General features: G+C 38.4%; 6 protein-coding genes across 14 annotated transcripts in view; 3 read left to right on the forward strand and 3 right to left on the reverse strand.

The window, feature by feature from the left end:
- Positions 1–23,734, reverse strand: part of RIC8A (RIC8 guanine nucleotide exchange factor A) — a 39,742-nt gene extending 16,008 nt beyond the window's left edge. For 2 of the 5 annotated variants that reach the window (XM_072427133.1, XM_072427132.1), the window contains exons 1-6: positions 23,554–23,734; positions 15,321–15,368; positions 14,090–14,107; positions 6,639–6,731; positions 4,625–5,239; positions 280–374 (exon numbers count right to left, since the gene is read on the reverse strand). In XM_072427133.1, coding sequence (XP_072283234.1) covers positions 280–374; positions 4,625–5,239; positions 6,639–6,731; positions 14,090–14,107; positions 15,321–15,368; positions 23,554–23,637 — 953 coding nt within the window. In that variant the 5' untranslated portion in view covers positions 23,638–23,734. The remainder of the gene's footprint in view (positions 1–279; positions 375–4,624; positions 5,240–6,638; positions 6,732–14,089; positions 14,108–15,320; positions 15,369–23,553) is intronic. The other 3 variants (XM_072427134.1, XM_072427135.1, XM_072427136.1) reach the window with 3 other exon arrangements.
- An 11,766-nt stretch (positions 23,735–35,500) lies between these two features.
- Positions 35,501–45,518, reverse strand: SCT (secretin). Its single transcript, XM_072426929.1, has 6 exons — positions 45,366–45,518; positions 44,109–44,195; positions 42,656–42,757; positions 41,237–41,332; positions 39,697–39,805; positions 35,501–35,790 (listed from the first exon to the last, which is right to left on the reverse strand). Exons 2-6 carry the CDS (start codon positions 44,189–44,191, stop codon positions 35,782–35,784), a joined length of 399 nt encoding a protein of 132 aa, XP_072283030.1. The 5' UTR covers positions 44,192–44,195; positions 45,366–45,518; the 3' UTR covers positions 35,501–35,781.
- Positions 45,519–57,891: 12,373 nt separating this feature from the next.
- Positions 57,892–74,285, forward strand: LOC140340889 (interferon regulatory factor 3-like). Its single transcript, XM_072426327.1, has 10 exons — positions 57,892–57,955; positions 59,579–59,761; positions 63,351–63,528; positions 64,239–64,333; positions 65,231–65,285; positions 65,743–65,895; positions 67,789–67,872; positions 70,305–70,670; positions 71,283–71,401; positions 73,242–74,285. The coding sequence occupies exons 2-10, from the start codon at positions 59,603–59,605 to the stop codon at positions 73,416–73,418; spliced, it is 1,386 nt and encodes a 461-aa protein (XP_072282428.1). The 5' UTR covers positions 57,892–57,955; positions 59,579–59,602; the 3' UTR covers positions 73,419–74,285.
- Positions 74,286–78,893: 4,608 nt separating this feature from the next.
- On the forward strand, positions 78,894–93,196 carry LOC140340489 (interferon regulatory factor 3-like). Of its 3 annotated transcripts, XM_072425740.1 has the most exons (10): positions 78,894–79,037; positions 79,789–79,957; positions 81,559–81,739; positions 82,275–82,357; positions 84,150–84,204; positions 85,696–85,860; positions 86,664–86,735; positions 90,171–90,539; positions 91,948–92,066; positions 92,970–93,196. In XM_072425740.1, exons 2-10 carry the CDS (start codon positions 79,790–79,792, stop codon positions 93,129–93,131), a joined length of 1,374 nt encoding a protein of 457 aa, XP_072281841.1. In that variant the 5' UTR covers positions 78,894–79,037; position 79,789; the 3' UTR covers positions 93,132–93,196. The 3 variants fall into 3 exon arrangements, with proteins under 3 accessions (XP_072281841.1, XP_072281843.1, XP_072281842.1); XM_072425742.1 differs by lacking the exon at positions 90,171–90,539; XM_072425741.1 differs by lacking the exons at positions 82,275–82,357; positions 84,150–84,204.
- Positions 93,197–98,040: 4,844 nt separating this feature from the next.
- Positions 98,041–119,463, reverse strand: SCAF1 (SR-related CTD associated factor 1). 3 transcript variants are annotated; one of them, XM_072425738.1, is made up of 12 exons: positions 119,205–119,400; positions 116,653–116,791; positions 115,370–115,563; positions 114,707–114,761; positions 112,820–112,929; positions 110,217–110,347; positions 109,358–109,482; positions 104,525–108,082; positions 102,194–102,276; positions 101,336–101,614; positions 99,318–99,446; positions 98,041–98,710 (listed from the first exon to the last, which is right to left on the reverse strand). In XM_072425738.1, exons 3-12 carry the CDS (start codon positions 115,541–115,543, stop codon positions 98,519–98,521), a joined length of 4,836 nt encoding a protein of 1,611 aa, XP_072281839.1. In that variant the 5' UTR covers positions 115,544–115,563; positions 116,653–116,791; positions 119,205–119,400; the 3' UTR covers positions 98,041–98,518. The 3 variants fall into 3 exon arrangements, with proteins under 3 accessions (XP_072281839.1, XP_072281838.1, XP_072281837.1); XM_072425737.1 differs by lacking the exon at positions 116,653–116,791 and having other exon boundaries at positions 119,318–119,463; XM_072425736.1 differs by lacking the exon at positions 116,653–116,791 and having other exon boundaries at positions 119,205–119,329.
- Positions 119,464–125,974: 6,511 nt separating this feature from the next.
- On the forward strand, positions 125,975–135,980 carry LOC140340490 (ATP-sensitive inward rectifier potassium channel 11-like). The gene is made up of 2 exons (XM_072425743.1): positions 125,975–126,123; positions 133,423–135,980. The coding sequence occupies exon 2, from the start codon at positions 133,470–133,472 to the stop codon at positions 134,661–134,663; it is 1,194 nt and encodes a 397-aa protein (XP_072281844.1). The 5' UTR covers positions 125,975–126,123; positions 133,423–133,469; the 3' UTR covers positions 134,664–135,980.
- Positions 135,981–141,392: the final 5,412 nt, after the last annotated feature.

The raw sequence follows: 141,392 nt of genomic DNA on the forward strand, positions 1-141,392 counted from the left end.
AAAATAACAATATAGTAGTGATATTATCAACACTCACTACAAAACTCCTAGGATTAGCAATCAGAGAAGTTCTGATATACAACTATGAGGATGTATGCACTCACATACCAAGAACAACAATGCTCTTTTTCAGAAACAATTACAAGCAAAACGGTCAATTTTTGAAGGATACTAATTAGATGCAATTACCATGTCTAGATACTATATGCCAGAGCAAATCTAAATTTTGTTCTGGTTAATATTACAGTACCCACAAAAAAAAAAGCTTGGGAATCTTACCCATGGAATTCCTCAGTTCTGTCTTCACCGTCACTTTGTCTAAGTAGGCAATGCCTAAGTATTGCTGCTAGATGGCGGTACAGCGCTGCATCTTCCTGCAGACAGAAAAAAAAGTAAATTTAGGGAAAAAGATATTAAAAAACAGGTGACAGATAAAGCAAAATTATAGATAATAGGAGAGGCAGGGAAAATATTATATTGGTATACCACATGCTATGACAAGGATGAACCTAACAACAAACACAACTGATTGAATAAATGCTTTAAATAAGACTGTAATGCATTAAAATTATTATTGTTATTATTAATATTATTAAAAAACAGTATTTTTATAGCGCCAATACATTACACAGCGCTGCTCATTTATTAGGGGTTGCAAATGACAGACAGATACAGACAGTGACACAGGAGGCATTACACACTATTCCTCTGCTCAACTTATTGGCTATATAAACGTTCATTTACCATGCATGTAGGTGCAAACAAATGAAATAAAAGGTGTTAAAGCGGACCTAAACTTAATTTTTTACTTTACATAAAAGGCTAGACAACCCCTATATAGTGTAAAAATGATCATCTTTTTCTTAAATAGGGACAAATAATGCCGAATTCATGGTCATTCTTTTTCCCCCCCATCTACCTCAGGCTGCATCACCCGATCTCAGGCCTGCACAGTGCGAGGTCAGGTGATGTAGGCAAAAGGTGGAAGAAGGAGATAGAAGATGGTGGCCCGGTGCTTCCTCTGTGCCGGGACAAAGGAGGATTCCAGGACGAAGCAAGTCCCAATCCAGAAAATCACCAGAGGGATCTGCCATGGTAAACAGAGTGGGAGCAGCAGATAAAACCACTTAGTAATCTTTTCAATGCAGTTAGTACTTTCTTGGTATTGAAGGTTTTAGCTTCATTACTGTATTCAACAATTACAAAATGAGCACACCAGAATTACAAGAAATGTATGATACATAAACAACCCAGCAGTGAGAACTTTTAGTAATATTTGTCTGTTCCGAAGAACTCTGGTGAAAACATCTTACATCTTAGTTGAAATTCAAGAAGATAAAAAGAAACAAGTGTCTGAAATATAGGCTTTGGGTGGACTTACACTTCAATGTGGAACTAAGCCGGGGAAATCAATATTGACAAATTTAACATAAAAAGTATTCCTTTGGCGTCACTGGTTTGCGATAGTTGGTGCTCTGACTAAGAGAATCAAACGCTGTGACTAATCATTATGAAATGACGCCATCTTCTGTTATGACAGCCAGCAGGCAGCAGAAGAATACAGTTTGAGAAAGACGCAAGACGTCATCCAAGTAATCACAGACAATCTGCTCTTTACTGGACGTTACCCTGGTGTAAAAATCAAGCCATGCAGCAAAGCATATGATGTTTTCATTCAATCAATTCAAACTCCAATAGCAGGTTTAAAAACAGTTGGTGGCTGTGTGGAACTTAATTTTGACATGCTTTCTGTGAATAGGAGGTATCAATCTAGTTGTTAATCAAGTGCTAGGGAAGCATGGTGCCTATAACTCTGGCCTTGCAGGTTTGAATCTCAGCCATGATATTATTTGCATGGAGTTTGTAAATTTTCCCTGGGTTTGCATGGGATTCCTCTGAACTCCTATTTCTTCCCCCACAAAAATATGGGTTAACTGGCTTTCCCTGATTGAACTTAAACTGCATACAAACTTTACATTTTTGTCACAGGAAACAATCTTTCTTGAATACTTCCAGTGACAGTAGAAGGAATGACTACAGATAGTACTGTTCATTTCCATGGAAAGGGGAGGACAAGCAAGAGCCATGGACTAGTTACCAGTATTACACGTGGTTGTCCTGAAGCTTTAAGTGTTTACTGGTCTTTTATTATGGATAGAGTAAAAAAAATAATTTTAGTCAGGTATATACTAAATATTTTATATAAATACATTGTAGTCTTCTATTAAGCCAGTATGGAGACCCTAGTTATATTTCATTGTTTACAGAAATAACGCATTCCTTTTTTTAGATGGTTCAATAAAAAGATTAATTAAGAGACATCTGTCTGGAAAGAAACCATTTTTGATTTGTCACTAAACCGCAGTAACCTGTATGTATACAAAGATTACAGTAGGCGAGATTTAAAATATGCCAATTTTGCTGCTTGCCCCAGGAACAGGAAGTGAGAGTAAAACTCTACTAAACAAGAAAATGTCCTGTAAAGACAGTTGTTCCCAGAGCACCTGTACCAATGGAGAGATTACGCCTCTACTCAAGCTGGAAACCATCAAAAAATGTTGCCTTTCCTCTCGCTTTTTATTTTGGCGACAATACGCAACAGGGGAAATAAAAAGGTTGCATTTTTCCTGTAAATTGCAGACAGCAAAACAAAGTTAGCTGGGGTTCTAAGTCTTACCCAAAATCCAATACATATTGTGAAACAGAATAACAAATTCCAATATGTAATCATTTGATCTGTGTTTCTAATCGGACATCAGAGTAACCATTCCCTTGAAGCCCAAAGTAGGACCTATGTGCATTTTTCACAGCAAGTGAAAGCACTACGGAAACCTGAAAGCTTTTCAATAAATAAAATGATCCTATTATACATACTTTAACAAGCTCTGCTGGAATGTTGTTATGCTGGTGTTTGTTACATGTTACAGTTACCTCCTCTTATGTTCCATCCTCTGGATTATGTCATTTAGCCTATATCTAGACAGCAGTGTTTCTTCTTTAGTTGTTCGAATGCAATAATGGGACAGCAATAATGGGACAACATACAGCTATAATATTTAAACATATTAACATATTAACTTTTTTCATTTAGTACAATGATAAGTATTATTGTTAATTTCCACACACCACCAAGTAAGGTAAATTGACTTTGATCATTCTACAGAATCTTGCAGCAGATATAAGTATGACTGCTGAAAGTAAACTTGCACCAAAAGATATGTCAAGCAATCTCTAACTTACTTTAGACAGTAGACAACTTTAAAACTTTAGAAAGAACAGCTAGTTCCCTGGTCCCCCACTAATTACTGGTTAACATGACCACCTTAAACACATAACGGCTACTTAAGTAAAACTAAACTATTCATTTAAAAGAAAATTTCACTGAAATAAAAAAATAAATAATTAAATTAAAACATTTATATTTTGGATTTACATAATCAAGCACCAACGGTAAGCAGAAAAACTGTAAATTCAGGATTTATGTTTACACACTGGCAAAGATGGGGGGGGGGGGGGGGGGGTGCAACGTTTTTTGTTAGTAAATATTATCATGAATAGTTGGAACAAAGATCACCTTGATAGAATACGGTTGTGGGAATTTTTAGGGGGGGAAAAAAAGGACCCCAGTCTCAGCTAAGAAGGGGAAACTTTTGGATAAGTGCCGCCCAAAATACCTTTCCTAATGGAAATGCATGTCTTGCCCTTTCACCGGCTTATTAACTAAAATTACTAAACTGTGCCAGTGGGTGACATATGAAAAAGGGACCATCTGACCAGAACTGCCAGCTGTGAACTATTGGGATACACCAGAATATTTTGGCACTAAGCAACTGTTATAACAGAACACTGGAGAAGACAGGCAAAGCAGAACTTGTTAGTACATCTAACTTCTGTCCGATTCAATATCTATTTTTGTGTGTTTAACTCTGCTTTAACCTACAGGTCAGACAGAAACCTAAAACCTGCTAGCCAAACTCTTCTATTCTGATGCTATCATTACCACTGCCATCATTTCTCTTCCTAATGCCTGGTTCTCTCAATTAAGTTAAAAATGAGGTTGAGTGCTATAGAATAAATTACTAATATATTGTGTAATAATGATGAGATAGCAAACATAAAATTTAAAAAATAATGATTACAACTAATTACCACTCTAATACATTAATGTATTGCTTCCTTTGTATTTTAGTTTTCTCTACAGTTAAAACAAGATTTTCAAAAATTTGACAGTAAACGCGAAGGAAAAATTAAAAGAATCAGGAACAGGGGTAACAGAGTCTGATACCAGAACCCTAATCTCTGGAGACCTATAGGGCCTACACAGCCATACCATATTTTAGGAAATGTAGTGGGCATGTTAACTGAAGGCAAAGTTAAAGGTTTTAAAAGCCAATTTCTTACCAGGTACACCTTGGAATAAATAATAATAATAAAATAGATATAATAAATAATAATAATTGAAAATCTATCATAAATAAAAACAGCAATTGCTTAGATTCTACCAGACCTCTTTAATTTAGAAACCAAAAATCTGTTTAGTCACTAAAGGTATTAGCATTTTCATTGTTCAACCACATTTTTTATTCTGGAAACATCATCAAAACTACAGTATAGCACAACTCACCTCATCAACTTCCCTACGGCTAATATCAAAGGTGATGTTGAAGAGGGTCTTCAGTATCTCCATCACCCTCTCAGTCTCCTCTTTGCCAAGTGGTGGAGCAAGACGATCTGTTACTACCTCGTAGATATCTGCCCACTTCAGAGCAAGGGTGCTTTCCAGTGCATCAGTGAGGAGACTAACACCCCTCAATTCCCGAGCCAGCTGTCTTCTTACATCTACCCTTAATGCTGTGAGGAGGAAGAGAAGCCGTAGATCAAAAAATCTACTTTCATGGGACAACCTGGTCTCATTGTAGAGCTTGAGACGGCGAGCTAGGCCACAGACCAGCCGCAACTCCTTGGCCACTTCCTGGGCCTCGATGCTATTATAGACAATGTTACACAGAGCCTTCAAAGCTTCCACAACGCTCTCACTGTCTGGCATGCGAGGCACCTCTGTCTCATCAGAGTAGTCCAACCCTGCGTACTGTGCCAGGATCTGCATGGCTGAGTGGCTGGTAAAGGGAGACAATCCATACTTGTCCCGTGAAAGAATTCGGATAGTTTCGAGACAGACAACTTGACAAGATGGCTGAAGATCACGTTCCAGGAACTTAATCACCAACTCTCCAAGTTTCTAGACATAACCAAAAGCAAAGTTAGCAAAATGGGAATAAAATCAAATTAGACATCCTAACCGCATTTCTGTTTTTGTTAGCGGACATTTCTCTACTGAGAAAAAAAAGAAATCCTATGGGTTGTATGCAGAAGCAGAATATGACCAAAAGCACAAGTTTTAAATTCATATAAATGCATTATCAGATATATTATTTATTTTTTTATTATTATATATTATTTATATTTAGGCAGCTACTAATTGCTCCACTGTAGAACTGTGGAAACAGTAAAAGTAAAAAGTCTCCTCTTGATAAATCTGTTTCAGACCTGTGCAAATTTGTCTCAAATGGCTGCCCAAGATTACAAGCGTTCAGAGTCATACAAAAAAGTTGCATATATATTGTTAACTGAGAATCAACCTAATTTGTGTAATTTGCCACTAATTTCCTTGACAAAGTCCAAAAAGATCGCTCTATATATTTTACTAGCCATATTCATTCTGCTAACACTGCTACGTCTTGTAAAGGCACTCTGGAAGTAAGGTCCAAAACCCACTAATCAGAATATTTTACTATAGGGACCTGTAGGAGGAATTTCCAACCTTTTGTATGATTGTAACTCATATGTAATGCCAGATAATGCAGAATTCTTATATAGGGTTCAAGTAAGCAGAACCTTACTAAAGCTGTGGAAACTACCCTCATTTTCTGTGTGACCTTGATTTGGCCTAGCTATGGGATAGTCAGGCACCAAATGTGGTGTGACAGAGGGGGTATCACTTATACACGAAAAACAAGGAAATGAGGTATATATATATATATATATATGGTAATCCATTACAAATAAATTTGCTCCCAACAAATATCTGATTAATATTGGTAATGCACATTGTTTGTTCCATATGCATTAGGGAGATTTCCTTAACAACTGTTAGCATATGGGACCATTCCTTGCAGTTTACACCTTCAACCGTTCTATGCTGGTTATCATTGTAAACATTAGGGATCACTAACATTGGCTGCTGTTTGTAAGCACCGCACATCTGCTTTACTGGTTGAGGGGGGAACAACAATAACCTGGTAAACAATCAATAATGAGGAGATATAAATTGTATACACTAGTCATTCACACAATATCCATTGAATGACCAGAATAAGCCTGTTTATTTTAACTAGTGCAAAAAAACCACAGGTTCCTTTTAAGTATTGTCACCAACCCTTGTTACATACTTTACCAACCCTGAAAAGTTTTATCCTTTACAAGTCAAAAAAATTTTAAACCGTAACTAAACCCTCCAGCCACCTTCTCAATAAGTGAGAAATTCGTTTTGATGGATGTAGGCTTCTATAATAAAAACACTATAGTTTCCTGGTGACCTGTATATTCATTGTGCCCCTTGGGCTTTTATATCATCTCACCTGTCGCTGTTTAAACTCCGGATCATCAGAGCAATCTGAGTCATAGTCTGAGTCTGATTTGGGGACCCAGTCTCGGAATTTCTTTTTCCTAAACTACAAGGGGTTGAAAATTAATGGGGATCACAAAACAAAGTAGACCTCATAATTTGATAGTAACAGAGGGAACTAGATATACCGCTGTACCTACTGTCTGAGCAACAGACACAGCTGGAACCTAAACTGGATGTAATTGCAAAGCAATCTGTAAATGCACTAGAAGCAGCAGGGTAAGCTAACATTGTAATTAACATCAAGGAGGATACACAAGTCTTTTTTGGTAACATGGTACAGAAAATTATTAAACTTTCCCCATTCTGTTCAGAAATGTAAAACAAAAATGGGTACAGATAAATTAAACTTTATCTACACCGAGCCAGTTATGTTAAAGTGGACCTAAATTCAATGTTTTGACAACCCTTTTATATAAAGTAAACATTTTCTTTTTTTTTTTTGCTAAGTGCAACAACAAGATGGGTGAAGAGCCTCCCCTAACTGTCTTGATCGCCGCAAGACTGGATGAGAGCGCAGAGCCTCCCGGGATACCTACATCACACATCCTGGGAGGCTTCCTCTGCGCATGCCCGATCATGAAGAGGCATTTTCCTTCACTAAGAGGAAAGGGATGCCAATCTCAATCATGTGTAGAGCAAGATAAGGGAGGAAGAAAAAGATCGAAGATCCAGTGCGATTGAGGGATCTGTAGGATTAAAGGTAAGTGTGACTTTTTTTTTTTTTAGGTTTAGTTCCACTTTAATGTTCTCTTGCCACAAGGTTAACATTTGAAGCCTGGTGCCCCTATAACTCATAAAACACTGCTGCTTAAGTCAATTTCATGCCATTTGTACAGAGAAGGGTTTTACGCAGGTTCCATATATGCTGTAATATGTGGTCCCTTACTATGTTTCCCCTTGTTATTATACATTCCCGTCTTTTTTCTTTATTTGTTGTGATAATATTTGTATACCAAATATGTAAAAAAAAAAAATAAATAAATAAAAAACAACGCTGCTGTAGGTATAACAATTTAATCAAATACCTGTTACCCCACATAGGGTAGTTGCTCCTGATATTGTGGTTCCCCTCCCAATGTATTAGACTTTAGAGAAACTACAGCATGCAGTCGGGGGCAAATATTCTACACATAAAAGAAACATATGCTAAAGTAGATTAATCGCAAAGCAGTGGCTTAACACACAGACTGCTGAAAAAATAAGTATATTCTCTATTCTTTTAAAGGTTCTTTTGTTTTTGTTTTGTTATTAGGAATAACCTTTTGTTAACAGGTTCACTAATAAAAATTATGGAACCGGTTAAATATAGGGTCATGTGGGATTTTCTGCTAGGCAAAATGTTCACCTGCCATACGCATCATAACTGAAGGTAAAATTACCTGTCTGCTGTACTGATTTTGCATGCACAGGACATTTGGTGGGTCATTAGGGAGACTGTGAGATGCCAGAATAAAAATTGGTGGGGCAGGATGGAACCTATTGGAAAAAAGCCATGTGAGAGAAGAACTCTGCACTCTTAATTATATGCATAGAGAAACAACTAGTAGGTGTGGGCTCTGTAGTCATAAAGTAACGCTTTGAAGAAAAAAAAATCAAACACTCTGGCCCACATAGTGGATAAATCCTACTTTGGCACCCATTGCAGATGTGGTGCAGACGAGAATGCTAGAGTAATTGCCAGCATCACTGGGAAGTTCATCCTATCCCTAGATGTATCCCCCCCTCTCTATGGTCTCATTATTTATCATCAAGTGATCCCCCAATGATCCCATCAATATTATCCAGTGATCAGAGGCAGGAATGGGTAGACTTAGGTTAATAAACTCCTATTAGGCAGCCAAACTCAAGGTATAGGTCAACCTTAATGGGATTTATTTCAACTATATTCGTCTCACATTCTGACTGCCTTATCCACCATGTTTACCCATTTGTGTTCCCCTCCAATTTTCATCTGATTGTGTATGGTACGTCTCACATTGTAGATGAACTTATTGCACCAACTTAAATCCCCCCATAGAATTATCTGTTCACTATCCCTTTGTTCCAGTTGAATGCTCATTGATACCACAGGTCAACATGTCATTTTCACCAGATAAAATTTTATGTATAGTATTTTTGATGCGGATTTCAAATCTGTGTTCAGTTTTTCTCTAGCACGTCTAGTTTTGTGATGCAGCTAATTATAAATTGTGTGGAATTCGTTATAAATAGCTTTACCATACTACAACATTTAACAACAGTTTTCTTTTTTTAAGGTTAGAGACCGCACTAACTGCGATTGATTTCATTTGTCATCATGCCCAGAAAAGAGCTCCACATCTCATCTGTACTAGTTGTTTCAAACAGACTGCGTGACTTGCTAAATCGGGGTAAAGCAGCAATGCCATTTGCAATCCAAATGGTGTGGAGAGAACCGCAAAACCATCTAATAGACTGCTATTTTTGCAGAGTCCACAAAAGTGGATTCTCCGGTAAAACTAAGCACAGAGTTGTATATCCCAGCCTTGATTCTGCAATTAGGCCTGTTCCCCATGATGATTCATTGCCAGTTCCTGTACCGCCACATGATGGACTTGCTTCTGTAGAAGGTGATGGGAATGCGCTGGAGTTGCAGCCAGTTACAACCCCGAATCATCTGATCCTTACTACTTGGCCGATGAAGATTCAGAACCAGAGACCTTTACACTAGCAAAGCTGAATGATCTCGTTCGTGATCTAAATCTCTCCAAAGACAAAGCAGAACTTCTTGCTTCAAGGCTTAAACAGAAGTACTTTCAACAACGTTCTTCACTAGTAATGGCTCACTGTGCTACTGTCATAATATAAATGCACTCTTTACCAGTTTGTCACAAGAGCATGTTCTATCTGAATGGCGTATCTTCATTGATTCCTCTAAAAGAAGCTTGACAGTAGTCTTACTGCATAATGGTAATTCCAAACTAAGTTTACCGATTGCCCATTCTATTAACCTAAAGGAGTCCCAATGACAACATGAAGTTACTACTTGAAGCAATCCAGTATAAAACACACCAGTGGAACATCTATGGGGATCCAAAGGTTATTGGCTTGCTGATAAGAATGCAAGGAGGATTCACAAAATATTGCCGTTTCCTATGCCTGTGGGACAGCCGATCTACGGGAGACCATTATGTCAAGCGTGATAGGCTATCAAGAGATACCTGTAAGCCCGGAACAAGCAGTGCCAAGTTTCTGCCTCTAATTGATCCGCATAAAATATTCTGCACCTCTCCATATCAGGTTAGGCTTAATGAAGAACCTTGTAAAGGCCATAGGTAAATCTGTTTCCAAACATAAGCACAGCAAAAATGAAGGCAGGGATATTTATAGGGCCACAGATCATGTCTGTTTTGCAGGATGATGTTTTCAAACAATCTCTCTCAGCAGCTGAGCTAGAAGCTTGGGATGCATTCAAGTGGCTGTGTGAAAACTTCCTGGGCAACCATAAGTCTCCTACATACAAGGAAGGAGTTCAGAATCTGCTTGATTCATACCAGAAACTGGGTTGTCGCATGGCATTAAAAATACATTTCTTGCAATCAAATCTAGAATTTTTCGCGGAAAATCTTGGTATGGTGAGTGACGAACAAGGAGAATGTTTTTACCAGGACATTCAGGTAATGGAGCATTGCTACCAAGGTTTTTGGAATGAAAGTATGATGGCTGACTACTGCTGGATGCTGTACTGCGACAATCCAGACAAAGGGTACACAAGAAAATCATACTCTAAGCATTTCTGAAGAAACAATGGTACCTGACTGACACTGTTCAGTAGATCTATTTCACAGTGTGCCTTATTTTACTTAACATAACTGTACATGTTAGGGAAAAACTGTTTAATTTTCCTGGCTCCCACAGAAACCTGCCTTTCCTTCTCAGACTTTGCTTCTGCTGCTACTGCTCTCTCCTATGGGGGCCTGCACTTCACACATACCCCCAGACCTGGCATCAATAGAGTAGAGTAGAGTAGATGGTGGTGTGGGCCTCATTCTCTACCCTAACTGTACATACAGAGTCTATTCTACCCCACCCACTCTCATTTCACCTTCAGCCTATTCACCGCTCTCTTAGCCTTGCGCTACCCCCATCCTGCTAACCTGGACCCTGGCACATGAATCACACCAAACATCTACAAAAGACTGTTCGTGCAGCTGAGTGCAAGTGGAGGACTCAGCACTGACTACAACACTTTAGCACCAAACTCACTGTTGCCAAACAAAATTATTTTTTCTGCTGTCATTTCCTCTAAAGCTTCCAACCCATGTAGCCTCTTCGCAACAATTGAGACCCTCCTAAACCCCACACCTGCTCCCCCCACTACCACATTCTCTGCCCAAGACATAGCCATCTACTTTTGGGATAAAATTGACAAAATCAGGCATGATCTCTCTGCTCACCGTGCCACTCCAACCATATCCAACCCTTCCAACTGTAATTTATCACTGACCCCCCTCAGCCCTGTTACTCTTCATCTACATCTACCTGTCCACTTGACCCAATTCCCTCTGATCTACTTTGTGCCCATTCCTCCACCCTAGCCCCAGCCCTAACCAACTATTCAACCTCTCCCTTTCTACGGGTATCCACCCCTCCACTCTCAAACATGCTAATATTCTCCCTATCCTAAGGAAACCCTTTCTAGACCCCTCCAACTTTTCCCTCCTCCTTCTCCTTGATCTTTCCTCTGCTTTTGACACTGTTGATCGCCCCCTTCTAATCCAAATCATGCGCTCCATTGGTATCAGTGACACTGCTCTCTCTTGGTTCACTTCCTACCTGCCTGATCGTTCCTTTCAAGTTTATTTCAATGGCAATTCCTCGTCTTCTACTCTTCTCCCTGTTGGTGTTCCCCAAGGGTCAGTCCTTGGTTCGGTTCTCTTTCTTCTGTAAACCTCCCCTCTGTTCCTTTACAGTACCATCTGTATGCAGATGACACTCAAATCTGTCCACCACAGACTTGTCTACCCCAGTCCTGGATAAGGTCTCATGCTGCCTATGAAGAGATGGCTGAAAGATTTTTGAAACTCAACCTGCATAAAACTGAACTAATCACCTTCCCCCCTCACATTCCAAATCTCCCCCTGACATACATCTAACTGTTAACAACACTGTTATTCGTCCATCCCCTCAGGCACTTGTCTTGGCGTCATCTACGATTGTGCGCTCCCATTTTCCCCTAGTATTCAGAACATTTCCAGGTCCTGTCACTTTCACCTGTGCAACATCTCTAAAATCCACCCCTACCTGTCCTCAGAGACCACCAAACTCCTTGTACATGCTCTCATCATCTCTCATCTGGACTACTGTAACCTCCTCCTCTCTGGTAATCCACTAACCCGACTCTCTCCTTTACAATCTATTATGAATGCTGCAGCCAGACTCATCCATTCTTTTTTGTAGTTCTCTTCATTGTCTTCCTTTTCACCTTATAATCAAATTTAAGCTCTTGTGCTTTGCCTTTAAATCCCTCCAAAGTCCCACTTACCTTTCTGACCTGGAAAAAAAAATACTCTGCTAGCTGCTCTCTTCAGTCCTCCAATAACCTACTACTGACTTCCTCACTCATAACCTCATCACACACACGGGTCCAAGACTTTTATAGAGCTGCCCCCACTCTCTGTAATGGTCTTCCTCATCCTAGTCGGCTTGCTCCCACTTTCTGCTGGGTCCTCTACTCCTCCTGTGTCACTGTCTGTCATTTGCAACCCCTATTTATTGTACAGCGCTGCATAAAATGTTGGTGCTATATAAATCCTGTTTATTACTAATAACTATTTAAACCCTATACCCTTTTAAACCCTAAAACTATTTAAACTGTATTATTACATTCCTTAGTGGAGTAGATAAATGTTCTCAGCAACAGCAACCACAGCTTGTGGCTCTGACTGTTAAAATCTTTAGCTGACGCACACCTAGCATTCCCAGGGGGTCTAAAAGTCAACCAGCTGAATCCCCGGGATGAAAGTGATGAAGCTGCTTCGTGATCACCGAGGATCTAGAGATACAAACAATCCTGTCCTTACATAACACTATGATGTATCTGAACACTCATTTACTGTGCAACACAGTAACATCCCACACTCAATATTTTTTGTTTGTAAACATTGTTGCCAAATAAATAGCAAATACAGCAGAATATGTCTTAAATTGCTAAATAATACAGAATGTAGTTAACGAAAATAATAACATATTACATTACTTCCTTTTAATGTCAGGTTATTTTCCAAATAATTGCATGATTATTTTAATAATAACTAGGATGGCACTAGGCAGACGATAACTGAAGTCATGCTTCTTGGAGAATGACTGTGTCTAATGAAAGGGAAGGGGATTTACATTGGTTGTATCGCAGAGAAGGTGACATTTTCACAGTTGAGATCCCCAAGAGGTCACATTCTGTAGGATCCGCCTTGCGTTATCTAACTATTAAAATAGAACTGTATCATGGGTAAATCAGACACTCCTCCATACATGGAAATTTCAGGTATTTTCCTTGGTCTGCTGATGTCATGAAGTGGCAATGAAAAGAAGAAGAAAAGGTAAGAATGAAGTAAACCTATGCCTAATTTACAAGAAACTAGTATTGACAAGAAGAGGTCTGTTTATTGGACTTCAATACTTCCTGAGCTACTAACCAGGTATAATAATACAGAACATGAAAGCATGAATTGGGAGTTGTTTATCTGAATATCTGCTACATTCCAAGTCTTAAAAAGCAAAACTCAAAACTTGAGTAGGACAAGCAGGCTAGAACTAAAGGGCCTCCGTACCACTAAAAAAAAAGATAACAGAATAAATGTAAAAAGTAGGCCTCTAGGTTAGATAGGTGGAGCATAACATGGTAAACCCAACAGGAAAGCAGGAGGACAGGCAAAGTTTAGCCTCTTAGATGAAGGCATCATTAGAGTAACAAGCTTTAAAGCTCCCAGGTCAACTTGAAATGTTGCACAGTATTTCCAGGGAGTCTATTTACAAAGCAGCAAATCTGACATTCAGTAAAACTTTGTAGGTGAAAAATCTACCAGGTGCATGTGTTTTAAATAACAATGAGCACAAAATGTTTGCTAAGGCAGATACACATCTTTAAAAATATACCCCTAGGTATCTTCATCTCATTTGTATTACTGACTAGCCATTTTGCAACAGCCACAGATTTAGATTTTCCACAAATCTCCAAACCTGGATTGAGGTGCATGCAACTGGATCTTTGCAGTCTGATAGGGGGCCAGGTATGATATAATCATCCAATCCCCAAAACAGAGGAATCAGGCAATCATTGTATAACTATTGGTAGCTATACAGCTTCACTCTACAATAAAAGTCATAGCATAGCTCTAAGAAAGGCTGCTATCTACATCTAAAGCTCTCATAGCTTTTCATTACCTCTTCCAGTTCCTGGCGCTGCAAGCCAAAGAGAAAAAATCATGGGCAGGAAATGAACAGGTCAGAGAAATTGGGAATTCATGTACAAGTATTTTACTAGTGAAAATCTTTATACTTGTCTAAACAGAATGAGAACATTATTCCAGAGTATGTCTAGTAAAAACATACAACCATACCAAATTACATCAATCCTTGAGAGATGGACAGAGGGATTTTAAATCAGGCAAATTATGGGGAGTTAAAGGTATGTTCAGATAATGCTAGAAGAGGGTTAATTCCCTGACAGATTTAAGCTCATCCGCTGACATTTTACAGACAGAAAATAAAACAATTTCTAGAGCAACAAAGACAGAAATATATATTTTTTAAATTAAGTAGCAAAAAGCTTCCTAATTTATTAATATTGTCTATGTACTTGTTGCAGAACTTTCCTCAATTCCTGTCTGGTAAAACTGCTGTCAGAAGGAACAAAAAGTAACGGTAAACCTTTCTAATGGAAATCTCTTATAAAGAAGTAAAAAAACAATTAGAAATTTGATCCTTCCACACTTGACTAAGCAAAACATGTTTAGTTTAACATACACTTTGACTGCCCATACAAGGAGACATAGATTGATAAGACAACAAACAATATGCAGAGAGTAGTACACACAAGAAACCAAATTCTTCTGCTCATTTAACTTTCTGGATTTAAAATCTACTATTGCATATGACATTTTGCACTGCCTTAATGAATAAGTCTTAAAATAAATATATCACAGGGACAGCCACAGTGGGCTTTTTTTATTAAAATTTGAATATTCATTTGATATTGGGAAACAGGCACCTCCTATAATCCCTAATTGTAGCACTGATACACTCACAATGTTGCTTAAAACATTTGGACATGTTTGACCCCAGTTGCATGATACAGACCAGGATGTTCTGGGCATCAGAGAGGATACTCTTTACCTACATCTATGTATGCACAATGAATGTGTTTATGAATGCAATGTTCATCACAGAGAATCTACAGCCAACTCCTAGAATTTTTTATATTGATCAACCATGGCTGCATATGATGCTTATAACAACCACAAACATTTGCCTTTGTCAGATGAAAGCTTAGAAAATGAAAAATGGGAAGAAGCGGCTTTGTTTCTATCAAACACAGCTTCCCTTAGAAAGCCCAACACAGTGGTTAGAATTCTGGTGTTGGAGACAATAATACAATGTAAAAAAATATACTGACCTTACGCTGCTCTCTTTGCTCTGCATTGAAGAAAAAACACTGGGAATTCTGCAAAAGAACATAAATTTTTGTTAAATCAATGATTATTTGGGTATATGCTATGTACACAAGGACACAGATCAGTTGCTTCTAATATTTTTCTGTGCATCTGTATCTGGCTGTCCTATTCCCTTTCAATTTGCAAAACATACTAGCAGGTTAAATCCCCCGAACCGACCCACCCACTCCTTTCCTCAACTAGATGCAGATCTATATTTACCTGAATTGGACAACCACAGCCTGCAGGAGTTTTTATGCCTTTAGCTAAAGTATTCTTTCCCATAGTCATTTGTGTACAGCAGCATCCAATAGATATATGGGTCAGGTTTAAAACAACCACTGTATAGGTAATTTGCCCCATAAAAGTCTTAGGTGTTCTACTGTACTACCATAACATTTTGTCCAATGAAGCCACTTGCCATGAGAACTTTTGCAGAATGTAATTGTCCGATTTGGGCAAGTATACATCAGGGTGAGGGTGCTGCTAGCTTTTTTATCTGAAGTTGCTTTTTAAAGCCACATTCACCTTGGCAATTTTTAATACTATATCCAAAAATACATTGAAAGCAGATTTTTTTTTAAATTAGGGTGAATAATGGTGTTCATTTAACCTACCTAATTTCTTTTAGCACTACTGAAACAGCAACAGCATCATTTCAACATTAAATGTACTAAAAACATTGTATGTATTAATTCACAAAGATTTTCTGCATAGTTTATTAACCCTAAAAAGTGAAGATTTGTAGCAGAAAATCTTCGTGAGACCCTTCCACACACAGAGTAAGTGTCCTTGCCTTCAGCATGCTAGTAGGGGACAGCCTTTTGGCTATGCTTCCCACACAGGCAGAAAACCACTGCCATAAGCACAGTGTCGTGATTTATCTCCCTGGGGAGCATTTACAAATTGTGACAAACAATTTTAATTACAGAAGTGATGTAAGTGGAAGACTCTGCACTGCAGTACAGACCTGTAGAGACAGGCAGCTCAGGCCCGACAACCTCCAGGGGACCCACTGACACAAAAGAATTGTTACCAAGGTTAGCCATTTAAAATAAGGCTGATCTCAAGTACTTTCCCCAGACCAAACAAGTGTGCAAGGTAAAGTCCAAATTTGTAATTTTTGGATATACGATTATCTTATTGGATATACATGGAGAAAGTGAGGAAAAAACTTCCTAAAGGTGGGAACCTAACAAAAAAATTCTACAATTCATGAATACAAAAACTCAGTGATGTAAAACATAACAAAAAGCTGAGATGAGCTGTTGAAAGAGGGACCTAACATCTTCTGTTGTGAAGTTCTTTAATTAATATATTGCTCCATGGTTCCTGCAACTACTGAGGTCAGTCAGGGCTCGTTTGAAGATCCTTTAATGTTTGTAAAAAGCATGTACATTTTTAAATGTACATAACTTTGTCATGGGATAACTTGAAAGCACAAATCCAATATAAACATTAAAACTTAAAAAAATATATATAGCAAATACACCAAATACACCAGTGGGGAAAGCTAATCTTCAGTTGAAGAAACCACACAAAGATATGTAACATAGATTAAAAACATCATTATTACCCATTGTCAAATCAAGTTAGGACAGCAAAATGATAACAATGGCTCCTTCTGGTGATAGCAGAATCTCAATATCAATGCACCTAGACAGGTTACCAATTCTGCTCAGAAACATCTGATGAAGTGAGCATCATGAAACACTAAAAGGGTGATCTAACCCTGCCATTGAATAATCAATAAATTCAAGCCTACCGTACTTTTTTTGTCAGTGTTTATTACAAATATCAATAACTGCTACATGCTCTAACCCTAACAGTACTTTGAGGTGTCCCCTTTGCAAAACATTCTCTCCGCTTCGTTCAGTAGCAACTGTGAAATTTTAGATTTCCCTAACTTTCTTTTCACGTCGCCACAAAGGTCAATATAAAAAAAATGAATCTACCCTGTAATGGAAATGGGGAAAAAAACATGGATTCTTACCCTTCCTCATTTTACAAAATCAGAAAAATGTTTTAGTAGGGACTCCCAGGAGAAGAATACGCATATATTTATAGGGGTCAAGAAAATAATGAAGTACCATTAAACATTCTGAACTAGGTTACTGACAACAGATGGAGTTTGCAGTATCTGCAGATACTGTCTGTAGCTTGTGATTTTAATGGTGACCCAGAATAAAATAGTACTGAGCATAGCTGTCCCAAGCATGCAATTATATGTCTAAACAACAAACCAGAGTAAACAGCTAAAAGTGGTTGAATAAATTTATAAGCCCCAAAAGATTATGAGATATTCACAATGCCATAAATTATAGGAAAACATTGGAAGACACAACTACATTTTCTACACAGTGAAACAATGCTTCATCCGATAAATGCAAAGTCAAAGATGTTTTTTTTTTAGCAGCAACATCTATTTTCACACACTCATCTAGGCATGGATAAAGCACCACTACCCAACTAACAGCAATTTAATACCAACGCAAAGCATCTTGTTAGTTGGACATTGGACATGATGTATGAGGGTACATACCATTTAGGATAATGTAATTTTACCATAATTTGAAATTATGTAAACAGCCAAAAACAAAATGTACTGTATAGGGAGGAACTGAAGGAAGATGGCAACTCTTGATATTACATGTGTGTGTGAACAGAACACCTATACAATACAGCAAATGAAGGCCTAGTTTCTGCTCACTGCTTTCGGTACACTTTAAACATCCACATTTGAAGAGCTACGAACATATTTCTAAAGAGCCCTGCAAAAGCCTTCCATTAAAAGTAGCTATTCAGTCTCCTCTGCTTATCTTTAACAAGTATGTTTCTTTACTTTGTGCCAAGTTGAATTTCTGTATATCCTTATAGGTTCTTTTTATTATTTTAATTATAAAACCAGCCTCACCTCCGTTCAGTTGCCCAAGTTTCTCGACCCCTAAACTTTAGTGCCCAAGTTATTTTTTTTGGCATGATATTTATTTCTACCTTTAGTCCTGATGGCTATATTGGGTTACCATGGTAGTTTACTGCATGGTAGTTTAGTATACCGGTGTGTAATTGTATACATTATGTAAAGCCTAACATTGGTTTCCCATTTGCTCTGTTTTGGTCTGGTAAATATACAAATAAGGTGTTTTGTTATACCTATTCGATAAGTGCAAAACAATACCTATTCATTCTGACAGACAACTTTGCTCTCAATAAGGGCATGTTCAGACCTTAATTTTTTCAAGCTTTTTTTAAGTGTTTTTACAGTCTGCGAACAGGCTTTATCGAGCTTTAGGCTTTTACAAGCTTTTGTTCAGAAGCTCCATGTAGCTTCCAGGGTAGTTTAGCTGTCCAAATGTTTACAATGTCTTGCAAAGGCCTTTAAAATCCTGTACAAGCATTTTTTGTTTTTGTTTTTTCCCTGAAAACCTAGCTGTGCACAGTAGGCTTCCAGTTGCGTTTTTTGGAAGCAGGTCTGAACATACCCCAAGAGCAGCACTCATAATTTTTACCTTGGAACTACAAAGTAATACAAAGTAACATTATTGTTCATTTTATATTCATAGTTTAATTCACCTGCAGATCAAAGGAGTAAACCTAATTCAGCATATTATGTCTGTTAAAGCAAACTAACAATTAAAAAATAGGCTTTAAAAAAGTGTGTCCCAATATAACAACTTCCTTTCCCTAATTAGCTAAAACTCCTTCTATTTTGTTGTTATTTTTCTGCAAATTTTTTTTGTATTTCTCCAGTTATTACTATTTAAATGTTTGCCCTTTTATGTGTTAATTTTATTTAGTGTTGTATAAAAAAAACAAAAAAAAAAACAAAAAGCACAACTGAAACTTAATAACTTTGCAATGATTCATTGCGGGATCAGGGTTTTCGCTCCATTTTAAAGAAGACAATTTAGAATGTAAAATGTATAAACTATTTGTCTACAGAACACACAGCATTATTTCTCTTTAACATGAGAAACAACATATGCATTACGTTATTTTAGGTAATGACAAATGTTTTGCTAAATAAACAGCAGAAATATAAAAAAGAAACTGTACAGGAGAGCTAATTGTGTGAGAGCTTAAGTGGTTAAATTGATAAAACATGGCAAATGTGTACATAATGCTAAGATATGCTGCACTTTTATGGACACTCTAAAATACACTTTGAGGCTAAATTCAATAAGTTAAAATGGAAAATATGAATACTCCTGATGCATTTTATGACTATAAAGTAATTACTTATAAAGTAATATTCACTGATAATGACCCACACTATGGTCAGCAACCACTATTACATACCAAATGATCACTACCACTCTCTTCTTACCCCATATGGACATACGTATGCATGCATTGGGTAACACATAAAAGGCTATATGTGTACTTGCATACATTTGTATCTATTTATGGGCACATTTATTGGTCATCTGATTTGAAGTAACTAACCAGTCACTCCCATGAATCTGATCTGATCATTAACTCTTTACCGAGATGATGTAGGGTAAACATATGTGTATTACTTGTATTCCCTTCTAGCCACTTTGATACTTAAATATCCATATTCCCTGAAGAAACAAGTGTAGGAAACGTGGGATTTCAGGTCTTTGTACCATTGTATCAATCTGTAATCATTGAATTTTTTTCCTACGGAACTCATACTCTGCATATGATTGACTGTACTGCATAAATTGTTCTTTATGGTTTTATGAGAAATAAAAAACTTTCCCAGCTTTTAAACTAAACTACTTGTACATTATTAACCATAAGGCCCCTCTTCAAGATTATCTGCAAAGGTTATTCATTTATTCTGCCATGGGATCTATTGGGGGTGCTTTTTCTGATTTCATTGTCAACTTCCTTTTAGTAGGTTGCCTTCTATGCTGGCTCTCTAAGCTTCGACATTTTCTGTGTTTCCTACCTGGAAAAAGTACACAGAAAAGAATAATAATCTGTATGCATGTTTTTTGTATAGCTTGGAAAGTCAAAGTTAAGAAGAACAATGGCCATCAAGCTTCCATGTTTCTCTTTCGACGTTTAACACCAAGCTATTGAATTTACTGCTGTGTCTACTGCTGGATCACATAACACATTTAAAATTGTTTACCTTTTCTTCACAAAAAAGATCTTTTGGATATTGTAGGCCACATGCCTAGCATGTGTTTTTGCCTGTTAATTTCTCTTTAATACAGAAAGCATTTGTTTCATCTTGGCTTTTTCTGTCTGCAGAGAAATGCCAATGTCTATAAATATACAAAAATGGGGATCTGGGCAAGGCAGACAAGCTATAATAACATCACAAAAGCACATCTTCTAATTGTTATTTTAAAGAATGCTGAGAAATTCTAAATTAGGTGGGCAATGCAAGACAGCAACTGTTAACTTTCAAGCTAAAACGGATTAAAGGCTCCCAGTATGTATACCCCACATAATTATGACAACTTTTATCATCATTTCAAGGAAATTATTCATATAGGAAAAACCTAAATCATAAGTCAGCTTAGCCATTGTAGCTCACTTCTTAATTAGGAAGGAAAAATTATTATTTATATTATTATATATTGACAAAGAAATGGAAATAATGACTTTGATTTAAAATTGGTTTACCAATTAAGCTCTAAAGCTACGTACACACTTCCAATTATTATCGTCGGAAAACGAACGACGAACGTTCCTGCACGATATATATGAACGATCGTATAGCACCGATCCTGCACATAGAGGTAACGACACGATCGTTCGTAGATATTGTACACACAATAGAGTGCTATACGATCGTTCATATATATCGTGCAGGAACGTTCGTCGTTCGTTTTCCGACGATAATAATTGGAAGTGTGTACGTAGCTTTAGTGCACTTGCAACAACAACAGAATTAAGTATTGTCTTTTTATTTTAACTAACAGCTACATTTTTAGGATAAAGATTTGGAATGCTTTACAAATTTTGTCAAATTCATGCAAATTTGTGAAGTGTTTAGTAATTTTGTAACTGTAAAATGTAACTCCTAGTGCAAATAAAAATATTAAAGACAGTACATAATTCCATTGTAACAATGATCCAAAGCATATGCGGTCACTAAAGGTCTGCCTTAAGCTTTAAAGAGGAACTAAAAGAAAGTTGCTATATGTCACACACAGGGATGTAATCCCGTACTAGAAGCTGCCATTGCCCTACTTTTGGAAGCACACATCTGTAGCATATGCAAAGTGATGTGCATGCCTCAGACTCAAAATCCATCTGAAAGGAAGGACTGGATGGATGCCTCAGGTAATAGCAGACACCCCAAAATGTTCCCTTAGCATATCACATAAAGTCGAGCAACAAGACTCTTGTTATCAAACATCTAAATAAAAAGAAAATATAAGAGATGCCTTTGCTAATTTTGTTTTTCAACACCTTGGTCCTGGCTAGGCTTCTGGTATAGTAAGTACACAGCCAAGTAAGTTTGCAAAGTCTGAGCTTGCAATGTACTTACGTATTTACTTTGGTTGCCAAAATAAGAAACCGTATGACTGCCCCAAAAGCAGCAACTTAAATTAAACAATTTAGGTCCCTTGTATGTCTATTGGTAGTTAGTCGTATTTAATTGGACTTGCTTTTGTAACATTGGGGGAAGTTTTGCAGCTTGGAAAGATGTGGATATGGATATGTCCCAAATATACATATTTCCTAGTTAAATGATAAATGGAACAAACTTTTCCCATCAGTCCACCTAACTATTTATCCAATCAGTCCAACTATTTACAATTGTTCATCTATTTCATCTATGTCCATCTATTTATTGCATTGATCTTTGCAAACACAAAACTGTTAGCTAGAGGTGTATGGCTACGTACACACGTGCAATATTTATCGTTGGAAAATTAACGATTAATGACAGATCAAAGATTATTCGCTATTATTTTGAACAATCGCATAGTGCAAGATTCTGTACATGCTAAAACGATACGACTGTTCAAATATAATCCACCAATAATGTACACACACTAGATACCATCGTTTGAACAATGCAAGAAGTGATGTGTACCAGATAAAGTGTACCGCAGGCCCATCCACGATCACTGAACGACCGTACATACGATAGCGAACAATAGTTGCCCAATCAGATCCGCCAGGATGGTCCTTCATTTCCAGGGACATTCCCTGTTTACCGTCATCATGGGCCTGTCGTTCACTTTTTTTGTTAACGATTATCGAACGACTAATCGTTAGTCGTTTGTATCCAATGATAAATATTGCACGTGGGTACATAGCCTAAAGCTACACAAATGCTAGATAAAAGTCACCTGAGACAAACAAATCATGACCATCTCAGGAGCATATCTTGCATGTGTACAGTGGCCCTACAACATCATTTAGCGATCTGTCATGGCATATTGATGAATGACTACCTGGGAATGACCACTGTAATTTAGTAGAGAGAAACATGCAGCGGGGTGCCTCCCCACTTTCTGATGTTGCTGGACATTTTTATGCAGTTATAAGAATGAAAACAAACTGCAATCTGTGTATACCTACCCCAAAATGTAGCAGCCTAAAATATTAACATAGCTGTAGCTTTAAAACTGGTGCCTAGAAAATGAGGATGAGACCTTTAATAAAGTTAACAGTTTGTATTCTTTTCTGTTTACAAGCCACAATTCCTGATTACACATGGTTACGCCTTCTCATGCGTTTTTGCATGCGGAATATGCGCTTGCTTTAGTGCTTTTTTTTTTTTCTGTGTCAGACAATATTATCAGAGGTTACTAGGGGAGGGGCTGGTTATTGAGCCTAAAATGCACATTACATGCAATTTCATGCACTGCCACCAAAATCGATAGGGTTTTCAATGCGAATTACTGCAATAAAAGAGATATTTTAGAAGACACAGTGCTTAGGTGTGATCTATCAGCAATAACTATGAGAAGGCTGTGCACGTGCATTAGTAATTGTTAGGATGTGAATGGGGGTTATAAGATTTGATAATTATTAGCTCCCTTTACAAATATTCTCAGCAGCTGTCAGCCAAACGCTGAACTGCTATAAAGAGAATGTAATTGCCAACACCCACATCCATCAATACAAAGTGCCTAGCAAAACATTTCTTTCTACTCATGCATGCAATGCCACCCTGTTACTGGGTATAGGGAATCACAGACAAGGCTCTTCCCATGCACTGAAATCCCCCAGCAATGGCACAGCTCCATCCCTTACCTCCTTATTATACTCTGTCAGTGCCTTCTGCACCAGCTCCTGCTCCCCAGTCTCCAGCCTGTCCAGGATGCCATCCATATCCATAGCTGGCAGAGGGGTGAGGTGCCCAGTGGTTGCCTTGCCCTGTGTGTAGCAGGAAGTGGACCCAGCAAAGCTGCTCTTCCTTCTGCTCACCACTGACACAGTGACGTCACCGGGGGCGGGGCCTGTGCCTGGGACTCCATCACATCGCAGGCAACGTGTCTGGATCTGAGGCAAAAGGGGATCAGCCTGACACAGCATGCTGATTGCTATAAATGCTTTATCTGGCTGATACAAATCCCTACACGATCATCATTGGCCAACACTATTAGGCTGATGGGGAATCAGAAATGTACAGCAGCAATAGCAGTGTTTCTACTGATGAGATATATTTGTGGTTATGTAAATGTTATATATTGCAGATTCACTTTTCTAGTGAAACTAAACCTGAAAAATAAAATTGTGTGCAGGCAGGTTCTATATGTCAGCAAGCCTAGGCGATTAGGAATTAAAGAGGAAGTAAACCCAAAAAGTGCCCAAAACAAAACAAATACACTAACCTTCAATCCCGCAGAACAGTCAATCGGTCCAGAGGTTTCTTCCATCGGATCCTACGTCGTCCCGGTATCTGTCTTCGGGTCGGCGCCCAAGGCGCTGCCATCTTCTCCTCTTCCAGGTTCTTCTTCCTATGTCACCCGATCTCACTGAGCATGCACAGAAGGAGCACCCAACAGCCTCCGGGGATGTGTGATGTAGGAGGCTTTGTGCTTGCTATGGTTCCTTTTAGGGTTGGTGCATGTGGGCTATAATGTCAAGTGTTTGGTACCTGTTTGAGAAGAATTTTGTTTGTTAAAAAGATGTTGATGATAAATCTGGGATAAATGCTACTTTGACATTTATCCATGTAGGGGAGGATAAAAAGGCCCAACCTGAATACTCAGGGCTGTGGACCCATTTTTGTTGTTATCTTAGTACTACTCTTCCTCTCACGGATGGCTGTTTTTTAGGAGTCTTGTGGATTGGTCAAGTACCTGGAAACGGCTTCCCACCAACTACTGTATATGCGAAATACCTCTGCTTTCTAGTGATGCTTTGTTGACCTTTTCTTGTTGGACACGATGCAGTATACCATTTTATACATTTTTTTTTTATACAATTGTTTCTTGCATTGTTATATATTTTTATATATTTTGTATGCTTTTCTACTTTGTATTGTCAATTTTCCAATGTTTTTACTGAACTGCCCCCCCCCCCCCATGGATATGTCTTACCCCTCCCCTTCTTTTCTACCCCTTCCCCCCTCCCCGATTGTTGTAAAACCTTTAAAAATAAAAAAAAAATGTAAAAAAAAAAAAATCTGGGATAAATGGATGGCAATAATGAGGCACCGGCATCTTCCCCTCTTCTTCTGGGTTCTTCTTCCTACGTCACCCGATGCAGGTGCGAGATCGGAATAAGGTAGCTAGGTTTGGTGTATTGCAAAGGATACATAGCCTGTGAAAAAAATGAAAACTGTATTAGTTTTCATTTTTAGTTTACATTTTGAAAATACCCTGTGATCCTCATCAAAATCCAATGTAACCTAAACTGAATTAGGCACAAAGTTTTACCCTTTGAATGCCCTTCCCCTCCCCAAGCATTTGTTTTATCTAGGGTATGATAAATATGGAGATAAACTCACCTTTGGTATTGTTAACCTTTATTTGTAAAGTGCCAACATAATACACATCTCTTATTTCTCTACCCTGCAGGCTTTTTCACCTTCATAAAATTCATAAAGCACATACAATATAGGACTGTCAGCCTTGCATTGCATGGGAACAACCCAGACATCAGAAAGAATTAGAGATGGTCAATAAGGAGAAATAATGGAGAAAATTAGGCTTATATATGAGTGCAAGCAACATCTTTTCCAACAAAAAGTGGGTACAAGAGGCTTTAATTACAACATTACGATGAATGTGCATTGCTATTGGTACACAATATAAAAAGGTATTTGTAAGTATAGCATATTGTACAAGCTTTAATACATCTTTGAATAAAAGATATAGGATCATTTATATGTCTCATCTGATAAATCTTTTTTGATATAGAAACCTTTGTTGGTCCCATACCTTTTTCTTTAAAAAGTGTTTTTGTTTTTTTTTAATCCCATCAAACGAGTTGAATGAATACCTTGTCAGGCTTTGGGATAAGAACAAGAGTGGATACAATGTGTAATATAAAAAGTTTTTACTAACTGATCACCCATAGCCTCAGAGAGTGCTATTCATATGTGCTATGTGTTAAAAAGTATTATGTATGTTTATGACATCATTAGCAAAGTAGATGGGGGTAGTAGAATGGCCATGTAGAATTTGTAGTGCTTCAGTTCACAGTCACAACAGCTGATCAAGGTGCTGACACTAGCAAAGTCTTCACCAATTCACAAAGAACTGACATGAAATGGATTCATTATATTATGACAGCATGATACGTTTATATTGTTTGCTGCTTTAGAAGATGCTTTATTACAGTCAAACCCAAATCATGTACAGGAAACAGCTGGTAGCATGTTACCTAAGTGCATGTGCCTGAATGCTTAAGTAGTGTAACCATAAAATGGAAATGTAGCATATGGAAATAAAGCTCAACTACAGGAGCAATAAAAGGGTCAGCCTACTCATAAATGTTTATTTTTTGTTTTTTTACCTAATAAAAAAAAATTGATCATAGTTAAATGTTATAAATTATGTACTTCAAAATGAAAAAGGCAAAGCACAGAATTTCGCAGCCCGCACTTCTTAAAACTCCCCCGCTTACATTTAATAGAAGCATGTTTCTAAGACTTCTTGGACCACATTTGTTGTTGTCGTCACTGTGTTCAGTACATTTAGTTCCTGTGAGTGTAAACTTCGTGTTTCAAAAATGGCTGGACAAGTATTTTGTGCTAAAAGCCCTGCAATCGAATACATGACACGTGTTTGTCTGTGCTGCGATAAGCTCTTGTCTGCTCTTTTAGGAGTTTCTGGCTGTTCCTGATTTCCAAAGTCAAGTTGAAAATTGTTTGTGTAAATTTTTTTTTGTAAGAACTAGTTGAAGGTATCAATTGGATGTACTTGGTGAATCAGAAAAGCCAACTTATCCAATTTCGAATTTCCAACATTATATCCTTGATCTTGTAGCTATAGTTAATAACTAACATCTCTCATAAGCTAATTTTGCTTTTTTTCCCATTGTTTCATTTATTTATAATGAAACTCTGGTGGTAGAAATGTTTAATTCCTTCATATATTTTAGTTTCCTTTGCTCTCCACAACAATTTCCAATCATCATTTTTTGAAATTTGACTTTGACACAGTCATACATGGAGCCTTTCCTAAATTCACTTTTAGTGTACCTCTATCTGATTCCTCCTTTTTACCTTTATCACAATATTAATTCCATATGCTATGCACGTCTAGTTATGGTTCCTTTTAGGGTTGGTGCACGTGGACTATATTGTCAACTGTTTGCTACCTGTTTGGGAAAAATTTTATGTGTTGATAAATTGTTGATGATAAATCTGGGATAAATGGATGGCAATAATGAATTACGAGGAGATTTGTGATCCTATGTGTCTGATAGTACGTTTGGCAACATCATTAGTTAGCAGGAGAATGATTACAATAAAAAAAAAACAGATAACAGGTGAGAATGGTAGATATGTACAATTTCTTAAAGATAATTGAAGAATGTATGTTTTGAAGTAGATGATGGATATTTGTCTATATGTCTGCCGTCCCCGAGTCCTACAGCCGTCGTGGCCCTGTGTTTGATCCCCAACGTCAATATATGAAGGGATGACCTAACCAGGAGAATTAATTTGTGTATGATGGCAAGTTGAATTATGGAAACATTTGGGTGTTCATGAGTTGTTATATGTAAATATGTATACTATTATAGGTCCCAACAATGTTTTGAGGAAGGGGATTCATCCTGCGAAATGTGTCAAAAATATATTGAGATTGTACACAAAACAGACTGAGACTTGTAAACAATGTGTATTGTATCTTGTATCCTAATGAAAAATGTATTATTTGGTCCTAATTGTTTTAATGTGTATTAATAAAAAGTTTTGTTATGTATTTTGAAGGAAGTTTGTTATGTTGGATGCCTTTAAAGTGCCAAAATTGTTTTTAAGTTCAGTTTATATGTTATAATGGGATGCAGCATCAGAATAAATAGTTTTGTTGTGAACAGTAACACATTTTTTTTTTAAATTCTTTCTCCATATTGTCCATAAAAGGCAAAGCAAAAAGATCAATTTATTTCACTCCCCTCAAAAGCAGTATGCATTCACCTTTTATTACCCCCCACCACCATTCCATTTATCCAGTCTTTAGCTAATTGGAATTTCAAGAACTCTGTTTGGAGCTTACATAAATATTATAAATTTGGATACTTTTTTTACTTTGCCATGCATAAGCAAGAGTGGGAGCCATTGAAAAAGGATGGTGTTTTTTATTTGATTCTTTACATGGCCTGAGTGCAGCTCAGTATTTTCATTTGTCTCCAATCCACTGATGTTATGTGGCCCTGTCCAGCATTGTACAGCCCTCCTATGGAAAACCTCCAGCTGGCGATTTATACTGTCATTGCACATGGCTTGTTCCAGTGGGACAGCCACACTACACAGGGCTGCTGGAGGCTGGACATAAGTATGGCTGTTCCATATGTATTTTTGAATGAATGAAGTTATGGCACGTATGTTTAGTATAAACTGTATTGAAGGCTTTCTTTAGGAAAGATGTGTGGTGGTGGGCAGGGTTGCACATGGAACATTGGTGAATTGGAAAGGAAAGTAAGTTATGACATACTTACCTGGCCAAGTAGAATTCTGAAAACAATGAACTTGGAAGAAGCCTAGGGTAATGATGGCATTGTCAAGGGGTATCATGGCGGATGCTGTGCTAAACCAGGGCACTTTGGAAGGTATATCTGTCCTAATGTACAAATAGGCCGTGAAAACTTGGGTGCTAGAGAAAACCCTGGGTGCCAGGCATTTAAATTCTGCCTTAATAAATGAAGACAATGTGAACAAGAAACAATATACCATCCCTTGTACCTAAATGCAACATTTGTACTTTACTTAGAATGGTATACAGCCCTTCTAATTAAAGTAAAAGTTGTTTTTTTGTAAGTGCAACACCGTTGCAGACTTAATTGGAGCACAGAGTCACGCATCCTGGGAGGCTCTGGTTGATCCTTCTGCGCATGCCCTGATCTCAAGCATGTGCAGAAGGGAGATATTTTCCACCAAGGGGGAATAGATGCTGATCTCACGCATGCGCAGTGAGATTGGCTCTCTTTTTTCCCCTTCACAGCGGCTATGTCACCTGATCTCTCACCTGTGCAGTGCGAGATAAGGTGATGTAGAGCAAGAAGACAAGAAGAAGTTGGAAGAAAAGACAGAAGATAGCGGCACCAGCCACTTCCTCTGCACCAGGACGACGCGGGACAGGATTATGGGAAGGACCAGCGCCATCAATAGATCTGCAGTAAAAGGTAAGCGTAAATTTTTTTAGTTTAGTAAAAGAAGGACCTGGTAAATACCAATATTTTCTTCTGGAAAAAATAAATATATGGAAAAATTACACATTGGTTGCAAATACAGGGAATTTCCTGGGTTTCAGGCAGTTTTTAATGCCTGTTATTCCTTTGTTGTGACAGACAGGGCTTGTCAGAGTTTAGCAAGTGTTAGTTGTTATGTTAGCAGACTATAAATAACCCAGAACAATGGCACCATATAAATCTTATCTAGTGCAATAGAAGATAATTTGTAGGTGTTAAAGTAAGATTGCTCTTTTTGTACAGCTGGTTGAACAGAAGCAATATATTATACTCAGAGGTGTCTGGTTGTATATTTACATCAAGATGTTACTTTTTTTTCTATCCAGGGTGACCTTAAAAGTCAGGCACTCAGTTCCCAGAAGTGCACTAAAGCACTATCACACAATTCAATCTGAAAGCTTAATGTGACAGTAGATTGGTTACCTACATTTTATTATTATTATTATTATCATCATCAATAAACAGTATTTATAAAGCGTCAACATATTATGCAACGCTGTACATTAAACAGATGACTCAGTAATAACAGAGGAGTAAAAGGCTAGCACAGAACTATGTCAAAATAATAATGCTATAATGGATCTAAAGTCAAACATTTGTTTGTGGATAAAGCTGGAGAGGTTAGGCTTTTACTGCTTTGTTTGTCTCATTGTGGAGATTTGCTCTCTGTATGTTAAGCTACGTACACACTTCCAATTATTATCGTTGTTAAACGAACGACGAACGATCCTGCACGATATCTACGAACGATCGTATAGCACCGATCCTGCACATACAGATAACGACACGATCGTTCGTAGATATTGTACACACAATAGATACGATCGTTTGAGCGATAGAGGGAGTGACGTGCACGACAGCAAGTGAACGAACGTTCGTTCGTCACGCATGCTCAGCCCATGGACGATCAACGAACGATCGAACGATGGTCAACGATCGTCGTCCAATCCGATCTGCCGGTCCGGTCGTTCGTTTCCAACGACTTTCCTCGTTCGTCGGCGTCGTTGGTTACTTTTTTCACAAACGATTTTTGCCCAATCGATCGTTCGTCGTTCGTTCGTCGTTCATTTTGAACGATAAAAATTGGAAGTGTGTACGCAGCTTTAGGAGACACTTATCTGGCTGGCGATCCCGTGCTATATGCCACCGCAGTATCACACCACCATTTAATTTGTCCAGTGATGTCACCTGCAGCAGCAAGGACAATAAGGAAATAGGAGCATCTCCTGCTTCCCTTTAGCGGCACAGCCTGAAATGTACTTTCTCTGCATCCCCAGCACACAATCTGAGACTGTGCACATCTAACGGGGAATTTAAGGGCAGATTCATTCCTGGCTTAATCTTTCACTGATATTGGATGCTGGGACTTTTTAGCCTCCCTGCTCCCAGGCAGCAGAGCCTGTGGTAGTGTTAAACTGGCTGACTTGCTGCTCCTGCAATAATTTGTGAGATTTACTGTTGCAAACCTGAAATGCATCAGGTTCAGGATTGAAAACATTTGCTAACAATAGGCAAATGCCTTTTAAAAAATCCATTCCAGGAGAGCTTTAATAAATCAGGCCCATCGTCTGGTGGATTGCTTACTGTGTATGAGCTCTGGCTCAGTTTTTTGGAATTGCCTCTGCTGGAATCTTAGTACTTCATTATCTGTGGGCTTCTGGTCCTCTGCCAGTCTTTCACCAGATGCCCTCCCTTGCACAATTTTTTTTTTAAAAAACTTTTTAAATAGCTGTACTATACTATAATGTCTGGAAATGTGGGGTCTCTTTTAAAGACCCCTCAGCTTACAGCTTGTCAGTCCCTAAATGTGGTGGCTACATTACAAATCTATTTTAGGCAGAATGGGAGGGGGGGGCAAGACCTAATTTAGCCAATACATCTAAGAAATGAAAATCTGCTGTATGTTTTTTTATTTACATATTGTTAGTGAAAAATGTACAGCCATCTTTAGAGCTGATTGCAAGGTGTTTTCCTCAATTTCACCTGGAAATGGGGATCAAGGGCCTGGATAAGGTTTTCAGTAATTCTGTTGCTGCAGAATTGCAGCTTTATATTTGGGATCTATGCCCAGAGTGTCCTGAAAGGAATGGGTGGGCCAGACACGCCTCCCTTTTCCAGACCAAATATTGAGGATGGCTCTGGAGTACCTAGCCAAAAATGGGAAACCTCACCTGTCTTGACTGAGGTGACTGAGGTAAGTTGTAGCCTAAGGCCAGGTGGCTCAGGTAAACAGGCTGGGTGTAACCGGTATGCTGGGATAGTCTAGGACAGGAGACTTCTTTTTGGCCCCCTATGATTAGGCCTGTGGAACCAACAGCTCTGAAGGGAGCATCAGAACTGGAGTCCGAAATACCTCTATGCAGCGAGTGCATTGAACCTAACTCCTCACATAGTTACATAGTAAGTCAGGTTTATAAAAACCACTAGGGAAGTAAACATATCCCAGGTATAAAACTCTATGGACATAGCTGATTTAGAGGAAGGCAAAAGAACTCTGCTACAATTTGCTCCAACTAGGGAAAATAAGGGATATTCTGTGCTTCTAAAAAATCATCCAGCTATCGCTTAAAGCAATCTATAGTAGTTGCTGAAACTATTTCCTGAGGGAGCCAATTCCACATTTTCACAGACCTTACAGTGAAGAATCCCTTCCTTATCCGCAGCTTAAACTTCTTTTCCTCCAGACGCAAGAGTGCCCTCTTGTTCTTTGTAATGATCTCAAAGTGAATAGTTGGAATGAGAATTTTCTATATGGACCATTTAAATATTTATACAGGGTGATCATATCCCCCCTTATACAGCTCCTCTATTCCTTTTATTAGTTTAGTTGCCCTTCTCTGCACTCTCTCCAATTACACAATGTCCTTTTTGTTAACCAGTGCCCAAAACTGGACTGCATATTCCAGATGTGGTCTGACCAATGCTTTGTACAGGGGCAGGATAATGTCTCCATCTCTGCAGTCTATTCCTCATTTATTACTAGAAAGTACTTTACTAACTTTAGATATTGCAGCTTGGCATAACATAATTACATAACAAAATATGTCATCCCCTATTGTATCAACAACAGAACAAGAAAATACAGTTTTGGCTTTTAATGTTTTAAAAGAAAATAAAGTCAAGTACAAAGTAAAGTCAAAGAACATGGAGTGCAATAATTACATGGGAAAACCGAAGCATCATTGCAGGGACCTGTAAATGTATTACAGTGCAATCATCCAGTCTATGCAGACAAAAGTGGTCCTATTCTCAGTCAGTCGGTACCTGCAGGTCCAGTCTCTAGTGGTACCAACCTCTGTCAGTGGAGTCATAGGTATTCCCAGTATCTATGAAAGTATACACAGTGGGCTTGATTTAATAACGCTCTCCAAGGCTGGAGAGAATACACTTTCTTCAGTGAAGCTGGGTGATCCTGAAAACCTGGAATGGGTCTGGACCAGGAATAAAACATTTTAATAGCAAATTACTTAGAAATCCCTTCCAGCTCTAATAAACCAGGCCCATTGTGTCATGTACAAATTCAGCCGGGAGCTCCCATGGTCCTGTGGTTCACCCACCCTCGCCTGTAATGACTGGAAGGGCAGTATATTGTATACATATGTGCCAAGTTTTGGCACATACATACCAACCGGTAAAACTGTCAAAACTGTCGATCTTCCCATGTGTACAAGGCCTTAGATTTATTCCAGCAGAGACTCATCTGACCTCTGGAAAATTGCCAGAATAACTGAGCCTAAAAATGGCAGTGATCCTAATGAGGAGGAGTGCCTTCAGCCATTTCTGCATTGTCCTTGCTCTGTCACTGCTCAGGATCATCCCAGAATATACAGATTAGCATATACAAATCAGCTAAGCCTACAATACAAAACAGGGAAATAATGCCTAGGAAACATAACCACACATTATCCAGCCATGTATCCTTCATCTACTTGATAAGCAGAGTGCTGTCTTTTCTGGCTGCAGCTGCCTCTGTTCCCAGGGAAACTCAATTCGGTTGCCATAGCAACAGAACAGCTGGAAATAGTCCTGGAGAAGATGGGATGCTGTGTATGATCTGCTCTACAGCTAATGCATGGGCTTGCACACATGTTCCTAGTACATACATATGCACTTTGCAGTATAAAAATATTCCTCAGCCAAAAAACTACTGTAAACCAAATTTGTTTGCAATATACATATGTCATATACTGTGTAAATGAAATGAAATAAACTTACTTAGAATAGTTTTTTTTACTTTTTTGTATGTTTTGCCTTTTTAATGGAAATCTATGTTTTTTGTTTAGACATGTACAAGATTTAGTTTGTTTGGTATGCTCAATATGTGTAAATGTGAAGTCTGATAAATATAATTTGTTACTGTATATGTACTTGGGGGGGTCTATATTTGCTCATTAACAATACAAGCTCCACTTCTTCTTTGCAGTGCTACACAATAGTTGTGTTTCTGTATTGATCTTTCTCACAATGAAAGCAGAAAAGATGACTAAATCCTTGCAAATGAATACCGGTAATTCTCTTGGTGGCTGATATCTAATCTCAATAGCTGTTATTTCAAGAGACAGAATCATTGCACCAAGCCAGTAAGAGCTGTATCTTTATTACACATCTCAATATTTAACTATATAATACACATACTGAGCTGCAAGTTTTTAAAAGTGTGAAATATCAGCTATATATTAAATCTGACTTTGTTCCAACCTCTTGCAATCCACTGTATAGAAATGCTCATACTGGCAGAGGAAACTCAAGGATCCATCCGGTTGTTCACTACTCCAGATGCATGCTGAAATTTTATAATGAGATGAGCTAATCAATCCTTCATAAAGCCCTCCAGTTATGAACTTGGGTGTGAAGAAGACCTTTTTATTGTTACTGAACTGCTTCAGAGAGAAAACAATTAGCTACCTTGCTAATGGTGAGCAGATCTTTTTAAATCTTACGACTGGATGGACAGAAATACAAAGTCCTAATATAACACACATATTTAAAGTGTGAATAAAGCTGATTTCCTAGTGGTGAGTTATTTCTAACAACCATAGCTCTGCCATTTTTTTAGGTTAGCCTAAAGCCATCTTACTGACATTCTTTTACTACTTATTGCTGTTTTAGGTTGCTGACCTGAAAAAGGCCTTTTTGGAAAGGAGTCACAACAGCTGATATGCAGGTTTGTTTCAGGTCAGTGGATAATGAAGGTAAAGGTTCATCCCAACAGCCATGAAGGTAACAATTTTAGAAGGAGATTAACAATAGCCAACCCAGAATCACCTTTGTGGCAGGTTTCCTTAACACAGGAACTCTGTTTGTGATGACCTTTTTCAGGTTACAATGGTGAGTGTACAGGGCATGTGTGGGAAAGTGTGCCTGGCTGGCTTGTAACTTACCTTCACAACTCTGCAGTAGATGATCTACAACCAGCAGCTTAGCATTGCTGTAAAGTGTGTCTTGGAAACCTTTGAGCAAGACCTTTTTCACAGATTCAAGCCCTCCCAGGTTGATAGTTCCTACAATTTTTACCTCTACCTACTTGGTACTTCACAGCTTTTCAGCTTCACAGATAGATAAACAGACTGTTCATATTTACAAAGAATAAAACCCAGCCGAACACAGAGCCCACCTTCCAATTTCCCAACAGCTTACTAGGGAATAGAAGGACCCAGGGCTTCAGGAGCCATATGTTATGTAACCACAACATAAACATAGTACATAGTAAATAGACATAGTACATAGACATAGTACATAATGAGGTCTTCTGTTTATTCCAAACCAGCAATTCTCAATCAGGGTTCCTCCAGAGGTTGCTATGGGTTGCTCAAACTGTGCATGATTGGACTCCTATTTTAAGATGTCTGCATAGTTCTGGGGCCAACGCCACTGGTGGAACCAGCTGCATCTACTTCCTAGGCTGAGATAGGTCTCTGAAAGGAGTGTTTTAACTCCAGGTATCTGTGCAATTATCGGTTGATAAAAGTGTTGAACTAACAGAAAAATCAAAATGGGGCACTAAGTTACTGGTACTTTGGAAGTAGCACAATAAATTTGTCCTTTTTTGGACGAACAAACGAATTTCGGTGGATAAATGTCAGTTAGCTAACTGTACTGCTTTCACCTACCACTGATGAACAGCATAATTTTTTTCTTCATTCACCACAGGCCCACTTATTTTATCGCTACACTGTTTTGCAAGCTTGGCTGGGTGCTATTAATGAGTCTATAATTACATTTATCAAGTTCACAAATTCTGCAGTTAAAACATTGGACATTTTCTACTGTACCATCATGTTGCCATGGGAAAGCCTTTTGAATACAATTAAGAGACACTTGATTGGTACTGTAGCATAGATAGGCTTTATTACTGTGATATACATGTTACATAACTTACATTGACCATCCCTCCACAAAGTCCATGAACAAACTATAATCATTTTTATTGCACATCTCCAGGTTTGTGGGGTATTTAAAGCAAATTAAATAAATATGTATTCCATCTTCTGGTGCCTTATAGTACTCCATTAACAGATAAATCCATATTTAACATCATAGCAGACAGAGTAGTTGCAAGGGAATATTCCAGAGATTTGATTGTAGCAGACATCGTTCAGGCTTATGTGAAATCCATTAGTAATCCTACATGATAATAAAAATACATTAAGTGTTGGTCACAGAAATATTCAGGGATGCAAATATTGTCTAGCAGGCAGAATAAAGGCCTAATAAGCAAAAAAAAAAATGTTGCTTTATAGACAAAGAGCTACATAACCCTGTCACCTTTCACCTACTCATAAAAAGGACATAATAATGATAAAATGCTTACACAGCGGGTAACTGTCAGTGAAAATTGCTGTCAAAATGGAAACTTGAATACCTATTGTAATTTTCCATTTCTCATATGCTCCATGTCATCCTACAAATAGGTTAATCCCCTTGCTCCAGAGATATAGGGATCTAAAATTATAGATAGATTTCCTGTACTGTTGGATTTTGGCCCTGTCCTCCCCACGTCCAAGGCATCCACAATGGTCATAAAGGCCATCTATTCTTAAAAGGTAGCCTTGAGAAAGTAAGCAACAGGACCAAACTTGACTTGACAGAAAAGAAGTTAAATTTAATTTACTATTATTTATAATATTTAACAGTATGTTCAAAGTCATTAGACCAGGCATGGGCAAACTACGGCCTGTAGGCCGTATACGGCTCAATAAGGTTGTTTCTTCGGCCCTTTGGGTTGTCCACGACTCTGGCCAGTGCCACTCCGGGGGGGGGGGGGCATACTGGCTAGAGCCGCAGAACACTTTCCCTGTTTTTTATCCCGGCTCATGGAGGTGGGTGGGCTCTGTCCCTGCACACAACCTGCCCACTCTCCTATTGCAGGCTCAGATCTGCGATGGGAAAGTGGGCGGGGTTATGCCATCATGACGTCATGTTCAGTGGCATCATATTGGCATAGCCCTGCCCATTTTCCCATCGGCCCAGCCCCTTTGTCAAATTTTATATCAGATTGTGGCCCCTGACTGAAAAAATTTGCCCACCCCTGGATTAGACTGTAATAAGAAAGATACATAACAACATTTGGGAATTAGCATGCCTGGCAGCATGTATCTGAATTGGCATTGCAACTACATCCTAAAAATATTTTCATTTTATACCGTGCATAAGTTCAGGTTCTTGTTAACAGTGTTCACAGACATAAATATAAAAGGGCCCAAATAATGCTCTGAAGATGTAGCTGAGCAGATCTGTGGAGTTATTACATATAAAGTTAGCTTTGTGTAGAAAAATATTGCTTCATAATATACCATTGTCAACTTTGCTGTGAAACAAAGGAAAGGATAAAAGTGCATCCCAGCAATAAATGTAATGTGTCCCAGAACTGGCTGACTTGCATGAGGACCAGTAGATACCATTTTTAGGAATATATCTACCTGTTCACCAATCTAAGTATGTTGCCTGCAAATATGGTGGTATTAATTTGACGAGAGGCGCCCAAATGTTCTCTCATAACATTACAGTACAGAGCTGCAGAATAATACAGCTAAGAATAGCCTTGGAGCAAAACAAAGTTCTCCTATGCTTCATTCTTCCATGAGGCTTTCCAGCCATCATCTGACAGGCTTACATGAATCAAATGTTTTAACAAAGATAGGGTTTTTGTTTTTCTAAAACGGCAATGGGATTTTAAGGCTTATTTAGTGTTAAACAGTTTTTTTTGTGTTTTTGATACTACTAAGGCATGTGGAAAGCTGTGAAAATTTTCCTCCTGAAGAACTGATTGGACAGCCCTGATCTTTTTTTTCTTGGTCTACATTTTCAGCAGTTAAAGGAGAACTCCCACAGAAAGACCTTGAGTTCTTAAAAAAGGGCCAGTATTCTTTTAGATATATAGAGAACTAAAAACTCATCCTAATAAACATAATTAATTTAATTTATTTTTATAGAAATAAATTGTATAATTTTACAGATCTTCTACATCTTCTACAACCTATTTATTGTTTGGGTTCAGTTGTACTGTTTTTTCATTTATACCTTTATAAACTGACTGAGCTAAATGACTGTTAATAGGTGTGCGCCTACCAAAAGTTTGCAAAAGTAGCACTGCTAGAAGATGCATGTAACATACAGGTTGAATTAAATTATTTGGGTAATGTTATATACATATATACTTGTCTGAAAAAACACAAATACTTTGAGTAAAGATATGTGTTTTTGTCTCTTTCAACAGATAAGTTTGATTTGCTCATTTTTGTTGGGAAAAAAAAGACAATCCTATCCTTGCAGTTTATACAGAATATATTGCGAATATTGGAAAACATAATTGTAGATGATGTAACTTTATCCAACAGATAGGTAAGTAGGAGGATCCCTCTGTTTTAGATGTGAGCTAGACAGATAAATAAGTCTCTTTGCTGCTGAGAAAAGTACTAATTGTCAGTAACCTTATTTTCCACACACTGTAATTAATGTGATTCTAATTAGGTAACTGTTAACAAGCAGTTAAATCTCAGTGGCAGACAGATAAAGACCTTCCTTTGCTTAATCCCAGTATCAGTTGCAGTGTTGGAAATTTAAAACCTACATCTCAGCATCACAAAGGATCGACAAAACCCTTTGCCAGTGTACAGTATTATAAAGCCCAAAGCATTTGGGGATTGTTTGTACAGAAACAGCGTTTCCAGATTTTTTTCACATTTAGAATATCATATTTAAAAATAAGGGGATTTAAATCCATTCTGAAAAGGTTTAAGGTAAAAAAAAAAAAAACTATCAACATTGAAACGGAAGTTAGGCTATTCTTTACACATTCCAGTAGGTTCTTTTGCATTTTGCATGGAAAGTAGATATGCATATATCCCACATCTACAATGTAACATAGGCACCTCTGCATGCTACCAAAGTTGTATTTTTCTGCTGTAAATACTATTTTCATTTAATGTAATAATGTTGTGATTTATGTGCAGCTGACAACCTCCTCCAACTATCTGTATACTAAAATCCAGAATTAGCTGGATTATAAACATGTGTTTTTCACATGTACTAACCTCATACAACAGATCTGAATTCATCATTCATACATTTTGCTGGCAATGGAACACATGCATGCAGTCCCAGAATTCCTTTTGTCTTCTCATTATTCTTTCTGCCTTGCAGTAACAGGCTGCAGAAAGCACATGCCAGGGAGGGTGAAGGGGATGTAGTGGCCTGACAGATTATCCTCTTATTTCATTATCTGCTTCCTGGACATACTCCTTACAAAATAATCTGGTTATTTGCTGTGTAAAGGGGTATTTTTCCATGGCAGGGTAGACAACCGCACAGAGATGCATGGTTAGACGTAGCAGTCAATAGACTTTGGTTTATTAAAATTATCTGCCTCTGTATTGAATTACAAACCTAACAAGGATATTTGTTTTAGTTTACTAAACATTATATTGTATGCCATAAGCATGCCCAGTTTTGTTAAAGTGAGGCTGAAATAAATTCTAGGCCTTATTAACCCTGTGTGTTTTCTGTATAATCATACACTTTAGTTAAAGAGGAACACTAGGCACAAATAAATTATTTAATAGCTTTTGTGGTTCTTTTCTACACCTAGCAGATAGAACATCTAAATCTATATCCCTAGCTTAAATGTAAAGGTTTCTATAGACTGTCATAGCAAAAAATGTTTGATTTTTGTCATTTTTAACAAAAATCTGGTTTACTTCAAGTTTTGAATTTATTCATACTCTGTATGAATGAAAATGTATCACAAATATTGAAAAGAAAAACAGTTCATATATCTATCAGACACTGTTCAACCAATCTGGACCTTTATAGGCAGATTGGGAATTATTTGTATGTTTTTAGGCCCGACCTTCCCGACTATGGCAGACATCATCTAGCCAGGTTTCTTAGGGAGTATGTCTATGTCAGTCAACTTCTTTTGATTGATTTTGGTACTGGTAGTTCTCAGGACAGTAGTGTATTGCCCTCAAATATCAGATTTGCCATAACACAGAGAGGGTGAGAGAACTAAGACAACATGTAGGCAAATACCTCTGTATTGTGCAGCTGTGGTGACTGAACGGGCAACCTTTTAAACAAATTCAAGATGGCGGAACAAAGCTGGTTTTGTGTGGCATCATTCAGGCCCTGATCATCCAACCTGGTAATACAATTTTAAACAATAATTATGAATAATGTTACATGTGTCCACATATTTTACACAAAAAATAAAGGCTAATAAATAAATTGCTATGTTTATTTTAACCATTTGCCTTACCTACGTCAGTCAGGTAACCAGTATTTTTCAGATAAGAGAGGAAGCAATGGCAGCTTTCTATTTCTCTAAGCACAAACAAAGTTTTTGAAAAATGTGATGGACTTCCTGTATGGTAAACTACAACTATTTATAATAAAATATTTCATGAATACTGCCTTAATGTTACATTGAGGAAATGGAAAAAGGTGGAGTGAAGCATCTTTGCTGTGCGTTGTTATGGTTGAAAGGACAACATATCTTGGACAACATATCTTTGGAACATCATTAGGGCTTTTCACTGGGCTTCATAAAAGATCAAAAGCTATTGAATGTCCCACACTTCAGGATCTCCACAGACTAAAACATCCAGCATTGCAATTTAATTAACCTTTCACAATTATATGTAGGTATAGATCAAAGTAGGAAGTTGCTCACGGTCCTCACAATTATAGTGTATATGACAACCCAGGGTGAAATATCTGAGCAGCTGGAATGATTTTAACATGTTTAGCATTTATAAACTTTGGTCTGCTAGCCTTCTGCCCATTAAAACCAGTTCACATATTTCAATTAGCACTTCCTAGTAGGTCATTTAATAAGTGTCTTCTCTCAAAATAGTACCAAGAACCTTGTTTTCACCCTGCCAGAATTGGACAATGTATACACGTAGGAAAATGTAAAGACAACACTCTTTGGTTATAAACAAACCAAACAAGACAAACAATGTATCATACACAACAGGAACAGAATGTGCATACAGCACAGAATGTGAACATCACACAACTTAGACAGAACACATACAGCTACTAACATGCAATGTATTTGTTAACTTGGTAACTTTCCTTGGTACCTACCAAAAAATTACATTGTATTAAACATTTCTTCTTAGAAATGGTAATTACATAAGTGAACTGCAATAAAATTCTTTAGAAATTGGTAACATTTTGTGTTCATAAATGTGGCTGTTTCTGCAGGTTATGCTATCTTTTAAAATAGATTACAGGAAGGTGGTGTACACCTCGTTATAAAAATGTATACTATGCTCTTATTGGGGAGCTTTGGAAATATAGAGAGCGGCAGGGTAACACTGAATCCACATGTACTCATACAGCTAACTCTGAGTAGATTAGTGCTATTACTCCAAAAACAAAAAAAGAAAAAAAAAATGCAGTCACATCTATAGACTAGAAAGTTGTTATTTGGTACATTGTGTTCTTGGATTTAGATAAGCTTTAAGTCACTAATTGATATCTAAAAATGCTATTCTTAAAAATTGTTTAAGGAATATGAGCACATATTATTTTGCTATTAATGCATATGTTGTCATTTTGTTACCTTAACTGTGAAAAGGTGGGATTCCCAAATCCAGACAGTTCTTTCCTTGGAACATTAACCTGTGGATTTGCATGGTAACTGCTCTCCTCCACATCTCTGGTGAACAGTAATATAATTTTTGTTACTGTTTTACAAAAGAAGAAGTAAGACACTTCTGCATATACATTACTTAGTAATCCTGGACAGTTTTGCTGGTTAATGGCAGAGGCAGTGTCCTTTTTAACTTCACCTGTACTAGTTGTAAGGCTTCTACACTTTAATTCAGATCACATGGTGACTTCCCATTTAATGCCGCCAGCAGCACCAGTTTACCAGAAATGTGTACACTGGTGTACTAGTGTACTAATATTCTCTATATGGTTCTACATGAGTTTTGTTTCCAGTAATGTACTGATAAAATGCAAAGGTCAATGATATCCATTAGGATCAAAATTAATACTTTGCACTGCACCATTTACATACCAAGTTTTACCTTGAAAAGTAACCCAACAGCTGTTATGCACAGAATTACTGATTCAAATCAGTACTCATTTTGAGTCAATAACTGTGTCTCATATATATATATCTTACATCTGTGGAGAGTACCTTCCTATGCATTAACCAATTTTAGAAATGTACCCTATCGTTTTTCTCAGGGATTTTTCAGTCACTTTCCAATTACCAAGTAGATGTAGATGTTTATTGTCCAAGAATATAATGGGAGGTGTGAAAGTTTGTGAAAATACTTGTTCCTAAATACACAGTTTAATTGAATGAACTATGGGGCATAAATTGTGTTAAGGGGAAAAAGGAGGCATCACACTGATGATGCCATCCGTATTATTGATGGTTAAAACAAAGTATCAGCTTTTTTTGGTGCGCGGACAGCCATTCCTTCTTAGTGATGGTGTGTAAAACATAGGCAAGCTCCATATTTGCCATCCCCTGTGATATCACAGTACTTGTGGAGTAGTGATGCCACTTAACCTTTGACATTTGAACTGAGGTAACTGTTGAAGTTACATGACATTATTATGATTTACGTAAGCTGAGGATTGGATCGCTCATTAGATGATTTTTTAAAGATCCTTAAAATACAAAAGAAGTGCAGAATAATGTGAATAACTACTTCTAGATATGCCATAACACTTACAACTGATACACTTCATCTACAGCCCCAGGCAGTCAGTAACAATCTAAAGTCTCCTTTTTACAGACAGAATCATTGCCCTGATTATTTTACACATTTGCCTGTAGAGCCTTTATTAGAATACACAAATTTGCCCAGTGCTTCGCACAAGCTTAATCTGACGTTATATAGTAGTTAGTAAGTTTGTTTTATATTTGGATTGTATTGTGTGAAGTCAGCTTTAGATAAATGGAATCTTCCCATATAAAACATAAGTAGGATAAGTAAGATTTCAATGGGAGCTCTCTTACCTTTTTCCTGCAAGGGCAGAGTTTATGATTTTTCGGATGGCTGCTGACTCTCTGGCCTGGCTAAATTCACTGGTGAACATACCATCAGCATGTCTTTTATTTCTGTTTACAGAATCAAGAATAAATATAAACATTATTATTACACAGTATTTATATAGCACCAACATATTATGCAGCACTTTTACAAAGTCCATAGTCATGTCACTAACTATCCCTCAAAGGGGCTCACAATCTAATATCCTTTCCTCAGTCGTATGTAATGTCTTTAAGTATGGTTTTTTTATGTATGTTATTCTTTAATCCAGTCTAAGGTCAATTTTTGGCGGGAAGCCAATTAACCTAACTGCATGTTTTTGGAATGTGGGAGGAAAACGAAGTACCTGGAGGAAACCCTGGCAAACTCCATGCAGATAGCGCTACAAAGGCCAGAATGCTAACCTCTGAGCCACTGTGCTGCCCATATTAAAAGAATGAAGATTTAACATAAGGAATAAATTCAATTATAGCTCCCAAATTTTAACTTTCATTTACAGATTTACCAAAGGTAAGCATATGCTGCCTAAAAGGTAAAGCACAACATGCTAACATAGAGGTTTTTTCCCTATAGAGCTGCTCCCATACTCTGAAAACATATTGCTTGGCTACTTCCTAAGTTGCCCTTAATATGAGTACAATAGGGTATAGGATGTGGGAAAAAGAGATATGTCCAGTACTATACAAAATACAGGGTTGTTACCCTTTTTTTTACTGGATTCCTGAATAAATGTGTAAAAATGAATACCAGAATCTGGCATTTTCTATGCAGTAAATAGGTGGTCTTTGTCAGGTAATATTTTTTTTTTGGGCTGGCTTAAAACAGCAGGCAAATACATTTATAACTGAACTACTATGGTAACAGTTTCAGCTGTTCATAGATTTGTAATTCTGTGCAACCAGTAGTATGTTCCAGATACCCCTGACAAACATCAGAGCCAGATCCTTAACCATCATTGCAGTAGCTGAATAACTTGGTCAAGTACACATCATCTGCCTGCTGACTGGCTTCTAGTTTAGCTCCTGCATACAGCAGAAGTTTATGTGCAGAAGGTTATAAAGGCAAATATCAAGACATTTTCAGGTAGTTCTGCTAGATGCATTTAAAACTACATTTGTTCACTTAAAAAAATAATATTAGCTATGATGTTGGTATTTTATTTGTCTAGAATTCAGCTTTAAAACCCAAATGAGCATATGGGTATCTATTAAACATAAAGGAAAGATTTTAACATACAAAAAAGTCAAATCAAATTACTAGTATTTTAAAATATCTCATATATCATTACAAACACATATTCCTCACCCCCCAAAAAAACAAAAAAAACAGGACATATACCCATCTCACTGTTGTAACCATAGTAGATACCACAAAACTCTATTGCCTCTGCCACAATTCAATGTGATTGAATCTACTGACCTGACTTGCAGAGAAGAGGAACATGACAGCTGAACGAAGATAACAAGGAGAACCAAAGCTCTGAAAACCACCGTCAAAGGCATGATTCTGGGAAAACATAAAACATATGTAAAATATCAACCACATCAGTAATATTTCATATTAAAGAAGCAATAGCTAAATTTAATATAATACTGTTCAAATATGAGTGAAAATGTTTTAATTTGTGTACAAAACCTACAATTTTAGGCACTATACCACTTAAGATGATGCAGCTCATATTGCATCAGTGTACATGCCCAAATTAATAGCTAAAATTCACTAGCACTGCTGCGTTTTCCATAGAAAAGACAAAGTGGTCATAGTCTAGCATCCCTAAGTATCTAATACTACCTATAAGCCTGATCTGGCCAACCAATTATCTATATGTTCTATAATTGCCATGGCCCATGGTTCCTGCATTTACTTGCTGCCATTGCAGAACACAATCAGTATTTAGCAGATGGTAAAAGGAACCACAAAACACCCAGAAAAGATGGCCAGCATAAGTGTGGGATTAGAAATATCTTGAAAAGAAACACGATTGGCCACCTTTTAGACAGGTAAGTCTTTTTCTTTGACTACTGCCATGGTCTATGATTTTAATAAAAGACAACAGGGTCACTTTAACTACAATTGGGAAAAGGGATGTTTCGGGCTTTATTAGCACCTAAGCTAAAAAAATAGAATATATCTAATAAGCACATGTGTGCACTGGGCAGCCAATGTAGCTCATATTTCTGGAAATCCATCAACCAAAAAAGAAAAAAACTTACTACTCCGCCTAAGTGTCAATATGAGGCTCTAAAAAAATTTGCAGAATTAGGCAATAGTATATTTCTCTTGTGGCCAACTGCATGCGGCCTAAAGTGACCTTTAAAGGTGTTGCGATATAGAAATTCATTTTTGTTTTAGTAACCTACAAGACTGTCTTTTTGACTATAGTGAATATTTGTTTGCCCTTTTATGCATTTTATATCTATGTTTTGAAACAGTTAGGATTGGTCAGAAATCTGACTGCTCCTTCTCACACTACATGCCTACTGTATGTGTCAGTTAATATAATACACTCCCAATATAGCTGATACGGATGAAACTGACCCACTGTGTGCTCCCTTTATTGACTAATCAATAAATTTCTATATTTAATATACTACTAAAAATATAGAAACAAGCTTTTACAAAGTCAAATATTACATATTGCATAAGTATTGAATAGTTAGTACTGTTAGTACTTACACTTTAGGTGATGCTAGTTCTATCTTGAGAGACTCCAGTGATTGTGTGCAGGAGGGATGGTGGTAATGGGAAAGAGATGTTATCCATCTCACTATTTATACCTGCACTGCTCCACGGTCCATGGCTTCAGCTTGATAAAGGACAATACTTTAATTTGCATTGCCATGTGGTCCATTGCTTCTTCATTAGTCATAAATGCCGTGCAATTAAGTTATGACTGGTCTTGATAGTGAAGCATGGCTTTGTAGATAAGGTAAAGAAGATCAATACCTTAATGTCTGTGTGTCCATCTGTTGAGTTTCTTGAGTTTGTCACCCTAAGCAAATAGAATTACCAGAGGCCAAATGAGTGGGCATGTGATGACAACTATTTGCTCATCAATTATGACTCTCATTAATAATGATTATTTATTGAGGGTACAGGAAACCACAGCCCTAGACTTGACCAGCAACTAAGATGAGGCTCATAGTTCACTTCAGACTATCCCTTTTTTGTCTATACTCAGTATAACAGAAAAGTTTAAAGAAAGTGTCCTAAAGTATAACTTTATTAAATTAAAAAAAATCTAAATTTTGATGTTATTTCTGGTTCAAGATCAAGATGTATGTGAAGTTGTGGTAAAATGGAATGAGAGAGACAGTCCCATCGCCATCTTCTCTGTCCCATTAAACTCTATCCTAACCTACCCAGACCTTAGTCACTCAACAAAGAACCCATCTATATTCCCTTTTGCTCGTCTCCCTTTCCAGACTTTAGTTTTCCCCAGCCCTAAACTTTGTTATACGTTTTTAAGTGTTTAAGAGTGTCAGTACTGGTTGTCATATGGTAAAGATATTTATAGGACTAAGTGCCAACCCTTGTTTGATGAATGAAAAAAGGAATAAAGAGAGTAAGCAGAATGCCAAAGATCTGTTGATAAACTGATACCCCTAAGGAAGCCTGTGCGAAACGCATCGGGTACAGCAATCAACATGAACAAATGATTGGAGATTGTATTATTTGTATGGCAAGAAGTTTACTTGATTGGCTAGATGCCTGATGTCCAAAGCCCCCTTGGGACAAATTGCAAATGCTTACACCAACAAACTTGTTTTTGGTTGTGAGTTGAGTTTTGTAGTATGTTTAGGCACCTTTTTGGGCTATTGCAACACTGTATGGATCACAGGAAAAGATTGTGACCGATTTTTGAAACTGTTATGTCTTCTTTATTTACATTTGGTATTGTTTATTGAATTTACAAATACAATATACTGTTTTGTGCCTAGAAAGACCCTGCTTTCTCTCTTTATTCTTATTTTTAATTTTTGTTAAACGTTTACCTATTACCACCCACAGTTTTCTCATCACAACAAGTGCAAATCATCAAATCAATCAATAAATAATCAGGGTGCTATAAGATCTGCCATATACAAAAGACACCACTTCATTAAAGTTGACATGTTAGCTTTTATTGCCACATTTCTTTAAGCAAACATTCTGCATGTAAAACTAGGTACTCACGTGCAATGATTGTCGTTAGAAAACAAACGACTAACGATTATGCATGATTATTTTGAAAAATCGTATTGTGCACAGTTCTGTACATGCTGTATGTACGATAGTTCAAATATAATCCACCAATAATGTACACACGCTAGATTCGATCGTTTAAACGATGCTGGAAGTGACATGAACAGGAGAAAGTGTACTGCAGAACCATCCACGATCACTGCACAACTATACACACAACAGATAGCTAACGATTGTCGCCCAATCAGATCCGCAATATTCCAACGATAATTTTTGCACGTGTATATGCAGCTTAAGTTTAAGGCTATGCCATGGCTTGAAACTTTATATTTGTCTTGTTGACAACTGTTACATCCGTGTGCCACCTTATTGGGCTCTTGGGATAAAACAATGTTGCTTGTATATGTTGTGGTTATAAAACCACACAAAAAGCTGTAAGAAAATACTCCAACTTCATGCAGATATTGTCCTTGGTGGATCTCAAACCCTGGACCCTCAAGTAAAAAAGATTGCACAGTATGTACGTCTTCATAATTTCTACATTGCTTTCAAATAGGACTCAACAGATTTAAAAAATCAATATAATAGAATGTTGTCCTAGAACCTAGAAGATAAGATAGATTTCCCTACCCTGGAGTCATGTTCTGTGTTTGCATACCTCTTGGCTCTTATCTGAACAAACCCAATAAAAAGAAGTAGACAGGAAGACAGAGAAAGCTCACAGAGTCTTGATTTCAATAGGTTAATGTGAATTTAAAAAGGCTGTTTCATGACTGTTAATTAAAAAGATATATACCTAATTACTACATTATATGTCAGGGCAGATTTTACACCCAGTCATATTAGGGGAAGGTTACCTCTTATCATGTCAACACAAAGTAGTGGATATTTTAGTATATTTTATTTATCTTATTTATTGTGAGCATTTTGCGATACTGGCCATCAGTTAGATATTTCAGCTTCACTTACAGGTGCCTGAGCACCTTGCTACTAGGGCCGATTACAATGTTCTCTTCAACTTAATTGTCATCTAATGTCTTAAGCCAGTGTTTCTCAACCAGGAACCTTGGAACCTTAGGCTACATATATACACATGCAATGGTTCACATTGGATAATCGGCTCAGGGCTGATATCGAACGAGAATCTGGCATGTGTACAGCGCTCATCATCCATTGTCCGAACAACGGTCCTGGTGGATCCACGGACGACGAATGATTGTAATGAAAGTGAAGGGAAGAGAGCTCAGCGGGGTGCTGCTCCGTCGTTCTCCCCTCTCCATATAGCAAAACAGCGCTGTATGTACAGCACTCCTTTATACATTGTGCAGTCGTTTGTCGTTGGAAAGGATCATGAAAGATCTGTAAGAATCTGTCCTGGCGGATCCACAAATGACAAGCGATCTTAATACAAGTGAAGGGCAAAAAGTGTTGCGGGGTGCTGCTCGTTCGTTCTCCTCTTTCCCCTCTCCATAGAACTGAATGCAGATAAAAAAATTTACGTGTATACTTAGAGTTCACCAACGCCCAACCCATGGCTGGGTGGTCTGTTTAAACAAAATCACTGCTTCATGAATCTAAAAAAAATCTTAGATAGCATGTCTTATCTCTCAAGGTAAACAATAATTCCTTTCCACTAAATATTGCATCCCGCACAATCATTGTGATCAATTAGTCTTCATAAATACCCTATATTCTTTGCTAGCAACTGCATATGGTTAATAGCTCAACTCATGCTCCGTTCAGAATTTCTTCCTGTAGCCACTCCATTGTGCTGTAGAAAGCTGAGACTACACCCATATCCATTAAACAAACACAATGCAAGAATTTTTGGGACATGGGGCAGGCATAAATGTAAAAAAAAAATGTTTTTGATATATGATTGTTTTGTTTTTTGTTTTTTTTTAATTCTTATTTTGAGTACTGTGAATATAGATCTGTCTATACATGTATATACCTACAGAATATGTTGAAAAACAATCAAAGGGCAAATATGTACAAAAAATCCTACTCTATTCCTTCCTCATTTTTTCTATGGTTTTCCTTATTTGTAATGTAGATTGTAATGTTCTATGAAATTTTCTCTATAAAAAGGTATACATAAACACTGTGAAGTTAGGGGGGATCAACTCAGAGCAAGACATTGTAGTGCTTCAGAAAAAGTCAATTTATTTAGATTCAGGCACACATAAAGTAGCTTCAACTCAGAATAAAAAAAAAACACAAAAATGGCTTAGTCCAGCCAGCAAAAACAGCTTGCTTCAGCAAATAAGTTCCACAGATAAATTAACACAGCCCACCACAACAGGCGGCTACAACAGGTGGAAGCCTGGTACTTACAAATAGTCAGGGCTTTTGGTGCCTGTAATTTGTCCTCCAGAACCAGGGAGCTGGCTCATGCTGTGGCTTCCAGGCTTAGTCTCAGACGGAGACTGGCACACTAACTTTCTGTCGGCCCCAGACATACTTGCCAGGCCAGTCCAAAATCCAGGTCTGTACTGCAGTGGGATAGGAAAGCCCACCCAGATCCCAGAAAGCCCACCCAGAGTCAAGGCCCTATAAAATGTATTATAATCTCTACAAGATAAGATTCAAACACTTTCCCCCACACAGGTTCACTGCCTTAACAGGTGGAAGCTTTAGATTCCCCTCAGGCGACTGGGAAACTAGCCCCTCGCAGGTGCTCAGAATTTCCCCCAGTGTATGTTCTATCACCACCCCCTTTTATTTTCTGTGGTCCCTAAGCTGACCAAATCCCCCCTCCCTTTCCTTATACCCCTTATCTTCTCCTGTTTAGTCTAGTCCTCGTTTAATTTGGTCGTACACTTGAATTTGTGTACATACCTACTCCTATGGCACAGCAAAAGCCTCAAACACAACCTCTAAAAATCCGCATTGCCAAAGGGCTTAATAGCCCGACCAAACAATCCCAATCCCTCTATGGTCAACATAAAGCTAAAGTCCAAATCTTCCCCAAAATACACATTTCTAAACTCAAAGTATAATTTCTCTCCGCAATTGCTACTACACTTCCTGGGTTCGCAGTTCCCACCCCAAAGCAAAATTCAAGAGATTTGCCTTTTACAAATCCTTACCACTACAGCTCATAGATACCCATATTGACTATCAGGGCAGACATATGTTTGCGAAGATTTTTATTAGGGGGAAGATCTACACTGTGGCCTCTCTCTATGCTCCCAATCAGCACCCCACTAAAGCAACCATTCAGTACTTAGATTCTGAAGGGGTTGGCTGAGGGCATTCTCATAGTTAGGAGGGACTTAACTTTGCCCTTGACCACTGCATAGAGACCTACTCCAGTACCGTATTCTAAATTAAACACATTTAGGGCCAAGTTGTATGACCTACACCTTGTAGATACCCGGCACATCCTTTGGCCAAAAAATACATGTTTTAGTCCTATTCCCATTGCACATATTTGTGAATAGACTTTATATTTGAAAGTCATAAGGTTCGGGACTGGCATCCAGTGGCTTTGAGTGGCAATGACAGTTGCCCTTGGTCAGATCACTAAGCAGTATTGGTGACCATATATATACCACAAACTAGACATAGGGAATGGACATGGAAGTGTATTGACTCCCTATTTAAGGATTCAATATGCACCCATGCAGTTGTGGACACTATAACTTTTTCCGGGACCATGTCTTTGACCTCACGTCCCTCCCTATACAATGGGAGACCGTGATAGCTGTTCTACAGGGAGTGGTAATACAGCAAGGTGACCTAGTCAAAAAGATCAGCGCCCAAGACACATCTGACAAAATTCAGTCTCTCAAGAGCCTGCATGAAAAAAAAAAAAATCCCCATATGTTTTCTTTGCTGATAGCAGCAAGAACTCATCTCTTCAATTATATCTTTTGTCTTATCAAAAAATTAAGACAAGTCTCAAAAAATGTTTTATCAATATGGTGACCAATGAAGTAGGCTACTTGAGACAGGGCTTCCCCCAAGAATGACGATCACTTTTATACCCTCCCTCCACCTGACTTCTGTACCTCAAGATACCATCAAAGTGCTCCCACAATAACACAGACCTATGCAACATCAATTCCACTTCGAATCCCCCCTATATATGTCCCTCTAATGTTTTTTATCATGTTCCACACACCAAGTTTCAATTGATATTTGAAGGAAACATATGGACAGGCTCTTACCGAGTAAGTTCTAAAGCATAACTGTAATACGGATGGCCCTGATAGCCACTCAACTAAGTTTCATGTGGCTGATTATGTGTTAAACGAGCAATGCGGTATCAGTGTATATGAGGGTGATACTCGGAGCTTGGTACCTCCTCAAACATGATCTATGAGACACGAAACAGTGCTATTATAGACATCATTCTGCTGTTTGTTTACAAATGTATAAAAAACATCTAATTCATGTGGTGTACCTGACATCAAGGTTGTCATTGCTGTCATACTTCTTCTATTATTGCTAATTGCCTGTTAGTCATGCTGAAGCTTTGGAATGATGCAAGTAACTGACCAGGGCACATATGGAGATAAAAAAAATTGAATTTTTTCCATGTATACTACCAAAATGAATAAAGCCTGACACTGCCAGGCAAAAGATTTCCAAGATATAGCTAGTAATGACGGCCTCCATTTGTTTTCAAGACAGATTTGTTTAAACTGTTATGAAACTTAGTTACAAAAAAAACAGAACCATACACAACCCACCTAGAGCTGTCCAATGTCCACAATCAAACCTACACTCCATTGCAGCACACAATCTCACCCTTCCAGGACAAGGACCGTACTTTTAGCCCTTGTAAGCAAAAGCTATGTGTTGTTTACATAGTTGTGTTGTTTTTTGCATGGTTCAAAGTTATCATAATTCTAGGCAACATACAATATATGTTTTGGCTTCCTGATGGAGTAGCCAAGGCTGGTAGCATCTTCTAACAGAAACATAAAAGTGATCATGCTCAAATAAAGCAGAAGTCTAATAAATGGGCAATCATAAAATGTTAGGGGCAGTGCCCAATGAGTACATGTTTTGCCGAATTGACTGGGGGTGTAAGGGCGGATTTTTAATTTTTAGTTGGCTTTTACCTGAATTTGTTAAAAACTTAAATACAGCAAAAACTGTTTCCAGCAATCACAGATTAGAACTTCCACACTATTATTTTTTTCATTCTGCTATTCTCAATTTTTAGTTTACCTGTAATTACCTGTAAAAATCCAACAAACTGATTTGAAATATTTTATGAAATATTCTTAAAATTCCAGGAAAGGTGGCAACCCTAATTGTGTTCAATATTTTACCTCAAGCCGAAGTGTCAATAAAATAACGAATAGCTACTTGTAAGATTACAGATACTCCTCGCTTAACGTCCAGGTTCTGTTCCTACAACCTGGTTGTTAGGCGAATTGGTCATTAGGTGAGCAGCACAGTAAAGAGCCGTTCTGCAGAGCTGCAATGGTACAGTGTGTCACTGACAGGATCACTGACAGCCTGCAAGACTGGGATCAATGACAGAGCATATAAATAGGAGCAGTAAATAGGATGGAGGACAGAGTGCAAGTAAGTTTAATCCTAGACCTGGCCAATAGCAGAGAGATATCCGTAACCTTGACCACAACCTAAACCCAACACCTGCTCCCCCCACAACTACTTTCTCTGCCTATGACATAGCCACCTACTTTAGTATTAAAATTGACAACATCAGACATAGTGGGACTGATTTATTAAAGCTCTCCAAGGCTGGAGAGAATACACTTTCATCAGTGAAGCTGGGTGATCCAGCAAACCTGGAATGGATCTGTTCCAGGAGTCAAATCGCTTGCTAGCACATAGCAAAACACTTTGAATAAATCCATTCCAGGTTTGCTGGATCACCCAGCTTCACAGATAAAAGTGTATTCTCTTCAGCCTTGGAGAGCTTTAACAAATCAGCTCAGATGTCTCACCGGGCCACTCCAACCATACCGACCCCTTCCACCTGTAAATCATCACTCACTCCAATTCCCTCTGATCTACTCCGTGCCCACTCCTCCACCCTGGCTCCCGCCCTAACCCAACTATTCAATTTTTCCATCTTTACTGGTTTTTACCACTCCACGTTCAAACATGCCATTATTCTCCCTATCCTGAAAAAACCCTCACTGGACCCCTCCCTACCTTCTAGCTATCGTTCCATCTCCCTCTCCCATATGTTTCCAAAATTCTTGAGCGCCTTGTCTTCAAAAGACTCACTGTTTACCTGAGCAGCAATTCTCTCCTTGACCCTCTCCAGTTTGGCTTTGGAGTTGTCCATTCCACTGAAACAGCCCTTACTAAAGTGGCCAATGACCTCCACAGAGCTCAGTCTCAAGGCAACTTTTCCCTCCTCCTTCTCCTAGATCTTTCTCCTGCGTTTGATACTGTTGATTACCTCCTTCTATTCTAAATCTTGCGCTCTATTGGTATTAGTGACACTGTACTCTCTAGGTTTACTTCCTACCTTTCTCACCGCTTCTTTCAAGTTTTTTTCAATGGTAATTCCTCCTCTCCCACTCTCCTCCCTGTTGGTGCTTCCCAAAGGTCAGTCCTTGGACCGGTTCTCTTTTCTCTGTACACCTCCTCTCTCGGTAGTCTCATATCCTCCTTTGGCTTACAGTACCATCTGTATGCTGATGACATTCAAATCTATCTGTCCACCCCTGACTTGGTTCCCCCCAGTCCTGGATCAGGTTTCATGCTCTCATTTACCCCCCATATTCAGACCATTTCCAGGTCCTGTCACTTTCACCTGTGCAACATCTCCAAAATCCGCCACTACCTGTCCCCAGAGACCACCAAACTCCTTGTACACGCTCTTACCATCTCTCATCTGGACTACTGTAACACCCTCCTCTCTGGTATTCCACTAACTCGACTCTCTCCTCTACAATCTATTATGAATGTTGCACCCAGACTCATCCATCCTTCCCACCGCTCTTCTTCAGCTGCATCTCTTTGTAATTCCCTTCATTGGCTTCCATTTCACCTGAGAATCAAATTCAAGCTCTTGTGCTTTGCCTTCAAATCCCTACACAGCTCCTGTCCAACCTACCTTTCTGACCTGGTAGAAAATTACTCCCCCAGCCACTCTCTCCGCTCCTCCGATGACCGACTTCCTCATCACACGCACGGCTCCAAGACTTTTCTAGAGCTGCCCCATCTCTCTGGAATGATCTGACTTGTCCTATTTGGCTTGGCACTCAAAATACACTTTTTCATACTTGCCTCTTCTCTCTCCTAAAATCCTCACTACTTCCCATCATTCCATATCTCCCCTCCTTTTGTATGAGACTTCCCCCACTTCCTAGATTGTTAGATCCTTGGGGCAGGGCCCTCTTCTCCTCCTGTGTCACTGTCTGTATTATTCTGTCATTTGCTACCCCTATTTAATGTACAGCACTGCGTAATATGTTGACGCCATATAAATCCTGTTAATAATAATAATAATTTTAATAATAAGTTAGTAACTGTGGAGTATCTGTATAGATGGTCGTTGAGACGTTGATTTATCTTCGGTAAAATTTAGACGTGTACATGTGCAACGCAATGAACGTCAAATTGTGTATGACCGCTATTCACTGCCATGAAGAGGAGCACAGCAGGGTGCTGCTTGCTCCCCTTTCCATTGAACACAATAGCTCTAAAATGAGCAGTGGGCTGGTTGGCTAGTAACCAACAAAGGTAATAATATGTAATCATTCATATATACAAGTATATTTAAGTAAGAATATCACAGATGGGTGCATTTACCATGCACTGCAAAAAAATATTTTAAAGCTTCACAAGCCCTTATAGAGACAATATGAATCCCTAAATATCCCAAGTTGTCGTAAGTTAACAAATCAGTTTTAAAAAAAACTAGGTAGAAGTCTTTGTGAATTGACATAATAAATGAGATCTTTGACAGTCAGTAAAATACCTCCAGTGTAGACATATCAAACATTTAATAACAATTTGGGTCTGATCTATTAAAGCTCTCCAAGGCTGAAAAGGATATGCTTCATCAGTAAAGCTGGGTGATTCAGAAAACCCTGAATGGATTTCTTAAAAGTCATTAGCTATGTTTGCTTTGCAAATGTTTTGAATCCTGGACCAGATCTTTTCCAGGTTTGCAGGATCACCCAGCTTCACTGATGAAAGTGTATCCTCTCCAGCCTTGGAGAGCTTTAATAAATCAGGCCCATTCTTTGTAATTCAATGTTCAGGTGGGAATTATATAAAATTTTATCAAGTATATAAAGATGGTAAAATGCTAAAATGATTAAAGGTACTAATGTTTGCCAATTTGAATACAATTTTCATTTGTAAAGAAAAGGTACTCATACATTGTAGTATACAAAGACCTAAGACTCAACACTAAGCATGCAGTTAGTATATTACAAATTTTCTTTTGAGGTTATTTTACAGAAAAAAGAAAAAGTTTTATGTGGATATTTTCCAGACTTCTACTCAATTGTCTAATATCCTATTGTATACATTCCACTAATATCCTATTGTATATATATATATATATATATATATATATATACATATATACTGCAATACCTCTAAAGGATGTGTATGGCTACATGGAATTTTTTGGCCATAAGATACATTTATTATTATTATAGACTAATCCTAATAGATGACTTCCCTTCAGAAATTGGCCTTTGACTGTGTCTTAATGATGTATGACTTTTGATAAGGACATTAGATCGTGAGCCACCCTGAGGAACAGTTAGTGGCATGACCATGAACTTTGTGAAGCTCTGAGTAATATGTGGGTGCTATATAAATACTGGTTATCTATAAAACTAATACATAGACTTATACATAGTGCTAGTGGCCCCTGGTGTTAGCTTAGCACTGCTACATCAACATAGGCATTCAGTGATTCAGCATTAAACTCTAGGATCTCCATTGTTGTGGCCTAAGGCATTTGCCACATATAGCTGCAACCAGATTGATTTTCACTTTATAACAATATAAATACAAAAAAAGGTGATCAGATACATTCATGCTGAAAGTAGAGATCTAAGTTGATCTTTGTAGCTGAGGATAACTTTTATAAATAGGAAAACAAAGAAAAATGGTAAAAAAAAAAAGCTGACAAAAAGCTCTTTTACCCTCTTTATAAATATGCCCATAATGTTGCCATAATGCCTGGGCAGTTCTTTTGTGAACATAACTATGCAGACTTGCAGACTATTGTCCCTCAATGTCCTGGCCCTGTATGTTGTACACACCAATGGTCACTGCAAGTTCTCCAGTCAGTTCTCCGCATTCCAGCCCTCGCTTTGATGAACAAAATACAGTAACACTGTCCGATTTCAGCCAGATAGCAGCACATTCTATTTGTTGGCTGCCACCTAGACCTAGCCGTCTGCTTAAACCTAATCAATTTGCCCAAACAGTTCTATATGTGAGCAAAGCTGCCAAACACCCCATCCGTCCAAAGTGGGTCCTTGACTTACTTTTATCCTGTTAGAGAATGATTTGTCCATAGAGAATAGGGAGACCTTGTAATATGCCAACCCAAAAGTATTTACTGAGCATTTCCAGGTTCAGAGCTGTCAGATCCTAGCAAATCAAGTACAGGCTGAGTACAGAGTAGACAGTGGGGTAAGTGACAATTCTGCAATCCATGGCCACTGAAGTTAAAGTAACATTCTAGTACTATGTCTATTGGTAACTCTAAAATGATAAGCATGTTATTTGTTTTTTTTAAAAATCACTTATGAACACTTTTGATGTTTTGCAGGCAAAAACAGTTTTAAGTGTTGCCACGTTTGATATTTGTTTTGCAGTCTATACTTTTTTACATAAAACGTGAGTATTTTTATTGTGTTTTGTGCTCTTAAAATATTCTAAGTGTACTTTTAAATTGAAAATATGAATTTTATAAACAGGTATACAACTATTTTGAAACATACCTTTTCAGCTACCAAAGTTTTAATCTATAGTTGTCTTGTTTTCAGAAAATATAGAATGTCTTTTAGTAGTAAATTGTTAAAGCGTACCTAAACTCAGAATTTTTATTTTACATAAATACATTGACAAGCCTTTTATTTAAAGTAAAAATTTTGTTTATGTTTTTTTTAAGTGCAACACCCTTTAAAAAAAAGAGGTGCAGCACTGCCCTCTTAATTCTCAATCTCCTAGGCTATCAGAATGAATGGGAGCGCAGGGCCTCCCGTGATACTCATGTCACGCATCCCCGGAGGCCCTTGGCTGCCCCTTCTGGGCATGCCCGAGCCCTTTAATCAATAGGGAAAAAAACTAGCGATCTCATGCATGCACAGTGAGATCGGCAAGTTTTTTCCCCATCTTTGTCACCCAATCTTGCGCCTGAGCAGTGCAAGATCGGGTGACGTAGGAAGAAGAACACAGAAGAAGAGAGGAGAAGATGGGAGAACCTGGCACTCCTTTTGCGCCGGGCCAAAGATGGATACCACGACAACAAGGGACTAGATTGAAGAAACCTCCCGACCGGTAGACTGATCTGCGAGATTGAAGGTAAGTGTGATTTTTTGGTTTTGAGTTTACTTCTGCTTTAAACATATGTTATCAATGCTATTTCAGACCCACAGTGAACTTCAGAGTTCTGCTGCAAACTCAATCACAGCCCCAACTACTCCTATTCAAGTGAAAGGGTGCGATTGGGAACCATTTTTTGCATGTGGCTGTGACTGCTTCAGATCACAGCACAGTTAGCCTTAAACTAGTAAAAAAAAAAAAAGAAAATAGAAATAAATGATTGAAAGATAAGACTTCAGACTCAGAAATAAGTCAAATGCGGTGATCCAAGGATATCCAAAAATCATTTTGAAACACCTGGAAAAAGATTTAAAACATATTCATATTAGCAGCAACAAATGTATAAAGTGCTTGTTACATAAAATGTGAAAACTGAATTCTAGATAGCATTCTCTGTTCCCTTGGCACACGTTTCAGGGAAATCCACAGTGAGATCACCAGATTCAGCCAGTCACATTGATGCTGGGCGGCACAAAGAGGAAGGAATTCACAGCAACTGAAACTGAAACCATAATCAGTTCAGAGAGCTCATCGACTGCTGTGCACACCAATCTTTCAAGGTAAGGCTTTTGTATTCATTTAAAATGATAAATATTTACATTAGGAAAATACTAATCTAACCCTAGTTTGGAATAGTGGTAGCAGTTATGCCTTTTGGAAGAATATATTGTGATACAAAGCAGCTTCATTCATCTGTATCTGTTACAGAGTAAATCTGTGCTTGGATATTAAATGACTAATTGTGCAAGCAGGATAACATGAGAAAAGGGGGCTTAAGGACTAGCTGTAGACAAAGTCAGACATGATTTCCAACCTTTTTAGATGTACGTGTAGACAAACTTCTTTTTTAGTGTCATGCACTTACACAATTCCTTTACCTTTTTTGCACTCAATACGCCTTCCACCACACGACCGACCGCTGCCCATTTCAGTCTCTGGCTTTGTTTGTGGCCCTCACCAAGGCACCTAACTCCTTCTGACATTGTTACCTAGAACCTGCCTTTAACCCCAGCCTTGGGCCTATCCTCTGCTGCCTATTTGGTCAAATATAAGCGGTGCCTAGATCAGATTGTGTTGCCCTTGATAATGTTTTGTTTTTCTGAGCTGCTGTGGGTCTTTACTTGTACTCCCAGATGCCATGTCTTATATATCCATGTCCACAGGAACCACGCCAAGTGCTGGGACACTTCTGAGGTTGAGCAGGGTTTTTCTATAGGTGAACAGTACGGTGCTAGATTGGGTAATTGACATCTAGGTAAGCCCTAGATACTAAAACCTCAGTTTATTTTTTTGCTCTCTGTGTCTCACTGAGGAGACTTTCCATAATGGTAATTTCTAGAAATGCAAATAAAAATGAAAGAAAATCTTTTTCCCTATCCGCGCTGTCACCAAAGCATTTGTCTGCAAAGGAAAATGATTTCTTGTCTGCTTTCTTTAGTAATACCTTTTTTAAATCACTTATTTTGTCTTGGGGCCAGTGGTCCCTAGGTCAATTAAAAGGGTGAATCTCATCAGCTGGGACAAATGAAACCGGAGTCTCACTGGAGCCCTCCAAAGCCAAAAACACAGATACTTTCTGAGACGGTGGTTGCCATTATAAATAGAACGGCTAGTTCACTACCCCTATTTAAATATAGTTACCAATGAAGTCAGGTTGAAAAAAGACATGTTCATCAAGTTCAAGTTACTTTAATACCCAGTTATTTTCTGTGCTTCCAGAAAAACATCCAGCTTTTTCTTAAAGAAATCTATAGTAGTTGCTGAAACTACTTCTTGAGGTAGACGATTCCACATTTTCACAGACCTTACAGTGAAGAATGCCTTCCCTATCCGGAGCCTAAACTTCTTTTCCTCCAGATGCAAAGAGTGTTCTCTGGTTCTTTGTAATGATCTCAAAGTGAATAATTGGGAAGAGAGTTCTCTATATGGACCATTTATATATTTATACATGGTGATCATATCCTCCCCTTAAACGTCTCTTCTCAAGGGAGAATAGATTCAGTTTAGTTAATCTCTCCTCATAGCTGAGCTCCTGCAGCTTGGCATTGCATGCTGATATTAAGTCTATGATCCACCAGAACCCCCAGATCTTTAGAATAACATGATTTGAATTTGAAAATTATCTATTTGAATAAAATGTCTTAGTAAGTGTAAAATGTTTTATGATTTGGTTCCTTTTACAGGGAAGTACTGCACGGTCTGTGAGGATGAGCTCTCAGAAGCCACGGATTATTCCTTGGCTGGAGGAGCAGATCAACAGCCAGAAGTATCCCGGCCTTAAATGGGTCAGTGAGACACAGTTCCGGATACCATGGAAACACGGTTTAAGACAGGATAGGTCCGAGGACGATGTGAAAATATTTGAGGTAAACATGCCTTTATTTTTTTTTACTCTTGTTGGAATCGTGCCATCCCATTTATTTTCACTAGTATTTACAGTACCACCCAAAGCCAACAGAAATTTTTTATCATCCCTGTTGAAATGATTTCTTGCAGCGGTAATCTCTCCCCTCCAATTCCATATGATTAATATAAATTTTCAGCTGAGTATAGCACGAATGGTTAGTAGGGAGGAATCCAGTAGCCAACACTTAACAACAGTCATATGTTGTCTACACATCCACCAGCCTCTATTCTATATGTCCTTCCTAACACCAATAGGGATCATACACACAGGTTTTATTTCTCATTTTTGTAAGCTGTAAACAGGAAACAAAAACAGGAAAGATAAAAACATATAATTTTAAGAGAGCAAGTTTTCCATTACTAAGGGCGGCTCTCTGTGACTTGGACTGGGAGACAAAATTGTCCTCAAAGAACACAGAACAGAAATGGGAATGTTTCAAGTCTGTTCTACAAAAGAAAACTGAAAAATATATTCCAATGGATAATAAGAGACTAAAATTAAAACCTACGTGGCTCACAGCTGATGTTAAAAAACACAATGAGGAACAAGAAAAGGGCATTCCAGAAATATAAAAATGAAGGATCACCTTCATCATTTGAAACCTATAAAGAATATAACAAAAGATGTAAAAAGGAAATAAAATGTGCAAAACTTTAAAATGAAAGACAGATTGCAAAGGAAAGTAAGGTTAACCCCCCAAAAATGTTCAAATATATTAGCAAATATAATAGCAAGATAGCAGATCTGAGCATGTAGGCCCCTTAAAGGATGTCGCTGGGTTAGTAACTGGGATAAAGACAGGGCAGATTTACTAACCACTTTTTTTTAGCTCTGTGTACAGGAAGGAAAATAGCAGCGCTCAAGTCCAAATTCATAATAGCAATGTCACTGGCTTAAATGAGTCACAATGGCTCAGAATAGTTATGATTGAAAAATAGTTGGGAAAAATTAAGGTTGACAATGCACCAGGACCTGATGGCTTACGCTATCCACGTGTCCTCAAAGAGCTGAGCTCAGTTATTTCAAAGCCATTATTTAAAATTTTTAGAGACTCTTTAGTCACTGGCAAGGTACCGATGGATTGGCCCAAGGCCAGTGTGATTCCTATCTTCAAAAAGGGAGCAAAGTCATTACCAGGTAACTACAGACCCGTTAGTTTAATATCCATGGTTGGAAAGGTCTTAGGGAGTTTGGTAAAGAACCACATGATGATGCTTGAAATAATATTATAAGTGATAGTTAGCATGGCTTCAAGAAAGACAGAAGTTGTCAAACAAATTTACTCTCTTTTTATGAGGAAGTAAACAGGTAGACAGTGGAGTAGCAGTTGATGTAGTGTACTTGGACTTTGCAAAAGCATTTGACACCGCACCCCACAGAAGGTTAATATGCAAGTTAGGGTCAATAGGTTTAGAAAAGTCAATCTGTAAATGGATAGAGAACTGACTTAAAGATCGCATCCAGAGAGTTGTAATTAATGATTCATACTCTGAATGGTCTAAGGTTATTAGTGGTGTACCCCAGGGTTCAGTGTTGGGACCTTTAGTCAGACCACATCTGGAATATGCAGTCCAGTTTTGGGCACCAGTTCACAAAAAGGACATTGTGGAATTGGAGAGAGTGCAGAGAAGGGCAACTAATTTATTAAAAGGAATGGGGGAGCTCAGCTATGAGGAGAGATTAGCTGAACTGAATCTATTCTCCCTTGAGAAGAGACATTTAGGGGGGATATGATCACCCTGTATAAATATTTGAACTGTCCGTATAGAGAACTCTCTTCCCCATTATTCACTTTGAGATCATTACAAAGAACAAGAGGGCACTCTTTGCGTCTGGAGGAAAGGAAGTTTAGGCTCTGGATAAGGAAGGAATTCTTCACTGTAAGGTCTGTGAAAATGTGGAATCGGCTCCCTCAGGAAGTAGTTTCAGCAACTACTATAGATTGCTTTAGGAAAAAGCTGGATGTTTTTCTAGCAGCACAGAATATAACTGGGTATTACGGCTTTAAAGTACAAATAACAGTGACTGTTGATCCAGGGAACATCAGATTGCCTCATGGAATCAGGAAGGATTTTTTTTCCCCTGTTGAAGCAAATTGTACCAGGGTTTTTTTTGCCTTCCTCTGGACCAACTATGTCTTTTAGGGTTTTATATCTGGGATTTTTTTTCTCTAGTGGTTGAACTTGATGCGCTTATGTCTTTTTTCAACCTAACCTACTAAGTAACTATGTAACATGGTTACTGCTGAAAAGTTAAACCAGATACATTCTTCATTTTCTTGGAAATTGCCTTGGTATGATGTCTTCTCTCCCTGAGATTGTCATCCTGCTGTAATTATTAGAAGGAATTTCCACTCCCCCTGTTAGATTTGATTTATATTATTGTGTGGAGATTTTAGTTGCCAAGTGACCTAGATTGTGTGGGATAGTCCCAAAACAAAGTCGCACAACTTGCCCAGGATTTGGTGGAGAGTTTCACCTAGTGCCAAGTGCTGTAATACTTTGGAATCCAGCAATTCAATAATGTGGCACCATGAGGAGCAGTATTCCCCATTCAAAAGTGACTGCATAGTTCCAGTTTGACAGATGGAGAGTGATAAAACAGCATGTATCAGGTCAGTGAGCACTAAGCACCAATACAACCATATGACGTATGGTCTGTGTTGACATGTTTTTGGTTTGTGTCCTTTGGCAAACACAGGTCACTTTGACATCACTGTTATTGGGGAAGGAAACAGTTTTGATGTAAACAAAAGCTTATGAATATAGTTCTTTATTCTTAGCTCATGACTCCAATCTGTATGTTGTGCTGTATGTTACGTAGTCCTGACTTCTGCACTATATATATTACTTCTACTGACTTCTGTATTTAGTGCTGCAAAATTTTCTATTTGCTATGTGGTATCCAAATGTAATATTTAAGTTTTTTTCAAGGTACGCCCAGACAGTGTTAGCTTTTTACCATGTGTGAAGAGAAGCATTTGTTGTGGAAGATATTTACTTTGTAAAAATTATTTTTTTTTGTCTTGAAGTGTGTGTCTGTGAGACTTTCTGTTGTGAAACAGTCCTTAATGATATTTTATGGGTGCAATGAATGTGGCATATGTGTGCTGTGTATACAGAGAGCAAGCTTAGACCTTATTGTACCCAACATTTAGTGCAACAATTTTCCATCAGTGTTTCCTCTCTTCCAATTTTGTCTAAATCATTACATCCATTGTGGGTAACATATATGTGCTTAACGTATTCCTTCTCAAACTTTTTGAGATATCCTCCCTGATAATTTTCAAATGTTGGCAATTTTAAAGGGATGCAACAAGGAACAGTGTAGCAAGCAGAGTTGGTAAAACCCAAACTTGGATGTGGACAGGACCAGAATTGTGAATTATAGCAGGATGGTTTCATTGCAGAAGCATTAAAGACAAAGAAAAAGTGAAAAGCTTTGATATATATTTATGTCATTTCTTCATTTGTTTATTGATATTGGAATATGTACAACATTTGTACTTTGAATTTTTTTTTTTAAGAAATTGTTTCTTTGTTGACCAGGCCTGGGCTATTGCTAGTGGTAGTTATGATCCCAGCAAAGATGTAGCTAACCCAGCGGTATGGAAAAGAAATTTCCGATCTGCTCTTAACCGAAAAACTGAGATCCGCGTGGTCCAGGATAACAGCTCAGATTCTAATGACCCCCATAAAATTTATGAATTCTGCAGAACAGCCACTGGTAAGTATAGCTGGATGATTTCCTTAAAACCTGCTTTAAGTATAAGAAATATATATATATATATATATTTTTTTTTTTTTAGAGTTTCACATTATCAAACAAATGTCAACCAGTTAAGGTAGACATCTATCAGGTTTGTGCTTCTAGAGGACTCCATTCTACCCTCAATGTCCCCCAATAACAGCATGCTATGTTTTTTCTTTTACTGTTTTTATGATCTTCTGGTCAGTCATTTGAAAAGTTGAGTTTTCATCCTTCAGTCTTCTGCTGATGGGTAGTGCTGATAAAAGGGCACCAACCTAGCTGTTTGCATTAGTATACTGTGTGTCACTGAGAAAAGCCATGACACCCTGCATTCACAGTCTTTCAGGTTAAATGGCGCTGGGCATTACTTGACCTGAAAGATCGAGGAAATATTGTAGCTAACTTTGATTACTCCAGACTGATGATTTACAAGAGTTTACCATAGTTTTATAAAATTATTATCAGGAGGACGGTTAAAAGGAAAATAAGCCTAATGTTAGACTTCCACCTGAACTGTTCTTCCCAGCATCTCCTTTTTTTGTAAAATATGAAGAAACTTGTTAATAGTTTAAAGTATTATATTACAAATTAACTTCATTTTATCAATGTATATATATTCGGACAGGCATATTTATCATATATATTCGGACAGGCATAATATTTATAATTATTATGTTCCATTACAGGTGATACCATGCCTGAAGATCTGTATCGCAGTGAGAGTATCAGTCCATCTTCTCAACTAACTCCATTCACCAGCCCAAGAAGCCAGCTCACTGTGGTTAGTAGACACTTTAGTAATGCAATCTTTTAGTTCTTCTTTCTCATTAAAATGTTACAGTTGAACTTCAGTTAAATCTACAAACTTGCTTTAATGAAGTTATGTGTACTGCTAAAAACAGCTAACAAATCTGTCCTGTTCTTGGCTTTTGTCATTCCTGTGCAGTAGCAAATAGATTGGGAATACAAATAATGGAATTAGGTTCTGCTGTACTTACATGTGCTGATATGAAGTATACTAACTGAAGAAGAAAGAGCAGATTGAACAACTTTGACTGAGCTGGTTGTTCCTGTTCTGTCATTGTCCAATTATTAGTCAGTGGGCTGTGATGACATCACTGCGTTTCTTAACTCTGACCGAGAAATTGTAACCCTTCACAGCAAAAACACCTCAATTCAAACTTTAGATGGTTCCACTTTTTTGAAGTGTACAACACATAACACCTTTAAAGGATAAAGAAAATGTTAGTTCTGTGTATCCATTGTTATTAATGTAAGCTCCGAAGCAAACATCAATGCTGATTTTTTTTTCTGAGGTTACTGCACAGTGAATGCTAAATGCATTCTGACTAAACAATGAGAACATCTACAATGGGACACCTATTTGAATAGGCAAGAAAGCATAACGGTGAACCTACCTGGGGTTGCCCATGGGCTAAGGACCCTAACTTCTTGGGATGCAGTTAACAGCAAGGGAAAAGTGGAGTCACCCTCATGGCTGTGCTTCCTGGCAGTGGTGTATGAGTTACAAAAGTGGTTGGAAAGAATTAAAATCCGAGTTCCTATACATTATGTGTATTTAGACTTTGTGTTTAGCTGTTTGCCTGGAATTCAGCAAATTGTTAGTGTGCTGTTGTCTCCAGACTTTGATCCTGTTTTTAATCTTGTGTTTTTACAGGACAGAAATCTTTCCCAGGAAATAAACCAGATGCGGATTTCATACATAGACGATGGTAACTTTCTAAATTGTACTTGTCTAGATAACATAAAGGAAACCATATACAAAATTTTCCAACTACATGTGTATAAACTATCTTCCCTCAAAAATGAATATGCCAATATTTCAAACCTGTTTTTCTAATCCAAGCACCACTACCAATCTTTATGTGTGGCCCCAATCATTTTGCACTCCAAAATAATGTCTGAGGCTTGCAAAAAGAGTTTGCAAAATATTTCAAATAACAGCACTGAGGAATAAATTATATCACCATATCATTACCATTGATAGGGGTTATTGCTTTATGAATTCAGTGATTTATAGCAACCAATCAGATTCAAAAAAATCTGTATAGAAAAATGAAAGTTTTTCTGAATGGTGTCTCATGTGCAGCATGGACAAGTTAAATCTTTATTACTCACAAGGTGTTTGTATTGTGAAAAAGTAAATGTGATTTTCTTTCTCTCTTTCAGACTTGTATCTTGCTCCTGAAAACCTGCCAAGCTCAGTGCCACCAACAGCTCAGGACTGGTACAATAACCTCTCCTCCCCAAATGTGTTTGTAGCTGAAGCTAGCCCTGTTTGTCCTGACATTTCTTTGTATTTACCCTACCAAAATATCACTGGTAAGAAATACTGCATCACATAAACTGTATTACTGAATATACATAGGAGATTGCGAATTCTCAACAATGGATGACCACATCCAGAGATATAAAGAGCAGAAGTTATATGCATTTTTTTCCCACCATCTCAGTCCCTCATTATTATTAAATGTAGCCACAATATGACAGAAGAACCAGCAGGGAGGTTTGTTCTTATTGTTTTAGTTATGTATAGATCAGGGAACATTTTTCAATATGTGATAAGAATTCCCCTCATTTTGGAGAGAATTCTCACTTGCTGTGTCCTTAGGACAGGTGAAGAAAAATCTTTCCAATAGGTCATAAAAAAACCCTGACAGTCATTTAGTCCTTTTCGTAAGCTACATACATATGGCAGATCCCTACATTGTTCATCAACCCGCCCTGGTAGAATCACCAGAAGATCAGGCAGTCTAACTTTACTTTGGTGTCACTTACTTCATACTTTTTCCAGGTCAGAATGACTTCAGTAATGGCAGTCTACATATTTCCCTGATGACATAGAAGAAATCCACAAATGTCCTTCATATACTGTATTTCTGATGTCTGTAATGCTAAGCTTTTTGCTACACAACCTGCCTGGACCTACTGCAGTATATTCTCCACTCTGGACAGATTCTATGTACACGAGTTGTACATGCAGTAGGGGATACCGGCAGACAACAAAACAATAACTCACAGACATCAGAGATAAGGATAGATCCTTACAGAGTTTATTCTTTCTCTCTTGGAAGTTCATACATACAACATGCTTTAAGCAGTGGGGTGACCTTGTTCACAGAACAGAAAATATGGATTTTAGGACTTGATTTATTAAAGCTTTCCAAGACTGAAGAAGATAGTCTGTTAAGTGTGAACCTGTGAAGATTCAGCAAACCTAAAGTAGATCTGGTCCATGATTGAAAAGATTTGCCAACTAATAGGAAATTATTTTTAAGAAATCTATTCCAGGTTTGCTGGATTGCCCAAGTTCACCCTTGATAGTTTATCTCCTCCAGGCTTATAGAGCTTTATTAAATAGCGTCAAGTAGCATTGTACAAATAATATATATTATTTAAATGGTAAAAGTCAGAGATCTTTTAAACCAGAGGTCACCAACCGGTGGTCTGCAAGAAAATTTTGGTGGTCCATGGCTCTGGCCGGTGCACCCCCGAGCGGGGGTGTTGGGGGGGGGGGGCGCACCAGCCAGAGCCCCGGACCATGTCTTCCGTACAAATCCCTGGCTCAGGGAAGTGGGCGGTCTGTGTCCCTGGACACAATTGTAGTGGTAACTGTAGTGGTCCGCAAAAAGGTTGGTGTCCACTGTTTTAAACCATTTGCGATCGGTGGTCAGCAGCTTTGCTTGCTGGCTCCTGGCCCTTGATCATAAATCATATGAATCATAATTTCCACCTGGTTTTGACAGAGAAAGAGAAAGTCCATATATAAAAAAGATCTATTAAAAAAATCCAAATTACTGTTGTTAAATTGTATCAGTTCCAATAAATCCTCAATTTGTTCTATAGCTCCTTTGTTTGGATCCTTGCATATTGGAGGTTTAGATGGTAGTCACATCATCCACCTGTAAAAAGTTTTTTTTGTTTCCCATCTCCTGTGTAGTTACAGTTGAAAAAAAATAAATTTAGTGTTAGAATAGTTGTTTGTTTATATAATGTTGTAAATAGTGTTTCATATCTGTGGTGAGCTGCAGTTTTCTCCTGCAGGCCCAACCACACTCCCAACCCAGTTTACTGTGCACCCAGGAGCTGTCAGCCACGTGGTTTTAAAACTACAGGTCTTGAATAATAAAAAAAAACTTGTTTGACTATATTGGCTTAAAGTGAAGTTGAAGTAGTTAAGTAAATTATTTTTATGTGCACTTTCTGCCATTACAGAACAAGTTCAGGATCTGCCACAGGAGAAGCTAGATGCAGCTCAACAACACCTGCTCAACACGTTTTTCCCTAACAACACATTTGGTAAGAGTGAAATCCAAGTGTCCTTTAAGAGTGAAATCTAGCCTGAAGTTGTGTTTCATATTTGAGTAAATGCAAGCATTAAAAGTTGGCTTATTAATGTTAGGGGCACCCAGGGTGGAGTGGAGTAGAATGGCATTAGGTGAAGTAGAGTTTAGAAGGTTGGAGTAGAATGGCATTAGGTGATGTAGAATGGACTAGGTTTAAATAGGATAGCATGAGGTGAAATAGAATGGAAAAGGTTGGAGTAGGAAAGAGTGAGGAGATGCGGAGTGTAATAGGTTTGTGTAGGCTGGAGTGGGATGGAGCAGAAAAGAATAGGTTGGAGCACGATGAAGTTAAGTCGATGGAGTTGAGTGAAGTGTAGTGACTCTAATCTCTAAGTTTGTGTTTGATTCTGATTATCTGACACTGGGTGTTATTCTTTTATTGTTAAAGGATAAATACTCCTTCACTGTGCACTAACCTTATTTGCTTTCCATCTTCCAAAAATATCCCACTCTTTCTTCCCCCGCTTACCTAAAATGGCACAAACTGATAACATCTTTCTGGGAAGAATTCTTTGTTCTTGATGAAGTTTTGCAATAAATACATTTATCCTTTTAAATCTGTATGTGCTTTTTTTTCCCTTATTGTGGTGGTATTTCACTTTTGTAGTATATGCAGAGTATTTACTTATTTGTACGCAACAGGAAAAAATAATGTCAAAGTAATAGCTGGGGGATTTGTCTTTTCATTTTCCTTTACTAATAGTGGATAGACTGTAAAAGTAAGTTTTTATTTTGTCAGTGAATAGACAATAAAATATAGCAGCCAGTACAATGAAAAATTGTCTCTAAAAATTGCCCAGAATTAACACATGGTGGCAGAGATTAAAGGAAATGACAGAATAACATATAGCGGTTTAATAAAAATACAAACTAAGTTGTACAAGGAATTACGATGTATGAAAAGCCAAAACATTATTTTAGCTTTGGACAGAGGTTGGAACTTGAGTTGTGGGACTTAAGTCACCTAATGAACTACTTGCAACTCGACTTAGGGTTTTCCCCAGCGACTTGCAACTCGACTTGGGACTTGCTTTCTCTGCTAACAGCTTAAGGGGAAAGGGAGGAAAGCAGTGAGGCTTTTGTAACATAACACCGCCTTCCTCCCCATCTTTCTTGCATTCTAAGTCTGACAGTTGAAGGGGTGGAGGGGAGTAAGGCTATGTATCAAAAGCCTCACTGCCTTCCTCCCTGCCCCCTTCAGCTGTCAGAGGAGAAAGCCGTGGACTTAGAATGCTATCCTGTGCTCAAGAACAGGATCAGAGCTCTGTTTTTATATGGGGACAAATTGGGATAAATGAAGTGACTTGACTTAGGACTTGACTTGGAAGAATTCTTGGTGACTTGAGACTTGACTTGGGACTTGGTGTCAGTGATTTGGGACTTGACTTGGACTTGAAGGATGACGACTTAGTCTAATCTCTGGTTTTGGCTAGTGTGAGAATTTTTAAGGCAAACAAAAACAGAACAGGAACTGCTGTGTGCTGGGTAGGTTTTCACAAAATGTGCAAGTATGCAGAGCAAAGTAAATCTCTAAACAAACAGCTTAATTCAATTACATAACTGTAAACTCATTTACTTGCCAACCAGTTAGCAATTTTTACACATGTTTGACCCCTAGCAAACAGCATGCTGAAGTCTGGACTTCCCCAAAGACTACACTATCACTAAGAAATACAGCCTGATCTAGAATGCTGCCTTTCATGTAACCGGAAAATCGAGGTGCAGCAGTTCACTTAAAAGGTCATCCCTCATGTCTTATATTTTATGTTCTATTTACACCACAATAAAAGCAAAAAAGATGTGTGCACTTGTGTATTTGTACATCACTTGTTGCATCGCTAAGCTGCACTGTGTGCAAGTGTATACTCCAGTCATCATAAGGATGGGTAAAACCTGACAAACATGGTAAATTATGCATAAAAATGGCAGACAGCAATCTACATCTAGCTTGACGCTGTTTTTGGTAAAAGGTCACTATACAGTGCTCAAAAAGGCCAATAACTTGTCACTAGTAATGTCTGCACGCATAATCGTAAGGTTAGCAGTCAGGGGGACAGTACCCCTGATTTTACAGTGATTTCACAAAGCAGCTATACAGCTATGAGATTTAGGTACAGGAGTTCCCAGGTACCCTCACATACCAAAAAGTGCAAATGTTATTCTTTCAGGGTACTGCTTGGGAATTTTCTAGATTTTCCCCCATGTATAGCAAACCTTGCCTTTCTTCAGTTCAGATCCACTTTGAAACCTAAGTTACATACTGCCGTTTCAAGAACATCAAATTTAACAGAAGCTAATGTGAATAGCTTGTGTAATCTGTGTAGAACTTTGAAATATGATGAGATTTAATGAAATATTAAAATAAACCATTCTCCTTTTCTGCAGAAACACAGTTCGAAGTAAAGATTTATTATCGGGGAATTTTGGTAAAGCAAAGTTTAGTGAAAAACCCCAATGGCTTCCACCTCACCTCAAGGCAACAAACAAACCCAGAGAACTATTTAGAAGATGTGACACTGCCACCACCTTCCTTAATCTCGGACTTCAAAGTAGCTGCTGAAATTAAAAAGATTCTACAAAACTTGGAACAAGGAACTCTGGTGGAAGTTCAGAATGGAGCCATCTGTGCCAAGAGACAAGGCAAATGCAGGAGTTTTTGGAGTATGACAGATACGCCAACCACAAACCAGCCCAATCCAATAAATAAAGAGGCCTACTCTGAGCTGTACAAGTTTCAGCAGTTTGTGAAAGGTACATGATGGAATATCTTTTTACATCTTTATATATAATATTTCTCGCAAATATGAATTGTTTGTTGATTGAACACATTGGACCTGATTTATTAAAACTCTCCAAGTCTGGAGAAGATATACTTTCCACATTCCAGCAAAGCTGGAATAGATCTGGTCTAGGATTGAAACAATTTGCTAGCAAATTACTTTTAAGAAATCAATTCCAGGTTTGTTGGTTCTTTCCTACTTTTAGGAACACCCATTTACCCTCCATGTTCACCAATTACTGCAACTCAGAACCCTCTTTTTTTAACCGACAGAAATCCTTCCCGTTAATGAAAAGACCATTTTTTTTTGTTTTACCCCCCCAAGCTAATGCTTTAGGTTCAGACAAATTAGCTGTTACCAAAATGGCTTCAGCCACAAACTCTCCCTGGCTAACTACCAATTCACTCTGGTTGCAACGATCACATAATGTCCATTGACATAAAAATATCATTTTATCAGGTCTAAGCTGGACATACTCAGTAATCTTAACAGTGACATAGCCAAAGTTCTAAATTTTACATATCATTTCACAAAAAAGAACAAAACCTAAAATGTATTATTTAATATCTTATCTTCCATTCAGAGCTTATTGAGTTTATAGACCAGAAGAGAAAGGATTCTCCACAATATGACATCTGGATTTGTCTAGGAGAAAATTGGCCTGATAGCAGATTATGGAAGAAGAAATTTATTATGGTACAAGTAAGTAATTTTCTTTCAATGTTTTGGCATCTGTCAGTGTTAAAGCTGCTTTAGAAATATCTTTTCATCAGGCACCCTTGTTTTAGGTTTTTAGAGCCCGACAAAACTCTGTGGCTCCATTTGAACGTTTTCATTTCACTTCCTCTGTGATCACCAGGACAGGTAGTGCAGAGAAATCATCACAATGGGAAAATAGTGTGTAGTATACGTAGTCAAGAGACAGACTGACATGGACTGTGAAGCACTCAAGGAAAGCCTGTAAGGATATATCTATTGCTGCTTTACTTTAAAGGTGTTGGGCCCAGGGTTTTCATAATTATTTTAGTTAGTCATTAGGGCTGATTTACTAAAGCAATTTAGGCTGTTCACTTCACATCAAGGTGAATTATCACCTTACAATGGGTTATTCACTTAGCCTAATGAATATGGTGAAAATTTACTTTGGAAGGTATACCCAAAAACACTAAGCTTATCATGGGGGTAGTTGACTTTACTATGTGAACAGTTTATATTCCATTAGTAAGTCTACCCCAGGGCAAGCATATACCCAAAAAAGTGTTAGCACATGGATATACACATTCCTAATTCAAGACCAAGTAGATGAAAAAATCAGGAGACTCAGATTAACCCAAGGTCTGTAAATCCAAAAGCAATTTTGAAAAAAACAAATATCTAATGTGTTAGGTATTTATTTATATATTTATATATATGCTTTATATATATATATATATATATATATATGTGTGTGTGTGTGTGTGTGTGTGCTTTGAAACAGCATGTCATATTGAGGTGAGTTTAAACTACACTCAAACTCTTGTCAAAGATGGCACTTGTCATTTCAAGGAATGCATTTGCATTTTTTTTAGCATTTCAGAAGAATGTCCATAAACATTGGCTTAAAATTTTAAATCTGGGCTTTAAAGTCCATATTATATATATTTTTTTTCTAATTTTGGATAGTGTATGGAATGGTAAAAGCCCTGTCAAACTTCCTTTATGTTATTTGTGTCCTAATGGGTAGATTTGACTTTACTTCCAATCTAGAAACCACATTAACTGGAAGGAAGACCATTGACAGAGTAAAGCTGCGTACACACGGCAAATTTTTCTCGCCCGATAATCGGTATCGGCCAATTACCGGGCGAAAATCTGCCGTGTGTACAGTCGGTCGTCGTCCATCGTCCGACGACCGTCCTGGCGGATCCATGGACGATGGACGACGACCGATCCTAATGAAAGGGAAGGGGAGAGCGCGCAGCAGGGTGCCGCTCCGTCGCTCTCCCCCTCCCCTCTCCATAGAGCATGAACGGTGCTGTATGTACAGCATCGTTCATGCATCTTGCAGTCTTTTCTCGTTGGAAAGGATCGTGAAAGATCCTTTCCAACGAGAAAAATTGCAGGTGTGTACGCAGCTTTACACGGAGGGAAAACAAAGGGAAATCTCCCCAACAAGATATGTTGTTATCCTGCTTTATCAAAGCTCTCCAAGACTTCAGAATAGAGACTATCATTGGTGAACCTGAGTGATCCAATAAACTTGGAATGGATCTAGTCAATGAGCAAAAACATTTGCTAAATATTAGCAAATAATTTTAAGATATCTATCCCAGGTTTGTTCATCAATCAGGTTCACCCATGACAGTCTGTCTTGTCAGTCTTGGAGGGCTTTAATAAATCAGGCCCATGGACTGAAAAAAAGACTAACATTCAAATATATACTGTATTCCCTAGAAATGCATAATACTTTTTTAAGGAATAGCAGGTGGGTGTGAGATAACAATGAGAGGATTTAGAGTTCAAACATTACTAAACCTACTTTTCTCTCTTCATTGTTTTATAGATCACACCGGTATCAATGCAAATTCTTCATGAGCTGAGTTACAGCACAGGAGCTTCATCACTGAAAAGTAACGAGGTCAACTTGCAAATTTCAGACTCGCTGTCCTCCTCTCTGCGTAGTACATCTGATCTGCTAAATTTTCTAAAAGAATTCGAGGAACGGATGGACTGCTCTTAGCAACTCAATGTCTTAAGTCTATTTGAAACAGGGAATCGAATCTATATTTTATGGGCCCAAAGCTTGGGCTGCATATTTGTAAAGCACAGTCAGGGAACTGCTGATCTAAAGCAAGTGTCAGCGTGAAATTACATTTTCAATGGTGAAATAATTCTTTAGTTTATCTCTAAAGCTTGTTAAATGTAGACATGTTAGTGCATTTAAAATAGTACAAAAGACACTAAGCATCCGTGTTATATTTATATGTAACAATGAATTGATACTGGTTCTATGCTGGTTTGTATTCTGAATTATTACACCTTTTTAGAAGCAACAGGAGAACAGAAATGGTACAGAAATCTTGAGCTTTAAGGACCAATATGGAAGCTGGAAGAAGCAATTAACAGAAACTGGAAGAAGCAATTCAATAGTCAAATAAAATTAACAATTAAGTTAGATGATGTATTGATATAAAAAAATTTTTTAGGCAATATTTTTTTCTAAAATATTATCCTATCAAGCTCTTAGGCCACAATACTGACTACTATGTAACACTGCCCCTCTAAGGAGTCACCTTCACCACTAGATGTCCTCAGTCTTCAATCAGGGGAACATCCTGTGAGTGTAGGGTGACATAGAGCCCCCTCCCATGTCCCACTGCACAGACTGCACAAATAATATGTTACCCAATATACAAGTGGAGTGGATATTCAGATTTCTACAAATGCTTATTCCTGCATAGTGTTGGTCTGCCAGGATACCACTTTTATGTGCTTAAAATATGTGCTTGTCGAAATTATACCTAAATGGAAATGGTGCATGGATTTTACAGTCATGACTTCTGTTTTGGTAAGCTACTCCATTTTCGAAAATAAATGTTTTACCAAACACTGTGTATTATTTGCAAATGTGTGAGACCACTGCAGCTAGTGTTATTACCTGAATTTCAGCTTTTGGTAGAAAATCCACACACCAAATAAAATCAGCTTGTATTGATAATTCTTACTATACACAGAATAATTGGGAATGGAGGGGTAGGGGGCTACTAAAGTGGGCTTGAGAGGGAAAGGGACTCGGTGCGGTGTGATCCTGTTTATTTAAAGGTCCCCAGAGTAGGCAAGAGGCTGCATCATTACTATTACACCAATGAGTTGGCAAAAGGCAGGGAAAAGTCACTTAGTCTAAAAAATTGAAGGCTTTTAAGTATCTTGTAATCAACCCCAAGTTACACTACCGTGTGTAATTGGCAATTGCCTTTTAGTTTCAAACATATATTTCAAACATTCTGAAACCTGTCTTGTTGCTAGTAAGCTTAGGTTCTGGGGACACGTTTTTACTGCTGTAGGGTTTCCCAGATCTATACTGTTAAGTAAGCCTTTTGGTCCTGAAGCCAAATCCTCACACATATTTCACCTGCACATTCTCATTGCATCCTACCCTAGCTTTCCTTGAGTGTACCAACTTGTACTCATCTCACACTAATCCCATTAGTTCTTCAGGCATCACAAGTCTGCTGCGTTACAACTTTTTCTTGAATGCTGAACCCTCACACTACTGTACTATCCTGCAATTTGTCACCCAACATCTCTCACTAATGCCCCTGCTTTGTTACAGGAGACCACTAATCTTGCACAAAATGGTAGGTTGCTTTGGGCTACATTTGCACACATCTCAATTGGATTCACACTTCCATCACCAAACCTTAACTCTATCTGTTTACTGTTTAAAATTTTATTTAGGTTGCCAAGTCTTTTATTTACAGAACAATATAGTTTATATAGATTGTGTAAATTTACTAGTTAAGCTATGTACACATGATAGATAATTGTTCCAGAATATTATTCCAGAGTGGAATGATCATGAATGTCTTGGGGAAAATCTAGTAGGTGTGCAACGATCCCCCAATGTTGTTTAGCAATGCGCTGGATGGATCACTACATAGTCAGGGAAGGAGCTGGGTGCTAATCCTCCACCTCCTTCCTAAAGAATGGAGCAACTCTGTGTGTACAGTGCCTGTTCATTCTGCTTTCACAGAAAATTACCACAAAAGAATGTTTCCAGTGCCAGAAAGGGTGTGTTTGTAGCTTTCTTTACAATATGTTGCTTTGTTAACTATTATCAATGAGCTTCTAAAAGATCACATCTACCTGGAAATTGTATCAGAGGTATAGCTCTAGCTTTAGTCAACTAAAGAGACTCTGACACCAGGCTAATATTTCACTAACAACCTTATTATACTTTTTGTGCATTTAATGTATTTTAGGAATGTTATTTACCTGTGAAAGCCTTGTCTAATAATCTAAAACCTCAGAGACTACTGGCTGCCATAATCCTAAAATGTGATGTCAGAAGCCCTCAGCAGATTCTCTGTAGTGACGCACTATATTATTGTCTTTCGTTCTGACTGCTAACTCAACAAACGCACAGTGGAGGACATTCTGGTCCAGTCTGGGACAGCAAAGACAGTACTTGGACATTCCTAGTACAGGAGACGGGTATAGAATGCAAAGAGGGAGGGAGCTGTGCTTGAGAATTGATTCTTCTAAAGTAGCCATATTTTAGGCACATTGCTCTTAAAAATCTTTCTGGAAAAAAAGCAGCACTCATTACTTTATTTTTTTTCTGTGCTTTTGTGTGTAATTTAGACCAAGTGCATCCTACAATTTTCTTTTATGTTGGGTGCAGCATGCTAGGTAATGTAAGTGTAATGATACCAGGTATTTATCACCTCTGTGCACAGTACTTCTTCTAATGTGACATTCACCAAACTTTTCAGCTAAATGGCACCATCTTTGTTTATACATCATCCAGTGTCAGCATCTTTTTCGGTAGGCGGAAATGCAGGCTTAAATTTATTGGCACCTGAGACAAAAGATCATGCTCGATTCAGGGACAAGTCTAGTGTGTGTACAGCAGCCCTAGATGTCTTCTAGTAACCCACTGTGGTGGATGGCTAAGTGAACAGGAACTTATAATGTGACTTCCTATGGCAGAAGATGAAGTAGGTATCTTTCACGTCCTTCCTCTGCCCCATTTCATAGAAATAGGTAGCACTGTGTGTACAACGCTTGTTCCTTCTACTGGCACTGGAAAGGATCATAAAAGATTGTTCCCAATGACAGAAATCCAGTGTGTACATTGCTTTAAAAGATGGCACAGTTGTTTAAATTCAGGTATCTGTGCTGTCTCTGGCTGTTCACAAAACCGTGACACAGATGAGCATCTGCTGCAGCACCTCACCTTGTTGAATTTCAGTGCTGCTGATCTCATGCAGCAACTTTATATCTATATACTCATTCCTATATGCTTTAAAACAGGGGTGCCCAAACTATAGTTCACTCATTCCCTCTCTGCTCATTGTCCTGCTGGTGATAGGGCATGTGCATCTCCTATCTTTGTCCTATTGGATTGTGCTATCAGTAGAGGGAGCTTCCTGAGCATGCTCAGTGTTAGCTCCCTGAGAATAGGCGTTTACTAAAGAGCTAGCAATCATCTGTGGATGCTCCTCACCCACCATGTATTGTGAGATAATCTCAGCATCAGCAGCATAGGAGTTGTGTCCATGCAGCTGTCATTATACCCCATGTATAAACCTTCATATCTCCTACACCGATTGTCATCGAAACAATTTTCAGGGTACATAGGGGACTCCGAGAGCTGCTACTAAACTAATTTTTAGCCCCCTAAACATAACAAGTTGGTAGATACGGGGTCTCAAACATAAAATCTTAACCACAACCAGGGATATTTTCACATTAAGAGGACTATTTCAAGCCCAGAGTCCACAAATTGAGAATGCATGTTAGGGACCCCGGAGGCCACTTCCATGGCAACAAGCATTATGGTACTGTCAATTCACTCTGGGCTGTGGTGCCCCAAATTATATACAGTACTTGCCCCTTCACAAATCTTCACAAAGACTGCGTTCAGACTGGCAGTGAAGTTGCAGTGCGGTTACCCTGCCTAGGGGTAGACACTCAGTACCGCTCACTGTTGCCTGGTGACAAATCTGCAGATGCTGTGGTGCGAGGGACTGAGCGGCTGGTGGGGTACCTGTTATACATAGACAGCCACTTACCTTATGTGAACCCCATTTTCTCCTTTTGCCCCCTCTTCCTCATTAAAATGTTATACCCATCATATTATTCTACTCTGTCACACATAGCTATCCTCTTACTCTCTATGAACCCCAAATTCTATGTAAGAAAAGGTAAATGTAAGCAAAAGTGGAGGACTCTTATGGCTAATTCCCCCTAAAATTTTATCCCTACGGCACATCACAAGATATAAAAACTATACCGGTCATACCGTGCTACCCTGTCACACATAACTGGCCACTTACCTTCTGTGAACACTAATTTATCTGGAACAGTAGAGAAAGGGAAATGTAGGATAAGTGGGGACTCTTGTGGCACGGCTGGAGGTTGAGGAGGAAGGACGTGTCCCCAGGACCTGCGGGGAGCAGCAGGATGACAAGTTTTTTTTTAGTTGAAAGCTACCCTGAGTGTTACTCTGGATTACCCCTATTTGCAGGTAAAATCCACCCTACTGGGAATACCGCTAGGGGGGTTAAAATGTAAGATAAATGGGGGATTCTTGTGGCTAACGCCCCCTAAAATTGTATTGCTGCAGCTCTATCACAAGATAAGGAAAGTTATACCTATCATACCCTGCCATCCTGTCACACATATCTGGCCACTTACCTTTCTCAGGACCGGGGAGATGTGGGGACCTGAAGGTGTAGTAGTAAAGTCATGTACCCCTTGGCTATCTGTCACATGGATTGCATTTTTCTGGAAGTATCCATTGCAGAGATTTGGAGGTACATAGAAGGTTAGCAGCCCCCTATAACTGACAGGACGCATTTTATGGTGTAGTTTCTGCTCCTTGGTACAGGAATGGTGAGCAGGGAGCAATATATGACCGGCCAGCATTGTATGATAGATTTAGTTTTGTAACTTTCATTATTAAAATGAGCATTACATGTTGAGTACAGAAATTCTTGATTTGTTATTTCTTTTATTTGGTGCATGTACATTACAATAACTAGAAACATTTCAATTAAATTTCATTTTAAATTAAAATTATTCTAGCTTTATACATACATCTTAATGTTTGTTCGAATTGTGGCCCTGAGAGTTTCATCTCCATGTCAACAGCCCCCAGGTGAAAAAGGGAACCACTGGTTTAATATAGGTAAAAGGTTAAATGGTGTATTTTTTTGTTTGTTTTTGTTCTTCTATAGTACTTGTAAAAACTGGCTTCGTCCCCTGGGGTATTAAATATGAACACTGCTGTACAAGCACAACATTTGAAATATAAATAAAATACAGACATACTTTAATATTCAGGTATATATGGTTGTCTGTGAATGGAATCCTCAGCTATGTAACCTGAACTTCAAGCGCCACCTAGAGTTGGTCCTTTGTATTACCAAGCCGCCTAATAATTGGTTGGGGACTTGTAAAGGGGAGGATCAGGAAGTTTGGTAAGCAAGTTTCAATATTTATGAAAATGAAACTGCCCATTTTGGCATAAAAACTATCGCTCTGACCCTCCTGAGATCTCCACATTGAGACTGCCCATACATTCCTACAGGATTTCCAACAGAGCTACCTTACCTGTCATCCCAATCTTCAGGTATGATGTGCATTCATACATTTAAATATGTCTAACAGAAAGACAATGTAATTTAATTGGGACAGAATACAGGGTTAGGCAAACCTTGGACCACATACTAATCCACCACATACTATATAGTCTTTGGTAACAAGCTGCTTATTCCTGCATTAGAGGTTATTGGACTATGTTAATGACATATGACTATATGGGGGGACAGTTAGTGATATGACAATAGACTTTGTAAAGGTCTGCTTGATATGTCGGCGCTATATAAATACTGGCTAATAATAATATTAACGACAATAACAATTGTACAAGCATAGCTGTAATACACAGATTAAACCAAGACCTTTTCAGTGGCAGTTTGATGACACCAAAATGCATGTGCTTGCATTGCTGGAACAACCAATTTAAGTTACTTTACTCGTAGAAATCCTGATATACTATAAAAATATAAGGATGTTTTTTCCAGCCACCTAACATATTTTTACCCTTCTGTTACCTGTTTGAACATTATGCTGAAAGCTCTGCTTCTAAAAGCTCCATGTGTTTCGTATACCTTCCAGCTGTCTCGCAGTTGGAATAGTTCTCGATAGTTGACGCAGTTATAGTTGGGACACATAATTTGATTGGTTTAAAGATAGATTGACTATCACCTTCAGTAACTGTTTCTTGGATCTCTTGTTAACACATTGTTCAAATCTATTTTGCAAATATTGTATATTTCCCAATATAATGTCCTATGATTTCTGCCATTAATTGTCCACAGAATGGCATCTCAAAAGCCCCTTCTCATTCCTTGGCTGATTGAGAAGATTGATAGTCAAATGTACCCAGGGGTGGATTGGAGCGAAGGTAAAAACAAGACTGAATTTAGGCTGCCCTGGAAGCACGGCTCGAGACAGGATCTGTGTGCAGATGACTTTAAAATTTTTGAGGTATAAATTGTTGTTTTCTGTCATTTATATTGTAAAATACTAAATTTTGTGCTGTTATTTGCATTTGTTCCCTAGCACTCCAATACACAACCAAATTGATTGCCTTAAAGCAGAAATATTTTAGCTTCACTTTGTAATTTGGGATTTTTTAGGTACCATAAATCAATTTACTCTATATAGCTAACAATTATATAATTTATTAATTTACAAAAAAAATACAAAAACAGGAAAACATTGTGATACATCAAGATGTCCAAAAAAATGTTTTTCATATTATGTTTGTGCCTCCAAATTTAAAGTCCTTTACGCGTTTCATCCTTTGGCTTTATCAGAAGGATCAACTTTCATACATGCAAAATCCAACATCAAAAAAGTCACAATGTTCAGTTCCATTCACCCCGGTCATAATAAGTTATCACAATTTCCATTATATTAGTATATTTCCATTGTTTGCAACAAATAGCCAGACAGTGTATTAACCCTTCAACAATAATTGTCCAATGAATACGACATTAGCATTATTGCTTCTAAACTTTTCAAAGAACAAAATATGTGTGAACAGGAAAGGGGTGGGGAGTTGGGGGGAGGGGACTTAAAATAAAACATGGAGTGTTACATGACATTATAGTGGCTAAAAAAATTGAGGTAGTGTTTAAGAAAAACAATAACATTGTACAGTATACATATTTAACTTCTGAACCGAAAGTAAACATTATATTCATGTCACTCATTTTGATTGGTTGTTATATTATCACAAACAAGTACCACTTAGTGGTCTAAAATGCTAAAAGAAAGTTTTATTTACTTCTTCACTCAAAGTTATGTCTTAATTACTTATTTCGTATTCACTAACTCAAGTCAGCTTACAGGCTTTGCTTCATTTCTAATTTTCATCTTCTTCAGGACTTTATGAGCTTCTTTATCTGCTTAGTCTGGTATAGCTTTCCAATTAGGTAGACATTATTGTTAAAATTTGTTCTCATGTGTATGCTCCGTAGTTTGCATATATATACATCATTTATTCATCATCTGTGCTTCGGGATATACTACTTTGAGCTCCTTGATCTTCTTCTGTCCACTTATCTGTAGGTGAGTTTGGCCTGGGCTCCTGTATATAGTCCCATGTATCCTCTGTTATCAGTAGCCTCTATTTTATTTCCAGGACTTTGAGATCTGGTTTGCCATATTGGTTATGTTATTAGTTAGTTGAACAATATGAACACTGGTAAAAGCCATCATACATGCTCTTTGACCATTTTTTGAGACCGTTTTAATGAGAATCTGAGCTATATCAATATCGCAAGCACTGTTTAATACTTTAGCTGGACACATAAACCGCTGCAGATATAACTAGACACATGACTGCCTTCATTTTATTTTATTGTAAAACAATAGTACCAGGAAAATAACATTACATAACCATTCAATACTGCTGGAAAGATCACACAAGTAACACTACTACCTAGTGTTTGAATGACAAATTACAGTATAATGCCTAAGAATGGTTGTTGCACCTGTATCTGTATAAATAATAAAATAGCATCACAACATAGCTGTATTTTTAATTTCTATAACATTCTCATATCTAATGGCATTTACAGGACTGGGCTATTGTAAGTGGATGTTATGACCCAAAAAGTCATAAACCAGACCCAGCAAGATGGAAGAGAAATTTTCGTTCAGCATTGAATCAAAAAGACAGCATCCATTTGATTACTGACAACAGTGCACATGCCACTGATCCTCACAAAGTATTCAAGATCACAAGAAAAGATACTGAGCGTAAGTGCACATCATGTTCTGTTCCTTAGAAATAATTGATAAAAATCCATTGTTTTCTAACTAATTTTGTAAATCTAACATTGGGCCTGATTGAATAAAGCTTTCCAAGAATGGGGAAGATAGACTATCATGGGTAAACCTGGGTGATACAGCAAATGTTGAATGGATTTCTTTTCATTTGCAATTTTTTAGCAAATGTTTCAATCCTGGACCAAATCCATTTCAGGTTTACTTGAGCACTCAGGTTTACCTATGATAGTATTTCCATCTTGGGGAGGTTTAATAAATCAGGCCCACTATGTCTAATATTTTCAGTGCATATATAAAATTATGTATACATTTTCTGACCAAAAAGTCACACACTATATATACACTACATTATTTATAATATTTTGCTGCAATTTGTTAAAGAATTATGAACAAATGCCTTACATTCATGACTGGTGAATGGGAATTTTCAGTGATTGTTCCCAATATATTGTGCCCAGCTAACAAGCCTTGTTCTGCATTATTGAGATTTCCTTCTTTCTTGAAGTTGTACCCAGTGAGCAGTGTGTCGGAACCAGTGGAATGTTAGCCTTTGGTTTTAGTGGCAATCAGATTGGTGACACAGTGCAGGTGAGTTTTTTTACTTCTGTAAGCAGTAGCAGTCACCAATGGGCCTTTGCATAATGAGTGTTAAATATGAGGGTTGATAATATATAATGGTACCACGAATAATGCCTCTTGTATATTGTGTGCCATTTTTTTTCCTGCAGAAACATGAGACCTCTAGCCTTGACACTGCTACCATAAGGGGATATTGCAGCTTTTATTGATGATTCTTCTTGCTAACATAATTACAACATATCAGTATACTAAAGTACAATTACAATCTAGCAAGATATCCAAAAAAATTCCCAACTTTTTGCCTATATAGTTAGCCTACTTACCTTTGTCCAAAAGGAATGTGATCTGTGTAAACAATACAAAACTCACAGTTTGCAGTACATTAGTGATTAAAGGGGCCATTGTCCATGATTATGTCATATTGTGTTCAGAGCAGAGCCTGTGAGGCATAAAGATAACATTTTGTTGCTTACTGTCAGTAAAGGGATCATCCAGATAGTTTCTGGTTTGTTTTCTTACCATTTAGAATCCTATATTCTGCTCCCAGAAGTAACAATTGTGTGGCAAATCTATTGAAGATGAGAGACTGTGACTTTAATTCTGCTTTAATAGATCATACTTAAAAAGTACATGTCCACACTTCTACACTAAGTGATCCCTTTTCTTGTAGAAGTGATTCAGGCACCCCAAACCACTTAATTTACACGAAGGCGCCCCCTCCCTGACATTCCCAGGCCCCCTAAATATTAGCACACATACTGGACTGAAAAAAATAATTTTAAGGCTATCACTCATCGCTAACTATTTTGACCCATTAATGTGGATAAAGTGTGACCTTTAGGCGATTATGTGTACCAAAGTTCTTTGCCATTTCACAAATGCAAGCTGCTTTGAGATTTGATGCATTTGGTACCTGTTTTCTTGACACCACCTTGCATTTGTACACAGAGTTTTAGTAAGATATTTGAGGGAACCAGGATCAGTACAGTACAAAGTACACAGCCAACAAAATAAGCTTTCGCCAGCATACAGGAAAATAAAGCTTTGCTTTTTTTCAGCACAATGGCAATAGGAACACAAGCCTAATGCAGCAAACTAAGCAAAACTGGCACTAGACATTCACAATATAAGTCTCATACCTTGAGATTTGTGTGCTTGCTGGTGTGGTCCCTGAGTTTTTGCTTCCAAACTTTGACCCCATGTTATCACACTTGAGCATTCATATTGACTCCCCACCCCCTCTCCCAGCACTCCCTGGAAATATACCTGGCCCACCTGCCATCACAGTTACCCCCAGCACATCAGGCCCTGTCTGGCTGTGGAAGGTTATGGGGTGGAATGAAATGCCCCACCTAATCTTCTCTTTCATTTCAGAGCCTGGGACCCTGGAACAGTTTTTAACAAACTTACAGCTACACTACACCCAGGCTCCTTTCCCAGTACCCTGCCTCTCTATCAAAGGGGACTGGAAGACAATATTTCCCATTCAGTACCCATCCCACCATTCCTGTACATTAGCTAATGCAAAATTACAGCCAGTTAGCAGTCTCTAATTGTCTCATTTAGTATCAGGGATGCACCAACATGACCCCAAGCTCTATCGGACAGATTTTGTTTCTAGGACCTCATCAGGGTTTATTGAGTATTCCAAATTGTACATAGAGATATAGACTAATTTGTTTTTTTTTTCTTTCTTTGACATACCCATTTTATTGTTTTGTCTCTTTCTTTCTTAACTTCTGCGTCTTTCATGGAGACAGGTAGCTGTAGATCAAACCTAAAGTTGTTTTTTTTTCCTTAGCCTCACCAAATGTTTATACCGATACAAATTGATCAACTTCACAAAGATAATGCAGGTAAAACATTTTCCCTTACCAAGACACAAGCCACAGACAATTAGAAACATGCATGTGAAGTGCACAAGTGTACAACAGCAGAGATTGCACTAATTGCACTACACATATAAGGGCAGATATATATATATATACACGGAGCTTTGTTTAACTATCATGGTGAGCTATAAGGCCTTTTAAAGCAGTGGTCATGGACCACCAGAAAATTTTGGTGGTCCTCAAGACAAATTACCTGGCCGATATGCCCCCCCAAAGGGGTCCTTCTCCTGACCCCCCTGATCATGTCCCCTGTATGGACAAAACTTTTGTTGTGTCCACAGCCCTGTGCCATTGTTCCCTCGGGATGTTAAGCAGGAGAGTGGTCAGGTTCTAACGTCATGTCACTCTGGAGGAAGTTTCTTCCTCCTTGAGTGACACACGACCCCCCGCCTATGTGCGGGATTTAAAATTATGAATTTAGTAATAGGTTGGCGACCACTGTTTTAAAGAATTGTCTCTGGTCAATCTTAGGTATTTTAGTTTCTAAATGGTTCATGGACACATGCAGTTTTTCAACACGTTTGGTACTTACTTACAGCAATCTCTTCGTTTACAATTTATTTAAAAAAATGGGGATTATATTGGGTTTATGTGCACTGAAATTAATCGGAATTAGTTTTGTACTGAAAATCTGGAATTCATAAACAGTAACACAACTATTGTGCAACTTAAAGACTGCAACTACCACAGCTTTATTATTTTATTCTACAGGGTCTTTGATTTTCGAAGATATGCATTGGTTGGCAGGAAGTTATAAAATTCAGGCCTAAACTTTCATGGTGTGGAAGGTGCAAGGGCCACCGCAGTGTGCAAATCTTGTTGCCCATGGTGCAGTTCACCTTTCCTGTCAGCCATGGGTTTGAAAGGGTTCTTAACAGCTTATCAGTTCTGAAAGTATGATCTCTGAATCTGTCCCACACCTGAAGCTTTGCACCAATGTTGTTCAGCTCTCTACTTTGCAACATCAAACTGCATAAACATTACTTCTGACTCACACCATGTGTTAATATTTCTAGAAAACCACATTGCTAACACTATACAACCATTCAGAAATAATAATAACATTTAGATAATAGCCAGCATAGGGATATTACAGATATCTATATTGCAGATGTAAATTAAAAGATATATTTATTATGCTGAGACTAGTCAAAACACTCTCTACAGTTCAGGTAACATGCTGTTATCTTCTCTTGCCCTGTAGGTTTTATTTTCAGCTTGATTTTACTGTCTCATTGTAGCTCTAAAAAAAAAGTATCAAATCCGGCAACTTACCACAAACAACTTATTTCATCTTTTTGTGTACTGCTGTGATATTTCTGCCTTTAATTTCTTTGGTTTATCAACTTGGTACAACCATTACAAAAACTTTTAAATCCATACCCAAGACATGAGTATTGGGTGAACTGAACTTTTAATTAATTGGGCTTTTCATTTGCTTGTATACATTTTCAGCAATATATTGTGATCTGGAGGATTTTCAAAATGCTTTACCTATCCTGGACACTGTTGAACCTGTTCAAGAAATTGATTGCCATTATTTATCATCACAAGTACCTACAGAAGGTGTTGCTGTCTACTATGAAGATGCCAATGCTGTTGGTGATGGAGCAGAAGCTGGTGGGTTCTTTTAATAGAAAAGTATTTGTCAGACAGACGTATTGTGACATTACAATGGTACAGTTAAGTTTTGGCTCATTATTACATTTTTGCAAACAAAAAGTGTTAGTGTTAGATATACCAACCAAAAAAGGAGCAGCAAACTGTGTTTGTGAATAGTTGCAGATGTGGTGCAGTTCTTCCTTTGCAGAAGGGAAAGCAAAAATGGCCAAAAGTGACATTTTGCTTTACAGAACAGCACCACAATCCACCTCAGCCTTGTGCAACATGTGCACAAAACATTTCCCAACTGCTCCCAGTCACTTGAAAGGGAGCAATTCAGACCACAGTAGAGTCTGCTGCAAAATATTGTGGTTCACCTTAATTCTAAAATGACCTGAAAAATTATCCATTATCTATTTTGCTCCAGTATGCTTAAAGAGTTTGATTTTTAAAATCTATTGTCCACTGTGTCCCACAAACAGCATGTACATTTTGTTAGGTGTCATGTAGTAGTTCTAGGTAGTCAGGTCAGCTAGATTTCAAAGATAACTTTAGCTGGTGGGAAAGTAATCTGGGCCTCAAAAACTTGACCATTTCCAGTGGAACTTGGTGGGTATTGAAAAAGCCTTCATAAACAAATAACATACTGAATTTATCATGTGGTGTTGAATAAAACCGGACAAGTACTAATTCATTACCACCATATAAATTATGACCTAGAGAAATAAAAACCTTTTTTCAGACTCTCTAGACATTAATCTTATGTGTAGAGTTACAAATAACAGGTTGGCAAAATTAATGGTTTTCTTTTTTTGTAACAGGACAAATTCAGGCTGTTCAAGAAGATACATTTCAACAACAAATACTCAGACATTTTACCTACAACTCCTTTGGTGAGAACTCACATACTGTTTAAAGAATACTAGCAACAACAATTAGAGAACTTCAACCCTTAAAACTTCTGCCATGCTTGGTGCTTGGTAGAGTTAGGGCATGTTCACATTAGGGTTTTTCTTATCAAATGATTTATTGCTTAAAACAACTTGAAAAAATGGTTAACAAAGTGAAAAAAGTACCGCTTCCAAATGCGGGCACAAACATTTTCACCTGAAAAAGCCTAGTGGTTACTGTACCCAGATGCTTGGCAGTTGTCAGTAGGTGTCCTGCAGCAGTAATCTCTAAAAAAAAAATTTCACCACTAGCCTAGCTGCGTACACACCTGCAATTTTTCTCGTTGGAAAGGATCTTTCACGATCCTTTCCAACGAGAAAAGACTGCACGATGCATGAACGATGCTGTACATACAGCACCGTTCATGCTCTATGGAGAGGGGAGGGGGAGAGCGACGGAGCGGCACCCTGCTGCGCGCTCTCCCCTTCCCTTTCATTAGGATCGGTCGTCGTCCATCGTCCATGGATCCGCCAGGACGGTCGTCGGACGATGGACGACGACCGACTGTACACACGGCAGATTTTCGCCCGATAATTGGCCGATACCGATTATCGGGCGAGAAAAATTTGCCGTGTGTACGCAGCTTAAGCATGCCCTAACTCTGGGTAAACACCAGTGCGGTTAGAAGTTTTTAGAAGATTTGGTTGTGCATATTGTAAAAGTTTTTTTATAGCCTATCACACCAATACCATAAGCAATAATCACAATTAATATATTATGCAATTACAGTTTATAACTGAATCATTAGTGCCAACAAATTAGTGCTAAATTTCCTGCTAAAATAAAAAATTCCAGTTGTCTACCCCAAACACAAACCTACCTGAAGTGTGCAGTACCCCTTTTCAAAGGGCTAAATCCCAATTATGCTACTTTATTACCTTCATTTCACACAGTCTGGTCTTCAATAACACTCTAATTTTTTTGGGATGAAAGCTTTAATCAAAATGCTCATGTTCCCGAGGTTCCCGAGCAAGTCCCAGAATCTTAAAACCTACCTCAAATGCAGGTCCTAATCTACCAGATATTTCTTTATATAGCTGCCCTATAGAATTCTTAATATGAATTGCAGCTGGCCCATCGCTACTGCAATCAGCAGTAAGGGCAGACTAGCTGCAGTTCATATTAGGCTGCTGTTCCATGGACACGAGTGATGCCACTACTACAATACCCAGCATCACTCGCGTCTATAGACCAGCAGCCTCTCTTCCTGTGCGTGGCCCCACATTTTATAGATGCAAGTAATGCTGGGAATTGTAGTAGCAGCATCACTGAATGCGCAGTGAGATTGGCACGCTATTTTACTGTCCATTTACAGCAGGCTATGTCACCCGGGATGGGGATTGGTGACCTAGCCAGTAGAAGGAAGAGGACAGATGAATATGGCGGTGCCCGATGCTTCCTCAGTTCCGGGATGCAGAGGATTCCAGGATGGGGCGTGACCCATATCGAGAAAAAGGACCAGAGGGATCTGCAGAAAAAATTAAATTTTTTTTTTATTCTAAGTTTAGTTTCACTTTAAGTTGGTATATTTAAACCCACCTATTGATATTTTTACATCCTACACCAAAATGGGCAAATGTTGGTCTTGGAGGGAGATGGTATTCGATTCTCAAAAGGAGCTAAACATCTAGTGCTCCTGTTATCGGCAATGGGCAGAAAAACTCTTTTGCATTGCTGGCTGTCACTTTCCCCTCCCAAATCTGTCTCTTCCTACAAGAACCACAGAATCTATTTAAAATGGAGAGGACAGAGGCCTCCTAAAACAGAGGTACAAAAACACAACTTTTTTTTGAAACTTGGGAAAGTTTTATCAACCCACTTAATACTACCACTAGAACCAAATTATACTATTAATTCTGTCATACCTCATGGTATCTTGGTAAGGTTTTAGATGGCGACCCTCCAATTGTAATACCCTAACAGCCTTGATTTTACTGACATACGAGGGGGTGCTGAGAAGTTTCTGGCTTTGCCCCCTTCCAGATGAAATCGGAAAATGAGTGTGGGAGCACATGACTAATATCTTAGTATGTAACTGTGCAAATATCAGGTCTTTGCAATTCTTAAAACTTTTTTTCTTTTAGTGAGAAGCTGTGATGGCAGACACAAGCAAGTTTCACGTCGTTGGAGTTACGGGCCGTCATGATGTTTTTGTTTTTTCAGGGAAAGTCAGCAAAGGACATTCATATTGAGATGTCACGAATACTGGGGGAGAAGTGTACTTCCTACAGCACTGTCAAAACCATTGAAGATGATCCCCACAGTGGGCGCCCCCCAACCTTAACTGACCCGGCAACCTGCAATGCTGTCCATGAGCTGATTATTGAGGACCCGCGAATATCCGCAAAAAAGATAGCCCTTGACATCCCACGGGAGCATGTTGAGTTTATCACCACTATCCTAGACATGCGCAAGATTTCAGCGGGTGCCAAAATGTTGGAACAGTGATCAGAAGAAGGAACAAGTTGAAGCATCCAAACCCATTTTGGCCCATTTTGAAGCTGCACAGGACTTTTTTGGCTAGGTTAGTGACCGAGGATGAAACCTGGCTCCACATCTATGATCCTGAAACCAAGGAACAGTCAAAGGAATCAAAGGGGACCACAGCGGGTCCCCGTGGCCGAAGAAGTTCCAAAAAAGTCATGGGGTCTGTTTTCTGGGAAAAAGACAGTTTTCTGTTGGTGGACTACCTACCTCAGGGCTCTAGTATCACGAGACAGTATTATGCTAACCTCCTGGACCAATTAAGGAGGCATTTAAGACAAAACGCCGTGGAAAGTTGACCAAAGGAATCCTTCTTTTGCAGGAAAATGCACCCGCACACGTCTAACGTTGTGGCTGCCAAATTGAACGCCTGGTCAAATTGGGTTTCCAATTGGTCCCCATCCCCCCTACTCACCTGACCTGGCCCCTTTGGACTATTATCTTTTTCCGAATTTGAGGAAACACCTGAAGGGGGCGTTTGAGGACTTTTCTGACGTCAAAGATGCTGCTGAGAGCTGGTTTGCGGCCCAACCAAAGGACTTTTATTTGAACAGTCTAGAAAAGCTTCAACTACGCTGTACCAAGTGTATCAGTCTCGGGGGAATATGTTGAATAAACTTGTTATTTTATAACTCTGGCTCTTCTTTCTGGGCAAAGCCAGGAACTTCTCAGCACCCCCTGGAATATGTTGTTCACCTGCAGACTTGATCATTTTTATTTTGCTCTGTACAATTGCATATGATATCCAAAAAACACAATTTCTACTACCTGTTCTGTATCTGATTAATTATATTACCACTAAGTTTTTGCCATACTTTCTGCATTGTATGCAATTATCCTTGTTAACGTTACTATTGGATGGAATGATGGTCTATGTTTTCATTTGGTTACAGAAACTGATTTTGAAGTCAACATTTATTACCGAGGAACCAAAGTTAAAAGCACCATGGTAACCAACCCATTTGGATTCTGCCTCACTTCCAGACAACAGCCACTTCCAAGTAGCTATGCAGAGGATGTGACTCTGCCCCAGGCTCAGGAGAAAGTGACTAATCAGTTACTGATTCAATCTGTGAACTGCATTCTGGCCACACTGGACCAAGGAACCCAGGTGTTAGTCCGTGATATGGCAATTTGTGCCAAGAGATCGGGCAAATGTCGGAGCTTCTGGGCCATTACAGATACACCAACTACAGTTCTGCCAAGTCAAATAGACAAACATGACTACAGTGTCTTGTACACTCTCCAACAGTTTGTTACCGGTATGTATAAAGCTGGCTTCACAAATTACAGTGCAAATAGGAGGAGAGAGCAGAGTGACAAAGGCTCACCAGACTGCTGCTTTTTGTTTGAAGGCTCACATGCTGGAGTAGGAAGGAGACCTGTATGTAATGGGGAACTGCAGTAGAGAAAATTTTTGTCTCTTCTTTCTTGTTTGAGGTTCTTCCATCACATCCATTCATGCATGACTGAACATTTCTCATTAGTTGTCCAATGGCAAGGCCTATTCAAAAGCCAGGAGAGGCATAACATCATTAAAAGGGATATGCCAGGGACCAGTCAATGTGGGTACTATACAGTACTGGATAAGCACTCTTCTGTGCATGGAAATGTTTTGGCAAGGAACCTAAACAGTTGACTTAGTGTAGTAAACCAAGTGTAAGAGGGGAAAAAAAGAAAAACCTAAAAGGATAGGTTTTAGGATACATCTTAGATTTTTAGACTTTACCCTCTTAGATATCAACGGTCTCTTCCCCAACCCCTATACTGAGATGTCAGAACTGATAAAATATTTAATACCTATATCCATATAAACTACACTTAATTGTTCACATCATGCCTTTAAGAAACTAGCAGATACTAGGCTGCATACATGAATGGCTTTTATTAAAATTCCATATCTAAGAAGTATATGGAGATGGTATTAAGAGCAAACTATAGTGGTTTATTTTACATTTTTTTACATCTATATTTTATTAGTGATATACAAACTTCATAAAAAAAACATTTAATACAAGATGCATGCATACACAGGTATGACAGTGCACCTAGAAACATCAGCAGCAACCAGGAAACTAATATTTTCAGGAGGCAATAATGGGATAGCAATGGTAGCCCACATCCACATCCCACTGTACAGATCTTCATTAATGTGATAGAGACTTGAAGTGGTCATGTAAAACTATACAATATACTAATATGGAGGTGGAGGAAGAAAAAACATTTAAACAAATATTTTTTATTGTTTTTTTTGTCTAAGACACCTTTGGAATGATTTTTAAATGCAAAAAATGGGGCGTAATTTGCACCAGAACAAAAAAGTGCAAAACCAGTTAAGCACTGCCATAAGTTGTCATCAGATCCTAATGTAGGTTCCCTGCACGATAGAGGGCCGAGATATAACCACTTCTGTGACCTCATCACTAAATGTCTGTGTGTGCCCCTCCTTCTTGAGGGAAAAACCCTTGTCCTCTACTTTATTAAAATGGTCCTACTTGCTGCTCCATGCACATCACATATAGTGTTCAAACCTATAGATTCTAAAAGCCTTGTCCCATCTTCATACACAATCCCACCCAATGCTTTTCTGAGCACATTTAATAAGATTGTTTTTTTAAATGGATAACTGCTACATCTTAATGTCTAAATTCTCATTTTCCTTTCTGGCAGAGTTAATAGAATTTGTTGAAAAGAGGAGAAAAGACTCTCCACAGTATTCCATATGGATTTGTCTTGGGGAAGCATGGCCAGATGGCAACCCATGGAGAAAGAAATGCATCATGGTTGAAGTAAATGTATTTTATAGGTGGAACTGTAGCATCCATTGAATAGAATAGGCCAAGAAAGCAAATAATCTGGAGTTCTTAGTTTTTACTTATTTACAAATTGTAACTAATGATGTATATCATTTTATTATTAACATTTATTACAGGTTGCTCCCTTGACAGAAGTTTTATACAGCATTTTATCTGTAAAACCAAGCATTAGATTTTTTTTAACCACTCTTCGATTTAATTTCTGAACAGATATAGGTCAGGGCTCACCTCTGAGACTGAAGTGGGTAGTGAACCACCACTGAAAGGTAGAAGGACCAGAGGGTTTTACAATCATCACTTTACTTCTAAAGTAAACTTCTAAGCTCCAGCATAAAGAAAAACAAAAGCAAAGAACAATCATCATTTGTGTTCATTCTCCAAACATGTCTGATTATGGCAGAGAAATTGTGAACTTTTTCCTTCATTTGATAGGTAACCAATCAACCTATCTACCCTCTTGAGTCATCTCAAACCCTCCCCCACCCACAACCACTTTGCAGCTCCGTCTACAGTATCTCTACGTATACTGCTGCTGGAAATAAGGGAAATTAATGTTCGTCTGGTCCTTGCTGAAAAAATGATCATTTACTGTAGGTAAAATGAGAGGATTTTGGAAGGGGTTACAGCAAATCTGTAGTGCCCCCACCTGCAGTACATGTTTACCTTAATACCATTCCAGATCAGGAAGTTCTGCTTCCGTTTGGGAGTTTGTAGATTGATCTAGGCTTTTCATAGAAGTATTTTGCTATATGTCAATAATTCTAAATATAGAAAACATAAGATACAACAGAGATTAGGCTCTATTTAGTGGTAAATCTTTGTACTAGTCAGCCAATGTATTTCTGGTTTGTGGTAACTTATTTTCCTTCTATTTAGATCATACCGATGGTCATGCGTTTGCTTCACGAGTTAAGTTACAAGGCTGGAGCCTCATCTTTAAGCAACAGCGACCTAAACCTTGAAATTTCAGACTCATTATCTGACCAAAGTGCTGTCCTTTCACTTCTGAGAAACATTGAGGAGCGAATGTGCTGGTGACAAAATTAAGTTGTAGAGAAATATATCCCCATACCCGTGACTAAAATAAAATAACAGCCATTTTATATCTCTGTTAGGTAGAGTTTAGTTTTGTTTTACCTTGTGTGTAGTCATCTTAGAATAATAATTTGCTTTTCAAAAAAATGCAGCTCAATAATGTTGTAGTAACTGTTAATGTTTCTATGCAGCTTATAGCCCATTCACAGTAGCAGAAAGATCATGCACATTAGCAGGTTATTCATGTTAAATGGCACTCCAACACTCCAAGAATTCAAACAAATACAGTAGGACCTAAATTGTATCACAGCACATTCATTTTGAATGAACTGCCTATGACAATACACTAATGCAAGCATTGTGGTGTAAATAGGCCCTAAGCAATGATTTAATTTAAAATAATTGAAGTAAACACAGGCACATAATTTGAGAGAAGTACTGAATAGATAGCAATTCAAACTCATTTTAAATAGTTGTATTCCAGAGCCATTAACACATTTTGACTATAGGCCTATTATTTAGTATTACCTTTGCAGCTAAAGGAAAATTTAGAAAAAAACAAATAAATGTAAAAAAAGTGAGCTATAGAGATATTTATAGGTAACAAACTGCATCTGTTTTAGCAATTACTTTACTGCCAAACATGTTCAATGTGCAGTTTAAAAATCAGGAGCACTTCCAATATTGTGTGGTACATCAAACATTGCGAGTTGACCTGGCTTTGGCTGTACAGGCAGGGACAGTGGTAGTGATGGCTGATTTTAACTACTCTGATATTGACTGGTGTAGTAGCACTGCAGTGCTCAACCCAGGAATTTTTTTTGAGCCGGGTGGGAACAAATTGTAGGCGGGTGGCAGCCCCTGTATTGTGACCCAACTTTTCAGTAGCCACATAAAAACAGCCAGGTGGTTACTGAAAAGTGCTAGGTGGTGCGCCCAGCTAAAAGGGGCTGGGGAGAACACTGCACTGCCATACAGCAAAAAGAACTTTTGAAATTTTTTACATTTATTACAAAACCATTATATGGTACACTTTATAGAAGACCCAACATAAATATTATCTAGTGGATCTAGTTTTTTTTTTTTTCTTCGAACAATGCAGATCTTACAACAAATGTACTTATAAAACAAAATCTGGGCAGCAGTGACCATAATAGAATTACATTTAAAGCAGGGATATATATTTATATGGCCCATATACACTCCTCCCAATAATTAATTTTATTTATTTAAGTCATTACAAAGGAGAAGAGGGCACTCTTTGCATCTGGAGGAAAGAAAATGTAATCTCTGCTTAAGGAAGGAATTCTTCTCAGTAAGGTTTGTGAAAATGCGGAATAGACTGGCTCCCTCAGGACATATTTTTGTGCATTTTATAGTTTGCTTTGAAAGAGCTGGATATTTTCTAGAAGCATAGAATATAACTTGGTATTAAAGTTTAAAAGAAAGGACACCAGAAACACTGCTGATCCACGGAAACTCCAATTGCTTCCCCAGTAAAAATTCTGGTGATAGGTCTGCTTTAACCTGGCAGTTAGGTTCTAAGCTGAAACAATATGATGGTATGTTTTTCCTAATTTTTTTAGGAATTTTCAAACATAAATCACATAAAAACCCATATTTTATATTCTGTGAACTACCAAAAATAATTCCTTCTTCGATTCCTCAAAAGTGTGTTTTACTACTCTATTACAGTCTGCTGTAAATGTTAGTGTAACAAAACGTTGCCTCTCCAACCCTTAATCATGCCAAAGCTGACCCAACAAAACATTTTCGCACTTCACCCACTCAGGATTCTGATCCAGTTGAGCATACTGCACATGTCTTGCAGTTCATGTTTACTTAGTACTTACACATTTTGGTACATAGATTAGCACCAAAACTAAACTACATAAGCCAAGCCAAGTAAGGCCTAAAGCAGAATACTCTAAAATCATGCTCAGTCAGCCTTAGGACCTGTTCTGACAGAAGCTATAAGCATTAGGTGGTTTTGCATTCCCAAAACAAATTTATAGGAAGGCAAAACCTGTTTTAAGCAGACCAAATATGGGTTAGCAGAACAAATGAAGGTTGAATGATCCTATCAAATTCTGAAAACTGATGCCATCAAAACAAAAGCCTGAAGATTGGCGACACAAGCCTTTACAATTCACATACAGTCAGTAAGAGGTTGCCACTTTTCCGTACTCAGGGTTCCTGTGTCTCTGCCCCACCTCCAGCCTACTCACTTGTCAATACATCCATCACTATGCCTATAATAGATTGCCCAATTAATTATCACATAACGAAAACAAACAAAAAAAAAAGTTTATGTGAAGTCATAACCTTTGTTTTGGTCCTGGTAGCATTGTTTCTGGTACATAAAAAATAGGAAACCTAATATGTTTATGTTATACATACTGGAGCAGAAAAAAAGGAGAGGAAAAAGAAAGGGAATACAGCATGGACAAAAAACAGACAAGTGAGGGTCCTTAATAATATAGATTTATATATCACTGATATATTACACAGTGATTAACAGAGCTAATAAATATGTCACTAAATGACTCTATAATATATATATATTATATATATATATATATATATCTAATATGTCCCTACCATAATCATAATTTACATGACTAAAGCCAATTTAGAGAATAGCAAATTTACCACCACGTTTCTATATGGGGAGGAAACGGAGATGGCCAGAAACAACCCACACAAACACAGGGAGAACATACAAATTCCAAACTTGGAACTTTAGTGCTACAAGGCAAATGCTACTAGCCACCACGTCACCCTTTTCTATTTAATCCACAAAGTATTGGATTTATTTAGATTTTACCTAAGTAGTAGTCAAGTCATATTTCAGCCTAAGCAATGTGCCAGAATTCTGTAGACCAGTGGTCCCCAACCCTGGGTAAGTTGGGGGCCGCAAATGACAGGAGGCAGAAGCCCCAGTGTCCCTCCTTACACTGCTCTAAAGCTAGTGACTGACAACAGGAGCGCAAGCGGCTCCTGAGAATGGCTGAGCAATGTATGCAAGACTTACACTTCTCTGCCATTCTAAGCAGCTCTGCCACCTAAAGCACACCAACTCTCTAACACTTCTCTGCTATTCTCCTCTAGTTTGCTGACAGGAGGCTAAGCTGTTGAGAATAGCAGAGTAGTGTAAACTGTACATATACCGGGCTATGGCAAAATTGTATTCTGTTATCAGGCCCTGCTGTCAAAAAGGTTGGGGACCACTGATGTAGACCAGTAATGGCATCCTTGATGGCTTTTCTGCCTGGCCAATTGAAGCTCTATTTTCATCAATACTGTGCATGACCAGAAGTCCTGCATTGTATGGGACTGCAAGGGCTCACTCACAACCCAGAATGTAGACAGCAGAGAAAAGTGCCACCTACTAAAGGACCCTCCTACTATAACCCTATTAAAGCAAGGTATTTTCAACCCTATTGCAATTGGTAATAGCTCATTTTGTTGAGGGGATAATGGTTCAAAGACATACCTTATCCCTAAATCCAGGTCACTACTGAACTGCTCAGGATTATGGAAAGGCCTTTACATCATTCCATGCAATACCAAGCTCATACACTTGCACTGAAGGTAATGACGACAGCTGTCAGACATGCGGACAAAGCTTATGGCATAAGTGCACGGCGATGGTCTAGTGCAGTGTTTTTCAACTTTTTTTGAGCCACGGCACATTTTTTTACATTGAAAAAATCCTGCGGCACACCAGAAATCAAAAATGTTACAAAATGACACTCTGTAGCTAATTCTTATGTCTCTAAGAATAAACAAGAAAACTGTTACCTACTGCCACCCACTGACATGGAAGAGTATTACATTACTCTGCCAGTCACTACAGCACAGACACTCGACAATGGTAATTAGATAATTTCCCACAGTACACCTAAAGATCTCTCATGGCACACTAGTGTGCCGCGGCACAGTGGTTGAAAATCACTGGTTTAGTGAAACAGTAGAGAGAAAAAGGCTTCCATAGAAGGAAGGAAGGTAAATTTTACTCCAAAAACATGAATCCCCCAATACAAAACATGCTATTAACCCTTTCAGAGAGGAAGAGTCCCATTGCAAGATGAAAAAATTAATTTGTCTAGAGTTCAGATTTAAGTTACCCTGTTGCTTTGCATGGGCACAGCTTCTTATTTACCTTATGTGTACATCACAAGTGTATATATACGTTACAGTAATCAAAATATAGAACAAGGTAGAGAAAACAGAAAGGTAAAATTCAGTTAAAAAAATTACTTTCAGATAAAGTTACAATAGCAGCCGAAAAATGTGTTTCTAATTTAACAAAACAAAATACCAAAAAACATACAGAAAAATCTAAAATTAAACATCCAGGATAATCTTTATCTATTAAAAAAATAAAAAGTGCCAACGTATCAGATCTATTCTTTAACCAAGAATTTGTATTAAGACTATCTCTAAAGCAAAAATGTTTTTTGGATGGAGTAAAGGGAGGGTTACAACTCCTGTCATTTGTTCGCCGTCTGAGATTTCCTTTTATGTCCTGTTCAGAAATCAAGAGGATATTTCCCCCCACTAAGACACAAGATACTTCCACAAGTGTCCCCATTGGAAAATGTCATCTCTACCAATTTCACCTCTGGCAGCAAGTCACAAATGTTGAATTAAGAATGTACCTTCAGTCCTATTTCAGATGGCATTGCTGATTAGGACAATAGTAGAGTAAAAATCCCAAATTAAAATAAAGATAGAGAGAAAAAGCTGACAGAAGCGAACTCCTCACCCCGTAAAGAAAAAGTTCTGTTTTTAGTTATACTTTTAAAATGTTTTTAACAGGAAAAAAAAAATAAAATAAATTCATTAAAAAATCTAACCTACAACACAAAACATAAAAATGTCCTCAACAAAAAAGCAAACAGGTAGGAAGGCTTACAGGATGGCAATTTAATACAGCTAAGAGTAGAAGGAGGTTACAACAACAACCCGCTAGGTGCTGATACGGTGGAGGTGTGTCCTTTCATGCAAAATAAAATATAATAATAGAAGGAAAACCGTGTAAGAGTTAAAACATGGTACAGAAAGTGGAGAGTAATGCTGCAAATCTGTGAAGCAAATATATTTACAAGAGAAGACTATTTAAAACCAGTCGGCAGGGAACACGAGCGCACTTGAGTGACCCTGGTGAGCCAGTCCCAAATCTGGAGGGATGAGCAGGGGGAGGGAATGTTTTTTGTTTATTTTGTTTTTTTTTAAACAAATCACATATATATTTCTAGGGTAGCCATCTCTAAAGAGTGACAGTTGCATAAAAGCGTCCCTTGTCCCTCTTAGCCGTTAGCAATAAAGTCTTTAGTGAAACTGATAAGTTTTGTGAAAGTACACTGTCCCCTAGGGTTCAACTTTCAAATTATTGGTAAAGGAGGCATTGCCTTTTCAAGGGCCCCTTGTTCTTTTGTGCCACGGTAACTGCTGCTGCTCTCCTCATCTTCCATTTTCTTCCCGTGTTTCCGGAAATACTTGTACCGCTGGACATAGGCTTTTACCAAATTATTCACTTTTACTGGGTTAATTTCTCCACTTTTGCTATGGCAAATCTAAGTGAAAAAAAAAAATGAACAACAATCAGGCTAATAGAAAATCAAATTAGAGCAGCATTTAAATAAGGGGTTTAAATAACAGATGTGCATTCACAGTACTTAAAACACAAATTAAATTACTGAACATGAAACGGCGTACAAATAGACCTGGCTCCCATACAGAGCAAAAGGAGCTGGGACTACACTGAAGCTTACGCAGCTGGAGTGTTCACACAGAAAGACAGCACATAATTTGTACTAAGAGAGCAAAGGATAGCTCTACTTTGGAAATAAACATATTTACAACAATTTTTTATCTTGGAATTTAGTAAGTGAAGATCGCAACACCACACTGTAACGATATCTAAAACTCTGATCAAATATACAAACGTACAAGCATTACATCTGTTTTTTTAATAGATAGGGCAGAGGGGAGGAAATAGCATAAGGGTAATACTGCATTTTGAAATCTTTGTCAGTTATATATTTTAAAGATTTTAAAACATTTAACTTTCTGTTAATATATCAAAAATTTGATATTTACTCATGAATGATAATAAAATTCCATTTACATGAATATTGAATATGAGTGTCCATAGATAAAACACTGCACCGTCATTCTCACCTTATGTACAGCTTTCCTAAGGATATCTTTATAATCTTCTTTTGTAATCTCTTTTCTCTGGTAATACGGTTTAATAGCCAGTTTCACCTCCTCAACTGCTCTCTCCTGGGTATGCAGCTTCTTAAGATACTAGTAGAAATTAAAAGGATACAAATTAGACAAATCTTTATCATGTGCCTACTTAAAAGTAAGTCAAGCTGACGTTTCACTTGAGATTGGACAACTGTTCTTTGCCTGTTCCCCTTTTATGAACAGGCTATGTAAAACTAATAGTAATGGTAACATTAAAAAAAACACCAACCTTAATCCGCTCCCCGCTTACTTGGCCCTAAGTTAGCTCACTGGTTATGCAGTAAGAGCCTTCTTATCTATGTCAATAGATGGAGGAAATTTCAAATGCATAGAGAAGCCTATATATGATTTTTTAATATGTGTCTGTGCATTTACAATCTCGTTAAAGTAGTAAATTCATTCTTGATACCTCTATTTAGTGGTGTAGCTTTTCCAGAAGGCTATGGGAAATTACCGACTAAATTAGCATTGCCAACCAGAAGGCCTAGAAAGTGACAAGTTGTTCTAAGTTAGTGCTTTCTATACTTAATTTAATTTTGACTTATATTGCTTTACAGAAAGAGGGCATTAGATCTCAAAGACTGATCTGTGGTCCACTTTTTAACTGACAAACAGCAGTGGACAATAAAAAGCCAGAAAGAGAAGCCAAGGGAGCAGGTCATGGTATCCATATTCTAGTTGACTGAGAACAGATTGACCCCTCAAAGGTTATCAGCTGTGGCAAAATTGTATATTTGCTTCTAATCGATCAAAAAATTATGCACATTTTTGGGAATACCAAATGCATTATAGATTTGTTAAGTGAAAGATTAAATTTTAACTAAACGGTAGATTGTACTTTTGAGATGTTGAGCACAAGATGCAGATGCGTGTTGCATATTTTTTTTTTAATATAATTATAGGCTACTTGTTTGCGATTGCTTGCGATGTCCAAATCAATCATATATCACTACAGGACACTGTAGCCAAATGGTGGGGTGTACTATTTATTATAAAATTATGGTTTAATTGGGTCATCCCATATAAATATATTAGAATGGCACTAGAAAAGTTTATCTAAATAGCTTCAACAAAGAACTAGGTATGAAATGTATCCATCCAGCTATATCAATTAAAATAAATATTTGAATATATACTAGGTCGACCAAACAGCTCCAGGAAAGATTCAGGTATAAAATGAATGTATTTGTCCGGCCTGGTAAACCTGTCTGCTCCAACAACTCCACTGTTGTACACTTAATAAGGGTAAACTCCAGCCCAACCTTCAATCATGCACAATTGTACAGGATCCTGTACTGACTAGTTATTCTGATTTACTGTGAGCCTATTCCAATGTGTACTAGAAAGTACTGTTTGTCCTGGCCTGCCACTGCATTACATACAGGAGTTATATAGGAAAATCTACATGCAAAATTAGGCTTCCTAAAAACAACCACTGACTGACACCAAGGCATTTTATATTTGTATAACTACGTCTGCCCAACACTTGCATCAGGGCCTAGAAAAACTAAGGAAAGGTATTGTGATGCTTCCAGTCATAACACTGGGACTATAAGGTATGCAATTATAAAAAAGAAATTCTTTAAAAACGTCATCAACAGGTTGATAAAAAAAATACTTAGAAACAGAGAAGACAAAATTTATGAAACTAACAATTCAGCTTTAACTATCAACTGCAGCATCTCAGGGGCAGTAGAAGCTTTGACAGAGTTAGTTCAAATGTTTAGCACTTGTGAGATTCACTTAATGCATTACAAAAGTACAAAAAAGTTTACAAAAGTAAACAAATAATATTTTTCTTCAAATGTTAAAAAAAAGGAAACTGAATAGGGAAAGCTAATAATTAAACCTAAAATTTTTTTAATAAGATCCAACAGGTGGAACCCTAATAAGGCCTCAAATATGGTCAGCTTACCAGTATGACCATTATTAATCAGATCCAATACCTTATCAGTGTCTCCTTTGCCCTCAGAGCTAGTGCTGCCTTCCCGTTTACCCAGTTCTGCAATTGTTGTAGTGTTGAAAAATGAGCTGGAGCCTGGACCAGAGGCTGCTTGTGAGTTTAGACTTGTGATTCCAGTTGGGGTGGGGGGGCTGGAGTTGCCACTCAGGGGTAGACCACTATGAAGAAGGTAGGAGGGAGCCGAGTGACCAAGAGTTGGTATAACAGGTGGTGGAGGTGGCTGTGTAACCAGTGAGGTAGAAGGCTTGCTCTGGCTAAGGATCTGTGAGGAAAAAAAAAATGAGCTGCTTATTTAAAAAAAATATTTTTTCCCTACAACACTGATGCTATGGATGAAATGGTTTCAGAGACAAGATGCAACGCATCCTATTTGAACATAAGAGGTGCACTTTAAAAGAATCCTGGGCTGACAAATATGAAGATCACTGATCTCTTTGTCTGTAAATTCTTATTGGCCAGCTGCCATGCTTGCCCAACAAGCTTCAACATTTTCTTAACCACTAAACAAGTGTAAAGTTAAATATTCTGAATTTAATCTACACTTTTTACTCACAGCTTTAAATAATGATGCAATTGGCATTGTTTATTCACAGAGAAAAAAAATTAGATACTTAGAGATGTTAATAATGTAATGTGTGAGTAATGCGTTTTGCAAATGAACCTAATAGTTCAATTTTAAACTGTGCCAACACTGTTTCTATGTATATGGCACAATGGGATGGGAGAATTACAGAGCAACAACACATACAGAAGTCTCCATTTTCCTTTAGGTAAAAGTTTTCTCTCATACGTATTAGAGCTGTAAATGTATGAGAAATAAGACCATTTATCGAGTAAACACCTGATTGGTGGCTTGAATTAGCTCCTGTGCTTTGGCTCGGCTTGCAATGTTCGCCTCCTCCATCTTGAACAGGAGAGCAGTTACTGTAATTACATATTAGAAACAATAATTCATAAAGTTATAAGGTATAAACAAGCTCTAATCGGTCACTTTCCTACTACAACTGGTCAACAGAATTACACCCCCAAATACCATTTCCATCTAAATGAACACAAGAAAAACACAGTTTTATTAGAAAACAGATCACTCTTACATGAACAAAAAAAGCAGGAATATTGAGGCACAAAGCTCCAAGGATCCCAGTAGTAAATAGCACCCTTGTGTTGGGGTTGGGGCAGTGTATTCATTAAAAGTGGGCTGCCAAAGTTAAAGAGGAACTAAACTCAAAATCTCCCAAAACACAAAAAATACACCCACCTTCAATCCCGCAGGGCAGTCCGATTCATCCCGAAGGTCTCTTCCATCGGGTCCATCGTCTCGGCACGCCAGGCTCCGCCATCCCCTCCTCTTTTCTTCCCCTTCCTTCCAGTTTCTTCTTCCTACATCACCCGACCCAGGCACGAGATCGGGTGAACGTAGGTTGGAAAAAAACTTGCCGATTTCACTGCGCATGAGTGAGATCAGCAATTTTTTTCCTCCTTTTCACAAAAGGACTCCTTCTGCGCATGCCCGAGATGCTGTGCAAAAAAGGCTACTGCGCAACTCCCAAGAGCCTCCCTGGATGCGTGATGTAGGTATCCCAGGGGGTTCTGCAATTCCATTCATTCTGGATCGCCTAGGCGATTGAGAATTAGGTGGCGGTGCTGAAAAAAAGGGTGCTGCACTTAAACAAAAATCACAAACAACAGAATTTTTACTTTACATTAAAGGGTCGTCTACCCTTTTATGTTAAGTAAAAATTCTGAGTTTAGGTACACTTTAAGGCACATGTTAGCAAGCAATATTGCACTGCAGAAGTGTAAAAAGGTCTAAAATGTCCACTTATCCTCAACATGACTCCCAACCATTTTCATGCAAAAGACATAAAACAAATGATTGAGGTTTGGGCGATTAGCTAATCTAAACTTTACCAGTCATTTGCATATCATTGGCATCAAAGCAAAACTGCAAACAAAAAGCTTATTACACAGATTACCTACAGTATGCCCCCCAGATTTTTTTTTTTTTGCTGGGTGGCAAGAAGATGTAGGTGGGTAGCAGCCCATGTATTGTGACCCAACTTTTCAGTAACCACCACAAAAACGGGATAAAAGTGGCTGGGGAGAACACTGATCTACATATATTTGTGCAGTTTCAAACCTACATAAAAAATGTATTTATGTCTGTCCAGTCCTGTGATTTACACAGCTTTGCCCACACTAGCAAGAAAAGAACCTGATCATTTTTAGCTCGTTTTAATTTCATACTCAGGTCCTCCATCTACCTCTATGACTGGACAGAGTAAAACCAAAATGAATTCAGATAGTTACACTGCTTTGCATTTTTTTAAATTATGCAGTTATATATTTATGATCACATAGCTGATGATGATTTATGTATTTTATATATGGAGTTTGGCCCTTAAAGACAGTAAAATGAAGATTTTCTTGTTTTGTGTAGAAATGGTTGGTCAACTGAAGTATACTGCTACTAAAGTTTTCAAAAAGAGGGAGGGAATACAAAAATTCCGAACCCGACAGGGACAGAATTAGGAGTTTATGGCAGGGAGCCCTTGTTTGAGTATTCCAACTCATACAAGGAGCCTAGGGCTGACTCAATTATTCAGGGCCTGCCTAACATTTGGAGTGGACTAACTATTTAAACAACACTTTAAAGCTAAAGAATACAACCCCTGTACACAATTTCTCCAGGTTATTTGATGTGCACATTAACCAGGAATACATAAAAAGCAAAATCCATAGCAATACTGCGCAACACCCAAGAGCCTCCCGGGATGCAACCCCATTCATTCTGGATCGCCTAGGCGATCGAGAATTAGGTGGTGGTGCTGAAAAAAAAAAAAAGGGTGCCGCACTTAAAAAAAAAAAAAAACAACAGATTTTTTACTTTACATTAAAGGGTTGTCTACCCATTTATGTAAAGTAAAAATTCTGAGTTTAGGTACGCTTTAAGGCACACGTTAGCAAGCAATGTTGCACTTAGCCCTTGTTCGAGTATTCCAACTCATACAAAGAGCCTAGGGCTGACTCAAATTATTCAGGCCCTGCCTAACATTTGGAGTGGACTATTTAAACACTTTAAAGCTGAAGAATACAACCCCTGTACACAATTTCACCAGGTTATTTGATGTGCACATTAACCAGGAATAAATAAAAAGCAAAATCCACTTACAAGCCAAGACCCCACTTGTGGTGCAGTCCACTCCTGATTGGAGGTTCCAAGGTATTGGTGCTGGGGGAGGTGGGGGAGGAGGAGGTGGACGGGGTGCCTCTTCCTTAACTTCAGAAACACTGTCAACCACCAAATCAGTCATTCTCTCTGGGTCTGCTGGAAGCTCCTCAGGCAAGAATGAAACATCAGGGGTCTTACAGCTACTGTCAACAGTCTGGGAATCAGGTGTGAGCTCTTGTTCGTTGGCTAGCTTGGGAGGACTGGGTGGTTTCACTTTAATCTCTGTTTTCTCTGTGTCAGACCAGATTGGTTCTTCTTTGGGTTCAACTGGGCTTAATATCTCCTGACTGCAGCTATCTGCTTTAGATTTCTTCAATGAAGCTTTAGTCTTTAACTTCTTTTTTTTCTTTTCGACAGTTCCCTTAGGTTTAACAAGAGTTCCAGCAGCACCAACAGCCTTTGCTTTTTTAATACCAGTTTTCGTTTTTAAACCCTTTATTTTTTTAGGCCGTAGAAGAGGTTCCTTGACATCATCTGTTTCAAGTTTAGCTCGACTACTCTTTATATCAGTTATCTTTTCGTCTGATTTAAGGAATGGGGAGCGGCTTTCTCTGTCCCTGCTGAATTTGACTCCAATGGACCCAGCTTCTTTGACAGTTGTGGTGCTGCTTACACCTTCACGAATCAACACAGCCACTTTAGACTGAAGTTTAACTTTCCTAGTTGAGCTTCCTTTGCTGTCCTTCTGACTTGCTTTAAGTTTCTTTGGAGCTTTATCCTTATCAGTACGAATTTTTTCTCGGTCTAACTTTAAGGGCTCAGGTTCAGGTTCAGAACTTTCTTTAAAGCGCTTTTTATACCGATCGCGGCTGTCATCTGCGTAAGGTCTTTTTCGATCTCTATCTTTGGAAGCTCTTTGTCGGCTTTCTCTTTCTTCTTCAATACGCTTTGTTGCAAAGTCCATTGGTATCCTTCTCTTGGTGGAATCAGACTTCACTGAATGCCTTTCAAAAATCCTGTTGGCTTTTCCATCCCTTTCATCAACAGTTTCACGATCAGAATAAGTTTCAAAACTAAGCCCTTCTGAATCATACATAACCTCTCTTTTCCCAGGAAGTTCAGGAGTACGGAGCAATTCCTCACGATCTAGTTTCTCTTCTGGGTTCACAGTTATAGTTCGTTTTATTGTAAAAAGATCTGCATTATTCAGCTCTTGTATTGATGGAGGTACAACTGAGCGACTGTCTCGTCGCCTTCTATCCACAATTGGCTGATTTTCAACCTTGGGTTCATCCAGCGTGTGTCTGGATCTCGTCTTTTCCTTTTCTCTCCTATCGTTTGAGTGCCTTGAAGATCTTCTATCTCTTTCTTTGGACCTTGAACGTGATCTTTTCTTTTTTTTCTTCCCATCTACACGATGCTTGTCCTTGTGTTTATCTTTTCGAGATCGGTCCATACTAACAGAACGTGACCAACGGCGCCTCTTCTCTTTTGATTTTGATCTATAAGTTTTTCTCCTTTCAGCTGATGTACGAGAAGACCCTACGGCAGATAAGCTAGTGCTAATGGAAGGTGACCAAGAGCGTGATCTTCTACGTTCCCTAGAACGTGAACGAGAAACCTTACCATCCTTATAGGATCGTGATCTAGAACGCCTGTAGTCTTTGCCATCTTTCGATTTTTTTGAACTAGACAATGAAGTAGTTGTTGTCCGTGGTTCCTTGGACCTCTTTCTTTCCCTTGATCTTTTTCTTTCACGTTTAGATTTCTTTCGACTACGGGAGCTGGATGGAGAGCGGGATTTTGAGTTCTTTTTGGATTTTTGTGGGGTCTCCGATTTCTTACGATATCTCTCTCTCCGTTGGTTTGTAATCTTTCGCCTCAGATCGAGTCCCTTCCATCTGTTATCCATCTGATTTTCTCCAAAGTCAATTTGTAAAGCTCCTTCCTCATCTGAATCTGCATGCAGAGAAAGGAAGTCATCACCTTCAACTATCCTAAGTGGTCGGTCCATAACTCGACACCGACTTCGAAACATAGGCACAGGGCTAAAGCAATCTTCATCTGGCTGCACTATCTCCCCTTCCTCAATTTCAGAATCATATTTGCGATCTGAATCATCATCATCTGGATCTCTCCTTTCTGATGAATGCTTTCTTTTATGGCGTGATCTTGACTCACTTCCAAGCTTGGCAATTTTTTCTAACCGTAAATAGGACTTCACATCAGGCTTGGCCAGGGATTCCAAAGAAACCTTTATTTCGACCTTGGACTTCGATTCAGCTTCAGATGTAAAGTCCATTTTCCTATTAAACTCCTTACTTGCATCCACTGTGAAGACACGCCTTATGGGCTCTGAAGATGATTCTGTGATACTTGTTTCTTCAAGTGTTGAATCAGCAACTGGTGTTTCTTTAATACTTTTCTCCTCTGCCACTTCTTGTGACACCTCATCTGCCTCCCCATCATCTGCAGTGTCAATGTCTAAACTGGAGCTAGGACTATAAGGTTCAAAATCCAGCTTTGAAACATCTTTTGAAACGGAATCAGAACGTTTAGAACTTTTCTGTTCAGCTTTGTTACTGTCTACTTCTATACTCCTCTCATGATTAAAATCATCATTTGGTAGGCCTTTATCAGATTCTGTAGATTTGAAATCTTCCTTTGTTTTCTCAGAGCCCGGAACATCCTGGCTCAAGCTATTTTCATCATAAATACCAGCCAATGCTTCACAAATACGACCTTCAGGATGAGACTCGCTTCCAATTTCATCATCATCATCTTCATATGGTGAAGGACTGCGCTCAGAGGAGCTTGGATTGGAGCCAGTGGGTTCAAACGGGTCATACTTTTGATCTTCCTGGTCATCTGTTTCCTTCTCAGGGGAGTCTGCATAAATATAGTCTCCATTCACATTTTCCTCATCTGTGGGGTGAAAAGGGTCATAAATATCTAGATCTTGAGATTGATTTGACTGTACCCCACTGCCACCTGCAGATAGCACTGGGTTCTGGGAGAAGGATGAAGAGGAGGATGAGGAGCCACTATCTTTTTCTAAAGAACCATGAGATTGAGAATGCTGGTTGTTTACAGTGGAGCTCTCTCCACCAATAGGTCTCTGCTGTCCACCTGTAACCCCAGTGCCATTTCCCAAAGCTAGTCCCCACAAATCTAATGCGTTGGGTGTATTATTAACTAATGTATTGCCATTTATTAGACTAGTCCTCTCCATGCATGTGCCATTTTGTATCCTATAAGCAGTGGAGGCATCCAGAGACCCTTTAGTTGTCCAGTGAAAACTACGGAGAACAGGTGTTACTGAAGCATTTATATATTGTGAAGTTGTGTCGGCAGGTTTCTGGAAAGTAACCTTCTGTTCTGAGCCACAGTCAGCACTCATTCGAGATCTATTCAATTTCCTAAGGGTACATGGGTTTATGTTGATATGAGACATGGGGGTTCCAAGGAATTCTTCAAATCTTAAAGGCCCATTTGGTGTCTCTTGATGGACTGTTGATTGGCCTTCTGTGAACTCCAAACCTGAGGTACTTAGGCACGCTAAAGGGAGAAAAAAAAAAAAAAAAGATTGAGTTAAATTGGTCAGCATTATACTCAATGTCAAAGTATATACAAATTTTTTTTTATGTCTGATTAAGCCTCTAAATCAGCTGCATTAAAATAGCGCCGCTACTACAATTCCCGGAATCACCCGTGTCTATAGACCAGTGGGCTCTCTGCCCATGCGTGGCCCCACATTGGACTGTTTTATAGATGCAAATAATGCCGAGAATTTTAGTAGTGCTATATCAATGAAGAGGGAGTTTCAGCTGATACTCCCAAGGCATGGACTTGAATGGTTGGATTTTCATAGACGAATATTGTTATTAATATTGTTAGCCTGTGAAAAAAGGTTACAATTGAAATTTAACTACAAATAGAGGCTACAAATAGAGAAAGAGACATAAGATTTTTTCCTAAATAAAACTCAAAAAAACATTTTATGCCTCTTTCTCTATTATAAGCTTGTTCCAGATTGAATGTGAAGCAAAACCTCTTTTTAGATAAGAAAAGGGTTTATACCTAATGAGAAGGAAAATTTTTAATTTTTTTAATAAATTTCAAGGTTGGCCTGCGACTAAGTTTTTAATTTTGGCTCTCTGTGTATTTGAGTTTGACACCCCTGCTCTAAACAGTAACCTTTTTTTTCAACCGCTGTTCCGCGGCACACTAGTGTGCCTTGAGAGATCTTCGGGTGTACCGTGGGAAATTATCCAATTTCAGTTAATTGGTCCCAAAATGATTTATTTACTGCAAAAAATTTGTCTTCATTTGTCTATACCAGCGATGTATAGTGATAGGCAGAACCAAAAAAAACTCTTCCACTAGATGGCAGCAGGTAGCTAATTTACGTGTCTGACTTTTTGGTGGTGTTCCGTGGGATTTTTCTAATTGTAAAATATGTGCCGCGACTAAGAAAGGTTGGGAAACACTGGCCTAGAGCATGTGGACCTGGTGTTATTTTCCAGTTGATAAAAAGTCCTTTTATACTTTTGCAGCTAAACACTGCAGACTATGTTTTGTTGCCCCTTTCGCCAGGATAAATGGTGAATTGTGAATGACTAAATTTGGCCGTGTTGCTTTGACGATCCTTCCTTCAAACAATATAAATTTATTTTACAGTAAGCTACATCTTTTAAGCCCTCAAAGTTTCTATGCAAAAACAAACTTTTAAAAACTATGAAGCACTTACCTTACTAACCGAGTATAGGTGGGAACAACATACTATAAAAAAAACAATCACTACACATTGTTTCAAAATAAGATAGACGATACCTGATTTCTGATATCTCCAGGGTCTTTGTCTTCTAAAGATTCTTGGCGGGACACCGGAGTAAGTGCCAGCATCTCCAATACGAACCTCAGCAACCAACTCCAGTTCATCTACGCCATCTTCAGAACTAAAAAGATTAAAAAAGCTTGGATGATTACTAAAGAAAAAAAGAAAAGAATTTAGATTGTATTTTCACTAGTCTACTACTGAATTAATGCCCATGTGTTAATTTGCTTTGCACTATATTGCCCATGGTGCATGTTTTTCATTTAAGCAACACTACACAGTACACATTTGTGTGTTGTAGTGCATTGCACTTTCTAGGAGCATTAGATGTGTGTTTGTCATTCAAGTATCCATTCAACGCAAGAAAACGTAAACGGCTCTGCACTATGCCCAGCATATAACCCTGATGCCAAACATGAGCTGGACTGTATTTAATATTTCTGCCAGACATTTTTAATGTTTTTTTCCGGTGAGGAGCATGAGTACAGTATGAATGAGACAATGTCACCTCGCCCATGCAGAAAAAGTGACATTGTCTCTGCAAAGTGGACCCGTACCCCTATATGCTTTAAAGCACTGCCCAGCTACTCTTTTTTACACTGCAGTAAGAGACAATATATGGCACTTTAGATGTTAGGGTGGAAAGCCTTTTCGATCTGACATTGCTTGTGCCTTGCAGGCAACTGTTGAGACCTATTACTGTCACCTCTGATTGGTTGCTGACAACAATGACTTTAGAGAAGGCTGCAACTGAACAGTTTACAATTCTATATCTGCAGGTAGCATGGGAAAACCAACACGTTTGGACAGATTTTTAACAATAGGTTCACTGCTTAAAAAATAAATTACACTTACTACCAGTCCACAAAATTGAGGCTTTCGTCCACAAAATGCTGAAAGTGGGACCCTGGCGTAGTTGTATTGTATGTTTCTTCCATGAAATCCAATGCATTTGCAAAGCTAGACAACAAATCAGATTCTGATATCTACAAGAAGAGGGAAAAAAAGAAGAGGAAAAAACTCAAAACATTGATAGACATTATTCATAAAATTACTTTTTGAATACACTTTGACAGTAGCTTAGTGAACGGTCTACTGAAATATGTTTAGGTAACATAAAAAAAAACACACAAATACTACTCACATTCTTCTATCATTTCAGTATTCACCACTAACTGCTCACCCAGCCCATAACTACTTGTGCATACAACAATTTCTTTGTGCAAAGCTGGCTAGCAGTAAAATTGCCTTATGAAGCACTTAGTTAGTCCCCTATAGTAAGATGAGGCAAAAATATTGTGTTGTATATTTCCCTCTTGAAATTGCTTGAGAAAAAAGAACACACAAACATACACTTTTCACACTAAACCATGGCACCATAATTTTATAATTTGTGCTTAAAATAAACTCCAAAGCAACCCCCCATTTTGTATATAATACGGTAGGGTTTTTTTTTTTCACCAGCTGTACCTCTCAAGTAGCTGCCCATCACTTCCTAAACTTCCTGTCAGACAGGGAGAGGATATTGTTCTATAATGGTGGACATTCCCTCTTAAACAGCTATTATAGGAATAAGTGTCCCCATTGGAGGATTTCTTTTCTGGTAGCAACTGAAAATTTTGGATTTACCAGCATTTTTTTTCCCGTGACAAAGGTTATAAGGACAATTAGGAATGAGAGAATCTCCCTGATGTAGACAGAGAAGAGCAATAAAAACTGTGTTCCTAACACCTTAGCACTCTAAAAAGTGTATCTAAAAAGTTATGTATTCAATTCTGTACTTGCTGATGCTGATATAGTTCTCTTTACAGGAAGGACCTTACACAGGAAGAAGGCATTTTTGCATGCCCTCTCCCCTCCATCTCCTTTCCCCTAATTAGCTGCCAAAGCACAAGACTAGCAACAGACCATCCTGAATAGAGAATCATGTTTTGCAGGGCACTGTAATGTCATTTAAAAAAAATAAGTACACATTTAAATAAATGCAGCCTCTTTTTTCATTTATGAGTGGTGCATAGCTCTGCAACACTGCAGAGTAAATAAATAAATGTCATATGCCTGCACATATTCTGGAAAAGTAACACACATGCTGTGCTATGTTATTTGTGCCTTATTCATATAACATCTATTGATTTTTTTTTTTTGCGGTTCAGTATAAAAACATTTTGTAGTCAGGCAACACAAAAAGTGAACAACATGATTAACAAATCAAAACACCAAAGAGAGGAAACAAAAAAAAATGCTGATCTGACCTCATAAAAACTAGATTTATTAGTCACTGACTGAAAAGGTATGCACACAAGGACTTTTCTCCAATTTACTAATCTGCATACTTGTTCTGATACAGTGAAGATAATAAAGCTTGAGACTCAGTAAACTATAAAAAAAAAAACACAGCCATATTTGTGAAAATGAAGTATCGTTGTGATGACAAACTGTACCTTAAACAGTTTTAACTTGTAGCCTGAATTTGTTCCGTAATGTAATGTATGTCCTTTCATATAATATATGTAGCTTTCAAGACAATATTACCTTTGGTAAAACTATATTCTAATAAAGCCCACCAACCAATTGAGCAAAGGCAGTCTAGGCTTATTCTTACCTCCAGGCCAATTCATTGCTCCTAATACCTCTTACCGTGAACCCAACTTATTCATTTCCCATGGGTAGCCATAATTACAGTGGCTTGTATCAGTTGCTCTGAGCAGTTCTCCCCATAGAAATGAATGGGACCATAGCACACATGCAGAATAAAAAGTAGTGACCACGTCTTTGTCAAAACTAAGATCACTGAATAAGAGGTGGAAAAAAGTATAGGCCCATCTTGCTTGCACTAAGGAGGGTGGTGTGGGTCTTTATAAAAGGACAACATTGTGGGGGATTAATCCACGAATCCAGCAAAGCTAAATACACATTTACAATGCATACAGCACTGTGCAAGATGCTGCAATAAAAATATTTGATAAAAGCTATTCACTGCATTACAACTTGCAAAAATGCATAAAAGAATAAATTCTCTCGGGTACAGTAGCACACATTTTTTTTAATACAACTTAGTGGGTAGGTTTTCCAAGCCATTGTTTTCCACAATTATTCTGTGAATTTAGTAGGTCTCAGACTGTGTGTCCATGTTATCCCAGACTGATTTGACGTCTTAGGCAGATTCAATGCTGATTAGGTATTTTTTCAACAAAGTCAATCTCTATATTAAATAGGTTTAATCTTAAAAACAGTAAGGAAGGATTTTAATCTGTCCAGAGTGCATTTTTTGTGCAAGCACCCAATTTGTGGATATTTTCTATTTTTTTTTATCCCAAAGACCCAACTGAAATATCTATAAAATTAGGGGAAACAGGGAAATCTCCCAAACTGAGAAACACACCTAGTCACAATAAAAAATACATGGCAGAAAATAAAAAACTACAACAGCACTGTCACCAAAATTGAGAAATTCATACATTGCTCTCATTTTCCACACTGGGATGCTTAGCTTCTTCTGCATCTGCAAGCCTCTTTACTGCTTTCTTTTTACATGTCTTTTTCAATTTAGGACATTTTGGTTTGGGATCTAGAACAGTAGAAAAAGAAAAGTATATGTAGAAAAGATATATAAATGCCCATCATCAGTATATAACAACTTAAATGTGACTGCATGGCATGTGTTTTGTTTATTTGTATGTTGTTATTTAGCTTAAAAACTCAATAAAAACGATTGAAACAAAAGTATATAACAGCTGAACTCAACCTAACCCCATATAACACATGCATGTGATAAAAACAATCTCACATTGATGTTATTCAACAGTGAACCTTTTCACATTCAAAATTTGGTGGCATATATACACACACACCTGTTTTTTTTACATACCATAAACAAGCTTTTATTACCAATGCCACAAACAGTAAAACAAAGTTACACTTTAGTTTAGATTCTGGAGAGGATTATAGTATTATTATTACAAATATTCTCTTTTGACATGTAAAGATTGCAGGGCACAACTGGGGCCACAGTTCACACTTGGCTCGATGACAGCTAAAAAGATTATGCCACTTAGGGACAAAAAAAGTGACTCTGTTTCATCTCTTCACATTTCTAGAAAGAACCAACACCTGCTCTGCTCAACTGGAAACACTGGTTAGACCTTGTTTGCTTATATAGTTCCTTAAGGCTTTTACAGGGGAAAATGTGTGAACTGGTACATGAATAATTTTCTGGTGCTCCCTGCATAGACTGACCATGCAGACGACTGGGCTTTGTTCCAGGTCAGTGTCTAAAGGTGTTTTAGTCAAAAGAACCAGAAAACTAGTATTTTAAGGTTGGAGATCTCTGTCTCTTTGTGTAGCTTGGTAGGGGTTTTCTACTAAGATAACTAAATAGCCCACAGTCAGACTCCAGCTAATAATTTCTCAGAAAACAGAAAAGGATTCCTATGGCAACATGACTGGATCCCATCTGTTACAATTTCTATAGACACATATAGGCTTCTGAGAAAACCTGTTGCCCCACAGCAAACATATTCAACTGTTCAATATTCTAACCAAAGTTAATTTATGTTAGGTTCACACCAGTGCCAGAAACAAAGACTATACAAATGTTGTACATGGTTTACCCTATGTTAGTTTTCAAAAATGGACCTTCCGCCTCTGCATTTGATCGGTCCCAGTGTATAGGAATATGTAACAATAGTTTGGATTGAGGCTTTAAAGCTGAACTTCAGGCTATATTATATTTATGGTAATGCAAGCAGTCAAGTACCTGCTTTTAATGTTCTACAAAGAAGGGTTTAGACAGAGGAGAACCAGAACGACTCAGTGAGTTGAGCTGCAGTATTCATATGCTACCAAGAAAGACAATGAAAGGGAGAGGAAACAGATTTACAAAGCAAAGGGGTTTGATACTTCTCATTTCACTGCCCAGTCACAAGCTAGTGTAAGGACAAGTCGTGTAAGTGTTACTGAACTGCAGAAAGAAAAATGAATTCCCCTGCCTGATGGACAAGGCTGTGTAAGTATCAGGGCACAGCAATACACAGAAAGTTAGTTCTTTTGGGAGGCAAAATAGCTCCTGCATTTATTCTGTGTATTTAGCCTGAAGAAAGCCAACTTTGAAAGTAAAAAAAAGCTGAAAGAGTTGAAAATGAAAAATCTCAGAGTATCAAACATACAAACTTCATGAAGAAAAATCCTCTGGTGGAAAATGACCTAAAGACCCACTGCTGCAAAGTAGGAAAATAAACTATTAAACTAACATCATGCAACAACTTACAATGTTTAAAGTTCTCTCTCAGAAATATAACGAGCAAAAAAAAATAATAAAAAGTAAAAAAAAAAAAAATGGCATTTACCTTCAACTCTGCACAGCTTCTTCTGGCCTTTCCGCACAACTTGCTGCAAGAATTTCTACAATAAAAAAAGAAGCAGCCAGATCAGGCAGATTCTGTAACTCAAGTGTGTAAGGCTAGCAGATGTATTATAATTTAAATGTGACTTCTTAGCTTGTGATCAAGCCTGAAACGAAGGGTCCATTTTAAAGCCTGATGCAGATTTCACTATCTGCTAGGCACCATTATGTTATCTGCCACACTGCATCAGCATTTTATGAGCCATTCCTGATTTGCAGGGTGCAATGTGCTGCGTGTGAGTCCAGTGCAGTTCTCTCTGCAGAAGGCTGCAAAGAGAACTTTTTAGTTGGAGGAGATGTCAGTCACAAGACTTAACAGGCTACATGGCTTGACTCTGCTTTTATTTCTCCAAGCTTGTTTCATTGGAATAAATTGAGCAAATAAATCTTTGCAAGTAATGTAATGCACATTTATTTGACTCGGTTCTGTGCCAATGTTTTCTTTTTAGGAGATGGTATGACCATATTGTTGGATAAATGGGACCCAACATTTCATTAAGGTACTTATAACACACTAAAGTACCATGAGAGGATATTTTTTTTTTTTTTATTTTTAGATTCCGTATACAAATGGAAGTTTGAGCTCAGGACCCTGAAGAAGAATTACCAAAAAGTTCTCTGGGTACAGCAATTCTGATGTATTATTTTCAGAGGCATCGCCACTGGAGACCTCCTGTTCTTCCTCTTCTTCAACATCTGAAGTTCTATTGGATTCCGGTGTTCCCTCCTTTTCAGAACCCCTCTTGTTTTCTTTCGGTTCTTGGTGGTCTCCTGCCATCATTACAGCCTGGAGTAAGGAACCTATCAGAAAAAGAATAGACACAATCTATTACAACTGTGCAGTTAAATCAACTGGGCATTCTAAATAAAATCTCATTTTAACTGACAGCGGTCCCACTGGTTGGTATATAAAAAAAAAAGTGTCCATGGAGCCATAGTTTACATCTCCTCCCAACGCCAGCTGCCAACTAACTGCAAAAGGGGATGTAGAAGATATACCAGCTGACAGAAGACAGTACAGAAATTCCTCTACGTCATCATACACAAGACTATGACTATCTATATTATTAAGTCCACTCATACTTTATCCCTTCAACTGTCAAACATGTAAAGCAAAATCAGAGGGTTACAACAAACTCATGGCTTTTTAAAAACCCACAATGTCTGCATAAAGAAATCCTGTTATTGCAAACCCTCTTGTGATAGTAAAAAAAAAAAAAAAAAATATATGAATAAAGGGAACTGGAGTACTAGAAAAGATTATTTACCAAGGTCATTTACCATTTTCAGCAAGGGTTTGAAAGGAGGTCAATCAATTATAGTAAAAAAAAATAAATATATATATATATATATATATATATATATATATATATATATAATTTACACCTTGCAGTTTTTTTTTCTTAACTAAGTGGGCATAATGTCTGACAACAGGCTAATTAGACAAACCAAGCCAATTAGTGTCTCTTTTCGATGCTTACAGCATTGTGACTGCGTTCATGTCATGCTCCAGCCATTGCCTGTTTTTGCAGGCCAGAACATGCCAAATCTGGAACAATGCTTTCTGCAGCATTGGAAATAAAGTTCAGAGGGTAATCTCTGCGCATTTTAACTGAACTGCAAGTTAGAGTTCCCTCTAATTCACCAATGTACATAATTACCTAACTGCAAAAGTTAATAAAAAAAAGTGCTCTCACATTCAAACCTGGAATGAACACACATAATAACAATAACCAAACCCATTTAGTGTGCTAGTGTAAGCTACAAATCACCTTAACAAGCAATCAATATTATTCTTTAAAGAGGCACTACTTTGAAAAATTGGTGACCAGGCAGGTGTTTACTGTAGAAAGTGACAGACGATGCTTCTTCTGCAATAACGGTTCTTACCTGCCTAACTGCAAAATCACAAATTTCATGCACATGCACTGTTCATTTGCTGCGATTGATACCCAGCAATGCCAGCTTCCCACGCTCTTGCTGGGAAGGCAATAAGTCCAATAACTTCATGAGGTGAAGATGGTGGTACCTGTGTTGGAACAGGGACATGTGCGTATCAATGGGCTTAGTTTCGAGTTTTTTTGATCCTACAATAGTAAACTAAAATCTCATATAATGCTACAGGTCACATAAGACTAGTAGGTTTTTTAAGGGCCATTTTAGGCCAAACATTTCCTATTCAAGTGAAGGGGACATTTTTTTAGATGCACATGGCTGTGGCAGATTATGGTGCGGTAAAAGCAATATGTTGCTTTTGCCCGTGTCGGTTGTGGTCGCACTCGTCTGCAAATCTTGTGAGAAGTTTGCCTCTCCTGACCACAGACAAGTAGTCTGCTGGGCAGCCAGAAGTGCTTTAACACCACATTGATCGAGGTGTGATGATGGGTCACTACCGGGAAGACAACAGGATTACTGATCCACCTCTTAGATTGTAAGCTCTTTGGGGCAGGACCCTCCCCTCCCGTGTCACTGTCTGTATCTGTCATTTGCAACCCCTAGTTAATGTACAGAGCTGCGTAATATGTTGGCACTATATAAATCTTGTTTATTAATATTCATTTTTTCCCTGATTTTGTCTATCCGATTGATGCATTTACGTCTATATATCTATATAGGTGCTACAATGACTGTACAATCTTCATATTTATGGCATTATCTGCTCTGGGTCAGCAGGACAGCCAGGAAAGCTTTTTGTAGTATAAGTCGTCACCTGCCAGACGAGATTTGATTATTGTGTAACATAGTGGCAGTGCTTGTTAATCTTATCCAGCTAATAACATTAAATTTACATATTAGCAGATTTATTTCTATCTGAACCCTTTCCTAAAGTACTGTGTGTTATAAACAATTGCCACACTTTTTCTTTAGAAAATATTTTCACTTTCTCTGAAGCCATGGAATAAAAAGAGAAGAGGCAGCCAGGTATGTAGAAGGCTAGGTTTAAGGTGGCCCCAAAAGAATGTCAGCTGGGTGGTTTGCCTGGCTAAAATGACAAAGGGGAGAACACAGTGTACACATCCTCATGCTTTAAATATTATTTTTGTAATTTTAATTTTTTTCACCCAACATTATTGTACCACAAGCGGGAGATGGAGCAACATGCTCCGAGTCTTGTAAGAGTGGTTAGGTGGCTGTAAAGTTCCTGATTACTATATTCTATTGTGGACAGCCTGCTCAGAACAGTAGAAAGATGTTCATAGCTGCTGAGCTTATTTTACCCTAAAGAGTAACATTGGCAGCCAAAGCTTAAAGCCTATCTAAACTCAAAATTTTTACTTTACAAAAAAAGCTTTTAAGCTTTTTTTTTTTTTTTTTTAAAGGTAATTTTTAAGTGCAACAAAAAGGTGACGCCCTCTCCTTCTATCTGTCAGCTGCGATCAAAACATAATGGGATCACAAAGCCTCCTGGGATACCTACGTCATGCATCCCGGGAAGCTCTTGGCTGCTCCTTCTACACATGCCCTAATCTCAAGCATGCGCAGGAGCCCTTTCATCAATAGGCAAGAAAATTGCTAATCTCGCGCATGCGCAATGAGATCGGCACTCCTTTTTCCCAATCTACGCCGCGGGATCTGGAGCCTGCGCAGTGTGAGATCGGGTGACGCAATAAGAAGAACCCGGACGAAGAGAGAAGAAGATGTAGGCACCCGAAGACAGCAAAGGACGACACAAGACCCAAACAAAGAAACCTCCCGACGGATCTGCGAAATAAAGATGTCTTTTTCTATTTTGGGTTTAGTTCTGTTTTAAACGTTTTTGTTTTTCTTCTTGTCTACATGCTCTGGCACCAGCTGCACATCATTGCTCTGAACTGCTATGGTGACAACAATGGAAATGCCACTGCAAACATTAGTAAAGCTGAATATAAACCTCCCGGTGACAGGTAGATACCAAACCACATTTGTAAGAAAGTGTTGTCACTGTATAACAGGAAGTTGCATTCTTGTCAGGATCACCAAGCTTTAAAAATAACCTGGAAATGAGAGCACCATGTTGCAGCCAGTATGTGATTGGGTGTAGATCTATGTAATGTATTTGCTGATCTTGATTTATGAATGCCTTACAGATATATGACAATTGTGCATTCGCTCTGATCAGTAGTGTAAATAGAAAAAATCACCTTGTACACAAAGTCATCATTATTGATATGTACTCATCAGATGCACACCTGTGGTACACATCCAGACACACATTGCATACACCGGGGTGTCACATAGGAGCTCTTATATTCATGTAGTCACAGTTATGCAGCTAGCCATGTAATGAGTGATGGTGCCCAGCCTATAACACAGGCCCGATCTCCTGCACAGGGGCCCCAGCTAACACTAAACCACTACCCTCTATTATACAATATATAACGGAAGATGCGCCACACACGGTGCCTCCTCGTCGTACACAGTCCCGGACACAGCAGCCCGGTTCCCCGGCCTTTTTCTCTCACCTCGCCCTCCTCCGCTTTTTTCCCGGATGTATCAGTCCGGCCTGGACTGGTTTGCCCCCAGCCTCTTTACAACAATAGCCGCCGTCCCGTCCCTACAGCTGCCGCCATCTTACCCCACTGCTCCAGCGGCTCCTAGCAGTCACAAAGCATGCTGGGCCTTGTAGTTCTGTGCCGCACACCTCCGCTGCGTAGTCCGGGAAGCCTTGGCCTCTCCGCGTACTACAACTCCCACAGAGCACCGCGGCCCTGCGTACACTACCGGCTCACGTACAGACGAGATGTATGACGGGAAGTGTAGTTTTAGTTGGCGAAAGGCTAGCAGAGAATTGCGGCTGGGCGGAGGTTCGGACGTACTGTTGTCCCAGAATGCAGTGCTGCGGGGCGGATATGAGTCATGGCAAATCACTAATGGCTCATTTATGTTCATAGGGTACATACTGGGCAGAAGAGGCCATAGGCAACCGCTGTTTGAGTGCTAAGCTATATAAATGACATTATAAAGGGCTTGGTTCTATCCATTTATGTACAGATGTCGTCTTTAATAAGTTACATAGGTTCATCAAGTTAAACCACTAAGGAAATAAATATATCCCAGATAAAAGCCCTATACACATTCTATCCAGAGGAAGGCAAAAACAAACCCTTATAAACCTTGGTTCAATTTGCTCCAACAGTGGGAAAAATTCTTTCCTGATTTTATGAGGCAAACCGAGGTTCATTGAATCAACAGTCACTGTTAAACTTAAAGCTTTGATATTATTACACTGTATTTATATAGCGCCATCATATTATACAGTGCTGTACATAGTCACATCACTATCAGTCATTCACAATCTAATGTCCCTACCATAGTCATATGTCTTTTAATCCAGTCTAATATCAATTTTGGGGGAAGCCAATTACCCTAACTGACTGTTTCCAGAATGTGGGAAGAAACCCCATGCAGACACAGGGAGGACCTGCAAACTCAATGCAGATAGTGTCCTGGCCGAGAATGAAACCTGGGACCTAACGCTGCAAAGGCAAGAGCACTTACCTCTGAGCCACCATGCTGCCCATACCCAGTTATATTCTGTGCTTATAGAAATCATTCAATTTTTTCTTAAACAATCTATAGTAGTTGCTAAAACTACTTCCTGAGGGAGCCGATTCCACATTTTCACAGACCTTACAGTGAAGAATTCCTTCCTTATCCGGAGCTTAAACTTCTTTTCCTCCAGAAAGAGTGCCCTCTTGTTCTTTGTAATGATCTCAAAGTGAATAATGGGGAAGATAGTTCTCTATATGGACCGTTTATATATTTATACAGGGTGATCATATCCCCCCTTAAATGTCTCTTCTCAAGGGAGAATAGATTGAGTTCAGCTAATCTCTCCTCATAGCTGAGCTCCTCCATTTCTTTTATTAGTTCAGTTGTCCTTCTCTGCACTCTCTCCAATTCCACAATGTCCCTTTTTGTGAACTGGTGCCCAAAACTGGACTGCATATTCCAGATGTGGTCCGACCAATGCTTTGCATTTACCAAATAGAAGATAATTTAGTGACCACTTTCAAGAAATGGGTGGGTGACCATGGCAGGAGTACATAGATGTTACATTCACCCCTGCATATTGGCTGCAATACTATATGCCAACCCTACATTGGTATGCCCATCCTATAGCTCCGAGGTGGAACTCGGACATGAACTTCCATTCTAAGTGTGATCAGAAAGGAACAGGAAGGATGATTCAAAAATTGACTGGCAGGATCACCAAATATTTTTCTACATTTATATGCATAAAATGGAGTACTAAGTGCATTGTGAGGGACAAAGGAAATACAACTATTGATTTTAGGGTTGCCATACATTTTAAATATTTTAGTATGTAAAAAAAAAAAAAAAACATCAATTCTGACAATTACACTGTGTGCACCCATTATACAGCTACCTGTATCCCATTCTGACCTGTGATTGTAGCGCCTGGCAGTGCCAAGTCCTTCATAACCATCTTCCAATGTGGTCCTGAGATGTCACGTGAATGCAGAGAGCTGCAAAGGAAGCTAATGCTGGCATGTGAAAAGTTGTGTCACAAAATCCCCTATCATTTAGAGACACCAAACTTTCACCATTCCCACCAATCATTGAATCTGTGGTACAATTTCTTTAGCTCCCCAAAAATTAGTTCCTTTACACATGAGAGAGTTAACTAGTTGTGTTTGGCCTTCTAGGTCAATATTTTCCCTTCCTCCCCTGCCAGCAGAATATACGTAACATTCAGCCAAGGGAAAAAAACAAGAGAAAGTACTACCAGGGATGGAGGAGTATTTGCTTGACACAATCAGTGCCATCTATATCCTAGTGCCCATTATGACCTTGGCAACCTACACCTTACACAATACTTTTTTTCGTTCCCAGGGGCTGGGGGGGGAGGACTGGTGGGAATTGTAAATGCAGTCATAGGACAAGGTCTTTTAGCACCCAATGCAAAAAAGGCTAAAGTGTACCTTCCCCATGATTTGTCGAGCTGTCCTGCCTTTTTTGTGTCCCCATCACATCACACTGGGGTCTACTGCTTCCTGTTTGGACTGACCCTGAGTATATGTGGAGGTGAGGATCCTTCTGTAAGACACCATAAAGAAACCTAGAATCAGCAGCTGGAAGACGGCTCAGCTATGCTGAACACAGCTTGATTCCGGTTGGGTGGCCCTTGCACATACCTCTCCTGGATTCCAGTTACAATTTCCATTTGTGTCTGTTGACATGTAACCTGTTAACAGATTTCAATGACTCCCATCAGTGTTTATCCTATATTTGTGTTTCAGTTGCCAGTTACTCCTGGTGACATCTCATGTTGCTTCCCAGTCTCTGGTTCCAGCTTCTCTTGTTGATGACACTGCCCACATTCTGGTTTCTGAATTCCATCAGCTTGTACTTTTCCTATAAGCTGGAAGAAAAAACAACTGCACAATTTTTTGGTGGCATGAAAACCAGAAATTCCTATGCAACCAATTTTGAGGCAAAGTGTAACACAAAGTGTAACGCTGGTGCAACAGGGAATCTATTTCTTCACCTGGCTGTGTGCTAGAATCTGCTGCATCGCTTTTAACAATTGAACAGTGGTTGAACAAGTTAGGGCTTTGCTAGAAGACACAGGGATCAGAAGTGTTTGTCATTTGGACCTAGAGTCTTTGTGTCTTGGTTTTTGAAAACAGACAGTTGCTGATCACTTCCATTTCTATGACAAAAAGAACCATCCAATCAGTGCATGTGTACTAAGTTAATGATCACACTGTCACCATTCCCAGGAGATCCATTGGCCATGTTCTCAATTGACTTTAAATGATTGTTGCTGGAAATGATCTTTTGTTATTGTTTCAAGTGGCAGATGAATGAATGAGCACTATAAACACAGCTTTGTTCTGCTCCGTAGAGAGGGGGGCAGGAGGATGCTTGAGAGGCACCCCACTGTGCACTATGAATCCTATGGATCAATCAATCGTCAATGGAGGGTTGCACCTGGTTAATGCTAAGATGTACATGTACTCTCTTGCTTTTAATCTACCTCCATACTATCGTTTTCACCTCTTAGAAAGGCTAGTTTTAGGGTAAAGTAAACTTAATCAGGTCTTCCACCCTCTCTAGTTGACAGAATGGCAAGGGGGCAATGAGATAGAATGGTGTGCATGCATGTAGGGCCCTCATTTTAAATTTTGCTGGGGCAATTATTTCCAGGTGAGCTCAATAAATTTTAAGGATTTTCCATGAGTCCTGCCTCATGTAATCTTGTTTAGATAGACATATGCATTCCATTCACTTCCTTCTTCCTGCTGTCTTTTTCTACTTCCTGAGTTCTCGTTGGAAGGGGCTGTCCACTATCTGTGTAGGGATTTTTTCTATATGTATAAAATATAATAAATATGTTATTTATTCACCTTTATATTGATGCACTGTGTGGCTTTGAATGTTTTTGAAGAGAAAGCTTAGGGAGTTATTTCCGGTGTTAAAGTGCGTTAGATTAACAGAACTCAAAATAAATGGTCCATTTTTCTAATCCTACAATCAGTCCTTCTGGGATAATAGTAATTTATATTGAAAGTCATATAGTTTGTGTTGCTGTAGAGATCTCAGTGGCGGTAGTGTCAAACATGTGGTTTGGGTACAAATCATTGTGCATATCATTCTGGCCTCACAGCAACAATCACATGTAGCAGAACAGTTTATATTATATTTTGTTCCCCCTTGCTGACATTATCAGTGGATAACTGTGTATGTTGGTGTACTATCCATCAACACATACTTTTGAAGTCCAGGACACGTTCATACATACAAAGGTGACGAAGATGAGGGCGTCAATTCTGTGGATGTAGGCAGTATTTTTTTTTTTTAAAGATAATTTTTATTGAAAAATTTTTCCATAATAAAATACAAACAATATAGAAAAAAGTGAAAAAAATGTAAATAATAACATAACAAAGCAGAACAAACAGAGTGTCAAAAATCAACCTGAATCAGTTAACCCACATATCAAAAACAATAAAATAAAACAGTGGACAGTAATACAGAAGCAAACACATTCAATTATACTTGCACTGTGCATTTTGGGTGCGCAAACTATGGAGACCAATATGCATGAAATTTAGGCGTTTTATCTGTATTTTCAGCAAACATTTTTTCATATAAAACTTGCAAATTAAACCTGCGTAGTATGTCAGATATATTCGGAACATCAGAATTTTTCCAATAGGACGCTATGATCTGTCTGGTTGCACATAAACAATGTGTGACTATGGGTCCATGTTCTACTGGGTATTATTCAATCCCTAAATTAAGTAAAGCCAGAGAAGGGTTTGGTCGTACAATTATTCCGGTCACATCGGATACTGTAGGCAGTATTTTCACCCTTGAACAGAGATTGGCTTTTAGAAAATTTCAACAACACAAGAGAAACAATGCTTAAACACAATTTAACAATTCTTACCCAGGTAAAGATAACGTCTATAATAATTGTCTTATTATTTAAGTGTATAATTAACATCATTTTATTAGCATCATTTTAACAGGAATGCTGACACCATGGAAGAGGGAATGAAGTACAAATGTGTATGTACTCCAGTCTGAGTTTCGAGCTGCCCACTCCACTGAAACAGCCCTTACTCATGTGGCCAACGACCTCCACAGAGCTAAGTCTCAAGGGAACTTTTACCTCCTCCTTCTCCTTGATCTTTCCTCGGCTTTTGACACTGTTGATCACCCCCCTTCTAATACAAATCATGAGCTCCATTGGTATCAGTGACACTGCTCTCTCTTTCAAGTTTCTTTCAATGGTAACTCCTCCTCACCCACTCTCCTCCCCTGTTGGTGTTCCCCAAGGGTCAGTCCTTGGACCGGTTCTCTTTTCTCTGTACACCTCCTCTCTCGGTAGTCTCATATCCTCCTTTGGCTTACAGTACCATCTGTATGCTGATGACACTCAAATTTATCTGTCCACCCCTGACCTGTCTCCCTCAGTCCTGGATAAGGTCTCATGCTGCCTGTCAGCCATCTCATCATGGATGTCTGACTGATTCCTGAAACTCAACCTGGATAAAACCGAACTCATCATCATCCCCCCCTCAAATTCCAAATCTCCCCCTGACATATATCTAACTGTTAACAACACTGTTATTCGGCCCTCCCCTCAGTCAGGTTGTCTTGGTGTCACCTTTGACTCAGCCCTCTCATTTAGCCCCCATATTCAGAACATTTCCAGGTCCTGTCACTTTCACCTACGCAACATCTCCAAAATCTGCCCCTACCTGTCCCCAGAGACCACCAAACTCCTTGTTTCCAGACTCTCTCCTCTACAATCTATTATCTATTCCCACCGCTCCTCTTCCACTGCATCTCTTTGTAGTTCTCTTCATTGGCTTCCATTTCACCTTAGAATCAAATTCAAGCTCCTGTGCTTTGCCTTCAAATCCCTCCACAGTTCTTGTCCCACTTACCTCTCTGACCTGATAGAAAAATACTCCCCCAGCCGCTCTCTTAGCCCCTCCAATGATCTACTAATGACTTCCTCACCCATAACCTCTTCACATGCACGGCTCCAAGACTTCTCTAAAGCTTCCCTAACTCTCTGTAATGGTGTTCTTGTCCTATTCGGTTTGCTCTTACTTTCTGCTCATTTAAAAGATCTCTCAAAACCTATTTTCTCAAACTCGCTACCTTTCTTTTTCTGTCTTTTAAAACTGTCACTACTTACCACTACTACAAATCCCCCCTCCTTTTGTGTGTTTCTTCCCCCACCTCCTAGATTATAAGCTCTTGGGCACAGGGTCCTTATCTCTTCATTTTAATGTACAGAGCTGCGTAATATGTTGGGGCTTTATAAATCCTGTTTATTATTATTTATAATGATAATCATGTAAACGTGAAACAGCAAACATGTTTGGGATATGAAAGATTGCTTTGAGCAAAATGTTACAATAACACATAGTTACACCACCATTTACCTTTAAAATAATTATTTAAACTATATAAATAGTCTTTCATTCTCCAAAGGTCCTAGCCTGGAGCCATGTCTGGTAGCTATACATTGCATTGGGATTAATGGTTCCTGTAGTGGAGTACCTATGGTAATTACTTGCAGCACAGCAGCTGAATGGCAGATGATAAGGGGGGGGGGGGATGGGAGGGGGAGTATTGCACATTGTACCCAGCCTGCAGGAACACAATTTACTGTCACATCATGTCATTTGATAACAACCCCCAGCATCCAGCCAATCAGAATGTGCAACCACAGAAACCACACTCAACCTGCAGCAGCCTTTGCATCCTCCAGCACAGACACACGCTGGAGCCCCTAGACTGTACCATCCTCACTGCACAGAGGGGGAGAAGATTAGATCACAAAAAGTCAGCAGACACAACAGTGCCTTCAGGATTTCCCTGGATGACAAGGTAAGGCAATTACAATCATACATTGGATTTCTCCAATAGGCGCCCCTTATCTGCACCGTACCCTGTCCCTGTCCTGAAGCCCAGTTAATGATTGATTGCATTCAGTGGGGAGGCCCAGTGTTCCTCCATGGGGACACACAACAAATAAGGACAGCCTGTGGCCCCAGAATTGGTCTCTCCTGCTTTAAATGCTAAAAAGCATCCTTTAACCCATTAATGGTCCCCTGGCTCTGTCCCTGGTGCTGAAAGCAGGCTGGCAGTGTGTACTGCAAACCTGATCTGTATATTTCACTACAGATGATAGACACTTGTCCTGTGATCACATTTGTTCTCTTGCTTGTATTTGTCCTTTGTATAGTATATAACTGAACTAAATTTAATTAAAAATATAAGTCTGCTAAGTCACATGCTGGCTTCCTATGTCATTTAGGGATTTCCTTTTTTCTGCCTTTTTATTGTCCTCCCTGTCTTTATGTATGTAATGATTGTCCACATTGGGGTCCTTCTATTCCTCCTCTAGATTAAAAAAAAAGTTGAAAAACACAACAAGGAGAGTGAGATCCCCTGAAAATGTCTATACCAGGTGCAGAAAGTAGTGTTATGGGGGTATCAGTGATTGATGAAAGGGTTACATTCTTCAGCATCCACCAAACTTTGTATTTCAGTTATATGCTTAAAGTAATTTATGTTTATGATTTTTTTGGTATTGGTAATCCATGACTGTGATTTATTGTCTTACAAAAAACAGGGCTTCAAGGGTGCAAAACAAATGGGTTCCTGGTGTATAATTCACCTTAAACTATTAGTTGCTTCATGATAAATGTATTTTTAGTAAGTACATACTGTAGTAATATATTTAGGTTTTGACTTTTTAATTCTCCACTTCCAAAAATCATATTGCTACTTTTATAACAACATAATGATAAAAATGGGAACAAGTTTTGTTTCCTGACAATCAGGGATTTCAAAGCATCATGGGCACCCTGTATAAATAAATAAATGGTCCATATAGAGAACTCTCTTACCCAATATTCACTTTGCGATCATTACAAAGAACAAGAGGAAAAGCGTCTGGAGGAAAAGAAGTTTAAGCTCCGGATAAGGAAGGGATTCTTCACTGTAAGGTCTGTGAAAATGTGGAATCAGCTCCCTCAGGAAGTAGTTTCAGCAACTACTATAGATTGCTTTAAGAAAAAGCTGGATGATTTCTAGAAGCACAGAATATAACTGGTACAAACCTCATGTTTTATAGGTTTTATATCTGGGATATGTTAATTTCCCTAGTAGTTGAACTTGATGGACATATTTCTTTTTCCAACCTAACCTACTGTGTAACTATATGTAACTATGCCCAATGCAGTGTTTATACTAATCTGGCAATCAGAAATTTAAAATAATTTATATGTAGTAACTGATCAATATATTTGAAAGTAGCTGATATGACCTGTTCACTTTCAATATAGCTGCATTTTTTACTTTGTGATGATCTGAGATAGGGATAAGGGGGTTTTATAAAAACACCACCCATCTCTTTTATTTCCTATGATTCTGATCACTTTAAAATTGCAATCAGGAGTTGTTACTTGATAAGTATGTGAGATAGTAGTAAAAGTGATAGGAAATCATTGGATAATCAGAACATTCAAAAGGGCCATGTAAATGTTATACAAGTAGAAACAAAATCCAAGTTTATCTTGTCACAATCCAGTGTCCTGTGCCCTGAACTGAAATCTCATGCAATATTGTCAGCCATATCAATTCTAAATACTAAAGAACACCTCCACCCTACGTTATGCAGATGAATGTCCTTGGGTTTTGAAATGCTTATATATATATATATATATATATATATATATATATATATACACATTTAGCTTAGCCACTAGAAGGAGCTCTGTGAGTAGGCCTACTACAGGTGAAATGTGTCAGAGAGGGTGGAGGTGGGTGATGTGTATGCCGCTTGCTAAATACATATTTTATTTTTTTTTTCTTTTTGAGAATTTTGTGTTGTGAGAGGAATAATTCTTTAATATCTTAAAGCTAAACTCTTGACTACTTAATCATTAAAATGCAGTCTACCTTGAAATCATCAAAACTGACCCCCCACTCAAAGGCATTTTAATGGTTGCATACCTACCTTCAACAGCATGCCTACTGCTTGCATCATGGCTAAAGCATTATGCGGTGATGTTTTTTTAAGAAATTATGTACAGCACACTACCACCAGTCATTATATGCATACATTGCTTGGGGAACCACAGAGGCTTAGTGAATACATTACTGGGTCTACTAATCAAGCCTTAAAAAAGATCTCCTCCCTTCCTTTTTTATGTCCTTGCCCCAGGACATTTTGCTCCGCTACTAAGACTCTGGACCAGGCTTTCCAGGTGGAAGTCCGAAAAAATGTGGTAAAACCACTCAAAGCTGGGAAAGAAAGTTTGCCCCTTCCTTACACAGCCCTTGGGAGCTGGTTGGAGTTTTGTATGGGACATTTCTATATGGTGAAGGTGAAGGCGTTCCTGCTCCATGTAACATTTTTGGTGAAACCTTGGTTAGGGAAAAAAAGCCCTAACGTTATGTTTTTGTTACAGAGGTAAAATCCCTGGGAAAAAGCACATCAGGAAATCTAGGCATTCATCCCCCATGCTTGCCCGGTTTACCTCTAAAAGAGGTCATGAGGCAAGAAGCTCCACAGGTTTTTTTCTATGAGGAGGAGATTCCCTTCCCCAAGCAGAGATTTTATGGCAGATCGACCTGTAGGTGGTGCATGTTGAGCTTGTGAGGCAATGGCTTTACCATCTATACTTTAAAGAAGCATGCTGCAATAAGGAGGCTGAATCTAAGAAAGGTAAAGTACATCTAAAGTAGATCTAAACTCAACTTTTTTTCTTTACATTAAAGGGAAGACAACCCTTATACATAAAGTAAAAATGTTATTATTTTTTAATTTAAGTGTTGCACTTAAAAAAAAAGAGATACCAATGCACGCATGCACAGTGAGATTGGATCTCTTTTTTCCCGTTTGCACTGGGCTAGGTCAGGCGATCTTGTACCTGCGCAGTGCGAGATCGGGTGATGTAGCAAGTTGACTGGAAAAGAAGATGGAAGATGATGGTGCCTGGCGAATCCTCCACACCAGGTTGAAGAAACCTTTTTCCTTTATGGATTAAGTTAAACAATTGTTTGAGGAAGAATGGCAGAGACGTGGCCGTAAATGTGCCCTGCATTTGCAACATTGTATCTTATGAATCCTAGAGATACAGAGATTTGGAATGCATATCCATCTCTAGATGCTACCCTTCAGAGGTTGGCAAGAGATGTTGTTTTTCCTATGGAAAATTCAAATTCAAGCTCCTATGGATGAATTCAATGCAGATTCAATTTAATTGAATGCAGATCTGAATAAGATATTTTCAGCTGCTGGCTTAGCCACCTGTCCGGCGGTGACATTATTATCAGTTTCTGAAGCACTAACCTCCTGGGCGAGTTAAGTAGCAAAGCAGTGGAGACACAGACAGGGCTTTAATGATGTCATCCCTGAATCAGATGAGATTGGTGAGAGATTTTCTGGTGGAAGCATCAAGAGATTATTAAACTCTCAGCTAAAACAATGGGGTTTGTGGTGATATCCAGGAGAGCCCTTAAGAAATTGGGCAATCGATTCAATCAATTCTAAACCAACTTTGAATGCCATTGCTTTTGAAGGGAAAGTGTTATTCAGGAGACCGCTGGAAGAAGGCATACAGGGGTAATAATAGCGCAAAGGAGAAGGCAGCAGCAATTTTCGAGACTCCAGGGAAGATTAAGTTTGTGATTCATTCCACTTTATATGGCTGAGTGCTGAAACATCTCTAGCAAGAATTTAGGTCCATATTGGTAAAGTCGTCCAAGGCTGCAGGTAAAATAAATCTAAAGATGGGCATGCTAAGGAACTGGAAGTGGGGCTCAGACTTCTCAAGTTTGCCAAGATTCCAGATGCCTGGGTAATTCTAGTTGTTTCTGCAGGTTACCGAAACGAGTTTACAACAGATACCACAGAGTTTCTACAGGCCCTTCTACCAGTGGAAAAGGCGGGCAGGAGGCCATTTTAGCTTATTTTCAAGAATTATGCGAGAAGCAGACCGTAATCTCTGTTCCAATGGAGAAACAGCTTTTTAATCCTGTTCGTTTTTGGTCTGCAAGACGTCCAAAGCTTTCCGTCCAGTTCTAGATTTAAACTCATTTGTTTAAGTCAAGTTGTTCCACATTGAATCTCTACAGACAGTTCTGGGTGTAGTTTTCAACACACAGTGCAAGGTGACCTGCAGAATAGACTGGGCAGTAGCATACCTTGCCAGACAAGGGGGTTTGACAAGTCTGTGTCTCCTGCAGGTGGCAGCCGCAATCTTCTAAACAGAGAAACAAACATCTCTTGGATCTTTAGGCAGTATATCTCTAAGGGGCACAGAATCAGCTGGCAGAATATTTGAGCAGGTCATTCCCAGACCCCAACGAATGGTCACTACACCTGCGTTACCTCAAATGGGTCACACCAATAATCGATCTGATGGCATCCCCAGCCAACACACAATTACCAACATTCTGTTCAAGGTTCAACTGTCACCAAACGCTAACACAGGACACTTTCACTACCTGCTAGACTTTTCCCCTGGTATAAGTGTTCCCGCCAATTACTCAATTGGTAATTAGTTCCCGCAAAGTACTCAATAGCAATTTTGCTGTTTTGGCCAAGACGACCATGGATTCCCTTGGTGATGCAAATGTCAGTAACAACTCCAATCTATCTACCTCTTCAGAGAAATCTGCTAGTACAAGAGAGATGGACCATCTCGCCTGAATATGTCAGCCTTTCCCTTCTCTGGGGTATCATACAGAGTGGTGGAAATGCTCTTTAGGGCACACAAGTCGTCTATGAAAAGAACGTACCTTACAATCTTGGAAAAGTTTGTGAATATGGCTCAGGGATCAAGGTTTTCTCTTGCGCCCAACTACAGCACACGCTTTAGACTTTCTACAAGTCCATCCTGGATAAGGGCCTTAGCTATAGCACAATCAGGGTTCAAGTTTCAGCACCATCTGCATTATCAGGTGTAAGATGGGCAGAAGGTGCAGTAGTCTAACAGCTCCTTAAAGCAGTGTTAAATTCAGACCACCGTTCAAACCTCTTTTTCCAGCATGGGATTTACCTTTGGTTCTCGGGCTCTGTTACAGCCTGTTTTCCATCCAATCAAAGTATGCTCGATAAAAAATTAGCATGGAAAATGGTATTCCCAACTGGCATTACTTCTGTAGGGTGTGTTTCAGAATTACAAGCTTTCTCCGTTAGAGAACCATACTGCATCATTCTGATTAAGATAAGGTTCTTCTTGGGCCTTCCCCACAGTTTCTGCCAAAAGTCTTGTGTATTTTTTACTTGAAGTGGGAGGGGGTCCTTTCAGGACTAAAACGCTTGTCAGGGGAATCTCAGGAAGATAAGTTAAATTGCAGCAAGTTGGATAGGGTCAATCTGATTTCTATATACATTTAAAGAATTAAAGGCTTCAGGACTGTGGACAATCTCTTTGTCTATCCAAATGGCCCAAAAAAAAAGGTCAGGCGGCTTCTGTAAGGGCAATTTCTTATTAGATATCAGAAACAATCAGGTAGGCTTATTACGTGTTTGGGTTGACTCAACCATATGAGGTCAGGGCACGCTCAACAAGAGAAGTGGTAGCATCCTGGACATCCTACGATAAGGTGTCTACAGAAACCATATGTAAAGCAGCCAGCTGGAAACCAGCACCTTGCTGTGTCAGGGTTGGCGCAGTGGTGCGCTGGCAGGAGTTGCTGCCAGGAATGGAAAATTAGAGGTAAGTATGATAATTTTCCATAATTTGGAATCCAGGACCAGAGTGTCCTGGAAGGAATGGATGAGCCAAGCACTCCTCCTTTTTTCCAGGCCAGGAATTAAGAATGGTTCTGATGTACCTGGCCTCTGATTAAAAAGGCACATGCCTTTGAGACAGGGGAAGTTTCATCCTGAGGCCTGATGTGTCAGCTGCAAAGGTTGTGTGGAGCCTGTGAGCTGGGAGTAGGTCTCCCACAGTTTAGGTCTGGTTGACCAGAGCAAGAAGGCTAAAGATTGTCCTTTATTGCAAGTCTATAGGACCGTTTTTTTTTTTTAAGTAGTGAATATGATATTAAGTACTCATTCATTAGTGAAGGACCAGTCACTATCATTGAAAACAAAAGGACACAGATCATTCCTTACAAGAGAATGTGTTCTGAATGTTTGATTTACTATTATATACTATAAACAGACCCTTATAAGCTAATTGACCAACTTAAAACAATGCATTTACTCTATGGCCACGGGGACTTATTATTATATTATATTATATTACACCAACAAGCATATCCAAAGGTGAAGGTCACATCACCATTTACCTTAGAGGCTGCATTAATATCTATTTAATGGTCACTGAAAAAAAAAGCTCAATATAAAATTTCAATATGAAAAGTGTTTTGATTAAGAGTACCTGGAGAGGCAAAGGAGACATAGTACTATTGACCAGTATTAGTAGTAGGTCCCAACAGCTGATTATTTACCTATCACTGACTTAAAATTCCTTGCTCCACATTGTGTCACTGTGTGGAGAAAGCTATCATGGTAGCAGTGCCAAGTTTTACTTTCTCATGTCAGAACTGACTCCCTAGGGCTGGTGGGGTAAGAATCCAGATGTAGCAGAAAAAAATGTGGTCAGAATGAATGAAACAGGACCATGGATATTCTTACAATTCAAGCCCATAGGTAAAGCTTTTTCTCCAGAAAGAAGAACAGTAAGCTCAAAGTACATAATTAAAGCTCATGGTAAATCTAATTAGAGTAGTATGAGACAGCAACAATATATTTTCAGAGGAATTAAAGATAAAAGGTAAAAATAGGGTCAATATACAGATTCAGTCATTGACCTCCTCTTGAACCTGCTAAACAGTAAAACATGAAAGAGAATCTGTAACCATGCTCCCCTGACACAAAGTATAGCAACAAGTAATCAAAATGTTACCTAAATTGTGTCATGTTACTGTCTTTAGCATAGTTGAAATATTTCCAGGATAGTATTTGTAGTTGATTTTACTTGTTCCTTGCACATGCTCAATAAATGAATATGTAGCTAATTAAAATTAGTAATATTATTTTTATGTTTAATGCTATTTTATAATAATATTAGAGTCATTGTTTCTAAAATTATCCATGTGTATTTTTTTCTGAAACTGATACTTAGGTACACTTGGTAATCCAGCAATGTTCTTTTTCAGAGTGCCGTTTCCAAAGAGACATTCGCAACCTATTCTACCTTCTAAACATGCTAGCCCGAAAAGGCCTAATTCATGAAGAATACTTAATAACTAGGCTTGTAGAAGATAAGGATGCCCACCCCCAATACAGAGCCAAGACCAGAAAAGCCCGCTTTGTGAGTAAGAATGGTGCTTGTAATGTGGCTCATAAGAATATCCGTGAACAGGGACGTTTCCTCCAGGATGTGTTCACCACAATGGTGGACCTCAAGTGGCAGCATAGCTTGCTGATTTTCACAATGACATTTATATGCAGCTGGATGCTGTTTGCCATGGCCTGGTGGCTTATTGCCTTTGCCCATGGAGACCTTGATCCCAAACGCAGCAATTCCATACCTTGTGTCACTAACATTCAGTCCTTCACTTCAGCTTTTCTTTTCTCAATTGAGGTTCAGGTGACCATTGGTTTTGGAGGTCGTATGGTCACAGAACAGTGCCCCTTGGCTATAACAATTCTTATCATCCAGAACATATCCGGATTGATTATAAATGCTGTCATGTTGGGGTGCATTTTTATGAAGACTGCTCAGGCTAACCGTAGGGCTGAGACTTTAATATTTAGTAAACATGCGGTCATAGCCTGTCGAGATGGCAAGTACCGTTTTATGTTCAGAGTGGGTGACCTACGCAAGAGTATGATCATCAGCGCTTCAATCAAGATCCAGGTGGTGAAAAAGACAACAACTGATGAAGGTGAGGTCATCCCAATTTCTCAGGTAGACATTCAAGTAGAAAACCCAGTTGGAACAAATTCAATTTTCCTGGTATCACCACTTATAATAAGTCACACAATTGATGAAAAGAGTCCTTTTTATAACTTTTCAGCGTATGATCTTTGCCACCAGGATCTAGAAGTGGTAGCCATACTGGAAGGAGTAGTAGAAACAACAGGTATAACTACTCAGGCCAGAACATCTTACTTGCCTGAAGAAATTCTTTGGGGTCATCGTTTTGTCCCCATTGTTACAGAAGAAGAAGGCAGGTATTCTGTTGATTACTCTAAATTTGGAAAGACAGTTAAAGTGCGTGGACCACTATGCAGTGCCAAAGACCTGATGGAAGGCAGATACAACCCAGTTTCTGAGGGTGGTCACACATCTAGAATGTTCAAGAGAAGAAGAGTAGAAAACCACGAAGCTTCTCTTTCTGAAAAAAAAATTGCCAGAGAAACCTCTTCCCATGATTCTTTATCTGATTCCTAATATTTGTGTTTTTCTTTTTTTCATTGTTTGGAATATCCCATGGATTTTAGCTGAAAAAAGTTTTTTTTGTTCTTTACATCAAATATTATACTAGAGCCTTTGACAACAGCTAATGCTATAAAAACATGCTATATTGTTTAGGTACCAAAACTGTATCCACTTTAAATACATATGGGGCCTTCTATATCCAATGCTTTAAATATTAAATAAATCTGATTGTTAAAGGCTGTAAGAGTGAGAGACAGCACTAGGAGCGAATTGGTCTCTGATGCATATACTTCATTACTGCACTGTATTCCTAAATTATACCGAGAGAAAGAGGAGCCTCCCTCGGAGTTGTTTTCCCTTGTGGACATGTACAAATCCAGTAGGTGAAAGGATTCAAAATAATTTGGAAATTAAATTAACTTAAAGATTTGCCCAAAGTTCACCTTTAAGCAAATTTGTAACCCGCATTACCAACATGATAACTGGGATGTGATTGATCAATGTGCTTTGCACTTTGCTTTTTTGTAAATTCAGATAAATTATAATTAAAAAGTCATTTTAAATAGAACATAATACACAAAAAATATATACTTTTTCACTGAAAAAGTAAAATTCTTTTCGGTTATAAAAAGACAACCCTTTTGAAAATGTCTGTTTTATAGTTCCTGTTATTTACAGAGCTTTATCTGGCATTTGTCTTTTTTTTGGCATTTGTCCTTAATGTAACCTAAGTGTTGTATTATTTCCATGTAATTTTGTACAATAATGTTTGACCATTTAAACAGCTGGTTCAAAGTCCCAGGCTATCTGTTACTACCTCATGTGTGCTGCCGGATTGCATGCCTTCTTTGTGTGCGTCGCTCAGGCATGGAGTGCTACAAATGTATAAAAACATCATTATCTTACAAACCATGTGGACAGGTTTCCACTGATTAAATAAAGTTTCCAGTGTGAGAACAAAAAAGTATGTACAAAAAAGCTGTTAATCTTTTTTTGTTTGGTCTGCGTATTCTCTCATTGAATTGTGCTGGGAAACAAAAAGGAACTAATGACTTTGATTACTCCTATGTGCCCAAGTACTTGAAAGTGGACCTTTTACTGAGATATTTTAAAAGGTGCCATTGCTGAACTAACTATAAAGAATAATATTTATCTGGATATAATGCTGATATTTTGATTCCAGTAGTTTCAATCACACACCTTAAACAAGCATGTGGAATACTGTGTGGTATGTTGTGCTACAATTAGCTACCGTACTTTTCGCCGTATAAGACGCTCCGGAATATAAGACGCATCCAATTTTAAAGGAGGAAAATCTAGAAAAAAAAGATTCTGAAAGATTATTCCCCTTCGTGGTCTTTTGCTAGTTATTTATGCTTTGTAAAAAGAATTTAAGAATAGAAAATTTGAAAAAAATATAATGTAACTTTAAACTTTATGTTTTTATTATATCGTATTTTATTTATTTTTCAACTAAACTGCAGACTCTGAGCAAAGAAGAAGAAATTTTCACTCCAAAAATTTAGCACCATTTTAATTCTTTACTAGAGGCACTTGGAACAGAAATGTCTGACTCCAGCCTTTTAGACCCCAGACCGCTGGTGCACATGCTCTCTGAAAATGCTGATTGGGTGGTGAAGGGTGTTCTTCAAAATTTTGTCTGGGAAGAAGAACGATTTATGTAGATACCAGGTTTGCCTAATCAGAAGACCTTACCTAATCAGAGACAAATTTGCATCATACTTCATGTCACCAGAAGGAGAACTGCCATGGCAATAAAACCGCATTTAGTTCTTAACAGCCCATCTGCATCAACATAGAATACCCAATTTTATTAATGGTATCCTAATTTGTTTCAGCTTTTTTCTGTTTTTTCTTTTTAGGGATATTGTTGGGTTTTCCTATTGCTAGCATTGTTTTAGTTACCGTATTTTTTCGCCGTATAAGACGCTCCGGAATATAAGACGCGCCGAATTTTAAAGGTGGAAAATCTAGAAAAAAAGATTCTGAAAGATTATTCCCCTTCTGATCACTCATGTGCCATTCATACCAGTATTCCCCTTCTGATCACTCATGTGCCATTCAAATTCCCTTTCTGATCACTCTGTGCCTTTCAAATTCCCCTTCTGATCACTCTGTGTCATTCAAATTCCCCTTCTGATCACTCTGTGTCATTCAAATTCCCCTTCTGATCACTCTGTGCTTTTTTTTTCACTGTACGGCAGTTAGGACAGGGAACAGCAGGGGGCACTGTGCCAGCTTCTTTCACTACAGCCAGAAGACACGATGCTGCCAGAGAGGAGAGGAGCCACACGCTGCATGCAGCCAGCGAGGAGAAGAGACACACGCAGGATCGGGTGAGTATCTTATTTTAATTATTTTATAACACATTTGTCGTATAGGAAGCACCAACTTTTCCCTCCCAGTTTTGGGGAAGAAAAAGTGTGTCTTATACGGCAAAAAATACGGTAACTACCTGAGTTACATACTTGACTCTGGGTCAGTGATTTAGAAAGGCACCAGGCAAGTTCTGCAAAGTTTTCAAATGGTAAATGACTTTGAAGAAATTCATTCCAGGTTTGCTGGATCACCCAGTTACACTGATAAAAGTGTATTCTCTCCAGCCTTGGGGAGCTTTAAAAAATCAGGCCCATTGTATCAATGAAATGTCTGACTTTAAGTGCCTGTTCACTTTCGTAGCTTGTACATTAAAGTATATGTAGATCTTATGGAACAACAACTGGAACTAATAAAGACCTAGTGAACACATCATCAAGAGTACAAAACATATAAGCAGCCATTATTGTCTATTGACAAAAGATGCCTTAAAAGATCACATTAATGTGTTAAATGTCTTCACAAAACCATAATTTATTTGATATAAGTGTTAAAAAATAAAACATATACGACTATATAATATATATAAATGTCTATTGACAAAAAATGCCTTAAAAGTTTACAATAATGGTTTTATAGTTTTATATACAGTAAGAGAGGTGTTCAACCGGGAGTTTTGCTTTACTTTTTGTCCCAAATATGTAGTGAAGTGAGAGAAAACTAATACAAAAAGAGCTGTCACCAATGCAAATGTTGCTGTTATGATGTCAACTTTAAATTTTAGATATTCCCTTACATTTAGGATCAATGAAAGTGTTTACTGATACAAAGAAAGAGTGTGCATTTCCCTGGAAAAGAGAAAGGATACAGCAATTAAAAAAATAATAATAAAAAAAATTGGATAGAGGTTCTAACTCCTCATAATTCTAAAGAGATTTACACACATCAGATAAACATTATCACATTCAGAAAGACCAAAGTTGTCAAATAAATTTACTCTCTTTTTATGAGGAAGTAAGTTAACAGGTAGACAGTGGAGTAGCAGTTGATATAGTGTACTTGAACTTTGCAAAAGCATTTGACACTGTACCCACAGACGATTAATATGTAAGTTAAGGTCTATAGGTTTAGAATAATAAATCTGTAAATAGATAGAGAACTGGCTTAAGTCTGCATCCAGAGAGTAGTGATTAATGATTCATACTCTGAATGGTCTAAGGCAGGGATGCCCAACAGGTGGACCGCGATCTACCGGTAGATCGCAAAGGCAACGCGGGTAGATCACGGAGCCCTGCCTTTTAAATAAAACTCACAGGAGTTATATCCAAGTTTTTATTGTTGCTAGGTCATTTTGACTTGGTCATTTTAAAAGTAGCTTGCAACCCAAAAAAGTGTGCGCACCCCGGGTCTAAGGTTATTGGTGGTGTACCCCAGGAATCAGTGTTGGGACCTTTACTGTTTAACATCTTTAAAAATGATATAAAGTTTGGGATTAAAAGTACCATTTCTGTGTTTGCAGATGACACTAAATGTAATGGAATTAAGTCCATACAGGATGTCTATAATCTACAAGCAGACCTAGATGTACTGTTTGATTGGGCAGCCAAGTGGCAAATGACATTTAATATAGATAAATGTAAAGTTATGCACTTGGGCGCTAACAACATGCATGCTTCATACTGTCTAGAGCAGTGTTTTTCAACCTTTTTTGAGCCACCGCACAGGCACATTTTGTACAATCCTGCAGCACACCACAAATCAAAAATGTTACAAAATGACACTCTGCAGCTAATTCGGCACATTTTTTACATTGAAAAAATCCTGCAGCACACCACAAATCAAACATGTTACAAAATGACACTCTGTAGCCTATTCTCTTGTCTCTAAGAATAAACAAGACAATTAACCTTCCTACTGCCACCCACTGACATGGAAGAGTATTACATTTTTCTGCCAGTCACTACAGCACAGACACTCGTCAATAGTAGTTGGATAAATTCACACAGTACACCTGAAGATTTCTCACTAGTGTGCTGCGGCACAGTGGTTGAAAATCACTGGTTTACAGGGAATACGTTTGGAGAAGTCAAAAATGGAAAAGGATCTGGGGGTTCTGGTAGATCGTAGACTTAATAACAGCATGCAATGCCAAGCTGCAATATCTAAAGCTAGTAAAGTACTTTCTTGTAATAAAAGAGGAATAGACTGCAGAGATGGTGACATAATCCTGCCGCTGTACAAAGCATTGGTCAGGTCACATCTGGAACAGCAGTCCAGTTTTGGGCACCAGTTCACAAAAAGGACATTGTGGAATTGGAAAGAGTGCAGAGAAGGGCAACTAAACTAATAAAAGGAATGGAAGAGCTCAGCTATGAGGAGAGATTAGCTGAACTGAATCTATTCTCCCTTGAGAAGAGACGTTTAAGGGGGGATATGATCACCCTGTATAAATATATAAACGGTCCATATAGAGAACTCTCTTCCTATTTATTCACTTTAAGGTCATTAGAAAGAACAAGAGGGCACTCTTTGCATCTGAAAAGAAGCTTACTCTCCGGGTAAGGAAGGGATTCTTAACTGTAAGGCCTGTGAAAATGTGGAATAGGCTCCCTCAGAAAGCAAGTTCAATAAATTGCTTTAATATGTTTTTCTAGAAGCACAGAATATAACTGGGGATTAAAGCTTTAAAGTAAAGACAACATAAACTGTTGATCCAGGGAACATCCATTTGGCTCATGGGATCAGGAAGGAATTATTTTTCCAATTTTTTTTTTTTTTTTTGCTTTTCTTTGAATGAACTATGTCTATAGGGTTTTTTTCTGGGATACGTTTATTTCCCTGGTGGTTGAACTTGATAACTTATGTCTTTATTCAACCCAAATTTGTAACTATATTGACTGAGATGGCAAGAGATGGTGCTTGTCTGGTCATCATGTTTACAGTAGTCCCCTGACATGATTCATTATTCCGATATGACTATGGAGAAGATGACAGCACGGTGGCCCCTCATCTTTCTCAACAGAACAGCATTGTGTGTGTAGTGCTCATTCATTCATCTGTCACTGGAAATGACCACAAAAGATAGTTTCTAGCTTCAATTCTTTAACATCCATTGGATGTCTGTGTGGGACATTGACGTCCAAATTTCAAATTTTGACTGTGGATACACTTTAAACCATATTATGTGGCATGGTAACATGCATTTCAATAAGGCAACCTATTTGTAGTCTTGTCTTTAAAGAGGAAAAAAGGAATTTAAATTCAACATAATGCAATAACTACATATTGTTATCAGAGTAATATAACAAAAGCTGTTCTTTAAAGAATGATTGTGTTTCAAAGGATCTTCCCCTGACCTAGAACAATGCATTTGTTCCACAGAATTGTATTTGCCAAAATGCTGGGAGCGCTAACACCTTTTCTTGAAATCAAGCTGCAGATTTTGTGGATATCTATGGACCTTACTGAAAAGGTGTTGCTTGATGTGAACAATGACAAGCAGCTTCGACAGCGGCATCTCAAGTATGAACGTGTAAAGGAGGAGGGTGGGTTATATTAGGTCAGGGGATGACAGTTATCCTTTATGTAAATATGTTGTTAGCTCCATGAATGCCATTAATAACAGAAGATGCTCTACCTTATCCTGGCACACAGTGTACAAAATACTCCTTAACATTTCCCAATAGCTTCTTGCAAAGAGTCTGTTTAACAAAGGCTCAATAATAAAGCTTAACCCCAGCCTAAGGCACACTATTGTCAGCCATGAAAATCTAATTTTAAATGTCATTATCTGAAAATAGAAAAATTTACCTCAGTGTGCTAATTTAGTAAATGAAGCTTCTGTATTTAGGCATCAGGCTGGGGGGCCTCCGGCACTGCTTTCTGGTACCTATTTATGAGAGGCCTTGTCTGGGACTTTGTTGCTCCTTGTCTAGTCAGTATAGAATGTAGTAAAGAAAATGTTACCTTTATGGTCTGTTGCAGGCCTGTTTTTTGCCAGTTCACTCAAATAGTGTATGTAAATCAGAATGCAGTGCGCTTTTGTTAAAGTGATATTAGCCTTTCGAAGGAGTCAAAAATTACTGCATATTACAAACAAAAATCTTTGGTGTTAAAGTTATAAAGCAAATTTCTGGGTCTTATTCCTGCTTCACAATGGATTTCTTGCTGGCAAACAATGAGATAGCAGACACTTTGCCCCTGATTCATCAAGCAGAATCGGATTATCGGTCGCGAATTCGTATTAGCGATCTGGAATCGTACGCGGTCGCGCTATTCAGCAACGGAAAAAGCTTGCGCACGGAGCCGCGCTTATCCGACAGCTTTTTACTGGCGATCTTGCATTAAAAGTCACTGTTCCCCTAAAAAATCATTCTTTCTAATGGCACACACATTACCCATAGC

The sequence above is a fragment of the Pyxicephalus adspersus genome, chromosome 11 (assembly GCF_032062135.1).
Source record: "Pyxicephalus adspersus chromosome 11, UCB_Pads_2.0, whole genome shotgun sequence".
In the NCBI taxonomy this organism is placed as follows: Eukaryota; Metazoa; Chordata; class Amphibia; order Anura; family Pyxicephalidae; genus Pyxicephalus; species Pyxicephalus adspersus.

Coding starts and splice junctions, on each gene's coding strand:
- LOC140340889 (XM_072426327.1), top strand. CDS start 59,603: ATGAGCTCTCAGAAGCCACGGATTATTCCTTGGCTGGAGGAGCAGATC. Junction 59,762..63,350: donor ACGATGTGAAAATATTTGAG/GTAAACATGCCT, acceptor TTTGTTGACCAG/GCCTGGGCTATTGCTAGTGG. Junction 65,286..65,742: donor GATTTCATACATAGACGATG/GTAACTTTCTAA, acceptor TCTCTCTTTCAG/ACTTGTATCTTGCTCCTGAA.
- LOC140340490 (XM_072425743.1), top strand. CDS start 133,470: ATGCTAGCCCGAAAAGGCCTAATTCATGAAGAATACTTAATAACTAGG.
- LOC140340489 (XM_072425740.1), top strand. CDS start 79,790: ATGGCATCTCAAAAGCCCCTTCTCATTCCTTGGCTGATTGAGAAGATT. Junction 79,958..81,558: donor ATGACTTTAAAATTTTTGAG/GTATAAATTGTT, acceptor TGGCATTTACAG/GACTGGGCTATTGTAAGTGG. Junction 84,205..85,695: donor ACTTCACAAAGATAATGCAG/GTAAAACATTTT, acceptor ATACATTTTCAG/CAATATATTGTGATCTGGAG.
- SCAF1 (XM_072425737.1), bottom strand. CDS start 115,543: ATGATGGCAGGAGACCACCAAGAACCGAAAGAAAACAAGAGGGGTTCT. Junction 102,277..104,524: donor CACAAGTGGGGTCTTGGCTT/GTAAGTGGATTT, acceptor ATGTAATTACAG/TAACTGCTCTCCTGTTCAAG. Junction 101,615..102,193: donor TAATTCAAGCCACCAATCAG/GTGTTTACTCGA, acceptor TTTTCCTCACAG/ATCCTTAGCCAGAGCAAGCC.
- SCT (XM_072426929.1), bottom strand. CDS start 44,191: ATGCCTTTGACGGTGGTTTTCAGAGCTTTGGTTCTCCTTGTTATCTTC. Junction 41,333..42,655: donor TCTGCCCTTGCAGGAAAAAG/GTAAGAGAGCTC, acceptor ACTGTTCACCAG/AGATGTGGAGGAGAGCAGTT. Junction 39,806..41,236: donor CCCACCTTTTCACAGTTAAG/GTAACAAAATGA, acceptor TTGTATTACCAG/GTTGGATGATCAGGGCCTGA.